At 34.3% G+C, this 144,179-nt stretch overlaps 2 pseudogenes; both read left to right on the plus strand.

Moving 5' to 3' along the window:
* Positions 1-21,296: 21,296 nt before the first annotated feature.
* LOC109276696 (translin-associated protein X-like) lies at positions 21,297-22,166 on the plus strand (annotated as a pseudogene).
* A 1,931-nt stretch (positions 22,167-24,097) lies between these two features.
* Positions 24,098-120,265, plus strand: LOC109276680 (splicing factor 3A subunit 1-like; annotated as a pseudogene).
* Positions 120,266-144,179: the final 23,914 nt, after the last annotated feature.

Here is a 144,179-nt window from a genome sequence, read left to right on the forward strand (position 1 = left end):
GGTCACCCAGATTTTATCAGTTTGGCCTGATTGGGGAAAGAAGTGGAAATAAACAGAAGTGTTGGGGCTTGAAACCTATGATCAAATATCGAAAATGGAGTTAGATTCTATTGCAGTAAACTTCTTGGTTTTACATCATAAGATTCAAATAATAATTCAGAATATAGTTTGTAGATATGGTGGGCAGTTAATACATTCAGGATTTTATTTTCATGAGTTAGTACAGATAGGTCCTTTGTTTTTGGCTAAAGGCATAAGAATGGATTTTTTTGGTTTGTTTGAGTAATTCTTTTGTGTGCACCAGGTTCTGATAAAAAATGGAGTAACAAAGGATTGTCAAAGTTCTGTGCCACCTCCTTCCCATTCCTAAACTCAATGATAGTTTTTTGTTGGTGGTGATGGTGGTGGTATTGTTCATTTTTTATTTTGTTTGTTTTGAATCACTGGTGTCAGGTAAATGTTTAACAACCACATTCTTCCAAAAAAAGCATAAATTGAACTCGATTTGTATCGTAAGCTTATTTACATGGTGTAATATTGTTACCAAGGTCTGTTTCAAGCGATCCACAAGATCCCACCGTTCTTTGAAATCTTTAGGGATTAATGTCATCAGATATGAAGTAGTTGACAAATATTTTCTGAGATTTAGCGTTTAAGCAGTATTTATCTTCAGTGCCCACATACCTAAGGCTAAGTCAGAGCTGGGAGACAACGATGGTTCTCCTTCTGAGGGCTTCAGGAAACTACCGGCAGGCAACAGCTGTGCTGTGCTGTGCTTAACAGCGTTCTTCTCAGGCAGAAGCCACATGGAAAGCCATCAGGAGGATAGTGAAGCAGAAAAACACGATCTGGTTTCCTCCTGAGTACCATAGAGATATGACCCTGCTGATTCCCAGAAACGTGTGGGATGGGCAGGCAGATATTTTGAGGGCCTGTATAAGCAGATTAAGGCTAAGACAATGTATTTATAGTATCAATTTTAAATCCAAAGGTTGTTGAAGAGATGTGTTAACAGGAAAAGCTATTGGCATTAGCATTGATTAAAAACAATTGGAAAACAACTATGAAATGTAGATAAAAAATAAACTTTAGATTGAAAATACGAATATAATCCTAATTACAATGAATAATTCATGTTCATCAGTCAAGACTAATATTTACAATGCACAATGAGGATTAGTAATTCTTTAAATGTGAAGGTTTAATCTGATATTTGATTTAAACCTCATGACATATTTTTAATTTTCATAATTCATTCTGTTTGTAGTGTGCCCATTTGTTCATGTAACATAATTGCTCATCACTTAAATAATGAAAGACAGCCAAACATTATCAATTGCAGTATATTTATCCTTTTTGTGCCATAGACAATGTCAATTAGGCTCTGGGAAATGGAAAAAATTAACACACAGTACCTGAAAGTTAATAGGTATATTTTGTTTTACATGACGAGATAGCTGTTGGTAGGTCTTCCATACCCAGTGTATCTTCCCTGAATCTTCCTGTACCATTCTTCTTTGTTTAAGACTTTAAAACTTCAAAGTTGCAATCTGGCTGTTACACTTTTTGGTGTTGAAATAATGAGAGAACTACAACAACAAAGAAAGATTTATTCTTTTCCTTTCTCTTCATGTTTTCCTCCTTTCCTTGCCCTCCCCTCCCCTCCCCTCCCCTTCCTTGCCTCCCTCCCTTTTCCTTCCCTCTGTCCCTCCTTCTCTCCCTCCCCTCCTTCTTCCCTTCCTTCTTTCTTCCTTTCTTTCTGTGGAAAGGAAAAACCATCCACCCAAATGCCATCTCACTAACCAAAAACTGTGAACACAAAAACTTTTAGGTTCAAAGAGACTGGATGTTGGGTGTTTGCTTTCCAGCCTCTATAGTACAGTAACATAAGGGAGAAGTAGGTTGAAATAGTATTTGAGGAAGTCAGTTTGCAATACCTATAGATGTGGATCTTAGCTGAGTCTTAGTTGTATGCCTCAGTACCCAACTCCTATGTTAAGGGTACACAGGGAAAAAGGAAGCAAAAATACTGCAGCTTCAGAACTGATCTAGCGAGGACATTGTTGCGGTCTTCACAGAGCATTAAATGCTATCACTCTCCTTTCACTTTGCGGGTTAGCTTAGAGGATGACAATCGTTGCAATGCTGTCACTGGCGCCCAAGAGCCACTGTTTTAATACAAGACAGGAATTCCATGGTGGAATAATTGGTAAGCAGGAAAAATATTCGGGAGCCATATTCTGGCAAATGCCTACTACTAATCCTTTGAAACTCTCGTGAAAGTCACACACCCTCTCTAACAAAAAATGCACACATTTTCATTCTCAATTTGTTACTATTAAGTAGTATGAAAATCCAGACCTAAGTATTGGAATCTCAGAGCAGTAGATGTATTAAGAGCACACTCTGAAATATGTTTTGTTTAAACATTTAGTGGAGTTGGAGTAAATAGTTTAAAGTAAACTCTGGCGAAAATATCCTTTTTTTCTAGTCCTGAGAGCCTTGAAGTTCTAGGGAGTCTTCTTGCTCTCTTTCTCAGTGATTTCTTAGGCCAGTTTAACTCTTTTCTTGCCATTGTGGCAGTATAACCCCTCTATTCTTTACATAAAACTCTTCTGTGTGCTCTCTTGATGCATTCACCCTCATAGCCCCAGTATCTAAGTGATATTCCTAAAACAATTGACCCATGTGTTCTTTTTTTTGTCACTCTTCATAAGAAAAAGAAGTGGAGAAGAGGCAAAGATGAAACACTGCAATGCTGTATAGCAGAGATCAAGGAGATTGGGTTTATGAAACTTTTCAAATCTATTCATCAGTGTATGTAACTGGGACAGTAATTAATCATAGGAAAATAATGGTATTAATATTTAGACATATTCTATTATGCAGTATTTCATGATAGAAAACAATATCCATAATATACATGGAAATTATGAAGCATAATAAGATAATATATATTCATGAGCTACAACTCCACCTAAGATGAGTTAGCATGCATCTGTATTCTCCTCCATTTCCCATTTCCCTGTCTTTTGTCAAATGTAGTTGCTACCAAATATTACTTTTCTATTATAGTTTAATTCTAAAAGCATTTATTCATAAAGAATTTCTTTTTATTTTGCGTATTTTTCAGCCTTTTATAAACAGCATCTTAATTTAAGTACTCATCCATTACTGGCCTTTCTTAGAAAGTATTGCATTTTTGAATATTACTAATGTTTTAGGTAACTGTTGTATGTTTATCTTCCCTGATATTTAATAATCTACAGTATGAATATCTGTTCTATTAATATAGTTGGTTATCCATTCTTTGGTTAATAAACATTTGTTTCCAGGTATTTCCTATTATAAACACTGCATTATACATTCTTGTACATGCCCCTGTACTTATACAAAGATTTCTGCAAAATTTATTCATGAGTATGGAATGTCTGGTGCTTAGGGTTTATGTGTTTTCATCTTTATAAGATAATACAAAGGTATTTTCCGAATCGTTTTTATCAGTTAGACACTCCCACTAGAGCAATGTTTATTTACTTATCTGTGCCAACATTTATTAATGACAAATTTCTCTCAGAGAAACTATCTATCTCAATGTTTTGAAAATTTACATTTTTTCCTAATACTAGTAAGATTTAACATACTGCCATTCATGTTTTTTTCTTTCTCTGTGCATTAGTAGTTTTAGATCTTCAGGCCACATTTTCCTGGGATGTATGTTTTTCTCTTAGTGACATACATTTCTTGCCCATCTTGGATATTGTTTTTTCGGAGCTATTCATTTCAAATATTTTCACTGAAATACTGTTCTATCTTTACACTATCAACAGAAATTACCAATTTCAGGACAAAGTTGTTAATTTTACCTTCTTCATTTATTCATCTTGTGTGCTTTTGCAGAAGTTGTTTTCTTTACTAAGTTGAGATCATAAAGATATTCTGGAGTTTCTTCACTTTAGTTTTATTTGATTTTATTTTTAATTTTTTTAAGGTTTATTTTTTGAGAGAGAGACAGAGGGTGAGCAGGGGAGGGGCAGAGAGAGTAGCAGTCACAGATTCAAAAGCAGGCTCCAGATTCTGAACTGGCAGCACAGAGCCTGATGAGGGCTCAAAGTCACTAATTGCAAGATCATGACCTGAGCTAAAGTCAGACTCTTAACTGACTGAGCCACCTAGATGCCCCTCGTCACTTTAGTTTTAAAGTTTAAGTTTATCTAGAATTGAATTTTGTGTTTAAAGTAAGAACCTTATTTCACTTTCATATAATAGTGTGGTTCCTGTCCTTATGGATGCTTAGGCAGTTGTTCCAGAAAAATTATTTTAAAGATTTACAATATTATCATTGTAATATAGCAATGTTCACTATGTCTGTCCATCTCTTTCTAGAGTTTCTACAGTGCTCCATATTTTATTTTATTTTTTTAGTTTTATTTATTTATTTTATATTTTAGAGAGAGAGATTGAGTGAGTGGGAGAGAGGGGAACAGGGAGAAAGAAAATCTTAAACAGATTCCACCCAGCTTCACCCTGGGATCAATCATGACCTGAACCAAAATCAGGAGTCAAATGCTCAACCAACTGAGCCACCCACATACCCCAGTACTCCATATTTTAACTGGTAAATCTACAAGATAGCACCACAGTATTGCATACAGTAGTTTTGTATTAAATAATGACATCTAGTAAGGTTAGCCATCCCAACGTATTTTCTTTCTTTTTTTCTTTCTTTCTTTCTTTCTTTCTTTCTTTCTTTCTTTCTTTCTTTCTTTCTCTCTCTCTCTCTCTCTCTTTCTTTCTTTCTTTCTTTCAATGTTTAATCATTCTTAGAGACAGAGTGTGAGCAAGGAAGGGGAGGGGCAGAGAGAGAGAGGGAGACATAGAATCCGAAGCAGGCTTCAGGCTCTGAACTGTCAGCACAGAGCCCAACGCGGGGCCTGAACTCACGAGCAGTGAGATCATGAACTGAGTCAAAGTCAGATACTCAACTGGCTGAGCCACCCAGGCGCTCCAACATTTTCTTTTTCAATCTACTTTTAGATATTGGCTTTTTCCTTTAAATTTTATACTTTTTTTCTGGAAAAGTCTTGCAAAAGTATTTGTAATTGATCTATAGAATTATTTGGAGGGAAATAACATATTTACAATATTGACTTATCCCTGACAAAACATTTGGCTAACTTTGGTTGATTGTATCCTGGAAGTCAGAGCACATACCTACCACACAGTAAGGTTAGTGAAGATGTTAGGTTAAATTAAGAAAACTTGTATGTTTTCCCTGATTTTCTCCCTTTAAACAAAACATTGCAAAAGAAAATTAAACAGGCTAGACATATGCTGGTTGCAAGTTGTAATACATGGAGCAAACGCTCTGCTATAGCTCCTCGAGGCTTATAGTCCACTTTGATGGAGAATGTGGAGGCACAAAGTTTAGGAACTGTGACCCTGAAGTGTTGGTCTTAAGAAAAGATAAATATTTGACCCAGACTTCTTCTCAGGCACATCTTCTGTTATGAGTTTCTGCCTGTGATGGGAGCCAGCATAGAGTAAGCCAGCATATAAAAGGGTACAAGGTCCCATCCAAGCTGCTTGTTTTATAAAACACAACTGAGTTGAGGGATGAGCACAAAACACAGACTTCTATATCTAAGATAAAAAAAACCCTTAGGCTTAACAACAAGATCTGTAGTTGTAGACAGCATGTATAGTTGCTTGTACATTGAGTGACCAGAAACAAATAAACAAATATTTTATTTTTATTTTTATTTTTTTTAGGAATTGTCTTATCAAGAATTGTATTGTCAAAACACCAAAAGTAAAGCCTGGCCTGCAAAACTTAAAATTGTTCAGCCGTTAGAGCACAAGTAGGAAGTAGGACAAAAATGTTGTGCATCACCTAACTGACAGCTTATCTGAAGATTCACATCTTTCAGTAACTCCGGAAAATTCTTGGGTGTTATCTTTGAAATATTGCTTCTCTTCCAAATATCTTATTTCCTTTTCTAGGGACGATGATTAGCTAATTTTACCTCTTCTCATTCTGTCTTCCATGTCCTGTAATATCCCTTTCTATATTTAAATCTCTCTGTGCCTCATTTTAGTTAGTCATATCAAATTAACTTACAGCTAATTGTATGTGTTTAATCTGGTAGGAGTTTTTTTTTTTAGAAATAATTTTTTTTCATATGTGAGTGTGTGTGTGTAAAATACTACCTATTTACATTCCATTATGTAATTCCAAATTTCCATTATATAATCTTTTGTTCCTTGCTCATTTTTTGTGATTCTTTCTTTTATTTCATTTGTATTTCCTACCTAATAATTTTATAATTCTTACCTAAAAATTTCAATATCTTAAATACTTTGGGATTGTACCTAAGACTTGCTTTTTTTTACCTTAATTTTTAGAAAACAGTAATGAAATGGTTATTTGCTTTTAAAGCTATTCTTCCATTTGCTTTTGCTTACTGCCTTAGTGTTCCTGTTCTTACTTTGGTGTACTGCTTTTCATTGTATTTTTTTAACCAAATATACTTCTATTTTGGAGGTCAGCTAGAGAAGTTCATGATATATTAAGCTCTGTTACAATTTATGTTGCGTATACTTCATTTTATTGGGATGACTCTTTAGAATACCCAGTTCACCTTACTGCCACACATAGTGTATTGTTTTCTGCCTAGTCATATTATAAACACATAAATCCATTTCATCTAAATTATTACATGTAATTAACTTTAAAATTAAGTTGGCATAAATACAAGCAACATCTACTGCATGCCATGAACTTTGTTCAATACTTTCCCAGTATTCTTAATGATTAAAGATCTCATGGGGTAGCAAATGTGAATTCAGTTAGTAAAGTACAATGTGAAATAACAAGATGAATACCATGCAATGTTAAAATGGTGATGGCTATAATATTTTCTGTTGCTTGCAACCAAAACCTCTGATCAACATGTGAGGTTTAAAGAAGGCATGGTGGAAATACAGGTTAAGAATTTTATATCCACCTGTAGGAATCAAGGAAGGCTTCACAAGAGCAGTGCAGATTGAAGAAAAGTCAAGAAAATAAGTATAATTTAAAGTCATGCCTGGTCAAGTGGGCATATAGGTTTCAGAGAAGAGATGAATCATATATTGAAATATTTCTATTATGTCATCATTGGGGATTTGGTAAAGAATTTGGGTTTCCAGTAAATGACATTAGTGCTATATGATAATAGGAAGCAAAAGGAGAGTTAAAGAGGGCAATAAAGAGTGATTTGAGATAACCTCAAAAGCAAATGATGATTTTGCAAGTAGAGGAATTGGGATGAAGATGAGGGAACAGAATATTAATAATTTATAAACTATTGAAAATGTATGACATCTAGGATGGTTTCTGCTTTGGGCAAATGAGTAAAGGAGACTGTCATTAATCAATATTAGAAATACAAGAGAAAGAGATTCTTGAAGGTGTTTAATTTTGGATTGAGTTGGAAATGAGGTTGAGTGTTTAGTTAGGTATATAGAAATACAATTTAGCATTAAGTGAGATAAAATGAGATATGAATTATTGACTTTAAGTTTTATCATGGACTTTATTTGGAGAGTGTATAAAATACTAAGAAGGAATGAGGCAGAGTCTTGAGCAAGCCAGTACTTACAGGATAGACAGACAGTAGAAGAGTTGCCTACAGAGGAAATTGCAATGATAAGACTTTTTTCCCTATCCTTAGTTCATTCATTATTTTGTATTTGTATAATCTTCAAATGACTTGACTAATTTTAGATAAATGTACACAAAATATGAATCTTTTCTCCAGTTGCCAAATTGTTTACATACTTCTATAGAATTGGTATGTTGAAGATGTTTGATCATACTATTTTAAGAAGTTATTTTATCATACTGAAAAATTAGCCAAGTAGTCTTTCTAACATTAAAGCAACACTTATACTGTGCCTCTGGATTTTGTAGATGTAAGAATTTCTTAGTGTTCTCAGTTTTGTCTGTCATCCTGCTTATCATTACTACCTGCTCATCATAAGGGTGCTCATATTGTAATGTCTTATATTGGTGAATATTATTATGTTTGCAATGCTTGTATTTGAAAAAAAAATCCTGTTGTATTCTCTTTTTCTCTTCTTTTTATAACATGATTTAAACATAGTAATTTTCTTTGTTCCCCAATTCTAGAATCACATAATTTGTTGTCTCTTAGCAACAGAGGAGAGAGGCTACCAGATGCATGTATTTTATGTGGCTTGATTTCTGAGGAGAAATACACATACTATATATCATTTAAGGAGTGCCTAAAAGCACTTTCTCTAGTCAACAGGACTGTTTCAAAGCCTACATAAAAAGGTTTAATGCATTTTGCTTAGCTTATTTTTTAAGAGATTCCAAAATATTTAATCATACTTGTTTTAAAAATGGGTTGAAGGTTGAAACCACTGTCCCCACAAAAATTTTAAAATAAATTCAGGGTAATAAAGAAGAATGATTAAGTGAGACTTAATTTAACTAGAGTGCTGTCTGAATGCCAAATTTAAGACAAACGTGAATAAAGTACCTTTAAAAGGAACAGTCCTTGATCAATAAGTTCACCTCTAGGAATCTATGAGTATACTTGCAAATCCAATGACTTTCCTGATCTATTTTGGGCAAAGGTAAACTTTAATTCACTCTAAGTTGAAAATTTACTAATTAGAATATCCAAAGGTAAAACATAAACTGTGACCATGATTTGGAAATAACAGCTATTTTCCCCCCGAGATCAGGACTGCTTTAGTTCGGAAAATGTAATGAGAAAAGAACAGGGACTATGAGTTTGCTGGTGTTATTAGTTTCCTGTAGTCACTAACATAAATTGCCGCACATTTAATGACTTAAAACTACACAAATTTATTCTTTTATAGTCTTGAGGACTGAGTCCTATGGGGTTAAAATCAAAGTATCTGCATAGCTGGTTCCTTCTGAAGGTTCCCAGGGGAGCCCTACAGATGCCCTGCAGTAGGCTGACTGCCTACAGGCTGACTGTACTCCTTGGCTTGGGTCCTTTCCTCTACCTTCAAACTTCCTCAAATCTCTGCATCTGTCATTACTTTGCTTTCTTCCTGATTCTGACTCTTCCTGGGTCTCTCTTGTACGGGCCCTCACAATTACATTGGACCTATCCAGATAATCCAGAATGATCTCCCCTGTGTATATTCCTTTTTATATGTTTGATACCATGGAGTGGTCCTAGACTTGAGAAACTAGCTTTTCTAATCTTTGAAAAAAATGTATATGGCTATTTAGCACTATTTTGAATTTTCACATATGTTTTATTTTGGGGCTTAATTTAAACTTTAACATTTGTTATATGTGAAAACCTGGAGAAAGAACATTTCAGATACAGAGAAGATCATGTTCAAAAACTCTGTGGCATTTATAAGTTTGACAGTTTTGAGGAAGATAAAAGAATTTGGGATGGCTAGAATTAGTGTTGCTAGATAAAATACAGGGCACTCAGTTGAAACTGATTTTTAAATGAAAAGATAAATACCTCTCTCTCTCTCTGTCTCTCTCTCTGTCTCTGTCTCTGTCTCTGTCTCTGTCTCTGTCTCTGTCTTTTCCCTAGAACTATATCCCAACTAATAATGTATGGCACATGCTTATACTTAGAAAAGAGGTTTTTTTTTAATCTAAAATTTAAATTTAACTTCATGTTTTCTTTCTTTCTTCAGTGTTTTTTGTTTTGTTTTGTTTAGTTAAATCTGGACTAGTTTTGTTTAGTTAAACCCTGGACTAGCTCACGAGGAATTAAGGTGTTTGTACTTGATGAATTTAGAGAAGTCAGAGTTGTATCATGTAGTGACTGTGAGGCCAACTTAAAATGTTTGCATATTTTCTACATGCAGTGCAAAGTCTTTGGAGTGTTTTAAGCATTTGAATGATATATATAATCTTATTTTTATTCCCAGATAATTACTCTGGTGTCATTATGGAAGACAGATCATGACAGGGCATGCGTGAAAGCAAGGAGGTAGTATGAATAGCTGTTAGACCATTCTTGGTGAGAGATAATGGTAACTTGAATTTGGGACATAATGAAAGTAGAGGAAAGTGTCATTCACTTGGGGTACATGTGCTTCAACTCAGTTGGGAGCATAGTCATTGTGGATGGAAAGATAACTTAATGAGGTAGATTCAAACAGGATAGATTGGAAAAAGCTTCCCAAACCTCCAACCCAAGTATGTTATGTGGTAGACAGGAACTTCTATTAAAAGTGACCCTGGGGAAGTGATTAAATTTCTCTCTAATAAGGAATAACAATATGAAAGAAGTAAACTTTCTGTGTCTGTATCATTTCTTGATATATTAAGGAATTACAAGATTGTTAACATGCTTCTTCAGGAAAGTTCTGTTTTTCCACCTATTATAAAGGTGACTGAATATTCATTGTATTTTACTAGTTCATAAACAGATCTCTAGAAATCAACTATTTAAACTTTAGCACCTTTTTAGAATAGAAATTCAATGTTTGCCTCCTTTTTATTAGACTTTCTTTCATTAAATAGATTTTATCAGCAAACACTATCAGTCATTGTATTCTTTCTCCAGTTATTTTTCCCTCTACATTAGTTGAACATAAAGCTGTATATGTGAACTTAACAAAACTTAATGTTCAGTAAATAATTACATTTAATAAATAGAATAATGTATTATTGACTATGATAAATTTTGAAAAAAAATCATTAGTAGGACACAAACTGAACATACAAGGTAGTTACATTGCCACTCTATGAAAGAGTATGAATTATTTTTAAAAATCATATATATTATTCACTATATAATTAATGTCATTTTGAAAAAGAGGCACAAAAATCAGGTAATGGGATAATTTGGCATATGCCACAAAACAAATGAAGAATTAAAAAAACCATAATGTTTAGGATATTTGTCTTTTCCCTCAAAATTTTAATTCAAAATTTTGCCTTTATTTCCTCAAGGAATTGAGGTTACCTAGAACTAGTAAATACATTAATATGTTGTTTGTTATTAAATAATTATTTAACAAAAACATATATTTCAAATATATGGAATTATTTCATTTGGAAGTGATTTTCAATGGGACTTACCTGGTTAACATGAGTATGTTTAAAGCCCACGATTGTTTTCCAGAATTGTGACATTTTAAACTACTCCCAGCAATGTGTCAAGGTATTTATTCCATTGGCATTATCTTTTTTCAATTAAACCATGTTACCAGAAAATATTTGTGGATTCAACAATAAAGTAATAGATCAGTAGTTTTTTGTAATGCATCCCTTTGAGAATATCTGAAATATTTTTGAGAATGATAATTCCTGATGTTTAATTAGATATTTACTTAAAAATGCATTCTTGTCCTTAGTTGTCCTTAGTATATAATATTGTGAGGAGAAATCTTATTATCATCACTTATGAATTCTATGAGTTCTTAATTTAGAAAATTACATATAGTCTACATAAGAAATTATCATATAGCATTTGTTGAGAATATTTTATTGTGTTTCCTATTTGTCCTTCAATAAACTGTTAAACTGTTTGTTTGTTTGTTTGTTTGTTTGTTTAAGTTTTGGGAGCAAGGGAGAGAGCAAGCATGCACACATGTACGCAAGTAGGGGAGGGGCCAAGTGAGAGGGGGAGAGAAAGAGAATCCCAAACTGGTTCCATGCTGTCATTGCAGAGCCTGGTGGGGGTCTAACTCAGGAACCAAAAGATCATGACTTGAGCGGAAGTTGAAGGCTTAACTGACTGAGCCACCCATGTGCTTCTGTCCTTCAATTTTGTTTTGAACAAAAATACTTTTGGTTGGCTTGTCTTGACCTATACATTTCTATTGTTTGTGGTCAAATTGTTTGGTCTTCTTTTCATCAAAGCACCCATAATGTATGGTTTAAAAATATTTTTCTAATTGAAAATTACATTAAAAAAAACCTTTCCTAATGACTTGATTTTTAATATTAACTCACAATTCATAAGACTTTTGAGATTCACATGTCTTTTTACATAAAACATTTATATGTAATTTTATCTTTAAATAACTTACATAACCACATATGCTGTGTTCAGACTAATATTAAAACTATATTTTATTGCTAATAATAGGGTTTTGTTACAGTTATTTTAATATAAGGAACAGATTAAAAATACATCAGGTTCCCTTATATAATGCTTGCTTGCTTACATATCATTAATCTCACCTCTTCAATTAACAGATTATTATTTTTTTAATGTTTATTTCTGAGACAGAGAGAGACAAAGCATGAGCAGGGGAGGGGCAGAGAGAGAGGGAGACACAGAATCTGAAACAGGCTCCAGGCTCTGAGCTGTCAGCACAGAGCCCGATGTGGGGCTCGAACTCACAAACCGTGAGATCATGACCTGAGCCAAAGTTGGTTGCTCAACCGACTGAGCCACCCAGGCGCCCCAATTAACAGATTATTAAAATCTGTTGTCTGAAATTTAGAGAAGGTGTAGCACCCTAATTTTTTGTTTTGTTTTGTATGTAATGTAACACAGAATTTTCCTGGGATTTAATCTAATCATTCAGCTAAGAAAGGTTTGTGCTGCCACATACATCAAATTTCCTTTGGATCTTCATGAAGTTTTAACTGTCTCTGTGACAAAAAGTCTGCTTTCTTTCTTATCTGATCCTGTTTTTACATCTGTCAGTTACATCAAATGTCCAAATTAGTTTTGCTTGAAACTATGGTCTGTACAATGTTTGATGCATTTGCTGAGAATCTACTTTATGTCCTCTTCAGACTGTATCTAAGTCTCTACAACAGGGTAAGTCTAATTATTCTTACTTTACAGATAACAAAACTGAGACTTAGAAAGATTGAGAAATTTAGCTAATAAATACTAGTACTTGAATCTCTATTCATACCTCTATGGCATATAAATTTGACTCCCTGCTCACTAGATCCTGTGGATTTCATTATATCAAGTGCAGTTAGTATAAAAAGAGCCATCAAACTGCTATCAAAACTATCAGCTATAGAATAAATTGCTTTCCATGCTTACCAAACGTTAAGATTTTCAAATGTCCTAACATTATGATTTTAAAATGTTTCTTCAGCCTCCTTAGATTTATTTATAATAAATCATATTATTATAAAAGAATTTCTCTGTGTTAAAGATTCAACTGACATTATAGAGTGTTGATTTAGCCTTCTGAGATTTGTTAATGACATATCAACCAACAATTCCCACATGCCCAGCAATACTATCAATAAACAGAATGATTTATTAAGAACTAAGAATTCAGCAGAAAATAAAGATCAATGCTGTCTCTTTATGGAATCAACATTTATTTTATGTTATTGGTTAAAATAAAGTACTAAGACATGCCAGTCGATTTGGATACATATTACTTAAGTCTACTCTATGTAATTAATATCATTGATTTCTTGAGCATAAAATATATTGCTCAAATAAAAGTGTGCCTTTTTAAGGAAATATCAAAAGTGCAGATAAAAAATAAGGAGACTTTAAAAGTCTACTGATAACAGATAGGCATGTAGAGTTAATGGACTGTGGTCCCTATAATCCATCAGTTGTCAAATTGTTGCTATCTAGTGATAAAATCGATGCAAGTGCTTTCAAATACACAGCGCTGCTTCATTGAGAACTCTAACCTCAATATGTCATCACACAGGTATTTAAACATCAGGAATGATGTAGAAAAGCTTCAAATGGTTTTGAACTTGTAAAGCCTGACAAAAGGTTTATATATTTTACAGATTTGTTTTCTTCTAGCTCAGTACACAATTTCAGAATATATCAATCCATCAACTATTCTTCTTCAAACGGTTGTGAATAAATTGTAGCCAGGAATTTTACTACATCTTACATTGACTAGTTGAATGAATGCCCTGACTTATAAGAAGATAGGGAAAATGTAAAACTCCTAGAGTATAGAGATAAGCTTCCTATCCAGTATCTATTGTTAAGATATATGATTTTGCGTTTTAAAATTAAAGTCATCTTAAAACATTTCCCTTTAAATAATGTGATTTTCTGCATCAACACTCCCCAGAAGCAGTGATCTAAAAGTTATAGATGGGCTTAGAATGAATTTAAATTGAAATTCGATTTATATAGTGTGGAGAAATTTTAGTTCTAAAATAATCTATTTTGGTCCAGTGTGCTAGAAATAAGGATTTGTTGTATAAACCTCACACATGATTTTTAGTATAGCAAATGTAACTGCTTTTGGAGAAATTGTTGGTCCTCTCATCATTAAAATGGAAGGAGATTGATTTATTTCCATTCCCCTGGGGTTAAGATATTATTCCATCAGGATTCATGGCTAGAACTAGAGAATTCTTTTGTAAAGTTAATTAAAAGTTGATTCAAAATCAAAGGAATGTAGATGCACAGAATATACTGAGTAACATAACCCATGATTAAGAAAATGGCATCAGTTATTTTTCAGAATTTTGTAATTTTTTATGTGCTTTCACATGTTCTCTTAATCATCTCAGCAATATTAATGTATGCATAATTGGTGAGTTTGGGAGCACTATAAAAAGCTATACTTGGCAAATTCAGTCAGTTTCCCTATTTACACAACTTAATCTCTTGAACACATTTTATTTAATTCTTACAGTTAAATAAACTGAATGAACATATAGTATAATTGTTATTTCATAGGGAAAACAGGACTGAGTAGAACATTGCTTGGGCCAAATGAACACAACTAGATACTAAGCAAAAGGATTACACAGAGACCAGTCTTGATTCTAAGTACTGTTTTAATTATTTTTTTTTATTTCATTGTCTACTAAAAAAATGCTAACTAGAAATTTCTGACTCAGAAGATACTTTGTGTCTATAAGCGTAATAAACAATACAGGTAGAATCATCTGCCCTTGAAGGCATATCACTGTATGCATGTACATAAGTTCCTGTAAGATGATGTAATTGGGTTGATGACTAGACAAGATACTCACTTTAGACTATTGAAATTTATAGAAGTATTCAGAAAGTAGAGTCAGGATTTAAAAAAAGAAAAATATTTAAAAAATGGTAATACGCATTTTAGAAGTATCTTCAAAAGCTTTATGTTTAGAACATATTTATTATAAAAATAAGAGATGTCAGACTGCTTTTTAATTAATTAATTTATTTTTAAGTTTTTAGTTAAATTCCAGTTAGTTAACATACAGGATAATGTTAATTTCAGGTGTATAATGTAGTGATTCAACACTTTCATCAGCCAATGGACATTTGGGCTCTTTCCATCATTTGGCTATTGTAAATAATGCTGCTATAAACATCGGGTTGCATGTATCCCTTTGAATTACTATTTTTGTATCCTTTGGGTAAATATCTAGTGGTGCAATTGCTGGTTCAAAGAGTAGTTCTAGTTTAACTTTTTGAGGAATCTCTGTACTGTTTTCCAGAGTGGCTGTGCCAGTTTGAATTCCCAACAATAGTGCAAGAGTGTTTCCCTTTCTCTGCATCCTTGCCAACACCTGTTGTTTCTTGTTTTGTTGATTTTAACCATTCTGACAGGTGTGAAGTGATATTTTACTGTAGTTTTGATTTGTATTTCCCTGATGATGAGTGATGTTGAGCATCTTTACATGTATCTGTTAGCCATCTGTGTGTCTTCTTTGGACAAATATCTATGTCCTCTGCCAATTTTTTAATTGGATTATTTATTTTTTTGGTATTGAGTTTGATATGTTCTTTATGTATTTTGGATATTACCCCTTTATCTTATATGTCATTTGCAAATATTTTCTCCCATTCTGTAGATTGACTTTTAGGTTTGTGGATTATTTCCTTCACTGTGCAGAAACTTTTTATTTTGATAAAGCCCCAATAGTTTATTTTTTCCTTTGTTTCCCTTACCTCAGGAGATGTCTAGTAAGTTGGTATGGCCTATGTCAAAGAGGTTACTGCCTGTGTTCTCCTCCATGATTTTTATGGTTTCAGTTATCAGATTTAGGTCTTAATCCATATTGAATTTATTTTTGGGTTTGGTGTAAAAACATGGTTCAGTTTTATGCTTTAACATGTTGCTGTCCAGTTTTCCCAACACCATTTGTTGAGGAAACTCTTTTTTTCATTGGATAATCTTTACTGCTTTATCAAAGATTAATTGACCACATAATTGTAGGTTCATTTCTGGGTTTTCTATTCTGTTCTAGTGATCTATGTCTCTGTTTTTGTGCCAGTACCATGCTGTCTTTTTTTTTTTTTTTTTTTAATTTTAAACAGAGAGCAAGAGAGAGCAAATTAGTGGGGGAGAGAGGCAAGGGAGAGAGAAAGCGAATCTCAAGCAGGTTTCATGCTCAGTACAGAGCCCCATGTAGGGCTCAATCCCACAACCCTTGCATCATGACCTGAGCCATAATCAAGAGTCAGACAATCCGACTGAGCCACCCAGGTGCCCCAGTACCATACTGTCTTGTTCACAACAGCTTTGTAATACAACTTGAAGTCCAGAATTGTGATGCCTCCAGCTTTGATTTTCCATTTCAAGATCGCTTTGGCTATTTGGAGTCTTTTGTAGCTCCATATATATTTTGGGATTGTTTCTTCTAGCTCTGTGAAAAATGCTGTTGATGTTTTGATAGTGATTACATTGAATGTGTAGATTGCTTTGGGTAGTATAGACATTTTAACAATATCTTTTATTGTCACCCATGAGCATGGAATATTTTTTCCATTTCTTTACATCATCTTCAATTTTTTTCATCTGTCTTTTTTAATTTTCAGAGAGAGGTCTTTCACCTCTTTGGTTAGGTTTGTTCTTAGGTATCTCTCTCTGTCTCTCTCTCTCATTTTAAAGTAAGTTTTGCTCCCAGCATGGAGCCCAGTGTTGCAGGGCTTGAACTCACAACCCTGAGATCAAGAGCTTGGCTGAGATCAAGAGTCAGACACTTAACCAACCGAGCCCCTAAAGCCCCTGTTGTTTTTGATGCAATTGTAAATGGGATTGATTAATTTCTTGTTATGCTGCTTCATTATTAGTATATAGAATGCAATAGATTTCTGTATGTTGATTTTGTATCCTGTGGATTTACTGAATTTGTGTATCACTTATAGCAAACTTTTGTTGGAGTCCTTTGGGTTTTCTACATAGACTGTCATGTCATTTTCTTTTCTCTTTTTCTTTCTTTTTTTTTGCATTTTATTTTATTTTATTTTATTTTAATATGAAATTTATTGGCAAATTAGTTTCCATACAACACCCAGTGCTCCTCCCAACAGGTGCCCTCCTCAATGCCCATCACCCACTTTCCCCTCCCTCCCACCCCCCATCAACCCTCAGTTTATTCTCAGTTTTTAAGAGTCTCTTATGGTTTGCCTCCTTCCCTCTCTGTAACTTTTTTCCCCCCTTCCACTCCCCCATGGTCTTCTGTTGAGTTTCTCAGTGAAACTTAGTGAAGAGTGAAACATAGAGTGAAAACATATGGTATCTTTCTCTGTATGACTTATTTCACTTAGCATAACACTCTCCAGTTCCATCCACATTGCTGTAGAAGGCCATATTTCATTCTTTCTCATTGCCAAGTAGTATTTCATTGTATATATCAACCACAACTTCTTTATCCTTTCATCAGTTGATGGACATTTAGGCTCTTTCCATAATTTGGCTATTGTTGAAAGTGCTGCTATAAACATTGGGGTACAAGTGCCCCTATGCATCAGCATTCCTGTATCCTTTGGGTAAATCCCTAGCAGTGCTGTTGCTGGGTCATAGGGTCAGGAAGAGGACAAGGATGTCCACTCTAACCACTGTTATTTAACACAGTACTGGAAATTTCTAGCCACAGCAATCAGACAACAAAAAGAAATAAAAGCATCCAAATTGGCAAGGAAGAAATTAAGCTTTAACTATTTGAAAATGACAGGCCAACTAACCTTTGTCTTTTGTTGACAGCCATCAGACTTTGTTGTCTGATTGTTGTGGCTAGAAATTTCCAGTACTGTGTTAAATAACAGTGGTTAAGGTGGACATCCTTGTCCTCTTCCTAAAAAACTCTTCAGTTTTTCCCCATTGAGGACGATATTAGCTGTGGGTTTTTCGTATATGGACTTTATTATGTTGATATATGTTCCCTCTAAAAAAATGAAGCCGAAAGCCAGTAAAAGTAAGGAAATAATAAAGATTTGAGCATAAATAAATGATACAGAAACTAAAACAACAAAAACAAAAACAGTAGAACAAATAAGTGAAACCAGGAGCTTGTTCTTTGAAATAAAATTGGTAGACCTCTAGCCAGACTTACCAAAAAGAAAAGATAAAGGACCCAAATCAGTAGAATCAGAAATGAGAGAAGAGAAATAACAATACCACAGATACAAACAATAATAATAATATTTTGAAAAACTATATGCCAACAAAAAGGACAACCTAGTGTAAATGGATAAATTCCTAGAAACATATAAAGAACCAAAACTGAAACAGGAATAAATAGAAAACTTGAAAAGACTAATAATCAACAAAGAAATTGAATCAGTAATCAAAAAAACTCCAAACAAGCAGAAGTCCAGGGCCAGATGGCTTCATAGGTGAATTCTACTAAACATTTAAAGAAGAGTTAATACCTATTCTTCTCAAACTATTCCAAAAAAATAAAAAAGAAAGGAAAACCTCCAGTTTATTCTATGAGATCAGCATTATGCCGATACCAAAACCAGGTAACGACTCCACTATGAGAGAGAACTACAGGTCAATATCACTGATAAACATGGATGCAAAAATACTCAATAAAATAATAGCAAACTGAATCCAACAATACATTAAAAGAATTATTCATCATAATCAAGAGGGATTTATTCTTTGGTTGCAAAGATGGGTCATTATTCACAAATCAATCAACCTGGCACACCAAATTAATAAAAGAAAAGATGAGAACCATATGATCATTTTAATAGAGGCAGAAAAAGCATTTAACAAACTATAACATCCATTTTATAACATTCATGATAAAAACCCTCAACAAATACTCTTGGATGTTAGAAGGAAAATAATTTTGAATCTGTGAATCTCACTTTATTTTCATAGAACACTAATTATATTAAGATCACCTTCTCAGTAGTACTAGCATAATAACACTGTAAAGATATTGGAGAAAATATAACAAACTGAGAATTTTTTAGATGACATCTAATATACAAAGTCATTTCATACATATATAGAATAAAAACATAGGAAATAAAAATATATGTTTTCAGTATTTAGAAAGTTTATAATACTTTTTATCTTTATATGATGTATTTGTCTTTAAAAAGTTTATTGTTTCTCAAAAATTCAAATTTATATCAGAAAACGTTTGACACATTTTATAACTACTTCAAAATGTTATCAAAACATTGTTCTGATTGTTACTGTACTACCTTTTCCAATGTAACTAAAAATACCACAGTAATTAGCATTCTTCCTATTTCAAAAGTTTAAATAAAATGCCATCATGTAAGTTTGTTTTGGAATAAAATCTGCAGGTAAAATTTTAATAAACATTTTTTGATAAGTTATCTTGATTTATTTAATTTCAGATTTAAATTCTTCTTTAGTTTTCTGGCAATAATTATAAATGTGAGTGATATTATACTTAAAACTCATAAATTTTACAGTGATTCTTAAGACATCACCCCAGGGGCACCTGGGTGTCTCAGTTGGTTGATTGTCTGGCTCTTGATTTCTGCTCAGGTCATGAATTCACGGTCATGAGATGAGCCTATATTAGACTCCATGCTTGGTGAGGAGCCTGGTTAAGTTTTTCTCTCTCAGGGCCCCTGAGTGGCTCAGTTGGTTATGTGTCCAACTTTGGTTCAGGTCATGATCTCACGGCTCCTGAGTTCGAACCCCACATCAGGCTCTGTGCTGACAACTCAGAGCCTGGAGCCTGCTTCAGATTCTGTGTCTCCCTCTCTCTCTGTCCCTCCCCGATTCATGCTCTGTCTCTCAAAAATAAATAAAATGATAAAAAAATTTTAAAAAATTCTCTCTCTCTCTCTGCCGCTCTCCTGTGCTCCTGCTCGCTCTCTCTCTCTCCCTCTCTCTCCCTCTCTCTCCCTCTCTCTCTCCCTCTCTCTCTCTTACACACACAAAAAGCTGAAGAAAAAAAAAAAACAAAAACAAACCAACTCTCTTAGATCCATCAGATGATCAAGGCCACAGGGCAAACCATTGCCCTGAGAAATTGGAAAGAAAGCCATCAGATGCAAAGCTTATAGTTTATCAGAAGCAGAAACAGCCACTTGAGTCAGCATTAGTAGTCATAAAGGACAGTTGACTAATTGCTAGAGGCTAGTGTTGACTATCTTGAGATATAAAAACTTCAGGAAAATCCGCCCCAAGGATCTCCTGCACTTTTGTAGTTTTTCCTCCAGGGGCCTTGCCAGGTTCTCACCGTGAAGATCTGAGAAATATCCCTCCACAACAGGGATAAGGGAAAGTATCATTTTTGAGTATGCTCAGAGAAGTCTCTCTCTTTAATAAAGGCATGTCCATAATGGAAATTATTTTACCAGTGTGAAGTAAGGGAAATACCCATCCCCCGCCCTCCAGGCCCCAGCCTTCCTGTGTCACCTAAGGTGGGGGAAAAAAAATGAAAGAAAGAAAGAAAGAAAGAAAGAAAGAAAGAAAGAAAGAAAGAAAGAAAGAAAGAGAGAGAAAGAAAGAAGAAAAGAAAGAGAGAAAGAAAAAGGCTAAGTAGCACCTGTGAAGATCACAGTTCAGGGACATAGACATACCAGAAAATGACCCAATTTGATCTTACCACTAGAGAACATTTCTCTTGCCCCACATCTTACTGCCACATCAACAGGCTTCTATATGCTACCTGGGAATTGAGGCTGAAAAGAATTGTAAGACTCAGACCCTATTCAAAAAGGAGTCTCAAGGAAAATCCAAGACAACAGAGGAGACAAAAGCTGCAAAAGGAATTTTAGTTTCTGACATCTGCAGCTAGAGCAGATTTAAACACAACATAAGTCCTAGCCAAGTAAACATAAAACTAAATACCAAGAGCCTTTAGTCTTTAAACATAAAACCGAACACCAAGATTTACCACTGTTCCTAAAGTTAATATGGTTGGTTTTCAAAATTCATCATAAGAATACAGCATATCATTAGGAGTTATGCCAAGTGTGTGTGTGTGTGTGTGTGTGTGTGTGTTATTTACACCAGTAAATTAATAAATTGCGTTGTCTTGGCTTGCTGCAGAGGGCTACTCAACAGGCTCTCCAGCCAGCACCTTACACACTCCACTGGCTCCAAGGCCCTCAGTCTCTGCTCATCTCACTGTAGGCCATGCCAACATGAGCAGCAAAGAAGGATCAGGAGGTTCAGGAAAGGGAAGCATAACAGTTCCCCACATAACCAGAGAAGAGAAGGGAAGGATGTTCATTCACCTCCACCTATGATATTGGCCTTCAAATCATTTCAGCAGAAACTTGATGCAAAACATGACAAATAGGAGAGACTTGTGAAACTTTATGGAGATATAACTGTTAAACATAGAAGGACAATTTTTCATCTCCATTGGCTTACGAGTTCTCCTGATATGGAAGAAATACTGACTGACTCGGAAATTAAATTGGATGGTATTAGACAAAAGGTGTTACAAGTAGCTCAAGAGCTCTCAGGACAAGACATGCATCAAGTCCATAGAGCCGTTACTATAGGACTGAAGGAATATGTGGACATTATCTCTTTTCAACACCTCATCAGAACATGATCACTTACCAATATGGATGAAGTTAAATAATTGATATTTACCACAGAATAATATGGAAAAGAAAATGAGACCCCCTCCTTTGATGCACAGGATAAGCAGTTTGGGACTTGGAAACTAAAAATCACCCCTGTTGATTACCTTCTGGGAGTGGCTCATTTAACTGGAGAGTTGATGCAGATGTGTATTAACAGATGGGGAAAGGGGGACATTGACACCCCCTTTTGAGGTGAGCCAGTTTTTACATCAGGTTTATGATGGGTTTTTATTCACTGGCAATATGGACCTTATGCAGTTTCTAAGAAGCTGTATACCTTGAGACAAAGTTTGGCCAAAGTGGATAATACTTGGTTATGCCTTTAAAGTCAGAGGTTCAGAAATTCCAGAACATATGCTGGCAGATGTCTTTTCAGTTAAAACAGAAATGATTGATCAAGATAAGGGCATTTCTTAGAATACCGTACTTCAGTTTTTATTCTCTTGAGAGATCAGTTTGTAAGACTATTATTTAGTATTTCATTTGAGTTTATTGTGGTTTTTATATAGAAATGTTAAAAATTAAAAAAAAAAAAAAAAAAGGGGGTGCCTGGGTGGCTCAGTCGGTTAAGCGGCCGACTTCGGCTCAGGTCATGATCTCATGGTCCGTGGCTTCGAGCCCCGCGTCGCGCTCTGTGCTGACAGCTCAGAGCCTGGAGCCTATTTCAGATTCTGTGTCTCCCTCTCTCTGACCCTCCCCTGTTCATGCTCTGTCTCTCCCTGTCTCAAAAATAAATAAAACGTTAAAAAAAAATTTAAAAAAATGTTTTCAGTTGTACTTGTTTTAAAATGTATATAAGCAGTGCATAAAATTATCAAAACAAATAATTTCTTATGTCTTATAAAAGTTTGCATGCAAATGTTTGCACCTATGCCTATCTGAATTTTTGGTGGCTACACTTCGTTGTTTATCTTAGGAATGTGAACATGCTTCAGAGAGCACTTTCTGCTATACCTATTTTAATTCATATTGTGTGAATTTTGGAGTGTTAATATTTAGTGGAAGTCATTTATGATTTAACTTAGTGATTTTGTTATATGTAGAAAAAAGATTTCTTACTTGTACATCTGGACTTGACTTTCCTGTTTAAATTTCTTGGTAATATTTTGCCAAGTCTCCAAAATAGGTTTATTCCACAGAACAATAATTAAAAATATATATATCAGGTTATCAGTGTACTTAATTTTCTGAGGTATTATAGTGAGAGTTCCTATTATATTCTTGCCAGTGTTCAGGCAATTTTGAATCCATTTGAAACAACCTTCCAGAAAAATCGACAGATACCCTGATTTTAGTTTTTACATTTAATTTTTATCCTTTATCACAGAAAGTCTGATAGCGAATTGGAGCTAATATTTTCACTGGTATTTAAGTTTAATTATGTACTTGTACATACATCTGAGAAAGCTTTTAGTAATGGTTATTAGCAGTTCTTTTGTTGTCATTATATTACATTTGGCATGTTTCTTGTAAATGCATTTATAACAAATTACATTTAAATAATTATAATGAAGTTTGAAATTTTCCAAATACTAAGTTAATTCAAACCTTTATAGTTGTCAGATTGTGTTATTTGATAGTAAAAAAGTTGCCACAGAAAATTTATCATGTACATCTCAGCAAAAAGACAGTTGTCAACAGAGTTGGGAATAGCAATGATAGTCTCTAGTAATGTTTAGAATTGGAGTTTGCCTATGAAATTCGTTATAGATTCTTCCCTGTGATATGAAACTGACTTGAGCATAATGCTATTGGCTGACAACCAGACATTTCCTTTTGGTTTTGTGAATTTTGGGAATCTATGTACTGGATTTTATTTTTGGAAAGATTAGCTGCTCTGTTTGCAAGAACCTGATCCTTTGAAAGTGAAATAAAAAAAAAAGTCATATAAAGGAAAATAAAATATACATATGCATAATAAATTAGGTTGGTTGGTTAAATTTGGAGGTGAGCCTTTTGGGAAATCATGAGGGTGGATATTTCATGAATGAGATTAGTGTCCTCTAAAAGTGATTCCAGAGAGCTCCCTTGTCTCTTCTGCTAGGTGAAGATACAGCAAGAATGCAGCCTTTTATGAATCAGGATATGGCCCTCACCATACACTGAGTATATGGGCAACTTGGATTTTGACTTCCATTTTCTAGAAATTTAAGATATAAATATTTTTTTAACCATACAGTCTATAGAATTTTGTTACAGCAACCCAAATGGACTAAAACAGAAATTGGTTCTAAGAAGTGAGGTGCTTCTGTAACCGATACTTAAAAATATGAAAGCAGCTTTGATCCTGGAGAATGAGTAGAGCCTGGAAGAGTGTTGAAGTGATGATAAAAAATGCCTATAGTGCCATGGGCATACCTTTGAAGGTGATTCTCTTACAGCTCAGAAAGAAAAGAGCTATAGATAAAGCATTAAACATGAACAATATTCATGTAATCCTGAACAGAATGTTGGTAAATATAAGAGCAGTAAGGGCCATTCTGGTGAGGTCTGATAGAACTGAGGAACATGTTATTGAAACAGAAGGTAAGGAAAACCTTGTTATAAAGCATCTGAAGCTTTAATTGTGTTAGTGTTCTATTGTTTTGTGGAAGGTAGAACTTGTGAGTAATGAAGTGGATAGTTATTTGAAGCTATTTTTAAGCAAAACGTTGAAGGTTCTGACTGCTTATAGTAAACTATGTGAAGGGAGAAATGACTTAAAGATGGAATTAAGAAAAAAAGGAAGTAGAACTTAAAACTTAGGAAAATTCTTAGCCTATCCATATTACAAAATATGAGAACACTAAGGGCTGTGGCCAATTGGCCATTTGAGAAGATTTGTGTGGGTCAGCCATCACACCAGAAACCAAGAGCTATTGTTCAGGACCATGGAAGGATGACTCCAAAGGCAATTCAGAGATCATCAGGTCTGTTTTACTAATCACAGGCCCAAAATGTAAGGACCTGGGAGGAAGTGTGGTTTCAAAGGAGGACCTGTGCCTTTGTGACCCACTGTTCACACAGTGCCAGGTGCCACCTAACCTTGCAGGCTCCCTTCACACTCTGGCACCAGGCTCCTTCACTGTCCCAGGTATGGTTTTGGTAGGCTCTAGTGCAATGATAGCCTCCACTCAGGAGTGCACAGGAAGCAAATTCAGTAGCTTCCTCTAGCCACAGTCCTCACCAGCAAGCAGTGTGTAAAAGCCCAAGTGGACATGTCTACCTTTACCTGGATTTTAAAGGATGGAGCCACCAGTCAGACTGGTAGGACCCAGGTAGAGAGCCACTACAGGGTTCTCCCCCTGAGCCCAGGGAGTGACATTGCCACCCCAGGAGACTATGAAGACTGAGCAGTAAGCCAAAGGTTATCATTCTTGAGTTTTAAGGTTTATTGTTATTTTTCAGCATTAGGTTTGAGACTTACTTAGAACCTGTTACCTCTTTCTTCATTTTTGTTACTCCCTCTTGGAATGGAAATGTTTATCTTACGTATGTCCCACCATTATATTTTGGAAGCTTGTAATTTGTTTGGCTTTACAAGGTTCACATCTGGATAGCAATTTGCCTCAGGATGAATTATATACACAGTCTCACCTGTATCTGATTTTTATGAGATTTTATACTTTAGACTTTTGAGTTGATGCTGGGATGAGTTAAAACTTTTGGTGTTATTGAGATGGAATGGACTTATTTTGCATGTGACAAGGACATGAGTTTTGGGGAGCCAGGGCAGAATTATAAAGACTGTGGTCCCCTAAAATTCATATGTTGAAACCTAATCCCCAGTGTGATGATATTTGGAGGTAGGGACCTTGGGAGGTGATCAGATCATGAGGGCAGAATCCTCATAAATGGATTAGTACTCTTATAAAAGACCCCAGAGAACTCCCTTGTACCTTCTACCATGTGAAGACACCATGAGAAGAAGGCCACTTATGAACCAGAAAGCAGACCCTTCCCAGACATGAATCTGTCTGCAACTTGATCTTGGACTTGTAACCTTCAGAATTGTAAGATATAAGAGTTTTTTGTTTAAGCTACCCAGTGTTTGATATTTTTGTTCTAACAGCCCAAATGGACTGAGATAGTATTCTATCACTCATTCATCCCATCAGTTCACCTAAAAGCAGCACAAAACATCAGTACTTCCTTCTTCCCACCAGGATCCCAAAGCATACACCTATGCTACCTTTATTTTCTATAAAGAAAATAGAACAAGTGTGCCTAGTTGGCTCAGTCGGTAGAGCATGAGACTCTTGATCTCAGGGTTTTGAGATTGAGTCCCACATTGAGCATAGAGCTCACTTTTAAAAAAATGAACAAAAACAAATCATTGCATATAAAAATTAAAAAAAACAAAAGCACAAAATATGCCACTTAAAAACATAACCAAATTGACATTTAACATTTAATCAACTTAGGTCAACTTAAACCAACTTTAAATCTTCACTTTTTTCATCAGAATATTTTCTCTGTCTCTTTCTGTTTCTTTCCTTCTTTCTGTTTCACTCTCTCATTCTGAATTTGCTCCTCTCTCCTGTTCTCTTAATTCTGTATATACTAGAAAAATTTTAATAGGACAGTAAGAAACTATGTACTTAAAAAATCTACAATTGTGGTTTTATTGTCCAGGAAGTTTATACCATCTGTTATTGGTTTTAAGGGTGTATTGCTTTACTTATTTAGATATTTGGACAGAAATATAGGTAAAAAAGAGATATTTTGCTGTGAAGGGATTAATGAGGAATATGTTCTATCTGGAAACAATCTGTGTCAACTACCCTGGTGAAGGAATTTCACAAAATTTATTAATAAATGAATAATCTCTGGGTTATACTGAGAAATTGAGAGTTAGCAGAATTACCTTTTGAACACAAAATGTTAGAAAAAAGTTATAAATCATATAAGTCAGCATTATTGGATCTCTGAGAAACTGTATTAAATCAAGGTTACATATATTAAACATAAAGCATATCCATAACTTATTTATTACAAACCATACATTTCTATTTGTTCACATCAGTGAAATATAGATGAGATGGTGAAATGAATTAGTTATGAATCACTTCCCATTGAATGAATGCTAATGTTAAAGTTATTGATTTTTCCATGATTTTTTCCCTTCAAATTCTGGAGAACATGTCCTTTAATTTCAGTTCAGCCTTGTTATTATATTATAGTCTTTGAATGTATATTTGCATTATTAGGTATTCCAGTCTATTAGACACTTTTTAAATACACTCTGAATACCCATTCTCATCTTTAGCTCTGACGACCTACTTTTTTTCTTTTACTTTTTAAAGTAAAGCTTAACAGTTTAAAAATCAAAGATCACAGTATATGAAAACTAATACCCTCTGGCCATTAAGAAACCTTAACAAACTAAGAAGGCAAGACGAAAGGGAAGGTCATTCTAAAAATCACATGAAGTTATGATTAACTTTTCCTTTTAAAAATCTGACAAAATATGAAAATATTCTGTATGACGGCAATGGGAAGCTACAAAGACAGTGAAAATTTGGGGGGTTGTAATCTTAGATTGGAGGAAAGTACAAAGTGATGACATGGGTGTTTGGGGCCACTTTTTCTTTTGAAATGATTGCTGATTCAGAAAGGGAAACCGGTGGCAGTAGGCTGAAGAGCTGAGCAAAGATTTTGCAGTTTCATGGGAGTTTGAGAGCCCACTTGAAATGAAGACTGTAAATTTCCCAAGCTATTGATTGAGAATCTGAAAGATCCACATTGGAATGAAAGGTGAAGCATAAATAGATCACTCAGTCACAAAAGGCTAAAGCCTGGTTTCACGTGATCATAGTCTCCATGTGGGAAAAGTGATACGGGATTGCTTGTAGGCAGAGAATAGCAGCCTGCCCCAAGGAACCATAAATATTCCCTGAAGGACAATGACAGCAAAAATCTCATATATACATATGTCTACAAGTCAGTGTAAAAAAAAAAAAAACAATTTTATCAGAACATAGAACTTTTTTAAAAAGAAAAATTCAAAATATAAAGTGACCAGAGATATTTTAAAGGGATTTTTAAACACGGACTTCAAATTAACTATGATAAATAAATCTAAGGATGTAAGAACAAGGAAAATATTGGCAGACATTATAAAGATGAAGCAAATAAGAATTTTAAAAACATCAAATAAACTATGAGTGTGATAGATTTAATGGCAAATAAGAGATAATGAACTGAAAAATAGATTGAGAAATACTCAGACTGAATAATAGAGAGACAATGTGTAAAATACAGAAGAGATCATATGAGATACATAGAACAGAGTGAAAAGACTAACAAAAATATAAATATTGTTGCACAAGAGAAGAGTTATAATAGGATACAATCGGTCATTGTAGAGATACTGATGAAGAAATTTCCAAAGTGGGTGGTAGAAATCAACTCACATATTAAGCCAGATACACATAAAGAATGCCACACTTAAGCTCCTAAAAGAAAAACTCCCAAAAATTAATATATGAATAGGCCTAAGTCTTTGATACTGTTTTTTTTTCTTTTGTATTTGCCCTGTATTTTCTTTCTTTCTTTATTGCTGCCTTTTTTGTGTGTTAATTATTTTTTAATTATATTTTTAAAAATATTCTTTAGGATGTTTTTATAACACTTTGCATATACATTCTTGCTTTGCTATAGAATTCCATGAGCTGGGGCACCTGGGTGGCTCAGTTGGTTAAGCTTCTGACTCTCAGTTTCAGCTCAGGTCATGATCTTGTGCTTTGTGGGTTCAAATCCCACATCGGGCTCTGTGCTGATGGCGTGGATTCTCTCTCTCTCCCTCTCTGCCCCTCCCCAACTTGGGCGCATTTACTCTCTCTCTCTCTCTTTCTCTCAAAATAAATAAATAAAAATAAATAAAAAGAATTCTATGAGCTAACTTTATGCCATTTTTACATATAAGATAGAAGTCTTATGAGAATTATATGTTTATGAATGCTAGTCTGTTATCTTTACTGCTGTTGACCTTTATTTTACTTACCATATTATTCATCCCATAATATAGGTGTTTTGTGGCAAATACACAATGAATTATTAGTTAATTCCTCGCTATTCTGTATGTAGGAGTTAAATAAATCCCCAATGGGGAATAATAGATATATATCCAAAGAAGAAAGGAGTCTATTTTTAAAAGAGTTTAATCTGGCCAACTTGATAATAGGAAAACAAACTTCACAGAATAATTTTACTATTTTTGTTTAAACATTCAACTATGTTTTTAAGAAATTCAAAAATGAGAAAAACAGGTTTTACATTTATAACATATTTGCTACTTCTTATGCATTTCATTCCTTTGTGTTTATTTCTATACTGAAAATTTTTCTTTTCACTCACTATATTCATCTGTTTTCCAAGAGCCAAATAACATTTTGTTAAAGATCCTAAAACTAAGTACTTTTGCTTGTAGCCATATAGCGTACATCACAATTCTTCAGCTTTGCTGTTGTTTGACAGTTGCATCACTAAACAGTATGTAAGTGATGAGGTTTAGCTGTTACCTTTTGCAACTTTATTTGTAAAATTAGGTGGCCAGTTTGTGGGCTACAATTTCCTGCCCCTAATCTTTTACATTACGTCTTTGAACATATTTGTAATAATGCTTTTAATGTTTGCATCTGCCAGTGCTGAAATCCATGCCATATCTGGATCTATTTCTGTTGACTATTATTATTTTCCTGCTGCTGGGTCATATAATTAAGCTTCACACATATATACACGTACATATATATGTATATATGTGCGTGTATATACACAATATACACGTACATATATATGTATATATGTGCGTGTATATACACACACACACACACACACACATACACACACATATATATAAACGTTTTATGTTGGTTATTGTAGATAGAATTGCTGTTGAAGGTTGAAGTTTTATTGTCTTTCATTATAGAGTGTTGAATTTTATTTTGGAAGGCAAGTAATTTGCTGGCAAGTGAACTTGATTCTCTTAAGGCTTATATTTGTCAGTGAGACATTAGAGAAACCTGACTGACTCTAGGTCAAGGTAGTTCTACTGCTAATGAAGCCCTTTTAGGAAACTCAGTTGAATGTTTGGTCGGTTTAATTTAGTTTTTTTGTTTCTGTTTTGTTTTGTTTTTTTTTTTCAACGTTTTTTTTTTTTTTTTTTTTTTTTTATTTTTGGACAGAGAGAGACAGAGCATGAACGGGGGAGGGGCAGAGAGAGAGGGAGACACAGAATCGGAAACAGGCTCCAGGCTCCGAGCCATCAGCCCAGAGCCTGACGCGGGGCTCGAACTCACGGACCGCGAGATCGTGACCTGGCTGAAGTCGGACGCTTAACCGACTGCGCCACCCAGGCGCCCCTGTTTTGTTTTGTTTTTTAATACTTCCTTTTTTTGATGAGATAAACATGTATTTATTAAAATATTTTTCACCAAGAGACTGTTAAATTTTATACTTTAAAACCCAGACCACTACTGAAAGAGAGAATGGGGGAGGCTACAAAAACTGTGTGGCATTGACCAAAGGACCAGGACAGACAAGGCCTAGGCAGGGCAGCCCCAGGGGATTAGGGTATCTCCTCTTCTGAGGGCATGAGAAGCGTCAGGTTGGAAACCCAGAGCACCCCAATCCCCTGGCATGACCCAGTGCACAAGCCTCTCTAAGAGGGAACATAGCCAGAAGAGGAACCCTCAGTATGTGTGTTCATCACACAGCTGGTTGTGTATTCTGCTCAGTCAACTCCTCATTGCTGAGGCTGCACACTGTGGCCACTCTGTGAGAATGAAGTTTCCTTTACACCAATTTTTAAACGCATAAAACTTCAGAAAAACAGGAGGTAGCCAGCCAGCAGACCATCATTCATCAATTATTTCTCTTGAACATAAAATTATATGACTCGACATTTCCAACCTTCCTAAACTGTGTTTAAATCCCAGCACACTAATGCACTATGAAAATGTTACTTGTGGTAAGCTGCTTAAGTTTTCCAAGCTATTTAAGTTTTCTGATATATTAAATAGCTTATAGAGGAGCACCATAGGCTGTTGTGAGAATTAAATTAGATAATTCATGTACAGTTCCTTACACTGAAAAATAACAAAAAAAAATTAAAAATGTTAACCACTATTACTTAAACTTATGTCATTATTTTTATTATGCCTTTACTGTTACTTGTCTTTTATCTCTGACATCGAAAAATATAGTACTATATTAACTTAAGAATGCCTCAATCTATTTGGCATGGAGATAGGGTGAGAAGAGAACTGTGGCTGGGAAAGACTTTCAGACCTGTCTTCCCTTGAAAAGCTTGATAGTTAAATACATATTTAAAAATGGGAGATTTTATTTCATGTCACAAAAAAAATGCCATCTTTGTTCTTCTATATCAACTTCCTCTTTGTCTACTGTAAGTTTAACTTTAGAAATGTGGGTTTATCTATAAATTAGAATGCTAGGTTCCCCTCTTTAACTTGGAATGACTATATTAACATGATTAATATTGTAATGCCTTAGGCAAACATCACCATTCTCTTCTTTTTCATTTGCTCTAAAATTTATTGATCTACAGTGACCAAAAACTGACTGCATATTATCATTCTCTTTGTAATATTTTCCACAAGGATGGAAACCATATCAAGTAACCTTCCATACTTACAAGCTTTTCAAACCCTTACTAAGTATAAATGGTTAATTAATTCCATAAAACATAACAATGTGTTTTACAACAGAAGACAGCTCTAACACTGAATAAAAATCATGAGAACAATATAGAATAATTCGCACAATCAAGAAATGCCTCAGTCAGAACACATGTAAATTAGCTTGTAAACAGACTCACACAAATAAACACTTCTTTTACTTAGTAGACAACTTAATTTAAGTCTGTACTTCTATGACAAAATCATATTTTATCACAAATATGAGTTTGTGAATAATCCAAGAAGCTTGTCCTGAGAGTTGTGAGATAGTCTACTGTACTCTAATTTGAATGAAAAAACTTCATGTAAAATCAAGCAAAAGCTCATGATGGATTAATTGACCTTTAAACCATACATGCATAAGCTTGGAGTTAAAATAATTCTCAACCTGGAATATCATGCTGGGATATATGAATATTCAGCTTCACAGATAATAAGAATTCAAATCTTTAATATAAATTCAGATCAGATAATTCAGATCTGTTTCATGTGAACTGAATTTATTAGATAATTACATTTTCATTCAGTTATATACTTGAGTGAAAATATCTAATTCTGTGTTTTTTATAGCATCAATATTCAGTCATTTATACACCCTCTCCCTACATATAATATGACATACATATTTATATCCATATTATACATTATATTATATTCACATCTAGTAGATATATTTATAGGTATATAATAAATATATAATATATAACATCATTACATACCTATATTCACCTTATACATTATATAATATACATGTCTTTATTAGCTACATAAAGTAATACATCTAGTAGATGTATTGATGTCTAACATATATAAATATAGAGATGGAGGGAAATAATTTAATATTGTTCAAAGTAAAGACAGTTCAGGTAAACTATATTTCCACATAGCATTATACAGATGGTTATAATCTAATACAGCCTTTTTTATTTTTTATTTTTTTTAATGTTTATTTTTGAGACAGAGAGAGACAGAGCATGAACAGGGGAGGGTCAGAGAGAGAGGGAGACAGAATCTGAAGCAGGCTCCAGACTCTGAGCTGTCAGCACAGAGCCCGACGTGGGGCTCGAACTCACAGACCATGAGATCATGACCTGAGCAGAAGTCAGACACTCAACTGACTGAGCCAGCCAGGTGCCCCTAATACAGGCTTTTTTAAACTTTTGCTTTTTATAGATTTATCATTTAACCTAAAATTCATTTCTTTAGAATAATATTAATTACTACTATTGCTTTTAATAAATAGTTGGAGAATCACTGTAAGAACTTAAAGAAACATCAATAATTTCTTCCTAAAAAAGTAAATAAAACATTTTATGGGCAAGAATCAATACTGTTTCCCAGATCTAGATTATTTCCATGCTCTATAAACTCTGAGCATACCATAATAGAGAAGATTGATAAAAAGTTTTTAGTCTACTTTTCATAAAACATCATAAGCAAAATTAAACAATATACAGTAAACTCTGAATCAGCATTTATAAAATAACGGACAGAACAAAGTGTTAATGTCAATATATAAATAGAAATCTTATTAACCTCTTTGAACAGTTAAGGGATAAGTGTATGAGGTTTAGATTGAATTTAGAAAAGAATATACCTGGGGGGCGCCTGGGTGGCTCAGTCAGTTGAACATCTGACTTCGGCTCAGGTCATGATCTCGTGGTTCCTGAGTTCAAGCCCCGTGTCGGGATCTGTGCTGACAGCATACAGCCTGGAGCCTGCTTTGGATTCTGTGTCCCCCTCTCTCTCTGCTCCTACCCCACTCATGCTCTGTCTCTCTCTCTCTCCTTCAAAAATAAATTAAAAAAAAACATTTAAAGAAATTTAGAAAAGAATATACCTGGGGTGCCTGGGTGGCTCAGTCAGTTAAGCAACTTCAGCTCATGTCACAATCTCATGGTTGGTGAGTTCGAGCCCTGTGTCGGGCTCTATGCTGACAGCCCAGAGCCTGGAGCCTGCTTCAGATTCTGTGTGTTCTCTCTCTGCCCCTCCCCTGCTCATGTTCTCTCTGTCTGTCTGTCTCACTCTCTCTCTCAAAAATAAATAATAAACATTAAAAAAAAATTTAAAGAAAAAAAGAAAAGACTATACCCAGAGAGAAATCATATAAAAGTTACAGAGATAAATTATCTGAAAAATAAAATTACAAACTGACATCTTACTTTTACTATATAAATATTTAAAATTATAGCAAATAATAGTGTGGAGAAATGGCTACCTTTATAATATCCTAGTTCTAAATTGTTACATGTTCTTTGGACAATTGTCAATGTTTATCAAAAGTCTATAGGGGTGCCTAGGTGGCTCAGTCAGTTAAGCCTCCAACTATTTCTGCTCAGGTCATGATGTCACAGTTGTGAGATCGAGCCCTGCATTTGGCTTGTGCTGGGTGTGGAGCCTCCTTAAGATTCTCGCTCTCCCTCTTCTCCTCCCCTGTGTGCTCTCTGTCTCTCAAAAACAAGTCTTCAACTAATCAGATCCTGTTGTATATCTTAAAATATATTTCAAAGGCATAATTTAAGAGAAATTTACATATGAGAATGATATTGTAATGTTATTACAGTTTTATACAGTTAATTTTAAATAATCTGAGAATCAGAAAACTAAACTAATTTGCTATATACTCAATAAAGTCAAGAACATAATTTAAACCCAAATTTCTTTATCTCTCACTAGCCATTTTTCATTTCATCACAATATAATATTAATACATTGATTAGATACTTTCTAATAATTATATGTGATACATACAGTGCAACCTCTATGGCAAAGATGACTAGATAATAATTTGAGAAAATTCTGATAGTATATTATTCTTATAAACTTACAAAAACATCTTAAATTGAATATATTGCATAACTTTATATAATATTTTTAATTAATGGCAACGTTGTAACACATACATGTCTGTTGTGCATGCACGCGTGTGTGTGTGTGTGTGTGTGTGTGTGTGTGTGTGTGTGTGTGTGGAGAGATAGAGAGAGAGAGAGAGAGAGAGAGTTATCAGTGAATTAAAATCACATCTCTGCCCTTTGTGGAACTTAATATTCTTGTGGGAAATATAGACATTTATAGAAACTAATATTTGGGATATTCACTTTTACATTCAGTTAAGTAACTTAATTGTATAAGTGATGGGCAGAAATAAAACAAAATAATGGGAAAAGAATAATGGCCTAAGAAGTTGGCATTTTCTGTAGAGTGGTCCAAAAAGATCTTTGGGATAAGAATTGCTTAGGATGATTATGGTGGTCTGGGTGAAAATGGTAGTCTGAAAATGCCTTTGTGAATTTGAAGAAGTGAAACAATGTCAAGAAATTATCTGGGGAATATCATTCCAGGAAGAAGAAAGAACAGGTTCAGAGGTCCTGTGACTAAAGTCTGATTGATATGTTCAAACACTGGTAAGAGGCAATAGTGCCTGGAGGGGAAGGCATGAAAGAACAAAACAGAAGCCCTATATGAGGCAGGGTTATGTAGGGCTTTGTGGGTCATTTGTGTGAATGTAGAATTTACTTTGAAATAAGGTATCTTTAATGGGTCTTGAACAAAAAGTGTCATGTTCTGATACTTATAGATATAGATATAGATATAGATATAGATATAGATATAGATATAGATATAGATATAGATATGGATAGACATAGTCTTGGCTCTCAACATTTAAATCAATCATGATATTAATAATTAATTTATACCAAAACCCTTCTGATATTCATGCCAAAGTATTTTATACAATAAAATTACATACACTTTGAAAGTAGAATTTATTTTACTAATTTCACAGATGAACTCAGATTTGTGAGTAAACAGAATAAATTTTTTTCTCTTTAATTAGTTTCTCCTGCTTTTCAAGTTATGTGTATTTGTAAATTCCACTTAGCATTATAAACATACTACTAATACTCATGGATATAGCTTCAGACTACAAATATGAAATGCCTCATATCTAGAATTATTATATTTTGAATATGAAGAAACATGGATTGTGACATGAGAAACAAAACAATTTTAATAATCTGTCATTTTTTAAGTTTTATTTTTTACCTTACATTTTGAATTGCTCACTTAGTATTCTCTTTTTCAATGTGGATATTTTAATTGTTGTTGTGGGTCATTAATTAATATGTTCTTTACATTTTTTATCTTTCCTTAATAAGGTTTAAGTTTTAAAATTAAGGTTTTCTTTCATAGAGAAGTTTCAGTTTTAGAAAGAAAAGTGAGTGGTAAGTACAGAGTTCTCATGCACCTCCTCTGCCCACACATAGTTTTCCCTATTAATTGTCGCTTGCATTAGTGTTATATGCTCATTACAGTTGATAAGCCAATATTGACATTATTTTAACCCAAGTCTATAGGTTACATTAGGGTACACTGTTTCTGTTGTATGTTCTAAGGGTTTTGACAAATATATAATAGCATGTATCCAGTATTTCAATACGATACAGAATAGTGTCATTACCCTGAAAGTCTCTTTTGTTCCATCTATTCATTCCTCTCCTTTTCTTTTCTCTGTCCTTTCTCTGTTCCCACAACTGGTGATCTTTTTACTGTTTCCATAATTTTGCCTTTTCCAGAATATCGTAGAGTTGGAATCATTCCATAGAGTTGGAATCACATAAGTGTGAGTCTTATCCAGTTGGCTTCTTTCACTTAGCAATATGCACTTGAGTTTCCTCCATTACTTTTCATGGCTTAAAAGCTCATTTCTTTTTTATCACTGAATAATACCCCTTTGTATGGATGGATGTACCACAGTTTATCTGTTCACCTATTGAAGGGCATAGTGATTGCTTGCAAGTTTTGAATAAAGCTTCTATAAACATCCATGTGCAGGGTTTTGTGTAGACATAAGTTTTCACCTCCTTTGATTAAGTACTAGGGATCACAATTGCTTGATCATATGGTAAGAATATATTTAGTTTTGTAAGAAACAACCAAACTGTCATCCATATTGGTTGTGCCATTTGCATTCCCACCAGCAGTTAAGGAGAGTTCCTGTTGCTCCACATCAACACTGACTTGTTAGTGTTTTAAATTAGCCATTCTAACAGTTGTATGGTGGTCTCTCATTGTTGTTTTAACAAGCAATAATCCAATGCATATTATTCATCATACTTTTGAAAGATTAATGCACACACTGTTCTATAATTTAGCGATATAGAACTTCACCAGAATGTCGCTACTCATTTTGGTGGGGACAGGAATATCAAGAAACAAGTAAATAACTAGTATAAGGTGATTTATATTTTCTAATATAGCTAATATATCTAAGATAACATCTGAAATAACCTAAATAATGATAAATTCTATAAAGAAAATAAGTCTAGGATAAGGGAAAAAATGCAAATAGATCTGTGGGTGACTCTCTGTGGGTCAAAAGAAAGGGACCATGATAGTGGTATGGGCTAGGGTGTTAGCTGGAGTTGATAAATAATGTTTATAATTTGAAAAGTTGGCTTAGTATATGGTATGAGAAAGGGATAAATCAAAAACTAATCCAAAGTTTTTGACCTGAGCAAATGGATATATGGTGTTACTGTTGACTGAGATGGGAAGGTTGAAAGCAAGATGACGTTGATGATGATGATGATGATGATGATGATGATTTTTGGCAGTATTTTAAAGTTTTGTAAAGACTAAAAATTCAGTATAAAGTCTCAAAACACTCATAAATTTAATCATTCTCACTTTTCTCATTCAGTCTAAGACCTACTACTAGAGTAATAATACTAGACACAGTTTTACTGTAGAAATTCAAATTATTTAACTGCTTGGGAAAAACAGAGGGACCAAGGAGTTTCAAGCTGTTTCCTTGTCTACTATTCACATCCCTTGCCAAGAGTGGTTTAATATCCAGAGGCTTGCAAAGAGAAAAAGAAACAGAAAAAATCCTCCAGTGTATCTGAGACGTGAAGATGCAGCAACACATTTTCCTCTTTGCATTTCCAACTATTTCTTTTATGAAGCTTCATTCACACTGTTTAAAACTTGCTGTACTGTATTTAGCATAGTTATATATTTTCTGCCCACATTTAATTCTACTCTGTCTCTAATTTACATTTTAACAAGATCATTCTGGCAGTTGCTACTGAAGAATACATCGGAGTTCCAAAAGTGAATGCATAGGCTCATATTAGAGGCTGTTGGAGTGGTTGAGAGGTAAATATCAGAAAATAGTCTAATTTAATGTTGACACTGATGAGGTAGAGAATTTCAATACAGTTAGTGATCGTTTGGGTGTGGGTGGTAACATAGGAAAGAATAAAGGATGACTCTAGATTTTTGACCTTGAAAAACTGGATAGATAGATGGGAGAAAACTTTATAGACACATTAAATTTAAAGAATCTCTACAAAATGGAATTTATCACTCATTTGGCATTTTACATTTCAAAGGACACAGTGAGAGGGCATTTGGAAAGAAAACAACAACTATCTTGAATCTTGGTTGGCTTTAAAAATATTTTTCATGGATTATTTCTTTTTATTTTCATTTATTTCTTTAAATGACTTTTGCTAATAGAAATAAACGTATTTCATAGGTATCTATATTATTTGTATGTTCATAGCTTTTGAGAAAAATTGCAAGAATGAATTAATGATACATATGTTATTTCTCTTTTTGTTTATTGTTTGGTTCATAGAAAAAAAATGACCTAAAATATTATTTTCTTCTTTATCATTCCACATATAATTCCTAACCGCATGCCATTTTCTGAATGAATATTACTTTTAATCAGTTTTGCTATGAAAAATGCTATATTTAAAAACATACTTTTAAATTGAGAATATATGTAAGCACACATATATATTCATATATATATATATATATAAATTTAGAGCATTCCAACTAACCATGTGGAATAAATATATCCTACAATCTGTATACCATTTCAATTTTATATATCATCCTGTTATATTATTTTTTTAAAATTTTTATGCTTTTTTTAAATTTTATTTTTGAGAGGGAGACAGAATGTGAGTGGGGGAGGGGCAGAGAGAGAGGGAGAAAGAATCTGAAGCAGGCTCCAGGCTCTGAACTGTCAGCACAGAGCCCCACGTGGGGCTTGAACTCAAGGACTGCGAGATCATGACCTGAGCCGAAATCAGATGTCTAACCGAATGAGCCACCCAGGTGCCCCTCATCCTGTTATATTATTAATAAGATTGTAACTTTCTTCAAATGTATAGTTTCTGTTGGACAGTTTGAAATAACTTTTGTTCCTTTGTCCTCCCTGAAAAAAGAGACCAGGAAAAGAGATAAACCTAATGCCGAATTTATTTAGAATCCTTCTGAGTATTCCCAGTAGACGTCACTATTGCAGATAGGCCTACATTCTCTTTCAAAGATCTGGCCCTACCTAAAGATCTGCTCAGAACTGGAACTCTCCATATGTTTATTTTATTTATTTACTTATGCATTTGTGTATTTATCTATGAGTCTATCTTGGTATTCTCGAAGTCATTTCACTTAAGTGGTTGTCCAGTATAACTATACACATGGTTATCTTTGGCTCCCTTATTCGGAGAATGTTGATCGAATGGTTTTGCTGTATATGGACAAAACTCCCCCTCAGAGATTTAAATATGAAATGTCTATAAGTCACTATTAAAAACTGTCTAATGCCTTTTTATATTCTGTGCAATAAATGCACAAACTTGGTACGTAAAACTTTTTATAGCAGCATTTCCAGTGGTGAAAGACTGGAAACGACTTCTTTGGAATCTTGTGACTTAATTTTCACATAACTGTGACTTTATTGTTACCATTTAAATTACTGAGACATAATGTGTAGTTCAACACATTTCGACTTTGTTTTTTCCCCATAAGAAATAAACTTAGTAGCTTTATTTTCCATCAATTGCATTAAATATAATTAGCCTTAAATAATATAATTACCAAGACTTCTTTTCAATCAGACCTTTATAAACTTGTACCAAAAAGTGATTGTGATTCTGTGTACAATATCTAAAGTGTCATTATGACCTAAAAGCTTTGTGCCTTTTATGTACTTTAGCCTGAAATGTTTGCTGCTACTCTTACATTTTGCAATTACAGTGAAGTGAGGCAGAAAATAGCAGCTCAAAAAATGTATTCAAGTAATGAAGTTTGAACCATTAGTTTCAAGGCTGTTGTTATTTTAGTAAATATTTAATCTTCCTAGCAGCATGGGTTCCTAATTGATCTTTAAGTATTATTGTTCCTGGACATTTCTAATCGACTTGTAATTGCTATATTAAAGCAGTTAGCAAATAAAGTGTAATGGATGGTGGAGACTTTTACAGTACACTAAATCAACAGAATATCATAAAATTTACAATTCATTTTTGTCATTGAACTTTGAAATGGACTACACTAATAATCACATGTATGCTCATCTCTCTTATTTTTAAGTGTTCTACCAATCTAAAGAAAAGTATAGATCATATATTCCATTTATGTCAAATTAAAAGTCACATGTCTAATGAATTTTAAGATGATTTAAAATCTCTTCAGAATAGTTCTTTATCTATTTCTTTGTGAGAACAGGTGAACCACTTCCATTAATTTATGAGGAATTTATTGAGCATCTACATATTTTGCAAGGTACTGTAAACTAGAGAAATACAACACGAAGACTTCCACTCATTGCTAGTAATAGTTACATAGACACATGGAGGCAAGTCTTACATCTCACATGAGATTCATTTCTACCTTTTCTTACATACTTTAGTGTTTAAGATTTTTCACCATCTGTTACTCTCCACTGTATGCAGTTGTTATGGTTACTAACACTCTGAAAATGTGATACTATTTTCCAGAGAGTTTCTAACTATTACAGTATTATAGGATTTTTTATTTGGCTTATCCTGGATACAGTCTTTCATGGACATTTTTTTTTCTTTCATAGATAAGTACATTATGGACTTAGTCAATTATAGCAATACCTCGGTCTTTTTTTATGCAATTGACAGAAAGGAAGTGTTTTGTTTTCTTTTTCCTAGGGTTATAATTTGTAGGGATAGAGTGACTGGAACCTCGTTTGACACCACATATAAAAGATCACTCGAGAACAAACATAACATAGAAGGAAAAAGACCTGAGGGCAAAACTAGAGAGACAAATACCTGGTGATTTGGTTTGTGCTCTTGTGTTCAGCTCTACCTGAAGATTATAAAGTACTCTACTTCCCAGTTTTATGAGTGAGTCTGTGTTTGCTGATTTTTTAAAGACAATTTTTTTTTAGATTTTTGGTCACCTAAAATAGATTATTTAATCGTGTAAATAAATTAATAATGGTGCTAGGTTGTTGGCAGTGACTCTTGCATTGCGTTGGGGGTAGGAGGGCAGGGGATTTTGTTTTCTTAGTTAGAAAGTCAGAAATCCTAATCAAACAATAGCAAAGTACGTGGCTTTTGAAAATTTTGTTCTTTCCTGTTGCTTAGATCATTAATTATTAATGCTAATGGCTGTGATGATATCAGATAAAATATCAGGGGGATTCAGCAAGAACCTGTAAAAAAGCAACAAATGATTGCCCTGGCAGATTTGAAATTAGAGACGGATTCTGCCCTTATAGAAAAGACAATATGCCTGAAGTTCATGAGCCAAGATGTTTGAGAGAGGTTCATGTACCTTGGAGGGTTTGAAAAGTGTAATTCTTTTTCTAAAATTCAAGTTGATAAAGGAAAGGTAAGGGAGCTAAAAACAATAGGCAATGTGACTCAGACCAATTTTAGGTGTTTGCTCGGCTACTGCAAAGCTCCATTATAAAGAGTAAGCCACCAGTCTTTTTTCTGTGTCTATGAATTTGCTTTTTTTAGATTTTACATGTAAGTGATTTGATTTGATGTATTTGATGACATGGGTGAAGGGGGTCAAAAGGAACGAACTTTCAGTTATAAGATAAACAAGTTTTGGGGATGTTTGTGCAGCATGGTGACTACAGTTAGCAGTACTGTACTGTGTATTTCAAAGTAGCCAGTAGGTCTTAACAGCTCTGTTCATAAAAAAATAACTATGTGAGCTTATTGATGTTAACTAAACTTATTGTGATAATCATTCACAATATATACATATGTCAAAACATTATGTTATACATTTTAAAATATTAGAATGTTATATGTCAATTATCTAATGGAACTGGAAAAAAAAAAGAGTAAATCATTAGGATGTAGCTTAGAAGAAGAGGAAGATTATCCATTTTTTTTTTTTAATGAAATGGCCAAAATTGACAGTGGCCAAGGTAGCAGTCACTTAGCTTCAGGCAAGGAAAGTGAGTAGCACATTGATATCTATTATTTAAGGACAAAAATCCTAAAGACAGATCTTATTTAAAGATCTAACAACACATGGATTGGGGAAAAAATGAGAATCGACAAAATGTCTACTGAAGTATTTCAGGGGGTCAAAGGTGTCAAAGGTAGGCTGGTATGATGAGTGGCTGTGTTTGAAAATAAGGCAATGCAGAGAAGAGGAGAGAGAGAGAGAGAGAGAGAGAGAGAGAGAGAGAGAGAGAGAGAGAGAGAATGAGAGAAAGAGTGCTGATGTTTTCATCAAGCCCTGGTAGACAGCTTTGCTCTGCTTTCCTAACTGGAAACACATGAACCCAGCCCCTCCCCCCACACTGCACACCATGCTGCCTCAGTTGATAACATTTGACACACACACAAAAACATTTCATAGATGCTTTTCCTGTCAGCTCTCTAAATATTTATCTTATTTATTTATTTTTGTCATCAGGATTTCCATCCTTGAATAGTTGAAAATTAGAGGAACATTTAATGTCTAATCATGGAGGAATGATAGAAATTCAAAGATTGACATTGAGCCTCGAAGGAAGGTGCATATTTTAGAGATTTGTTTCATTGTTTCTTGAAGTAAAAGAGGTCCAAGTGTAAATACATATCTCTAATATCAATAGTACTGCTACTTAAATTAACCTTTTTTTTGTTTTTTGTTTTTTGTTTTGGTATATGAGTTCTATTTTCCCAAGATAATTCTGTTATGTTTAAGTGTTTAAAATGACTTCTCCAATTACTTTATTTGGCTTTTCACATATTTCATAAATTCTAAAAACATGTTAGTATGTTTTGAACTGTCGCCATTGCATTAAGTTTTTTAATGTCATTACTGAAGAATTAATTATCTTTTACTTTGACATAACTCACAATTGTAGTAATACTTATAATGCATATTACTCATACTATGTCAGAAAAATATTTTACTGTTTGATTTTCTTTGTAATTAAACTTTGTAACTTTAATATAAATAGGTAAAGTGCTTGTAAAAAGATTGAATTATTCTCTTTATTATCACTTTTGTTTTTAACCCTGAATGATAATTTTTACTGATTTTACTTGCATTAATAATTGTGAGCAAATCATGTGATTAAAACTATCGGTATTCATTTTAAAAGTATAGACAATTAGAAAATAGTTAATGGTTGTTTTTTAATTTCATTTGAGGTCACTGAATATTTGAATTTGATTGTATCCCACTATTTTTTTTCTTTGAAACTGTGAATAGTAGTTAATTGCTAATGACCTCTTCATTTTTGTCATACAAAAATAGATAATCAGAAGTTTCTGGAAACGTGACAGAATATTGTTTGAATAAAAAATTCTTCCTTGTGATACATTAACTAATTCAGCAGATTTTACTAAACTTAAACTGAGACTCATATTACCAGGTTAGATTCAATATTATATTACAACTAAAGTAGTTTATTTATGTTCAATTTAGGGAAGCTCTGCATACCATAAATCTGAAATGATGAGATGGTTATACCCATTGACTACTGGAGTCAAGATAAATCTAGTTTTCATTGAAATTGCTTATTAAATCTGGTCAATTTCTAAGAGGTAATTTATTTCCTCATTATAGTGGTGATGAGAGTAGTAGCTACAGAACTGTTTAATTATGAAAAAAATACATGCTGAATAACTGACTAATTAAAGTCACTAAACTTCTTGATGTTTTTCCTAATTAAGCCTGAGGGAAATAGAGGGGGTATTTCCAATTACCATAAACCATGTAAATACACTGATTGCTGCAATTTGAAGTTTGTCTTTACATTTAAGGATTTAGAAGTCATGGTGCATCCAGAAATAATCTGATCTGATCCTTTATTTTTATAGAAATAAATAAATTATTAAGTTTATCTCTAAAATATGTGATTTTGAATAGACAAAAAGTTAAAAGACAAAGGAAAGGATGGTTTTTGACTATAAGACCCATGACATCAGAGACAATATAATACGACTCTTAAATTGACAATAACATAAGGTATGGTAAGAATTTTTTTTTCATTGTTACATAGAGAAGGAAATACAAATTTGATCCTTGAAATAATGAGGATAGTGGAAAGTTTCCAAAGTACGAGGAAAACAAAAATCATGTTCTTGGTAAGAATATACATTAATTATTTTCTTTTTTTTTATCTTTAAAAATATTTTTATGAACTTCATTTTGTTTGTTTTTTTTATTACGAAATTTATTGTCAAATTGGTTTCCATACAACACCCATTGCTCATCCCAACAGGTGCCCTCAATACCCATCACACCCACCCCTCCCTCCCACCCCTCATAAACCCTCAGTTTCTTCTCAGTTTATAGGACTCTCTTATGTTTTGTCTCCCTCCCTCTCTAACCATTTTTTTCCTTCCCCTCCCCCATGGTCTTCTGTTAAGTTTCTCAGGATCCACATAGGAGTGAAAACATATGGAGTCTGTCCTTCTCTGTATGACTTATTTCACTTAGCATCACACTCTCCAGTTCCATCCATGTTGCTACAAAAGGCCATATTTCATTCTTTCTCATTGCCACGTAGTATTCCATTGTGTATATGAACCACAATTTCTTTATCCATTCATCAGTTGATGGACATTTAGGCTCTTTCCATAATTTGGCTATTGTTGAGAGTGCTGCTATAAACATTGGGGTACACGTGCCCCTATGCGTCAGTACTCCTGTATCCCTTGGGTAAATTCCTAGCAGTGCTACTGCTGGGTCATAGGATAGGTCTATTTTTAATTTTTTGAGGAACCTCCACACTGTTTTCCAGAGTGGCTGCACCAGTTTGCATTCCTACCAACAGTGAAAGAGGGTTCTCATCTCTCCACATCCTCTCCAGCATCTATAGTCTCCTGTTTTGTTCACTTTAGACACTCTGACTGGCGTGAGGTGATATCTGAGTATGGTTTTGATTTGTATTTCCCTGATGAGGAGCAATGTTGAACATCTTTTCATGTGCCTGTTGGCCATCTGGATGTCTTCTTCAGAGAAGTGTCTATTCATGTTTTCTGCCCATTTCTTCACTGGATTATTTGTTTTTCAGGTGTGGAGTTTGGTGAGCTCTTTATAGATTTTGGATACTAGCCCTTGTCTGATAGGTTATTTGCAAATATCTTTTCCCATTCCATTAGTTGCCTTTTAGTTTTGTTGGTTGTTTCCTTTGCTGTGCAGAAGCTTTTTATCTTCATGAGGTCCCAATAGTTCATTTTTGCTTTTAATTCCCTTGCCTTTGGGGATGTGTCAAGTAAGAATATGCTGCGGCTGAGGTCAGAGAGGTTTTTCCCTGCTGTCTCCTCTAGGGTTTTGATGGTTTCCTGTCTCACATTTAGGTCCTTTATTCGTTTTGAGTTTATTTTTGTGAATGGTGTGAGAAAGTGGTCTAGTTTCATCCTTCTGCATGTTGCTGTCCAGTTCTCCCAGCACCATTTGTTAAAGAGGCTGTCTTTTTTCCATTGGATGTTCTTTCCTGCTTTGTCACAGATGAGTTGGCCATACGTTTGTGGGTCTAGTTCTGGGGTTTCTATTCTATTCCATTGGTCTATGTGTCTGTTTTTGTGCCAATACCATGCTGTCTTGATGATGACAGCTTTGTAGTAGAGGCTAAAGTCTGGGATTGTGATGCCTCCTGCTTTGGTCTTCTTCAAAATTATTTTGGCTCTTCGGGGCCTTTTGTGGTTCCATACAAATTTTAGGATTGCTTGTTCTAGTTTCGAGAAGAATGCTGGTGCAATTTTGATTGGGATTGCACTGAATGTGTAGATAGCTTTGGGTAGTATTGACATTTTAACAATATTTATTCTTCCAATCCATGAGCACGGAATGTTTTTCCATTTTTTTATATCTTCTTCAATTTCCTTCATAAGCTTTCTATAGTTTTCAGCATACAGATCTTTTACATCTTTGGTCAGGTTTATTCCTAGATATTTATGATTCTTGGTGCAATTGTGAATGGGATCAGTTTCTTTATTTGTCTTTCTGTTGCTTCATTATTAGTGTATAAGAATGCAACTGATTTCTGTACATGGATTTTGTATCCTGCGACTTTGGTGGATTCACGTATCTGTTCCAGCAGACTCTTGGTGGAGTCTATTGGGTTTTCCATGTATAATATCATGTCATCTGCAAAAAGCGAAAGCTTAACTTCATCTTTGCCAATTTTGATGCCTTTGATTTCCTTTTGTTGTCTGATTGCTGATGCTAGAACCTCCAACACTATGTTAAACAACAGCGGTGAGAGTGGACATCCCTGTCGTGTTCCTGATCTCAGGGAAAAAGCTCTGAGTTTTTTCCCATTGAGAATGATATTATCTGTGGGGTTTTCATAGATGGCTTTTATGATGTTTAAGTATGTTCCTTCTATCCCGACTTTCTCAAGGGTTTTTATTAAGAAAGGATGCTGAATTTTGTCAAATGCTTTTTCTGTGATTGACAGGATCATATGGTTCTTAATTTTATTTTATTAATGTGATGTATCACATTGATTGATTTCCGAATGTTGAGCCAGCCCTGCAGCCCAGGAATGAATCCCACTTGATCATGGTGAATAATTCTTTTTATATGCTTTTGAATTTGATTTGCTAGTATCTTATTGAGAATTTTTGCGTCCATATTCATCAGGGATATTGGCCTGTAGTTCTCTTTTTTTACTGGGTCTCTGTCTGGTTTAGGAATCAAAGTAATACTGGCTTCATAGAATGAGTCTGGAAGTTTTCCTTCCCTTTCTTTCTTGGAATAGCTTGAGAAGGATAGGTATTATCTCTGCTTTAAACGTCTGGTAGAACTCCCCTGGGAAGCCATCTGGTCCTGGACTCTTATTTGTTGGGAGATTTTTGATAACCGATTCAATTTCTTCGCTGGTTATGGGTCTGCTCAAGCTTTCTATTTCCTCTTGATTGAGTTTTGGAAGAGTGTGGGTGTTTAGGAATTTGTCCATTTCTTCCAGGTTGTCCAATTTGTTGGCATATAATTTTTCATAGTATTCCCTGATAATTGTTTGTATCTCTGAGGGATTGGTGGTAATAATTCCATTTTCATTCATGATTTTATCTATTTGGGTCATCTCCCTTTTCTTTTTGAGAAGCCTGGCTAGAGGTTTGTCAATTTTGTTTATTTTTTCAAAAAACCAACTCTTGGTTTCATTGATCTGCTCTACAGTTTAGATTCTATATTGTTTATTTCTGCTCTGATCGTTATTATTTCTCTTCTTCTGCTGGATTTGGGGTATCTTTGCTGTTCTGCTTCTATTTCCTTTAGGTGTGCTGTTAGATTTTGTATTTGGGATTTTTCTTGTTTCTTGAGATAGGCCTCGACTGCAATGTATTTTCCTCTCAGGACTGCCTTCGCTGCATCCCAAAGCATTTGGATTGCGGTATTTTCATTTTCGTTTGTTTTCATATATTTCTAAATTTCTTCTCTAATTGCCTGGTTGACCCATTCATTCTTTAGTAGGGTGTTCTTTAACCTCCATGCTTTTGGAGGTTTTCCAGACTTTTTCTTGTGGTTGATTTCAAGCTTCATTGCATTGTGGTCTGAAAGTATGCATGGTATGACCTCAATTCTTGTATACTTATGAAGGGCTGTTTTGTGACCCAGTATGTGATCTATCTTGGAGAAGGTTCTTTGTGCACTAGAGAAGAAAGTATATTCTGTCGCTTTGGGATGCAGAGTTCTAAATATATCTGTCAAGTCCATCTGATCTAGTGTTTCATTCAGCGCCCTTGTTTCTTTATTGATATTATGTCGAGATTTTCTATCCAATATTGTGAGTGGAGTATTAAAGTCCTCTGAAATTACCACATTCTTTTCAATAAGGTTGCTTATGTTTGTTATTAATTGTTTTATATATTTGGGGGCTCCTGTATTTGCCACATAGACATTTATAATTGTTAGCTCTACCTGATGGATAGACCCTGTGATTATTATATAATGCCCTTCTTCATCTCTTGCTACAGCCTTTAATTTGAAGTCTAGTTTGTCTGATATAAGTATGGCTACTCCAGCTTTCTTTTGACTTCCAGTAGCATGATAGATAGTTCTCCATCCCCTCACTCCCAATCTGAAGGTGTCCTCAGGTCTAAAATGAGTCTCTTGTAGACAGCAAATAGATGGGTCTTTTTTTTTTATCCATTCTGATACCCTGTGTCTTTTGGTTGGTGCATTTAGTCCATTTACATTCAGTGTTATTATTGAAAGATATGGGTTTAGAGTCATTGTGATGTCCGTAGGTTTCATGCTTTCAGTGATGTCTCTGGTACTTTGTCTCACAGGATCCCCCTTAGGATCTCTTGTAGGGCTGGTTTAGTGGTGACAAATTCCTTCAGTTTTTGTTTGTTTGGGAAGACCTTTATCTCTCCTTCTATTCTAAATGACAGACTTGCTGGGTAAAGGATTCTTGGCTGCATATTTTTTTTCTGTTCATCACATTGAAGATTTCCTGCCATTGCTTTCTGGCCTGCCAAATTTCAGTAGAGAGATCGCTCACGAGTCTCATAGGTTTCCCTTTATATGTTAGAGCGTGTTTATCCCTAGCTGCTTTCAGAATTCTCTCTTTATCCTTGTATTTTGCCAGTTTCACTATGATATGTTGTGCAAAAGATCAATTCAAGTTACGTCTGAAGGGAGTTCTCTGTGCCTCTTGGATTTCATTGCCTTTTTCCTTCCCCAGATCAGGGGAGTTCTCAGCTGTTATTTCTTCAAGTACACCTTCAGCACCTTTTCCTCTCTCTTTCTCCTCTGGAATCCCAATTATGCGTACATTATTTTGCTTAATTATGTCACTTGGTTCTCCAAGTCTCCCCTCATACTCCTGGATTTTTTTTCTCTCTCTTTTTCTCAGCTTCTTCTTTTTCCATAATTTTATCTTCTAATTCACCTAGTTTCTCCTCTGCCTCTTCAATCCAAGCTGTGGTCGCCTCCATTTTATTTTGCAGCTCATTTATAGCATTTTTTAGCTCCTCCTGACTATTCGTTAGTCCCTTGATCTCTGTAGGAATAGATTCTCTGCTGTCCTCTATACTTTTTTCAAGCCCAGTGATTAATTATATGACTATTATTTTAAATTCATTTTCTCTCATATTGCTTAAATCGTTTTTGATCAGTTCGTTAGCTGTCGTTATTTCCTGGAGTTTCTTTTGAGGAGAATTCTTCCATTTCGTCATTTTGGATAGTCTGTGGAGTGGTGCGGAACTGTGGGGCACTTCTGTGCTGTCTGGAGTAACTTGTGTTGGTGGGTGGGGCCGCAGTCAGACCTGATGTCTGCCCCCAGTCCACTGCTGGGGCCACAGTCAGACTGGTGTGTACCTTATTTTCCCCTCTCCCAGGGGTAGGACTCACTCTGGAGTGGTGTGGTCTCTGTCTGGGCTACTTGCACACTGCCAGTCTTGTGGTACTGCTTCAGTGGGATCTGGCATATTAGCCAGGGTGGATCTGCAAGGTGCATAGGGGCAGGAGGGGCAGCCTCAGCTCGCTTTGCCTTTGGTGGTCCGCTTCGGGAGGGGCCCTGCAGCACCGGGAGGGAGGCAGACCCGTTAGAGGGATGGATCGCAGAAGCACAATGTTGGGTGTTTCCGTGGTACAAGCAAGTTCCCTGACGGGAACTGGTTCCCTTTGGGATTTTGGCTGGGGGTGGGCGAGGGAGAAGGCACTTCCCAGTGCCTTTGTTCCCCGCCAAGTTGAGCTCTGTCCTCCTGGGTTCAGTAACTCTCCCTACCGCTCTCCGAGCACAGCTGTTGACTCATAACATTCCAGATGTTAAGTCCCACTGGCTGTCAGAACACACTCCTTCCGGCCCCTCCGCTTTTGCAAGCCAGACTTAGGAGCTCTGACTTGCCTGGTGGGCTGGCTGCCCCTCCACCGCCCTGGCTCCCCTGCCAGTCATGTAGCGTTCACCGCCTCTCCGCCCTTCCTACCCTCTTCCATGGGCCTCTCGTGTATGCTTGGCTCTGGAGAGTCCATTCTGCTAGTCTTCTGGTGGTTATTGGGGTAAATTAGGCAGATGTGGGTGGAATGTAAGTGATCAGCAGGACGCGGTGAGCCCAGCATCCTCCTATGCTGCCATCTTCTGAACTTCCTACATTAATTATTTTCAATTACAGTTAATTAAAAAGTGATGGGTGGTGGGCCATTCAGTTGGGAAATTTTAATTTTTAATAATTTTAAAGTATGAATGAACATTTTTTTAGTGAAAAAATTCTTGGTGGAAATATGTAAGATTAAATTTTTAATATTTTAATTGATGATTGGTAAATACATATTTATACAGGCATACCTATTTTATTACTTTGCTTTATTGCACTTCACAGATGCTGCATTTTTTTACAAATTGAAAGTTTATGGTAATCCTGCATCTAGCAATTCTGTCACCACCATTTTTCCAACAGCATTTACTCACTTTGTGTCTCTGTGTTACATTTTAGTATTCTTTCAACATTTCGCATGTTTTCATTATTGTTTGTTACGGTGATCTGTGATCAGTGATCTTTGATGTTACCATTGCAGTTGTTTTAGGCCACCATAAGCTATGCCCATATAAGATGGTGAACTAACTGGAAGGCAAAAAAAAAAAAAAAAAAAAAAAAAAAAGCAAAATAGGCCAAAAATTAGCCCTCTTGAGCCAAACAGCCACATCTTGAATGCAAAGGAAAAGTTCTTGAAAGAAATTAAAAGAGCTACTTCAGTGAGCACATAAGTGATAAGAAAACAAGACAGCCTTATTGTTGAGATGGGGAAAGTTTTAGTGGTCTGGTATGAATTTCATACCAGCCATATAATCCCCTTAAACCAAAGCAGATTCACAGCAAGGCCTTAACTGACATCAATCCTATGAAGGCTGAAAGAGATGAGAAAACTACAGAGGATAAGTCTGAAGCTAGCAGAGATTGGCTCATGAGGGAAAGAAAAAAAAAATCTCTATTACATAAAAGTGTAAGGTGAAGCAGAAAGTACTGGTGTAGAATCTGCAGAAAGTTATCCAGAAAATCTAGCTAAGATAATTAATGAAGGTGCCTGCACTAAACAACTGATTTCAAAGTAGATGAAAGAGCCTTATATTGGAAAATGCCATCTAGGACTTTCATAGCTAGAGAGGAAAAGTCAATACCTGGCTTCAAAGCTTCAAAGCTTCAAAGGGAAGACTTGCTTTTATTAAAGGCTAATGCACCAGGCCACTTTAAGTTGAAGCCAATGTTCATTTACCATTCTGAAAATCCTGGGGCCCTTTAGAATTATGCTAAATCTATTCTGTGCTCTATAAATGGAACAACAAAGCGTGGATGACAGCATATCTGGTTAAGACATGGTTTACTGAATAGTTTAGGCCTGCTGTCAAAACCAACTGCTCAGAAAAAAAGATTGGTTTCAAGTGTGACTGCCCATTGACAATGCACCTGGTCACCTAAGGTGTAATGGAGATGTATAGTGAGATCAGTGGTGTTTTCCTGCCTGCTACCACAGCATCCATTCTGTGACCCATGGACCAAGGAGTCATTTCAACTTTTTTTTAAATTTTATTTTTTTAAATTTACATCCAAATTAGTTAGCATTTAGTGCAACAATGATTTCAGGAGTAGATTCCTCAGTGCCCCTTACCCATTTAGTCCATCCCCCCTCCCACAATCCCTCCAGCAACCCTCAGTTTGTTCTCTATATTTATGAGTCTCTTCTGTTTTGTCCCCCTCCCTATTTTTATATTATTTTTGTTTCCCTTCCCTTATGTTCATCTGTTTTGTCTCTTAAAGTCCTTATAATCAGTGAAGTCATATGATTTTTGTCTTTCTCTGACTGACTAATTTCACTTAGCATAATACCCTCCAGTTCCATCCACGTAGTTGCAAATGGCAAGATTTCATTCTTTTTGATTGCCGAGTAATACTCCATTGTATACATATACCATTTCTTCTTTATCCATTCATCCATCGATGGACATTTGGGCTCTTTCCATACTTTGGCTGTTGTTGATAGTGCTTCTATAAACATGGGGGTGCATGTGTCCCTTCAAAACAGCACACCTGTATCCCGTGGATAAATGCCTAGTAGTGCAATTGCTGGGTTGTAGGGCAATTCTATTTTTAGTCTTTTGAGGAACCTCCATACTGTTTTCCAGAGTGGCTGCACCAGCTTGCATTCCCACCAACAATGCAAAAGAGATCTTCTTTCTCCACATCCTTGCCAACATCTGTTGTTGCCTGAGTTGTTAATGTTAGCCATTCTGACAGGTGTAAGGTGGTATCTCATTGTGGTTTTGATTTGTATTTCCCTGATGATGAGTGATGTTGAGCATTTTTTCATGTGTCAGTTGGCCATCTGGATGTCTTCTTTGGAGAAGTGTCTATTCATGTCTTTTGCCCATTTCTTCACTGGATTATTTGTTTTTGGGGTGTTGAGTTTGAGAAGTTCCTTATAGATTTTGGATACTAACCCTTTATCTGATATGTCATTTGCAAATATCTTCTCCCATTCTGTTGGTTGCCTTTTAGTTTTGCTGATTGTTTCCTTCACTGTGCAGGAGCTTTTTATTTTGATGAGAGTCATTTCAACTTTTAAGTTTTATTTTTAAGAAATACATTTGATGAGACTATAGCTATCATAAAAAGTGGTATCTCTGATAGATCGTGGCAAAGTGAATTGAAAACTTTCTTCTAAAGAGTCACCATATTAGATGCTACTAAAAACATTCATGATTCATGGAAAGAAGTCAAAATGTCAACATTATCAGCAATTGGAAAGAAGATTCCAACCATCATGGATGACTTTGAGGGATTCAAGACTCCAATAGAAAAAGAAATTGCAGATGTGGTGGAAATAGCAAGAGAGCTAGAATTAGAAGTGGATCCTGAATATGTGACTGAATTGCTGCCAACTCATGATTAGTATTTTAACACATGAAGAATTCTTCTTAGAGATCAGCAAAGAAGTTATTTTTTGAGATGCAATCTTCTCCTAGTAAAGATGCTGTAAAGCTTGTTGAAATGTCAAGAAAGGATTTAGAATATTACATTAACTTCGTTGATAGATAAGTGGCATGTTTCAAGAAGATGGACTCCAATTTTGAAAGAAGTTCTACTGTCAACAAACAAACAACATTGCATGCTATAGAGAAATAGTCCATGAAAGGGAGAGTCAATCAGTGAGACAAACTTTATTGTTGATTTTAAGAAACAGCCACAGCCACCCCAACCTTCAGCAACCACCACTCTGATCAGGCTGTAGCTGTTGATATGGAGGCAAGACAAGACCTTCCACCAGCAAAAAGATTATGACTCACTGAAAGCTTAGATGATGGTTAGCACTGTTTAGCAATAAAATATGTAATTAAGGTAGTACATTTTTTGAGACATAATGGTATTGCACACTTATAGTATAGACTACTTATTGTATAAACATAACTTTTATTTGCCTTGGAAAACTAAAAACTTCTTTTGACTTATTTTATTTCAGTATTCTCTTTATTGCTCAGAGATATTAGCTAAATCTGTTACTGTGGAGAATTCATTGTAAAATAGTAAATCTTATTGAGAACAATTAGAAGACAATTGGATTATTCTTATCAGGAGAAGTTAGACTGAACAAGGTTTGAAATCAAACTGACCAGAGTTTCAGTTTAAGAATTTGCTACTCATATCAATTGGACCTACTTAAATAGAAAAAATAAATAAATAAATAAAAGATTAGGTTCGTAACATATTATTTCTACTAGTGGAAAGGCAATAATAGCTAAAACATAAATAAATTTGATATCATAATATGTGGCTTGTTTAAAAATGACCAATAATGTTTTTCACTTAGGCAATACTATAAATGTAATGAAATGCAGAATAGATTTGTACCTGAACATTGTTAGTTTTTTTCTACTACATTTGTATAAAAGAATAAATATTTCCCCTACTAAATTTCATTCTGTCTTTTGTGTGCTTATTTCTCCTTTATTATAGAATATTTCTTGATATGTAAACTAGTATTTAATGAAAATAACTCATGGGATAAGTGAAAATGAAATTAAAATAATTTTGTTGATGTGATAATCCTATTAATATATTCTGGAATATTTTTCTCATCATTTTCATCCATCTGAAAATATCTATTGATTGTTCCCAGTCACTAGGGATTATAATAGGACCAAAATTATGATTAAAATCATCAAACAAACAAGAAAAAAAAGTATTACTCTGTTGGCAGAGTTCACCAATAAGATAAAAGAAGTAAACCAGCTGTGTTGAAGCAGATTGTACCCATTGATTATTCAATTAGATCTAATCATAAACACAACTCTTGTCTCAAATGTAAGTAATTTGTTCGTTAACATTTTTTATTGAAGAAGATCGTATTAAGGATTAATTACATCACTGACATTCACAATTTTTTTTTTTGCTGTCAAAATATTTTAACAGGAAGAGACCTTGGTAAATTTTACCTCAATGAAGTACTAGGGATTTGCAAAGCATGTTTAATAAACACTGTTTAACAAGTGGAGTCCACAGACTACTAATCTGATCTTGTGATTGAAAAGGGATCCCTAAGGCAATTTGCAATGTCCAGAGTAAAGAGAAAATGGGAACTAAAACATTGTTTTCACATTTTACAAGTCTAAAATGCATGAACAGTCAATATTTCCACTCATTCAATTTCATTTATAGAAATCACTAGAGGTCTAGAGATTGTGTGTGTGCTACACGACTATGTTGACCATTTTTGTATTGCTTGTATAAGTCAACACAATGAATTTTGTCTCCACTTATCATTTTATCACCTCATTAACATGCTGTTATTATTGTTTGTTAAAATTTTCCCTTTGTTAATATTATCATCATACATCAGAGCTCCAATTCATAAAAATAAATCAAAGGCTCAGAAATGGCTTATTGAAGTATCATAGCAGTGATAAATATAAAAACATTAATAATATAATGTAGAACTTAATTGTAAATGTATAATAATGAAGAGAACCTAAGGGTAAATTTATTTTACCCTCACCTTTGCTTTCTGAGAGCTCTGAGAGATCACCTCTATTTTATTGCCCCTCACACAGTACTCCAAGCCCTTGGCAGTCCCTACATTCAGAACATGTTCATTCACATTCTTGACTCACTTTGGCTATGGAAACTAGAGACATATGGCATATTGAGGAAGCAGAGAACTTAAAAGTGACTGTAGATCTTAACATGACCTAACTAACATATCCAGTACCCTTTCAAACCTGGGGCAGTATTAATAACTGCTATCAAATATTATATATTATATTAATATATTGAATCATAATGTATTTAAAGCTAAATATTAAATATTACTGTTTAAGAATAGTAATTATGACTGTTAACCTATTATTCAGACACTGCTTGACAAAGGGCCCCTTATTCCTACTTCTAGCACCTGGAACACACCCATTTTATCCAGAGGTGAGGGAACCAACACAAAGTATTATCAATTCATCCAAGATTTGTAGGTCATAAATAAAACTGTGAAACCAGATTCCTTTGTTCCCAAACCCCAATACTTGATCTTCATGTTCATACCTCCAATGCCACTCATTTTGCCATTGTTGAGTTATACTCTGATTTCTTCAGCATACACCTTCACCCTAACTCCCAATACTCCTCCTTTGCATGGAAAATCAACAATATACCTGGATAGTCATGCCACAAGGATTTACAGGAAGAACCACCTTATTTTTCTGAGACATTTGTCTTGCAGTTCAACTCTTATGTAACATGTATATGACTTCTTTCTTTGTTCTACAACATTTAATAATTCTTTGCAAGGTACCCAATATTAAAAACTTTGTATGGACATAAGGTATCAAGAGATAAAATCATCTCATCATTTAGAATAATAGAGCTAATGGGCTATTAAAATTAAAGATTGCTAAACTGATGAAAAGACTTAATCTTTACTGGCCTGAGATTTTACTCTTAGCCCAGATTTTGCTCTTCACTCTTTTTCTGCTGGGTCACACTAATGTCTACATATAAAATAGTAACTGGCTGATCTGTGAAAATTCTCTATTCTTCCTGAGCTCTTGAAGATTCTAACATGATCAATCAAGACCTTGTAAAATACTTCAAGGATCTTATTAATTATATTCACACTGCTCATCAATGAGTTGAGGCTGCTTTCCTCTAGTTTTCCAATGAATATCACTGTACAACCTATAAACTCAAAACTTACTTTTCTGGAGAGGATATCATCAGAAGACCAATATTCAACCCTGTTTGAAAGACCCTTATTTCATCTTTCTTACCACTAGCATTGCTACCAAACTTAAGGAGGGCCAAACTGGATGCATGTCGCTTCACCAGAAGGGTACAGAAGCTACTCTGAGTGGTAGTCACTCCAGTTGGAGACCTTAATCATGACTCTGTCCAGATCCATCAGAAGATGGCACTCGCGGGTAGATTGCTTTCTCAAATACTTTGGACCATGATGATGACAATACAAGTTGGTTTGCTTTCCTGCCAAGATTTTGGAAAAGGCCATGTAGGATTCCTTTATTTCCTATCTTCACCATTTTTATTGTCCTTCTTTGCTATATACTCCTTCTCTGTCTCCCCCAGCATAATCCTTACTATCCACGATTGCCTACCCCCACTGCAACTACAGAGTCAATAATGAGTCTTTGTATTATCTCTTTTCTCACCTTATCCAATCTGTTCTCCCATTCTTTCACTCAACTTATAGCACACCTCACAACCCTATTTCTGACTTCTGGTTATGTACTCATTTTCCTTATGAAGCCTCCAGCTTCCTCCAAGTTCCTATACCCATTTCAGATTTAAAGACATTTATCACTCAGGGGTCCTTTAGCTTCTCTCTTTAGATTTAAAAATGAACTTTCTTTAATATGTTTCCAAAAGAGCCATCTTTGTTTTTACCCTAACATTATCAAGGGTCCTTTCACGTGCCTAACTAGTTGCAATTACACATACTGTGCTAACAATCAAAATACTTTCATTTTTATCAGGAAAAGTAAGAGTACATATTTCTTGCCTTATTATATGCTCTAATAAACCCAGATGATCCTAAGCATTACTTCACTTGGTGTGGTTGGGTTTGATCTTCCTTTAAACAAAAATCCAAGAACTTTTCTCTTCCTAATTTAATAGGAAAATGCTACATCAAAAAGGCCAATATAAGCTCTGAAATATTAATCTATGGGACAGTTATTTCCATGACCCCTGGATAGAACTTAATAAGAAATATTTTATTTGTGGCAATATTGCCTATTGGTGTCTGCCTATTTATTGTACTGGATCCTGTTATCAAGCTAACTTAATGAGCTTTTATCAAATCTTTAATGAGATTGCCTTCTTTTCTTACTTTAACTATTCGGTTACCTTGGATTTGAGTTTTCTAGGCACTACATGATCCAAAAGCCTACAAAACTGTGTCACAGTGGGAGACTTAGGTACAAAATCCCAGTCCCAGAAGAATATGAGAACTGTCTTTTTTTTACCAGATTTTTAACAAGGCTTAGAACAAGAGGCTAAAAGGTTGGAATTAAACTTAAAAGGTGTTAGTATTGCGGCAGATAGTGTATTTGTGCCTGGAGCAGCTGCTTTATGATCCATTCAAGGAGTAACTGGAAGTCCTGCATTTTCCATTCTCTACTCCAGGAAATAACTAGGATTGTGGGCAGTCTTATCAAAATCGCCATCATTTCCAGAAAGCCAAGGTGACTTTAATGAGTGGTCCTCTACAATCACCTGCCTTTAGGCATTATTCTAGCTCCGAGGGACTGCTAGCACAGTGGCCAAAAGTGACTATTGTGCATAAATTCCCTGGGACTTCTTGGATGTCTATATCATAGCCAAAAATATTCAAACAGAAAATTGAGAAATTAGATTGTCACTGTTGTCCTTACTGTACAATCTAAAGATGCTTTGGCCCCAGTGTCCTGAATCGTCTTACTGGCTCCATTCAAACCTCAGATTTCTATTTAGTTTTCTTACTTAGTGCCTGTGTTATTTTTAATACATTCCTAAGCATACTCTCATCAAGTGCCGGATCTCTAACTCCCTCCAACAGTCAGTCTGACAGCATGCTCAACAGATGCTACAGGTAGTCCTTTAAGGCCAACAAGAACATGAAGTCCATTCCACCATGAAAACTACTTTGACCATCTTTACCCTCACAGTGACTCCTAATTTATCCCTAATTGTGTTTAAAGACCTACTTTGACTAAAACAGAGGAGATTGACCACTTACTTACAGTTGCCCATTACTCACAAACTGACTTGGCTTGACCAACTTCAGTCAAGCTTTACTCCTCCTCACATGAGCCTCAACTTGGTTCACCCTCAAACTTATGCAAGGGAACATCTTCCTGTAATGGATCATTCTGATTGCAAAAATACATATTTCCTGGCAACCCATCTGGATCATGCTATCTGCTCACTCGCATCTCTTGCCGTGATACTTTGAGAAGTTTGTGCTCACCTTGCTTACCCTGTCTCATAAAATCAAGCCTTTTTTTTGTTTGTTTGTTTGATTTTGAGTTTCTTGTAGATTCTGAGCTTGGAGCACTCCTGATATTGCAATAGTCTTTTCTAATAAAATGTCTACTTATGGAAGTCTGATTTTTTTTTATTTGACCATGTCCACACTTTAGTTTTATGATAATTTATTAACAGAGTTTACTACCTGAGTGCCAGCAGCTTCTTTTCTTCCAGGGAGTTAATTTGTGGAGATGCTCTGGAAATCTTGAGCAAAATGACTTCTAGCCTTGGGGCTGGTTCTGCTCCCATGCAGAGCCTCCTCTTGTCTCTAGGCCATAACTCTGTTGTCACTGCTGTTAGTTTTGCTGTTGTTTCCCTTATCACTATCAAAATTCTCTAGCCCAGGGGTGCCTGGTTAGCTCAGTTGGTTAAGCCTCTGACTTTGGGTCAGGTCATGATCTTCCAGTTTGTGAGTTTCAGCCCCTTGTTGGGCTCTGTGCTGACAGCTCAGAGCCTGGCTCTCAATAATAGATAAATGTTAAAAATTTTTTTTTAATAAATAAAAAAAAAATTATCAGCCCCAATTTTGCCTAGACCATACCCTCTGTGCTCCCTAAGCCTCAAATGCTGTGGCATGCATGTATATGCTGGGTGATCACATATTCTCAATGCACATATTGCCCACTGTTTCCCAACACCCCTTAACCCCTTCCCCACCACCTAGCAAACCCATAGACTGAGCCTGCATGTGCTTGTTGCCACCCAAGATCTCTTCTCTGCTCATGTGCAAGCTCCATCCTGTAGTTAAATTGCACTGACAAAATAACAAGTTCAAATATAAAATTATTAAAAATTTCAAGATGGTGGTGGCACAACATTTAATCAAGGGTGGGGACATTCCTGAATGTAAGGTTCTTTATCACTAAACTTGCCTCATACTAATGAAGCCAGTTCTTTCAGGAAAGTTTTCCAAGAGATTGGAATCAGGGCCTTATAAAGGTAGAACTCAGCCTACTGTAGGAGCCCACCAGAGTGTCAACCCAGTGAAATATAACAAAAGCTACAGACATGTGGCTGCTATGACTCAGTTTTTCCCTGTTTATTACAGAGATGTTTATTATACCAACTCTATCCAATTATTTAATATGAAATGACAAAAGAAAGTATCTTTTAAATTTGAAGTTGTCTGAACCAAGAAATATCACATTTGAGCTTTGAATTTTTAGGCTGCTATTAGATGGAACTTGTTAGTTTCTGTCTTGAAAAAGAGGATCGTTATATTTTGTGCACAAAAAGGAGTATAGGTTTCATATGAATATTTTTGGCCTGAAGTATAGCCATCATTAAGGCTATTCATAAATGTCCTATTCTTTCTTGCTGGAGACAGTCTGATCACTCTTTGCTAACTGGAACCCGGGCATTCCTTTCTGAATAAGTTATATGTGAAGTATTGAGGAAGAAGATTTTAAAGCCAGTCACCACATTCTCCTTTTTCTGTCTCTGGTATCATGAATATATGTGTCATGTTGGAGCCTCTGTTAGCCAAGGTCTCTGGGAGACGGTGATGATCAAGTTCCTGTGCCAAACCATGTGCATATGCACCAAACAAAAATAAATTTTGATGTATTAAGCGATTGAAAATGTAGTTTTGTATTCTACAAGTAATCCAGGATAATACCAGTAATAAATTATATAGTACAGTGTAAAGATTGCAACTATTGAAAAAAATAATATAAGAGCCATGTTGAATTTTAAATTGGGTATAGATATCCTATGGTAAGACTCACTACGAAGATTTTTGGGTTATTTTTATATAAAAACCAGTGATTCCCTGTAAAAACTAATCATAGCTTTCAAGAATAAACAGAAAATAATGCTTTGTAGGGCTAAATTAGTAAATACTGTCACTGAAAGTGGCAAACAGACCAAATCTAGGTTTCAATGTATTAGGAAAAAAAAAACCCAAAAGACTAGTACATCTTATAATTAAGAAAATGGAAAACAAGATTTAAGATTGGTGGAAAATATATTTGGGAAAAAGCAGAATGAGTTGTTGGCAGTTTTTCTCATATTACATGCGTAGTTTGGTTATAAGATCACAGAGATACAATCAATTAAAGTAATTAGAAGCCAACATATTATTTTTGTAACAAATTATTTGTTTAGAATGACACAAAACTGTCACTAAACATATGTATTAGAGAAAAGGGATTAGTGATTTTTTTATATGTTTATTGCTGAAATGCATAATATAAGAAGGAGGTTTTTTCCTTAGTTAATGACAATTTTAAGACACAAGACACAATATAAAATGGAATATAATATTTTAGTGTAAGTGCCAGTAGACTATCAACTATGTAGCAACAAGAAAGTATTTCCTACAAAATTAAAACTATTACACGTGAATTTTAAGCTATTTTATGATATATTCCTATAAGATATCTGGAAGCCAGAAATTTCTATACATTTATTCACTGCTGGAAAACATTCTAAAAACGTATCACTATTTAATGTATCCATCAGTATAGATTTCTTCAAGTGCATGGTATTTATAAGTAGAGAGTAAGTACAGAAGCATGATGACTTTAGAAGAGAAGATGCATTTAGATTTTAATAACATGATTTAAAAATTGTTTATGAAATAATTGTCTTCAGTGAAAGTGATTTCTATCATGTAAAATAACTACCCTCAGTTTATATCTCAGTGATATTAGTCAATACCTTGAGTATCCTAAACTGATCTATTCAGGACCTTTTAGCTTTCTGAGATTTTCATTTAAGAAAAATTATTTATTTGCAGTCATTTGAACTTCAATATGCAAATTTAGGATTTACATATCATACAATTTAATTATGCATGCCTGACCTTTATATTCACTTGATTTCTAATAAATTTTTGTGAAAGACATAGTACTTATCCAAGCCTTATTTATTCAGGCTATTTAGTTGTATGGAACAGAGCATAAGCAAAGATGAATTTGAATATCTTAAAAATAGCATGATAGTAATAAGGATAACATTTATTGAGCTTTGTGCCAAGGATTATGGTGAGAGCATCACACAAATCACTTTATGTAACCAAAAGGGGCTACTATCCTCTTGTAAACTTTGGTTTGGTTAAGTGAAGCAACTATGTTTGAGGGGCCATGACACTAATTAGTCCAATTTTGGCAATCTCTCTCCAAAGTTTATATCCTTAATGTCATGTTCTTCTTGTGTTTTACTGATTTACCTTTATCTTGCATCTGGACTTCTCATTCAACATTCATTGAAGACAGTTCCTAAAATTAATACAATCAGGTGGACTCTTGTAATCAATTTCCTTGCCTTTACTCTTTGTCCTTTATTACATAAAATTGCATAGAATTGTATCATCCTTTACTCCCAGTCTTAAATTGTTTCTCATTTCTTATTCAACATCAGTCTAAATATTTTAATGTGTAAAATCTTTCACAATATAATAATAATTTAGGTTTTCAAAACTTAATTCCAATTTTTCCTGCATAAAATCTTTACACATTTCACATGCACTTAAAATAGGGGTACTACAGGAGGGAAGGGCCAATTCTTTCAAATACTGTTACAACTCCTATAATACTATTCTCTGTGCTCTTCAGACACTAGCTCAAAATAGTAATCTTTTATTTTCTAGCTAGAAGTAATTTATCTTTTGTTTGATATTTGTGAATTAACTGTTCTATTGCAAGTATATTGCTCTAAACTTTTAATTTTGATGAAATTCAACAAGGATTTGGTAAATATCTGCTCAATTCAGAGGACCGTGTTAGGATATAAAAATACAAAGTTTTAGGGGCGCCTGGGTGGCTTGGTTGGTTAAGCGTCCGACTTTGGGACTTTGGCTCAGGTCATGATCTCACGGCCCGTGAGTTCGAGCCCCGCGTTGGGCTGGCCCGTGAGTTCGAGCCCCACGTCGGGCTCTGTGCTGACCGCTCAGAGCCTGCAGCCTGTTTCAGATTCTGTGTCTCCCCTGTCTCTGCCCCTCCCCTGTTCATGCCCTGTCTCTCTCTGTCTCAAAAATAAATAAACGTTGAAAAAAAATAAAAAAAAAATACAAAGTTTTATCATCCTCAAGTGTCAGAAATACCTAAATGTTATTTCAGTTCTACAGAAACAAAATGCCAGTTGTGAATTTGGGAAAGGACACTAGGCATCATGTTTGTGACTATTACTTGAATATTATAAAGCGTCACATTGAAAATTAGAAGTTTGTTGAATGGATATGTCACATTTTATTACACATTATTATTGGCAAGTCTCCAATGGCTCCTAGTATTTGGAACAAGATCCTGTAGTTCTATAATATGAGGAATGAGCTATACCAAAACTTAGCTGAAGAAAGAAGCCTGACAAAGTAAGATTAAATGCAGCAGATGATAATGTAACTCCCTGAAAGTCTTTTTCTCCACCCTCCAAATGTAGTTCTCTGTGCCTAGTGGTGTGTCAACATATGGTTGTTTTGTTGGTTTCTAGAAGCTGAATTTTGTGCTTCATCATAGTCATTTTATACCTACAGCTTCTATCACCTGTCTGTAAGATTCTTTGCAAATAACCAGTTTGAGATATGAACATAGCTTATGAATTACAAGCTAATGTTTCTTCGTATGTGTATCTTTTTATAAATGAGGAAGCCTTTCTTGTTTAAAAAAATATTTATCTTTGGGAGAGAGAGAGACACAGAGAGAGAGAGAGAGAGAGAGAGAGAGAGAGAGAGCATGAGTGGGGGACGGACAGAGAGGGAGGGAGAGAAACCCAAGCAGGCTCCAGTGCTTTCAGCACATAATCCAACGTTGTGTTTGAACCCAAGAACTATGAGATCGTGACCTGAGCTGAAATCAAGAAGTCGGATGCTTAACCGTCTGAGCCACCCAGGTGCTCCAAATGAGGAAGCCTTTCTAAGAATTCTCAACAACTTTGCCTAAGTCTCATTGGCAGAAATGTTATACCAGCCACCTCAAAGTTAGTAACCAGTTAATATGGGGAACCATATTGTCCAGATTTGCCTAATCAGGACTTAGCTGTGAGCTTTTTAGAGGGTCATATTCCTTTTCCAACTATTTTAGAATAACCTTTCATAAATGATGAAACACTAGTCCCAAGTATTTTTAATATGTGCTTTTTTTTCAAGCATAAATTTCCCTACAAGAGGAATTTTATTGATGACACTCATTTATTTCCCTCTCGAAAGACCAACTGGAACCAAATGAAGTGAACATAACCTGTAGATTTTATTTTCTTCATAATATAGCAAAATATGAAGCTTGGAACTGGATCACTTGACCGTTTCTCTTCTTACCTCTTCATATCAAAATGCTTGTATCTCTTAATAGCCAGCATTCTCTTAGATCAGCAGTTGGGCTCAGCACATCCAAGCCTCAGTACAGTCTTCTTTATATTTTTTTTTTTCCTTTTTCTGGATAATTGGCTGAGCTTGCCGAACAAAGCCACTCTGCTCCCTGTCATAATGTCACTTTTCCTGGGCATAAAGAGAATCTTTGCCTTTCTTGTACTATGTCACTCTGTGGGTTGGTGCTTACCACACTTCTCGCAGAAAGTCTGGTGGGTTTTAGGAACATTCACCATGGTTGTGAGAGCGCTATCAGCAAAGAAAGACAATATGTGCTTTTAAAAACAAAGATATAATGATGACATTTTTAGATAAACAAGTCTGAGAATTCCCGTGCTAAGCAAAGTCAAATACTTTTCCTTCCTTCAGGCATTCTCAGAGCCTTTAATATACTAAATCACTTTGTGGAGAACATAACTGGAAGCCTTTTTTCTTTCTTTCTTTTTTTTTTTTTTTGTAAAATTTTAACTAATTAATTAATGTTTTAATTCCAGCGTTGCTAACATACAGTGTTATATTAGTTTCAGGTGTACAATATAATGCTTCAACACTTCTATACATTACTCAGTACTCATCATAATAAGTATACCTTTTATTCCCCTTCACCCATTTCACCCATCACCCCACCCACCTACCCTCTGGTAACCTTCAGGTTGTTCTTCATAGTTAAACATCTGTTTTTTTCATTTTTTCTTTTTTCTTTGTCCATTTGTTTTATTTCTTAATTCCACATATGAGTGAAATCGTATAGTATTGGTCTTTCTCTGACCTTCTTATTATTTCACTTAGCATTATACCCTTTGGATCCATTATGTTGTTGCAAATGAAAAGTTTCCATTATTTTTTATGACTAATATCCCATTGTATACATATACCACCTCTTTTGTGACCATTCATGTATCAATGGACACTTGGGTTGCTTCCATATCTTGGCTACTGTAAATAATGCTGCTTTAAATATAGAGGCGCATGTATTTTTTTGAACTAGTGTTTTCCTACTCTTCCAGTAAATACCCTGTAGTGGAATTACTGGATCATATGGTAATTCTACTTTTAGTTTTTTGAGGAACCTCCATCCTGTTTTCCAGAGTGGCTGCACCAGTTTGCATTCCTACAGATGGTGCATGAGCGTTGCTTTTTCTTCACATCCTCGTGATTGCCAGCATTTTCAAAACTGACTTTCCCTTCTCATGAAACGCTTGTTAAATCTATGTTCTGTAGAACACATTTCCATAAATATTACTCTAGTAAATGACCACAATGTAAAAATGTTTTTCTCTTCCCTATAGAATTCAACTTAGGAACTGCCAGTTGGTGTTGGATCAGGGCTTAATAACTGTTTAAAATAATTTCATATAATGAAACTAGTTAGAAGAGCAGTATATTACTTTAGATAATGTTACATAAATAAGAGCTACCAAGAAGGGATGACTTAGTGAATTCACTTGAAAAGTGGGTAGTTAAATAGTGATATCACAGGACATTTATCTAGTTTATATTGCCAGCATAGGAAAATAATTAGTTGAATGGAATGAAGATTCTTTTACAGAAATCATGCATTTTGAAGTTGGTTTCTCAATGACATTCAAACAGCTGATCTCCTAGTAAGACTACATGGAGAACTAAGGTTTTGTGCAGTCACACACTGTGTTTAATTCTGTTTAATTTGGGATATGTAAAAAATAAAGATGTGAGCACTTTGAGGAGAATTATAAAAATGGAGGAGAAATAATTTGAAGAAATGAGATTAACTATAAAAGTAAAAATGTCAGGTCTTAATAGTATGTTTCTGATTCAAGGCTAATGAAAGTATTCATTATATGGTGAGAGAGATTGAGCAGAATAGAAAGTGTAAGAGAGGTCAGCAGTTGCGAGACTAGTTGCTCCATTAAACTAGTGAGTAGATCACCTTGGTGACCTTCCTGATTGGAGAATGAGAACAAGAGCCTTTTAAAAATTATGAAGGGAGACTGACCTCTGATCTCTTCTTGAAACTTTTTACTATTATAAAAAGTAAAGATAAGGAATGTATAAATGCAAGCAAAAAAAACAAAAACAAAAAAACCCTGATGTTCTTAAATAATCCTAAAGAGGTAAGCAGGAATTATGGGGAGGCAAAAGAACTCCCCATTAAAGAATAAAATGGAATTAAATAAAATCATTCAAAAATAATTAATCTATGGAAATAAAAAGACAAAGGAACTCTAATCTCAGTAGTTTTTTAAATGTTTATTTATTTTTGAGAGAGAGAGACAGAGACAGAGAGAGAGACAGAGAGAGAGAGAGAACAAGCAGGGAAGGGGCAGAGAGAGAGGGAGACAGAGAATCCGAAGCAGGCAGGCCCCAAGCTCCCAGCTCTCAGCGCAGAGCCTGATGTGGGGCTTAAACTCACAAACCGGGTGACCTGAGCCAAAATCAGACACTTAACTGACTGAGTTACCCAGTTGCCCCAAATCCCAATACGTTTTTAAAAGGGTATGTGACTGCATATCAACTTCATCAAAGCCATTTGATTTTATACCAGCACAATATAACAGCCAACTATGGAAGGCTCTTCACCATTGGAAGAGAACTTACTAAACTGTTACTTAATGTAACAACGAAATTCCATCTCAAAATACATGAGTATGCAAAGAAAATACATGAGTATGCAAACAAACAGATGCAGTCAAATCCAGAGCCAATCATTATTTATCTGAAGATCTCGATATGATATTGTGATTTTTAACATCAATGTGTTTTAAAATAAACATGTTTTGAAAAGCATTATCAGCTTTGCAGAGTTTGGCAAAATGTAAATAGGAAAGAAATATGCTATTGCAAATAATAACAAGTTCTTACTACTCCCAGAAGTAGTATTCCCATGCATGGTTTCTACAGAGGTTATATTGGGACTTACCAGTATCTAAGCTACATGTTTTTTCATGGACATACCATATCAGGTGGCCTGCCCTTGGAAATGTACAAAAGTTGAATATAAATGCCGTGGGGTGTTTCTTGTTGAGCTAATCCAACAATTCTTCCCATAAATATATTTATTAGCCTCGTCTTCAGTATAGTATAGTCTCAGCAATATGTCACTTTTTTTTTAAGAAAATCAAAATGTAACTAAAACTTTTGCAGGCCTTGACTAGTAGGAAATATGTTAAAACTTTTATAACCAAACCCTCCACTTTCTGTTTGCTTCACCTGAATTCTTGTGGTAATCAAGTCACAAAAATAGTCTCCATAAAATATTTAAATATGTGGCACAACCGAATATATATATTCATGGTATCTTACTACCTGAATCAAATGCATCCTCTTGTCTTGACATTTTTCCATGAGAATTCAGCTAACATTACCCCAGAAGATGTTGTCTAAAAACGTTACATGAATTTTTCCCATGATGTCTTTTTGACAATTGAGAAAGAGCAAACAATTATAAAAAGGCTTTTTCCAAAAATAAAACATCTCAGTATGAAATAAATCTTATGGGAAGCTCAAATCACTGTACCTAGTGAGGGAAAGAATTTTGATCGAATATTATTTAGCCTTTCACAAAGTTCTAAAATCCTTAAAATTATTTTAATTCATTATGATTTTTAAATTAAATATTTGGAGTTTGTATTCATATTCACTCTGAATCTTTTTTAGGAAAAAGTAATCAGGTAACTAATTTATTTCAACCAGACTTCTATAATTAATTGTATGTTGAGTGTGCTGGTGTTACAGCAATAAAAAGGGAAATCCTTCCCTTCACAGAACTTAACCTCTGAGCTGTGAGAGGTGGACAAACACCTATAATAAATACGTAAAAAAATGTACCTACCATCATATTTAATTTTTAGCATTATTCACTCTTGTTTTTCTTCCATAATTCACCACTGGTGTAGGTTATGGACACTTTTGTATTACTAAAAGAATATCCAAATGGTTGATATTTGTTTCAGTATCATGATAACTGTGAGCAATTCTTTTGAAATTTTTACTTTTCTTCACATTAGCTACCCTTGCTGTTTCTAAATAAATAACTACTCACTCCTCTCTCTCAGTTATTCCTTCTCCTGTTTTCCACAAGTCACATGTGCTCTTTTGGAACTCTTCTCTATGTACAGAACCTTTTTTCTTCTCACTCTACACACATCACATGAGTGACCTCATCTCCTCTTGCCTCACTTATGGTCCACATGTTCCTGAGTTATACATTTATATCCCTCTCCTGAGGACCAGAGATTGATATTCACTACCAACTGGTCTTCTGTATTTGGGTTTTATGAAGGCCTTTCAAATTTAGTATATTCAGAACACCATCTCATCCTTTTCTCTAAAAGCTCTTTTCAGTTCTTCCCAATGTCATCCCCATACATAAGTCAGGCTCCTTCGTTTTTTGAATCTCATCCCTTCAGATACTCAAGGAACACTATCTTTTCTATTTTGTTTCAGTGTTTCTGTAATCTATTTATTTTCTGCCATTCCTGTGTAACTGTCTCAAGCCACCAGTATTTCTCAGCTGGATCATATCATTTTGATATACAGCTTCTTTATACTAGCCTTTCTGCTTCTAGGCTTTTGCCATTCTAGTCTTTTTTGCTTCCCAGTAGTGTGAGCTTTCAATGTAAATCTCTCTCTAATCATTTCTCAGTTTAAATTCCTTGGATATAGTCCAGATTCATTAAAACAGTTCATTAGCTGACCCCTGATTATTTCTCTAACTTCATCTCTTGTCGTTTCTCTGATTTATACTCTAATGTCCCGATGTACATTTCTTCGTGTTATGTATTACGTGTCAGTCTTTTTGCAAGCTTTTTCCTCTTCTTGGAATGCATTTTCCATCCCTTTCCACAAGTCTAATTTCTACTTAATGAAGTATGTGGCTAAAGAGCACAGAATTTCACATCAGACAAATCTGAGTTCAGATATTAACTCTGTCATTTACATTGAAATATGAGTTGAAAAAAATTTAAGACTCTATAAGTCTTTAAAATGAGAGTAATTGTGGTACTTACTTGATCAGGTTGCTGCAAGAATTAAGTGTCATAGTGTATGTCAAGGTCTAGGTACAGTGTCTTCTGAAGGGGTACAGAATATGCCACCCCAAAATATGCAATTTTGGCATAAGGATTATTTTGAGCTAAAACCAGTTTAGAATCAGCAGATTCAGGAAGTTTTCTGCGATCCCCTTATTTGCTTAAAAAAGCAGGGCATACATTTCCCTTCGTGAAGGTGTCCCTCTTGTATCAGGAAGAGAAGATCACTCATCTTTAGAGACTGAGAGTCGACACGGAAATGGGTTTGCATCAACAGACCTTCCTAAAGTATAGATAAAATAACATTTGTCTTCCATTAGTTTATTAGTACCATATTTTCCTAGTGATTTATCCCGTGATTTATCATCTTTTGAAGCCCCAAAACCCCTTTGCTTTGTTAAAATGGCATATAAGTCCCCGAGACTACTTTTTTGAGTTTCACTTCTTTTCTGTGAACTTCTGTGCACATCAAATATTAATAAAATTGTATGTTTCTTTCTTCCTTTAGTCTGTCCTTTGTTAGTTTAATTTGCAGGTCCCAGTGTCGAGATTTAAGATGGTAAAAGGAGAAGTTTTTTCCTTCCTGACACTTGCTTACCAGGGCAAGAATCATGTCTAATCACAATCCTTAAATGCTTGCTGGGGAAAATTTAATAAATAAACTTAAATATATATGTTTTTGTAAACAGTTTTTAATTTTACTAATTTTTAAACAGTATATAGATATTAATAATTCCACATAACAATTTTATTCCAAGCATTTTTAGCTTTTATTTTTATTTTTATTTTTGCATGTACGAGAAAAGGCTAAAGATACTTTCAATAACAAAAAATAAATCTACCGAAAAGTCTAAAATCTTCCTGTGCAACATGGTCTGTCTTATTAAAGTATAGAAATTACTAAATACCTTTAAAATTTTGACAATTAGTTAACCTGTTCCCCTGATCACAGTGCCTTTGAGAGGGATAAGAGGCCTCTGAAAATTAAGTAGTCCTTGAAATTAATATACCTGGAATGTTTTCTATGGATACTTAAAAATAGATAATGGCTTCTTTACGTCCTTTAGTTCTGTCCATTGTCACTGTCTAAAGAGTTTTGTCAGTGACTGACCACAATATAAATAGATCAGATCAGCAGTTTGATAGCAGTCATGTAAAGGGGTAAATAGTCATTAATATAATTACTGGCACCTTATTATCATACAAAACATAAGATGATGATGCTCCTTGAGAGGATGTAACTCTGAATTATATTCTCTTCCACTGTATAGTCAGATAGTGGGCAGTACAGAGATAGGGACAAAATAATGGAAAACAATACACATATCATTCTAATTTCTCCATAACAATAAAAAATATGTAACACGTTTAATGCAAATATTATCTTGCAGAAATTTTACATTTAGCAGCATTTCCAGTTGGCAGTGCATTTAATAGCTATACATATAGCTGCTGCATACAAGATAGAAACTATGATCTGATACATCAAGTGAAATTAAATTAAATATAAATATTTCACATGTAAATTCCATCTATTATTAATTCATGATTATCTGGCTCATTTATTTGATTTCAGTACCAGAATGTTCTGCACAGTTTATCCCACAAGATCCCTCATCCTTGAGGTGATTATAATGTACAGAGGGTTATCTTATTTCTAGTAAAATAAATGATGCTATTCAAATGCTTCAAGACATACAGCAGGTAGTTTCAGAATTTATTAAAGGTTTCTTTATCAGTAAGCATATTTCTGATATGGTTATGCATCTCTTGTTTTTGTATGGTAAAAGAGTACATTTGTTTTCTTTTGCTGTTGTAACAAATTACCACAAACTTAGTAGCTTAAAACAACAAACATTTATTATCTTGCAATTCTGTATATGTTTGAAGCCCAACACAGTTCTCACTGGGCTAACAGCAAGGTGTCAGCAGAGTTTTGTTCTTTTATTCTAGAGGCACTATGGGGAAATGTTTCCTTGTCTTTTCCAGTTTCTGTTGACTTTTGGGCTTCTTCCCCCATCTTCAAAGCCATCAAAGGTGGGCCGAGTCCTTCTCACATTGCATCACTATGGTGTCTTCTATACCTCCATCACTCGGACTCTCACTTCCTTTTTCACTTTTAAGGATCCTTGTGATTGCATTGAGCACACCAATACAATTCAGGATAGTTTTCTTATTTTAACATCATATGATCAATGTATTAGAGTTCACCAGAGAAACATAATAAATAGGATGTGTGCACATATTTGTAGAGAAAGATTTATTTTAAAGAATTGGCTAGGGGTTAAATGGATGATGGGTTTATTAAGGACGGCACTTGTGACGAGCACTGGGTGTTGAATGTAAATGATGAATCACTAAATTCTCTGGAAACCATATATTACACTTATATGTTAACTGACTAGAATTTCAATAAAAACTTAAAAAGGAAAAGAAAGAAAGAAGGTGGCCTCAAAGGGGAAGGAAGGAGGGAGGTAGGAAGGAAGGAAGGAAGGAAGGAAGGAAGGAGAAAAAAAGAAAAGAGAGAATTGGGTGATGTGATAGTAAAGGCAGGCAAGTCCAACATCTGTGGTGAAGACTGGAAGGATAGTGCCCCAGGGGAGAGTCTATGTTGCAGTTCAAGTCTGAAGGCAGTGTAGGGCAGAATCCCCTCTTTCTCAGGGCACTTAGGTCTTTTCCTCTTAAACCCTTAAACAGATTGGATGAGGCCCACCTACGTTTTGGAGGGTAATCTTCATGTAAAATCTACTGAATTAAATGTTAATCTCATCTAAAAAATACCTTCGTAGCACATCTAGACTGGTGTTTGACCAAACATTTGGGTACTGTGGCCTAGCCAAGTTGACACACAAAGTGGTAGCCTCGGCTCCATCTGTAATCTTAACTCCCCTTTGCCATATAATTTAATTTACCTGCAGGTTTCAGAGGTCTAGGATGTTGACATCACTTGGGGGGTCCCTGTTCTGCATACACAGTGTGTGTGTGTGTGTGTGTGTGTTTATTCATATCTGTCCCTTGGCCACATTTTTTTTGATCTCTTCTTTTGCCCACAACTCCTTGTGCAGTGCCTAGTTAGACCAAAAGGTTACTGCATAAATAGGCAATCATATCATTTCCTTTTCTCCAATTTCTTGCTTCCTAACCTGCTGTCACAATCTAAATTCAATCTTGGCAATGTCTTTTGGTTCTTTGGCTTCTCCTAAACTTTCTGATTGCTATTGTTGAATTTCTTTTCTTTCCTTAAAATTTTTATGAACTTTGTGGTCTTAGGCAAATTACTTTCCTTTTTCTAAACCTGAGTATCCTCATCAATAAAATGATACTAACAGTCACTGAGACTTATTTTAAAATAAGTAAGAAAATACATGAATAACTTTTTTGAAAACGTGATACCTGGCACGTTAAAAATAGCTAATATTAATCTTAATATTTTGAAATTTTTTAATCTTAATACTTTGATAATAATTGTTAATGTTTTTGCCACATTTAGTGGGGGTATCTTCCCAAGTAATGTTTTTTGTATAAATATTTTCTAGATCATGTTTTTCTATATATTTTAAACTTTCATTTAGTACAAAATATATATTGGTGATTTTTGTGTACTTTATTAAGAATTGAAACATTATTCCTTCTCTTAAAATCCACAAAATATCTACCTATGTTTTCTTTGTATGTTTTCATTTTTATATATTACCTTTGAAGCATAGGCTCCATGCCTGTTCTAAAGTTCTCTTAGCAGGACTCACAGAGATTTCTGAGGAATTGGCAGGGCTATACAACCACGAAGTCACTTTCCTTTCTTTATGGAAATTTAGACTTCACTGTCCAGCCCTTAAAGTTAGATGCCACTATATAACTGAGTTCAAGTTGAGACATGAAGTGAGGGAGTGATGAATGCCACTTTCATAATGTGTCTAATAAAACTCTCTCCATAGTCCTCTGTGCCCTTCCCCACCAGGTCCTTGTCTGTTGGCCAGATCATAAGGCCCTGGGGAATGGAAGAGCCTCTAGACAGAAACAATCTGAGTTCCTGAGTAAATGCGTGAACACAAGCCCTGGCCACTAACGTACAGTGATGTCAGTGAGAGAGAAGGGAAATAAACACAAATGAAAACCAGCTCTTTTTCCGTTGAGCCACTGAGGGGGTTGTTAGAGTAGTTAGCCTGTGTAGACTAATAAATACTCCTGTTCTAGTTCCACTGCTCTGAGAGCACTTGAATTAGGCTGCCTTGGTCTGGGAAGGCTAAAGATTGAAAAGTGAGGACTGAGATTTATGCAACTGTAATATGTACTTCATTAAATTAGATATCACATGCATGGTTTTATGAGAGTGTTGTCACATAAAAGGAGGTTAATAGCAGTTTTACTCTTTTGAAAGTGTTTATAGATCATGGATATTAACAACTTCTTCCCACCAAATCCTGTATTCACATTGAACATTATATAAACTAAACATGTAAGATAGCCTCATCACAGAACAATTCTAGCCTTGGTTCCATGAGGCTGCAGAATCCAGAGGATTGAAGACCTGATGTGCCTCTGGTTCACTCACATGTTATTATCTGCAGCTCATCTCTCCAGGTGAGGATTTTTGAAACCTGATAGCGTGTGGTGTCATCTTTCCTAGCAAATCCTGTTGATCATTCCGCTATTTATCTTGGATTGACTAACTTCCTTCTCTCTATACTTTAGGTAAGTAAATCTTGTTTGATTTATCCAAGAGTGTGCAGGGCACCCCTCACAATGTTGGCATGCCATCTTTCCGTCAGTCTGAATACACTATTCACATATATCAAGACAAGTTGCACACTGCCTTTTCAGCCTGATTTTATTTTGGTGCATGGTGCAAACCAATGGCCTAATTGATATAGGCATATTTCATTTTTCCAAACAAGTTGTTGAAAATTAAATTCCTTTTTGTTATTCACTAAACTTTTTTGCTAGCAAAATTTATATGTTGAAGCCCTAACACCTAATGTGATGATATTTGGAGGAGGAGCCTTTGGGAGATAATTAGGTAAAGGTTAGGCCATGAGAGTGGAAACTTCATAATGGGATTAGTGCCCTTATAGCAGGAGGAAGAGAGAGAGAAATCTCTTTCTCCAGGAGTAATTACTGAAGAAAGGGCAGGTGAGCACATGGTGAGAAGGTGTTGTCTACAAGATAGAAAGAGGGCCTCACCAAGAACTGAATCTTCTGACACTTTGATCTTGGTTTTCCTAGCCTCCAGGACAGTGAGAAATACATGTCTGTTGAAGGTGCCTGGTCTGTGGTGTTTTGCCATAACATCTGAGGCAGACAAAGACACTTCCCATAAAAATTTGACAGTTGTATTAAATAAGATCATTATCAGTTAGTTATGCCTTATGATTACTTCCCAGTTTCTACACTATTTTACTAGACATATAGTCATACATATTTTCTGAGTACACACACTGTACCTCACACTCTCCCTTATTTCCAACCACCAAGTAAACCGATGTTAAAATCAATGTGAGTTAACCAATGTGAATTATCTTTCTAATGGGTTATGGAAAAATTAGACTAGCAGGAAAGAAAAAGAGATAGAGGATGTTAGATAGAAATCCCTATTTCACTTTTCACAAAAACAAGCTTATAGTATAGACATTATTCTCAATCTTGTTTTATTAACAATTTACTATTTGTTTTTGTTTAATATGTATCGCTTTACCATCATCATACAAAATAAATTTTTACTTTTGTAAATGGCTTCAAAGCATTGACATAGTAGTATGCCCAATAAATACAGTGGTTTTGCTATCAGTAGACATTCTGGACGGTTAACTTTTGCTTGTTTGTTTTTTTCTTTTTTCTTTTATGAAGCAAGCTGATACATATCATTGCGTACAAATCCTTGTATTTGTGATTTTTTTCCCTGACTGCATTGTTGAACTATTTCTGACGTCTTGAATGAAATAATTAGTTTATTTTTTATTACCTCCATCATATGGCAAATCCATTTCAAGTTATACATTGCCATACAAATAAAGGCGGTTTTCATTATACCCAGTTCCTCTACGCACAAATTTTTACCATAGCTTAGTTAAATGTCTTATTCCCCCTCTGACATGACACAGGTTTTAGTTACCATAATAGATCAGCCATGTGTAATTTCATGTTGTAAACTTGGCTGCTACCTCTTCAGTCCATAAATACTATGTAAATAACAGACACACGTTATGGTCAGTGACCAGTCACATCCGTTCTATCAAAGTTGGTCAGTATTTGCTCACTATGCTACTTAGCTCTTGCACAAACAGCAGAGTGTGTATTTATAATTGTCCAACAAAGATGAAACTGCAACAAACAAATAAACGTGATAAATCTGAAAGGAAAATTTAAATTGAATATATAGTAAATCATAGCTGACCACAGGCATGTTAATATGGTTGCCTATCTAGAGATTCTGGGTATGTAGACAGAGAAACTTACTCTACACAAACTTATCAACATAAATGAGAGAAGTAATTGTGACAAAAAGGATGGAGATGTCCCAGAGGAAATAACATCCACAAAAACTTTCCGTTAAAGACCCTGAGAGATATTTTATGACATTAAAACTTCGAAGGATAAATGGAAGCTTATCCAAAATGAGAAAGTAATTATAATTCATCAAGGCATAGAAAGATGTTCACTGTGTATCATAAATCATATGGTAAGAAAAGAAGGAGAGCATTATTCAAATTTGTTTTTTTGTTGTTGCTGTTTTTTAAACAGAAGAAAGTAACACTATAATTCTCAGTGTGTCTGATGTTTACCATTACAGTGCCCTAAATATTAGTTGTACTAGTTTTTTAAATTTCTTTATTCATATTTGACCAACAGAATTTTTAATGCTTTAACAAGAAAATAAGTGTCACAGAAGTATTATCATTTTCACATTGATTTTTTTAAATATAATCTATTGTCCAATTGGTTTCCATATAACACCCACTCATCCCAGCAAGTGCCCATTTTTAATATCGCTTTGCACTGTAATTTTTGTGGTCTAGATACTGTTTTTCTGTTCACAGATTTTCATATATAAATTTAATTTTTTTTAATGCTTGGTATTTCTGACACACAGTTAACACTCCCAATATAGTTTTAGATAGTACAATTTAATAACAAAATAAAAACAGATTTACATAAATAGGTGGCAAATTCTAGAATTTTGGTTAAGGAAATGCTGTATTTTATTTTATTTTTTAAAATTTTTAATGTTTATTTATATTTGAGAGAGAGAGAGAGAGAGAGAGAGAGAGAGAGATCATGCGTGGGGGAGGGCACAGAGAGAGACACACACACAGAATCCAAAGGAAATTCCAGGCTCTGAGCTGTCTGCATAGAGCCTGACATGGGGCTTGAACTCATGACCATGAGATCATGACCTGAGCCAAGTTGGACGCTTATCCAACTGAGCCACCCAGGCGCCTGTGAGAGAATGCTGTATTTTATAAAATAGTACAGCTTATAAAGAGTGAGTCCATACCAGCATTTAGACCTACATCTTTTTAAATCTTAGCCAGATAAATCCTGATAAATGAATAAATGCTTTTCTAGTATGCCATTTACTTTTTGATGATAACCTGGATTTTTTTAAAAAAAAATTAATGTTTATTTGAGAGAAAGAGGGGGGGGAGGGAGGGAGGACGTGTGAGTGGGGGAAGGGCAGAGAGAAAGGGAGACACAGAATCTAAAGCAGGCTCTGGGCTCTGAGCTGTCAACACAGAGTCCAATGCAGGGCTCAAACTCATGAACTGAGAGATCATCACCTGAGTGGAAACCAAGAGTTGGACGCTTAACCCACTAAGCACTGACTGGTGCCCCCATGATAACCTGGAATTTTAAGAATATAATGCCTACAACAAATTAAGAATTCCTTGGCCCTAGCAGTTAGTTATATTTTAGATAACCTGTCTCAAAAATCTTCAATTAGACAAAAATGAATTCTAATGACTTTATCAATTAGAATTTTTATTTACATAACCAGAATACAAACAAGAGAACTACTTTTATTCAAAAAATACAAAATATACGTCAGACAACACAGATGTGTGGGCATTTATTGTAAACAGCAATAATTTGTGTTTAACAAAAATTTACAATTAAACAATGATTTAACTAAACTTTTTATTATTTGTTTGAATTCAGTAACTTATTAATATAGATTGACAATCTTATTTTCAGTAAATCATTTAATTTTCCTATGCTCATTTTCACCTGTTTAGTCATATAGTAATTCCTAAATGCATTCAAGTTATTTTTGTATAAGTATAATTACATGTTACCAATAAATGTGAGTACTGCATATGAAGCTAGCTATGTCTACTAATGTCTTATATGCCCATATTGGGAGTAAATGCAAACTGGCAATCTCTACTGCACTACCAACAATCTTGGTATACTATATATACATATTTTTCAATATTTTAATATTCTTTTCTGTTTTTAGTTTTCTCAGCTTTGAGTAGTTTTTTAAAATAAGATTTGCAATTCTTGTGACTGAAGAAAAGTATATTAGTACAAAGTATGTTTTCTTTAAACTCCTTTGATATATGGAAGTTGATATTTTCTACTTCATATCATTTTGAAAGATCAAGTTTTGATTTTGAAAGACTTAAAATACTAGTGAAACATATAGATATTCTCTCATGTATTTTGGTCCAATGTAAAATATGAGTATATATGGGTGTTTATGTGTATATAATAGATATTTTATATCTATACACATATATATACATACACATACATGTGCTATATATGTACACTATATGCTTTTATCACATGTAATACAAAGAAAAAAATACATTTGTTGAAATCTGATTTGTAATTGGCTGTCAGATTTTGCAACAACTAAAATTATCTAATGTCTAAATTTCTCCTGGCTATATACGGTTGTCCTATGGACAAGATAGTCCTTTGGAGTACCCTGTAGAAGTTTTGGGATTTGCAATAGCTCTCAGGATTCAAAACTTAATCTTATATTGCTAAAATTTTTTTACAGTATTATATTAGCTTTGGAGCCTGGTTTCACTAGGATACTTTCTACTGATGTTTTGAAAAACCCAAATGTGTTTGCTTGAAACAGTGAAAGCTTTCTTGGATATGAGCATTTAGGTAATGCAGTGGGTTTTATTTAAATTATACTTTCAGATTGCCATCTAAATCTTTGAAGCTGGAATATTTAAATACACAGTGCTTTGATCAAATGATAAACCATTGATTGAATAAGTTATATGTTATCCAGGAGATACTTCTAGGATTTGGATTTTTGCTATTAAGGTACAATATATAGCAGTAAAGCAAAACAAATATTTGACTAAACTGTAGAAGACTATGTAGGGCTATCAAATTTCCTGAAACGTGACTTATGGCATTAATATTTTGAACCTTGCAGAAGATCTAAAAACTAGACATAATTTTAGTTGAACAAATGACACCAATTATCTGCTTGTCGACAGTTGACAAATCATTTATTTTCATGGTTCAGTGTGGTAGTAAAAAGATAAAAATGTCTGTTACTATAATCAAAGTGTATTGCTGTATATCATTCAATGACAATCTGGAGCAGTTTTCAATTACTCTAAGGACAGAATTTTTTTGGCAATTGACTGAACAGAAAGTGTAAGAAAGATTTAAGAAATACCTTGTAAGTGCTGAGCTCAGAACTTAGCACTGAATATCATCAATCTGTATCCTCCTGAGACCAGAAGACTTACCAAAGAGTTATATCAAACTTTCATAAGTTATTCTGCTTCACAGGCTGATACTGGGTAGTACAAATTCCTGAAACAGTATTGCAGAGAGATACGGAATAACTAAATAACAGGTATTTACTTTGTTATAAATGAAAGCTATTAATGATCAAAACACTAATGCAAATATCTAATCGTCATCCAGAACACTTTAGAAAGATATTGTTAATTTTCTTTTTAGCTTTATTGTACAAATGAAGTTTCTGGAACATAGTGTCATGTAGTAGTTACAGACACGCCTTTGGGCAAGGCACAGCAGACCTGAATCTTGGTTTTGCAAATTTATTAACTTAGAGCAATTACTTAAATGCCGTGGGTAAGTTCTTTTTTGTCTGTAATATAAGGAAAATAATATGGAATTTTGAGAAATAAATAATATATAAAATGTGCTCATCACAAATTAGTGTTCAGACAATTGAGTTAGTCTTCCTGCTTTTTATTACATACATTATTCTAGATACAAGTTTCATGTAAATACTGAGTTATCGCAAAAATCCTGTGATAAATTACTTTGCTATGATTAATATATTCTTTATGACAGCTATATTTCTGTAAATATTGAAAGACACAAGGAAAGGAATTAGATCGAATGACAGGTTTAAAATTGTTTATTTTTTATATATTTTTTAAATTGAGTATTAGTTGACACATTATATTGTAGACATTTTTCCAAAGAAGACAGATGGCCAACGGACACAGTTTAAGATAATTTAATGAAATAAACTTGCTACATCCTGTATCTATATTTATGTATTTATGGGAAGAAATTAAAGATCTTTGCAGTGTTGCTCTAGTCATATAATAACATTAGTCAAGAGAAAATAAGATTGTTTTTTTTTTTAAAAGAGTAGACATAAACTGATAATCTGTCCAAGTGAGTAATAGAACTGGTTAATTCATTTTTCTTTAGTTAAGCAATAGAGAAATTTATCATAAAATCTTAACTAGAATTAACATGAAAGGACATAGTTCCATCTTGCAGAGTGTTGATTATGGCAAATAAGTATTACGTTATATGCTAACTAACTGGAATTTAAATAAAAACTTAAAAAGAACCTTTACAGTTCACCCTTGAACAATGCAAGTGTCATGGGTGCTGACATCCCACAAAGTCAAAAATTCACATGTAATATCTGAGTCTCCCAAGAGTTAACTATAGTCTACTGTTGACCAGTACATAATTGATTAACACCTATTTTGTCTGTTATATGTATTATGTACTGTATTCTTACAATAAGGTATGCTAGAGAAAAGGAAATGTTAAAAATAATCATAAGGAGGAGAAAATATGTTTATAGTACTATACTAAAGAAAGAGTACTATACTCTAAAAGTATAGTACTGTGCTTTTGAAAGAGAAAAAATAAAACTGTATAAATTGGCCCACACAGTTTAAACCTATGTTGTTCAAGGGTCAACTGTAATTAATTAATTCTTTCAGAAAAAAAAATAGTGAAGACCACACTGTCCAGTAGCCTTTAATATAAACAAATCTGCCTTATTAAAATTTCCTCTCATCTTGAATTTTGTCCATGACAGATTTTTTTTATATTCAGTCTTAAAGTGACTTTTTGAGAGATAGCGGATAAACTTTCTACCCACTAGCTCCAGATGCCTTATTCCTGATTTGCTGACTCATCCAATAAGCAATCTCAAAACTGTCAATTTGCTCAAGAGGGAAAAAAGAAAAAAAAAAAAACTAAAAAAAAATGGAACCTGTAGTCTCTACCAAAAAGGAAGTTACTTTATGAACAGCTGTTCTCTGAATGTTCAATTTAATGAATCACCAAACAAGAACTATCAAATATTATCAAAAATGTTGCTATTGAAAAACAGAAGTTGGCATTGAGCTTAGCTTCCCTCTGAACAATCTGAGCCCATCCAGATGATGAATTTGTCATTAAAACATGGTTCCTTCTGTCAGTGACACCAGTACTGTACTTAAGGTGTTTGTGAGTGAGAGGAAGAAGTACCTAACCTGAGTTAAACCTAAATTACCAAGACCAAATATCTCAGAAATCAATGCAGATAACTTATCAGGTATGTCTCAAAATGCTCCATCCATAATGATACAAACCTAAACTCAGCATTTTTATGAATAATTTGTGAAATTGCCTCTTTTCTGTGGAACCACACTCATTTCTCAAGCATACCTAGTGTATCATAATGAGGACATGGTATAGAGTTCACAGCCACCAAGAAGTTTATATAATGTTCCCTCGAGGCTAGTTCGTTCAAAGAAAACTGACTTGAAAACTAAATTAAGCTGCAAATGTATTAAAAACCTTTGTTGTTGCCATGGATACTTCTATTTAGATGATGGTTAAATGGAGGATTGGCATTATAGTATTTATAGTCATTATAGGAGAGGGTTATATTTTAGCCAACTTTCTCCATGATTTTTAGGAAAAGAGAAAATCCAGGAAATACAATGTCATGTGCTACAATATTGCAAAATGGAAGGAGTGAGTACAGATTTTTTTTAAATCACTAAATTCACATTAGAAAAAGAATGATTATTTGCTCTTTGAAAGGCTTATAATTTTGGCAGTAGTAGTAGATTTTTACCATCAAAATGGTTTTATTTTTTAAGTTTATTATTTATTTTGAGAGAGTGAGAGAGCAAGTGGGGAAGGGGTGGAGAGAGAGGAGGAGAGAGAATCCCAAGCAGGCTCAGTGCAGAGCCTGACATGAGATCATGACCTGAGCTGAAGTCGGACACAACCGACCAACCATCACAATAGTTTTATCATAAAGTTTACTTGAAGGTCTGTGGATATTTGTTGCTTATATATTAACATTGTGTCATCTGATAACAGCAAGTCTGCATGTCAGATATCTCTGTGGCAAAGGTAGTAACCACATATTTTGTTTTCACATGTGAACTGCCTGTGATCAACTATGGTTTCTCTTACATAATTAACACTTCATATATTTAAGAACCATAGAAATTGTGAGTGCTTACCATGATTAAATTAGTGTGCAGTATTTTGTACCAACTCATCGACTAAATGAAAGATTGTCACCTACTTTGAAAAAGCATACAGTTCTACTTGAGATGAGCAATGCTTAATAGGTGTCAGGTTTATTTAAATCAGAAGAATACAAGTGTACACACACACACACACACACACACACACACACACACACACACACAAGGAAAGTTCCAAGGAGGCATTAGAGTAAATTTCTTACTATTGGTAGAGCTTTAATGGCATAAGACATGAAGAAAAATATCTTAAAAGATATATAAAGAACATTTAAAAACAAAACAATTGTAATGATTTTCTTCAATATTTTATAATAGTTTGTTTTCAGTAAGCAACTTAGGTATTTTCTCATAGAAATAATACTTATAAGAAAAATCATACATATATAGAAATTAAACAATAAACAATTACTTTATTTAAATGTTTTAAAATCCATTTTAAACAATGGACTTTATTTTTAGAGAGGTTTAGGTCTACAGAAAAATTTGCCAGAAAATTCCCATTTACCTCTACTTCCCTCACACACGATTTCTTCTATTATTAAAATATTGCATTCTTGTAATGTATTTGGCACAACTGATGTGCCAATATTGATCCATCAATATTAGCCAAATTCTGTGGTTTACATTAGAGTTTACTCTTTGTGTTTATAGTTCTGTGGATTTTGACCAATGTGTAATGTTATGTATCCGCCATTGCAGTCTCATTTAGAATAGTTCCACTGGTCTAACATCCCCTCTGTTCTATATGCTCATCCCTCCTGTCCTCATCTTGAACCCCTAGAAAACACTGATCTTTTACATCTCTACAGTTTTGCCTTTTACAGAATGTCATAAAGTGGAATCATATAGTATGTAGCTGCTTAGCAATATACACTTAAGGTTCCTCATGGCTTTTCATGGTTTTATAGCTCACTTCCTTATTTCTCTTAATAATATTCAATCATATGGATTTACCCCAGTTTCTTTATCCATTTCTTTATCCATCTATCTGTTAAAGAACATCTTGGTTGTGTCCATGTTTTGATGATTATTAATACACCTCTACAAACCATAGCTGCAGGTTTTTGTATGTTCTTGTTTCCAACTCATTTGTATAAATATCTAGGAGGATGAGTCTTAAATTTTTATGCTACGATTATGTTCCACCTTTTAAGAAACTGCCAGACCATCTTTCAAAGTGGCTGTACCATTTTGCATTCCCACCAGCAATGAATGAGACTTCCTGTTACTTCACGTTTTCCTCAGCATTGAGGGTTGTCAGTGTTTTGGATTTTAAGCACTGTGATTAGGTTGTAGTGACTTCTCATTGTAGTTTTAATTTACATTTTTCTGATGACGTATGACACTGAACATCTTTTAATATGCTATTAAAAGGTCAAATATACATTAATTATATGATGAATAGTTATAATGCTATTTCTCAGACATTTTCCAAAGGAGTAAATGATAGAAGGACGGGCTGGCGTATCCAAAACCTGGACAACTGTTCATTTTTAAAAATGTATACTGTGGAATAATAATTTGTGGAACAGAAAATTTTTAGTTTATAGTTGTGAAAAAAAAAGGCTATGCGTCATTTGAGGTATATGATCCCAATTTTGAATAAAGAATAGCATATAAATGTTTTTAGTATATAAGAAATTTTAGTATATATTAGTATACATATATACACACTATATTTAGGGTTTCGGTCACTGTTTGGGGTTCCGGTCGCTACAGACAACTCTTACAAGATGTTCCCATCTCATGAGTCAAAACAATTTATATAACCTGTATATAATTAACAAAGCAAAGATGTAAATTTTGTGATTTTCGGAAATGACGCATGTGTGCTGTTTTTTTCTGATAGTGTATGCATGAAGGCTTACAAGTAGTCTTCTTCAACTTTCTGCAGCCTATAATCTGGATTCTTAGAATCTGTTTTAGCTCTTTGAGCTCTTTATCTAGGTTTTTGCATCCATTATGTATTTTCAATTTTAGATGTAGTGTGTTACTATTATGATAGGTGAGTATTAGGCTCTTCTCCATGGCCCTTGCACGCGCGTGCGCGCGCACACACACACACACACGCAATAATATGTAATAACATTGTTCAATTTTGATACGCACTAACGTGTCCTTTTTTTTCATAAGAATCTGAAATTTCAGAATGGGTTGATATTCATTTTTTGGGTTCACTTGGTCACAACCTTTTAATTGGATACATGTGATTCATAGAGTTCTTATTTCTTTTATTATTTTCATGCTTCAGTTTCCTCCATTCTCTTTCTGGTGCAGAGAATGATTGCTAACTTCCCTGAATTTATCTCCCAATTTTCTCAAGTCTCTTATTTTCCATATTTTGGGTTTTATTCTTCATGTGACATTTCTTTTCTCAACTAAAAAAAATAGTTAAATATAATTAACATACAGCATCATATTGGCTTCAGCTGTGCAACATAGTGTTCAGCAGTCCTACACATTACTCGGCACTCATCGTGATAAGTGTATTCTTCATCCCCATCACCTATTTCATCCATCTTCCCAGCTGTGTGTTTTCTATATTTAAGAGGGATTTTTATCTTTCTGTATTTTTTGTTTCTTAAATTCCATATAAGAGTGAAATGAATGGTATTTATTTTTCTCTGACTTATTTCACCTAGCATTTTACTCTCTAGATCCATTCATGTTGTTGAAAATAGCAAGATTTCATTCCTTTTTATGGCTGAGGAGTATTCCTTTATATATACACCACATCTTCTTTATCCATTCATATATGGATAGACACCTGAGTCGCTTCCATATCTTGGCTATTTTCAGTAATTTTGCAACACCTATAGGGATGTGTATATCTTTTTGAGTTAATGTTTTTATTTTCTTTAGGTAAATACTGAGTAGTGAAATTCTGGATCATATGGTAATTCTGTTTTTATCAAGTGGAATTTCCTTAACTCTATGTTTTAATTCTTCCAAGATTTTTTTTTTTATTTCATGAATTGTATTTGTAATGTATAATACGTTTTCTGAGAGTTGTTTCTTTTAATGTTATGCTATTTTGTTTATAAATACCCAAATCTTCTAAATTCTTTATTATATTTTCTCTCTTATTATTATTAATTTTGTTTCTTTGTTTGAGAGAGTGTTGATCTCCCACCTTTGATGATTACTTCTGTATGGACGGAAATCTTTAACATAACATACCTATCTTTCTCAATCCCCTTACAACAATGTAACCCAGAGGAGGTGAATTTTGAAAACCCCAGTGGTGAGTTATGAAGGAGAAAATAAGTATGTATAACTCTGTGCTCTCCTTTTTTTGTTTCTTGGAATCAAGTTGCTTGTCTAGGCTACACAGTGCTGTGTGCCACATGCAAGCTTTGTCCCTTCGAGGCAGAGGTGCAGAGGACTGGATGTGGCACAAGTTGTTTCTGCCATGTCTGGATAATTTTGGGATCTTATATTAAGCACGTTTACTTATAGATCTTATTGATCTAAGATTTAGGAATAGCTTTATATGTTAGTAATAAATATGACATTTAGTCTGTTATTTGCCAACCCTCAGAGTTTTTTCTCAATTAGTTTGATATTGATAGGGGAATATTGTAGGAATATATTGATAATCCTACCCACCCACATTAAGACAATAACATCCAGAGTTATTATTTTCTTTCCAGATTACTATTTTATTTTTAATTCACTTGTTTTTTTTTTTAATCTCTTTCATATAGTTTCCCTCAAGCACCACAGGTTATTAAGAATGAAGCACTGAAAGCTAATTAAAAGTTCATATGAAGTGGTGGGATTTATAATGCACAGGATTTATCAAGAGTAATATCGTGGACATTTAGGACTGGATATTCTTTGTTGTGCTGGCTGTCCTGTACACTGTAAGATGTGTATCCATTGGATGCCAGTAGCACCCCCTCAGTGTGTCAAAGTGTGTTTATATTTAGTTACATATCACCTGCGGGTAACCTTACCTCTAGTTGAGAACCACTTATTAAGGGTGGCATGGAGAAAACATGGCAACATTTTTGTAAGATTTATAAGTAGCACTTCCAGTAGGGTTTTCACTTACATTAATTTCTCTAGAAAGAAGAATCTGCCCTGGCACAATCCATCCTCTGTTTGATGTCTAGATACTTGGTTGATATAATTTCTGTTGATTTGTGTTATCCTAAAATCTTTGTCTCTTTAAAAATTACCTTACTGTTGTTTTAAAGGGATTCTGACTCAAAAAGGAGGCAAGTAGGTAATTATGTGAGGGTTAATTTGCATGTTTGAATAGAATTCAGGCAGAATTTGTAGCCCTAAATGGCATAGATTTTCGAGGTCGGTTATTCATTTATTCACTTACAAAATACTTATTTAAGGTTTATAGTTTCCATAATTCAGTGTAATCTATAGAAGTAATGACATTAATTTGGGTATAGATCATTCACATTTAGATATTAAGATTAAAAGTTGCTACAAATATCTCTTATAAGGAACATAGCTATTTTTAGACTAGATGGAAAATCCAACTTAATTAAAAAACAACTCTGGATTACTCGATTCAATCAGGCTGAAATAGCCTGTGTTTATTTTCTTATTTACATACACTTGATAGCATAAAACGAGTAAAATGCCTAGTATAGTTTCCTGATAGAAATAACTGATTTTGAATACTTCCTGTTTCAGGCTTAACTGTATCCACTCAAAAGTCGTATGTAGAAGTCTTGACACCTAGTCCCTCAAAATGTGACTGTATGTGTTGATAGGGCCTTCCACAAGGTAAGCATGTGGAAATGAGGTCACACTGGTGTGTCCTAATCTAACATGACCCGTGTCCTTGTAACAACAGATTAGGATAGGCACACAGAGGAAAGACCACATGAAGATGCAGGGAGAAGACAGGCATCCACAAGCCCAAGAGAGAGTCTCGGAGGAAACCAGCCCTTCATCTCAGACTTCTAGCCTCCAGAATCATGAGAAAATGTAGTTATGTCACTTAAGCCACCTCACCTGTAGTTCTCTGCTAGGGCAGCCCTAGCTAACTAACGTATACCTCCCAAATTCTCACGTAAGTGCCAGTAAAGAGAAGAAATAAGCCATAAAGAAAGCAAAGGAACAAAGCCAGCAAAACGACCACTGATTTCACAACACAACCCAAGATGGCCAAGGGGTATCCCTGAAAATATCAGTTCACATAACAGAACTTCTAAAGGTTTGAAAAACTGGTGTGAAAGTGACTACGTGGGTATGACTGAAAATAGGAGGACAGATTATAAAGCCTATGTACGAAGCGGTAGTACCTTAGACTCTACCCTCACCTCCATTTCCACACCAGGATCTCATTTCAGCTTACAAGAAGACTTGTGGGGAGTCTTGTACACAAGTCCAGCACTTTGTATGGAGAAACAAAGGCATTAAAAGGAAGCTGAAGCCATGAGAAGTAAGAAATTCACCTTCTGTTTAGCAAGACCACCTCCACTCCACCTCCACTCCTCTCCCTACCCAGCCCTTTCTAAATCACTTGTCTTACAAAATGATGACAGCCCGGCATTCAACTTTGGCACATTATTGGGAGATTTGTTATTGAGCAAATGATAAAGCTACTTAAAAAATAGCAATATATACCTGCCTTAATATGTGCCATGCATATATATCTTCTTTAAGTTAAATATATAGTAACTGATAATCTTAACAATTCTATGAATTAGAAGAATTACTAATATTTTATTTTCCGTTTACCGTGCAATACAGTGAAAGTTCCAAGAGGGCCAAAGCTGGGGATTTAGTCACTTTCTCACTAATTTGTTTCCAGTAGAAAAATATATGTGTCACAATAGTAAGTGCTCAGTAAATATTAGATGAATGAAGGGATGCTTGAATTACCATTTCATGGATGAAGAAACTAAAGCACATAGGAATTAAGTAATTTTTTAACCTGCAAAACAACGAAACGGCACACCTAATCCTTTTCACTCTCAAAGACTTGTAGATATTAATAGCTGGAGGTCTTTTCCCAAGGAGCCCGTATTTGTCATCTACCACACTGCATGGCATACACATGATTTTTTTTTTAACTGAGTTATAATTTAGGTACAGCAAATTTTGTTCCTTTTATGTGTACAAATCTAAGATGTTGACAAATGTATAGAGTCATGTAAACATCCTCCAGATTCAAGGGAGAGAATATTCTCATCATCCCCCAAAATAGCTTCATGTCTGTATAACCAACCCCGTTTCCCCTTTCCAAGCCCTTAGCAACCACTGATCTGTTTTCTGTCCCTATACTTCCGTGTTTTTTGCAGAATGTCATACAAATGTAATCATAGAATATGATTGTATATCTGACTTCTTTAATTTAGCATAGTGCTTTTGAGATCTCTCCCCATATAGATTTTTAATTTTTAATGTGTCACTAGTTCTTTCCTTCTTATTGCTGAGTAGTATTGTATCATATAAATGCACTACAGTTGGTTCATTCACAAGTTAATGGGTATTTAGTTTTCAGGTTTTGGCAATTATGAAGAAACCTGCTATTACCATTGGTGTTAGGCTTTTGCATGGACTTGTGTCTTTGCTTTGACAAATACTTAGGAGTATTGGTTTGCTGGGTCATATGATAGATACATGCTTAACTTTATAAGAAACTGGCAAAGCAACTTCCAACGAGAATGCTCTATTTTGCATTGACAACAATATTGTGTAAGAGTTCCAAATGCTTCAAATGTCCCTAGCAATTAGCATATACACTGTATTTTTCTTTCTTTGTCTTTCCTTTCTGCCATTCTCCTGGGTGGTATTTCATAGGGATTTTAGTTTTATTGCCCTAATTGATCATATTTTCATACGTTTATTTACTATTCCTACTCATGAGTGTTTTATTCAGAAATGCCTAGATTAGAACCTCTACTCTGTCTCTTTAAGAAAAGTTTTTCTTGGGGCACTTGGGTGGCTCAGTCAGTTGAGCATCCGACTTTGACTCAGGTCATGATCTCACGCTGGGCTCTTGAGTTAGAGCCCCACTTCGGGCTCTGTGCTGACAGCTTGGAGCCTGCTTCAGATTCCGTGTCTCCCTCTCTCTCTGCCCCTCCGCCGCTCATGCTCTATGTCTCTCTCTCTGTCTCTCTCTCTCTCAAAAATAAACATTCAAAAAAATTTTTATAAAAAAGTTTTTCTTGTTCAGGTTGTTTATTCATGCTTAAAATGCAATAAAATGTTTTATGAGGATTAAATACATTTGCACATGAAGCACACATATCCTAGGCTATTAATAAATGCTATTTTGCTCCCTCTTGTTTATCTTTTTAAAAATATTTATTTATCTATTTTGAGAGAGAGCAAGAGAGACAGCGCACAGGGAGTGGTACAGAGAAAACACCAAGCAGGCTCTGTGCAGTGTCAGCCTGAGCTGGACATGGGGCTTGATTTCACAAACCACAAGGTTGTGACCTGAGCTACAAGATCAAAAGCCGGGTGCTTAACCAACTGAGCCACCCAGGCGCCCCCTTCCCTCTGACTTAAAATTTCATTCTTCCTTTCTGTATTCAGAGATACCACCATTTGTAGGAGTTAATTACCAGGTACCCTCAAACTGTTCTAACTGTGCCCTTTCTTATGTTTCTTTCCTTGTATTCATTCTATAGGCTGTTCATTTTTCCTCAGAACTTATTTGATACGTCAATTCTCTGTTCAGTAGGGACAGATTCTCTGTTCCCTGTTGTCAGTGGGAATATATGATTTAAGCTTGTTCTTAATTTCCTTTAGAGTCTTCCTTGATTGAATATCTCCAATTTTATTTCTGATTAATCACATTATGTCCAGGTTAGGAAATACGCTGTAGCTGCTGCTGCTGCTGCTGCTGCTACTATTACTTCTTCTTCTTCTTCTTCTTCTTCTTCTTCTTCTTCTTCTTCTTCTGCTTCTGCTTCTGCTTCTGCTTCTGCTTCTGCTTCTGCTTCTTCTTATTATATTCCAAGTACTATATTTGCCTCCTCATTTCTTTACTTTTACTGATTCTCTCTCCTCTAATTTAGATACATTTTTTTTTATATCTGTAAATTTCAACAACTTCCAAGTTTGATATAGACAGACTTCTTCTGTCTTGTTGACCCTTAGATATTTCCCTTGAGTAGAGTGTGGCACATGTTATGTGCTTAATCTATATTAACAATAGTCTTTTAAAGACTAATGTTACTAAAAAAATTAAAGCTACTTTACATGAGAACTAAAAGCAAAAATTAATATTATATGTCAGAGAAAAATAAACCCTTTTAAAGTAGAAAAGGAAGTAGATAATCGATGCTAGTAGAGTTTATTCCTTCTTTCTTTAACTCAACAAACATGTAATTAACAGTAGTATGCTACAGGTATTGTATGTTCATGCTGTATTTACCAACTAGACTAGAAGTTGATTGAGAATAGAAACAATTTATTACTCCAATGATGGGGAAATATTTTATGTGCCACTGAAGAAAATAAAATGCAACAAATGATATAGGTTGGGTTTCTTTGTAAAATAATATTAATCAAGTGGCTTACAGACTACAGGACTACAGGCTGAATTATTGCTTAAAATGCATTATTGATGTCTATGCAAAAAAAAAAAAAAAAAAAAAGCAAAACTCAGGGTATACTCATTGAAGAAAAGAGAAAACTGTATGAATTATGGAAAGATATTTTCTTGGGATTTGTTGTTTCTTGTGATTGTGGACTCTTTTCCCTTAAAAAAAAAAAACCTACACTGATATTCAGATCAAACTCTGAAATGCAGTTAAAAATAGATTTCAAGAGTTATTTAATAGATGACTTTGATTAATTTCTCTCCCATACACAGTCAATGTACACGGGTTTTTTTGCCCCTTATAATGTTAATTTATGAGAGATGCTTTTTAAAAAAAAATTTTTTTAACATTTTTATTTTTATTTTTGAGACAGAGAGAGACAGAGCATGAACAGGGGAGGGGCAGAGAGAGAGGGAGACACAGAATCTGAAGCAGGCTCCAGGCTCTGAGCTGTCAGCACAGAGCCCGACGCGGGGCTTGAACTCACGGACCGTGAGATCATGACCTGAGCCGAAGTCGGACGCTTAACCAACCAAGCCACCCAGGCGCCCCGAGAGATGCTTTTTTAAATGAGCTAACCAAAGGAATTAACTTTTAAAAAGTTCCTTTTTCCCACAGGCTATTAAAATAGTAGTAGCTGATGTGGAATATATGCAACCCAGGGATTACTCACTTTATTTCTACTTGATTGTGGTTGAAAATGACTGCCCTGCTATGCACCCTGGCCAAACCTAATGATGGTCTGTCTGTTCCAGGAATTCCTCGGATTGGTGTCCTTGGTGTCTCCAGGGGCCTCTCAGTGTTTTGTTAAAAGCACATCACCAGTGAGCTTACTTTGATCGAGATTGTCACAGTATATATAGGTCCTTCAATGATTTTTTTAAATTATGAAGGGTATTTTTATATAATTGTGAACATTATGCTTGACCCCAGAATTATAGAAATTCTGAAATGTGTGGTTCAACCATTATTAGGTTTCAGATAAGTTCAACCATTTTCAGTTCTCAAACCCACACAGCATGCTTTTAAGAACATATCTTGAACAAACTCACATTGAATAGCTCTCATTTTATGCATTATAGCATGTTTATGTAGCTGAAATATTTAATAAAAAGTCATGGTCAGATCATTTAACCTATTTTGAAACATATGAAGTTTATAAAGTAGGGCAGCCTTGTAAAATGAGAAGGAAGCACAATTTGAATCAGGACCCACGCTGTCTAGTCTGCCACACTCACTGTCCTTGTTCTGACCCGGATGATCTAAAAATGGGAGAAACATGCAAAGCAGTTTGTGGAGTAAGAGTACATGGGGGGAGGGGGTATAGCAACTCATCAACTTACTGACTGTGCATTCGTAATCAAATTGGGTTGATGTAGTGATTAAATTAAATTGGATTATCCATATAAGGTGCCTGCACATAACAAACACTTAATAGTTATTAGTTATATTAATATTATGTTATATTATAATATATATAATAATATAACATATAATATTATATATTAATATATATTAATATATATCTTATATATTAATATATATTAAATAATATATAAATAATTATATATTAATATATAATTAATATTATATTAATATTATATGTTATATTATAATATATTATAATATAACATATAATATTAATATAATTAATATTATAACCCTCCACCAGCTATAGACAGTGTTGTCTACGGGGAAGACAAAGGGAATGAAAATGAAATGCAGTAAACCATGAAACTAGTCCTTCCATTAGCATTAATTTTTTGAGAGATTCTTTGAAAGGTGAGAGTGAGGGAAATGCAGAGCTCATTGTGATCCTGGAAACATTTTTCTGTCTGGAAAACACCCTTAGCAAGAGTGAGTACCAGACTCCCAAACTCTGTGTGTCCCTTACTACATTGCTCTTCCTGAGGCAAGAATGAAATGGAGAACACAGAGTATGATGTGCGTGTTTCTAATGACAAACAGAAAAACACTCTCAACCGCAACCACACCAATCTGCCTAAGAAACAATCAGGACACGACCCCTCATCACAATCATGTCTGTTCCATCACTCACTCAAGAAACCCACAAGTCCTGGGATGTCACTTATCACCTATCCCTTCCATAGCTGCATAGTTCTGTACATTCCCTTATCCATCCCCCACATGCACCCTGTCCCAACTGCAAAATATTTATTGCCAATATAATTAAAATACACTCTATCTTTAATCTTTACCACTACTACCTCTCTCTACTTCCTTCAACTTCCGTCTCTTAACTGAACTATGCATCTCCCTTGAGAACATTGCTAGTGGCTGTTTTGTTTTATTTTGTTTTGTTTTTTTCTTTTCTTTCATACCACTCTTAAATTGAATTTATGAGATAGCTACATTCCTAACTCCTCCTTGCTGATTCCTGATCATTGTATTAGTCTTAGCCACATTGACCCCTGAAAACATTAAGCACAGAAATACGTATCATTAGACTATAACAGGTATCTTCAATAAGTATGATTATTTCAAAGGCTGTGATATCTTTGGCATGTAAATATGGCAAACTGTCTAACTTCGTTCTTTTAAGTGGCATTTTCTTCCTCTGGTGGAAAACACAATTCTCAGTTCAGTTTTCACCAGAGCAGTGAGGTCCATAGACAAGTAGTTTCCATGGACAAGTGCCAGCCCATAAATTGTTATTATATGTCTGTAATGCAATAAATACAAAACTTGAAAAAACATTTGGAAAATTATAATAACTTGATAACTACATTCATGTCTATTGAATCTGGTATCTTTAAAGGCTTCTATTTTGTATGTATTTTTATTCTATTTTTAAATCATTTATTATGGTTTAGAAAGGTATCAGTCTGCATTGCTTTGGGGAAAGTAAAATAATCAAAAAATCAAGATGAACATAACCGGCACCTCCAACCATGGTGGACCAGGTGAAGAAATTAGATTCCGATTCCAGTTGACAACTTCATCCACATGCACTCTCTACAGTACAGATACTGAGGGGCAGCCTCAAGGTTTCTAGCAAGAAAAAATTATATATATGATATAATATAAAATCATAACCGACATAACATAGCAGAACTTAGTACCAAGGAAATTAACCCAGCAGTGTGGCTCAGCCTGACAGAAGTTGACTATGTTCAAGCTGAAATAAACATACCATGCTGCTTGCAGGTAACAAGCTATCAAACAAGCTGCAGTGATGAAGGGAAGGCTGATCTCCGCCCAGAACAACCAAGAGAAAATATTGGTCTGTTGATTTTGAATTATTGAGAAGTTTCACTCACATTGGAAATAAAACTTATAGTATGTTATAATCCTTTATATGGTTCATAATTAAGATAAAATAATGTTGTGTAGTAAAAACAAACTAGTAATTCTACAATTAGGAGAAAAATCCATTTCCATAGATTTGTCTATCTGTTTCTATCTGTCTATCTATCTATCAATCTAATATATACAGACATATATGTATGACCAAATCATTTGAACCACTTAAATGATCAGGCTCAATTTGTTATAAGCTATTAACTCATAGGAAACTCTTTTAAAAATAAAATTATTTTTTAAATTCAGGTTTGTAAGAAAAGAAAATATTATACTTTAAAGATCTGTAACAAATCAAGTTCATTTATTTTGTAATCTTAATCTGCAGTATTCCAGGAAAGTATTATAAGATTTGAGAAGTCCTTCCCAGATTCAACTACATATGGTAAATGAAACCATTACCTTTTCAGTTTAGGAATTCATAGATATGAAGTCACTGTATGAGCAGTAACTGTGGTTTGAAAACCCCACCAAACTCCGCCTTTTTTTTTTTTTTTTCTGGAGCTGAGATGTAGAAGTACTGATTTTATTGAGAATGTCTAGATCTTGTTACTTGCATAGACACAGCTTTATTCATTTATTGAGTATTTTAGTGAAGTTATATTGAGTGCTTATTACTATGTGTCAGGTAATGATCTAGGAACCAGGGTTATAGCAATGAATAAAACCAACAAAATTCTTATGTGCAGAAGAAGAAATTAAATCAAAGATGAAGATAAGACATGTTGAGACATTTCCAAAAGTTAAACATGAAAAATGTCATTGAGATCTGACTTCTGATCTGAGTTCTGAGAAGTGCAGTAAGCAAGCTTGTGGATATCTGGGGAAAGGGCATTTCAAGAGAAGAGAAGAGCAGGTGTAAGTGCCCAGAGGCAGAATTGTCCCAGGCATGCTGTAAAAACAGCATGGAAGCCAGCATGATTGTAACAAAGAGGGCAAGGGAGTAATGGTACCATATGCAGTCAAAGAAGGGGTAGCAGGTCACATAGGGCTTTGTATGTTTTTTCTGTGTGAAGATGGAGAGCTGTTGAGAGTCTTGGAGCAGAGGAGTGACATGATCGGAATGCTGAGGGTGAAACAACACTGTTACTATTCTATTGTTGTAATAATCAATTAGGCTAAGAAAAATAAACTACTCAAATTTGTTAGAAGGCCTTGAAAACTTAAGTGACCCAGTGGTAATTCGATCCTCAGCTATGAGATGGTCAAAGATAGTCAAAATTTGGATTTCCTGATGGATTGGATAGGGGGTGTAGGAGAATGTGGTTGACTCTAACATTTCTGGAATTAGCAGCTAGATAATTGTATCATAAACTGCACAAAGACCAGGTTTGTGATGAGTGAGGGTCAGGAACTCTTGTACACTGAGTTGGGCAACTTTTAATTATGCACATTATACATTGTCAAAGTGGTCCTTTGACACCAAGTTCTAGTTGATACTACTGAATAACATTGAACTTAGGCATGTGGTACAATAGCAAGCTCAACTTCAGTAGCATTTGTAATCTGTGCCAATAGGGCAATGCTAGCTTGTATAAGAATTTAAATAAATGTAATTATATTTAATTTTAATTTTTAAAAAATGAAAGAAAACTAGCAGAGTCAGAATGGTACCTATGATGAGAATGGAAACTTCATAAACTCCATACCATTTACACAAACATGGAAATCCCTAGGCATGGCAGAAGCCATAGCAAACCTTCATCTTTTATCAAATGATACTGGATTTAAATGAATGAAAATAGTACCATTTATGAACTTGTACAAAAGTCTAACAGTGTATTTTAATGATGGTGCCTAAAGTTGATGGAGAATTTTAGACATTTTATGTTTCAAATTCCCTGAGAAAAGAGCTTCCTCTTACCCTATGAATATAAATTTCATGTTTAACTTTTGCACCCACATTTCAATACATATTTTCTGTTATTCTTTTATGTCAAAATGAGGTATTTACTTGACTAGACTTGATCTAGAGAGAAACTGCCATCATTAAGTCATGCGAAATCAATTGATCTCATAGAATAAAATTGGATGCATCATGTTCAGAGTCCTATTACTTTCTGCCTTAACTTTACTTTCAAAAAGAACCCTATTGAAGAAACAAAGAGAATATTTCAAAACTCTCTTTTGATGGAAAGGGAATATATTGCACAATATGGTTATCAGAAAGTAACAGGGAAAGAATTCTCATACCCTGGTTCTGAATTATCTTTATAATTAATTGATATATTTTACTTTATTTTATTTTATTTTATTATTTTTTATTCTTGTAATTATTTTATAATTCCCCATTTCAGCGATTCTTTTTGGGAGGCTTAACCATAGGCTTTTTCATTCAGTTAAAATGTTAGAATCCATAGTAAAAGTTTCAGGAGTATTTTCCTCCCAACAAACTTCTATTTCTCTTTACAGTTAATCTGCAGGTGTATTTGATTAAGAGATAGACCACAATGAAGCCAGATTCTAACTTCTAGAGGTACTGTTGGAGTACCCAGCAGAATTACCACTATCTTGGAAGAAGATTATATTAGTGTTTAAGTGTATTAGATTTTTTTTTCTAGTAGATTTAGACTCAAGACACAGGGAATTGAAGTTTACTTTATAGAATATGAGAATTGTTGGGAAGCTAACAATTTCATGGAAATCATGAAAGACAAAAAATATTCTCTTAATGGGTTTGTTTCCTCTTAGCTTATACAAAATGAGAAAAATAAACTTAAATAATAGAAGTAAGTATACAAAATCAGCTGACAAAACAAGGAAATGAAAATTTAATATATAGTAAGAGTAAACAAAAAACAACATATTAAAATTAAGAAAACATGATAAAAGATTAAGCTAAATTAAAGGAAGAATTTTTACAATATACTAGACACAAAAGTGTTAAATGTAATAAAACATAAATTAAGCTAAAAGACACATGAAATGAGCAATTATTCCTCTTCCTTGCTATGCTTTTATGTGCAGGTACAATCTTTCATTGATTTAGGATAATCAACATATAAATTCCTGTATTTTGCCTTCCCTGGGCTGCAATTTCATAGTTATGTTTTGAATTTGGGTTCCAAGTTATTTTTTTTATTTGAACTGCACATTTTCAAAATATGCAGTCATTTCAGTGTTTGAATTCTAGCAATAATAGAAGATATACCACCATACAATTTTTGTTTCACTTATATTAAATTGAAACAAGATAGCTGTTAACAGATGTTTAGGAAAATATTTGTAGTAATTGCTACTATGTTGTCACTGCTAGGATATCAACCATATATAAGCCGATGAAAAGAAACAGACCAAAGCAGTTGTATTCCTAGGTCAGAAATGTCTCTCAAGTACTCATAAATGTACTTGAAAATGAAAGCTTTTAATTGTATCATAACTGGCAATTCTAAAATTGCAAACGTCACAGCAAGCTTAACCAAATGCAAAACTCTTTAGAATTCTTACTACAGGGAAGAAGTATATTTCAAACCTGGTCCAAGGACAGGATTTTAGCTTGCACAAGCTCTTTTTCTGCTATCTCCTTTGGCCATGATGATCACTTTTAAAATGCACTTCACTTATTCCTCTGACTAACCAAACTTACAAAAACTTCTTTGAGGTTTTAAATATTTAACCCAAAAGAAAATTTCACAGGATAAAAAGGATTTTACATAACTGCTTGTCCATTAATGAAGGAGGACTAAAATTCATGCATCTAGTAGCTAAGTAGAATTTCAACTTATAGAGCTCTAAGTTTACTTATTCAGTTAGTTTTACTCCAGAGAAATTGGAAATCTGAATGAAAGTAATCAGAGATAATCCTTCTAAGGGAGCAAAAAGGTTCTGAGGTTATTTTTTTTTTAATCTAGGTTTTGTGGATTGGCTCTAAATTTAATTCTTCCAGTTTCTCAGTCCCAGATCTTGAAGTCATTCTTTATGGGTCTCTTTGTACACATCCCATCCAATGTATCTTTGATTACAGCTGTCTCTATCTTTGATTTATATGCAGAATCTAAATACTTAGCACCAACCACCTCAGCCCAAACCAGCCTCATTTCTGACTTGGACAATCTCTATATCCTCTAAATGGAAATGCTTCCTCTGTTTTTATGCTTGCCCCAAATAGATAATTCCCCAAATGATCTCATTTAAATATAGCAGATCTTGTCACTCCTGAGTCAAATCCTTCCAAAGGCTTCCTATTGCTCTCAAAAAAATAAGTAAAAAGTCTGCTTTCCTTATCAACATTCTTTGCCTTCATTATGCCCCCTTTTCCTCTGCTTCTATTCATTCCTCTCTGTTTGGACCCAACTTTACCTCCATCCTATCATTTCAGCCTCACAACACAGATATCCCATCCCAGCCTTCACAGTGCTGGAGCCTGTGCTTAGGCTGCTGGTCTCCAGTATCCATAAGACTTGCCTTCTTAGAGCATTTGAGGTTTCTGCTCAAATACTCAAATATCAAGTAAAGATATTTTTTAAAACAAGACCTCCTGCTCTCCATTCACTCATTCAACTTTGCTTATGCTAAATACAACTACCTGGATTCAACATTTTGTTTTATATTTATTTTGCCTTTTTCTACTATACATCTCTTCAAGAGATGTATAAGATCATACCTTATATGATCTCACACTAAGGTATATTTAAATAATTCAAAATAATAATAATAAATTTTAATTTTTTCCTGTTATCATGATTACCAAATGTAAGAAATGTAAATTAGAAGAAAGTTGCCAACATTACATATCACATATATCAATTGAATGATGCGTTCTCTTACTCTCTCTGCTTTGATTTTTGGTTTATTTCCCATTTATCAGATATTTACAAACATCTTTTTATTACATAGATTAGCAGAGTGGAAAGGTTCAAGTTTGTGGAGATTAACTGACCTTATTTTGAGTTCTAAAGTTTGTCAGTTAAACACCATTGTGATTTTGCCCAAGTCACAATTTTAAGCTCTGACTTCTTTACCTGTGAAATGGATAGAGTAATATACCCTGAAATTTCTGCAGTATAGCATTCTGAGCATTGACAATGAATTGGGACAATCTATATCAAGTATTTATGATTTTACCTTGCAAAAAGAGTCTTAAAAATTTTAAATAATTATCATTTGATATTTTTCCATTGGGTACACAAATATGGGTAATACATTTAAAAATGTCAAAATCTCTATTAAAAAAGGAAACATGATAGCAGTCTTCCCACAGGAGATTTGAAAAATAAATCATACTGTGATATATAAGATACTTTCAAAACTAATCAGCCGATTTACCTTGTGTTTGGGCTTTCATCTTAATATTATGTCCTTTATTATTCCTAATGTTAATTATTACATAGCTATCATGAATTCTTTCACAGAATTTTGAACAATTAATTCCTGGCTCAGAAAATTAAAATTAACTCATATTTAAATAATCACTTCTTATATGTTCTCTTTGGAACTAAAATCCTTATGTAAATATGATTATTTTTAAATAATCTGTTCAAAGCACAAATATCACAATTTTAAACATGAAATGTTTTCTGGTCTAGTATTGACAGTACTAAAAAATTTGAATGAAAAATTCTTTCCATTTTTAACTTGTTTTCTTACTCATTGAACATCTAATAGTTAAGCAAGCACAATCTGAAGTATATGTATAGTATTATAAATAATAGATGGTAGACATTTTTAAATGACATTTCACAGGTTATGTCAAAGAGGTAAAGACACTGATACTATAAACAGATTGACATTATTAAAGTATCCCTCACCTATGATTATGTTAAATACATTTAGAGAATCACTCAAGATAAAGGAAAAGAACAGCTCTGAAATTGATTTGGATTTTTAAAAATTATAATCTTAAGAAAATTACTGAAACCTAGGAATTGGAATAAACATTACCTTCATGAGGCCATAACAGATGAAATTTTTTTTTGAAAAAAATGACTTTGAATGTTTACATATTTAATTCTGTGATTTTTTTATATCTAGTCCATTATTCTATTGCAGCATAGAAAACACCACTAAACATATTTCATGTGTTCACAATCTATAAAGATAATTATTTTCCCAAAATTATGTTACCAAGAAAGAAAATAGGTCAACATATCTAGATATTTTTAAGTCAAGAAAGGAGCTCATGGCCCACAAATTCATTTTGCCTTTAGGAAGAAAGATTTTCTTAATGCCAATTTTTACTGACCTTATTAGAATAAGAAGTATTTTTGATATGGCTAAATCATAGCTATAACTTTTTCATATATGATTGAATAGAATTACATAAAACTTATGCTGTTCCTCATTTATATATAAAAGTAATGTAAGTTGTTTTATCAATAGTTTTTGTTTAGTTTGTGTTCATATATGAAGAAAGGTTTTATCAAAAAGATAATTAACATTTCATATTCTTGATAGTAGGACATATTATAATATTGAGTGTAAGAACCTTGTTTGTTATAAATTAAAACCCTTAAGTCATATTTTAATAGCATAAATAACTGGTAAATTAACAATTTGGCCCCTGAAATAGAGTGAGAATTAATTTGTTTGATAGAAAATGTAAATGCTAAGTATTTTAAACTGAATACATATCTATCTATGTCTTATTCATATTTCTACTTTTGAATTAAAATTGACATTCTATTTTAATTCCACATGCAAAAATTAATTGCTTTATCATTATGGCTAGAGAAATAAAATATTTCTCTCTCAAAAAGAGAGTGGTCAAGGAATTTTAGAAAGAGAGGACACTTTTTAAGGATTGGCTTTGTATTTTTCCATCTTGCTTGAGATCAAGAATAAAGTAACCATATATATTCAGTAACCAAATAATGGCTTCAGTGTATAATGTTACTTTTTCCTCTTTATTCTGGATGGAATTCTAGAGCCTTGCAACAAAACGGTAAATAGATAAGTTCTGCCCTTATTCAATGAAGAAACAAGTACAATAGATAATTATGATGCAGCTTTGTGGTTCTATAATTGAAGAAGGGAGAAAAGAGTGAATTGAATAATATATTTATAAAATGAAAAACGTTATCTAAATTTTAAAATTATCTGATGAAAAGATTAACCATTTTGTTGAAATTATTTCAGTTGAACAAGAGAAATTCACTCTATGTCTGTCCACTTGTGATGACTTCAAAGAATCTTTTAATTTTGAAAACAAAAATATTATTAATCCATAGTCTCTGGATTTGACCACTCATGATATATGGGGAAATAAACAGAAAGAAATAAAAATACAATATAAATAATAATTTGTGTTATAAATTTGCAAATAAAATATCACAAAACTTATGAAATAGAGTGGATAAATTTCCCTGAAAGACAGTAACAACATTTTATGGGGAAGGCAATAACTTAGTTGACTCAGGATTTATTTTTTAATCACATTAGCTTAAAAACTAAATTATAGTTTTCCCCATTGCTTAACTATCTTTCTCAAAAATGGTACCATTTCTGAATCTTCATATGGTAGGGCTAATAAAATAAGAAACATTATTTGTCTCACTATTTCTTTAATAAAGTACTAGAAGATAAGCCATGACTGCATAAAACAGATATAAATAACACTGCAAATGGATTATTGAATATTAATATTAATGAATATTAAAATTTATAAAGTTAACAGATTTAAATAAACATATGATTAAATTTTATAATAGGATAATGCAAATATAAACATTTTGCATATCTTAATTTCAATATATTATTATGAACCAATAGTGCATTTAGATGATTATTATGTTACAAATTATTTATTGGCAATTAAAATTCCCTTTTGTTTTATAGCATATCTCAACTTCTTACGTTTTCTTTTTTGTACTTTTAGGTTTTCATTTTAAAAAAGATTAAATCTGTGGATAATCTTAAAACTCACCCAACTCTTTCTATTTCAAGTATATGACTAGAGATTCATTATTTAACTTGTTGAATAATTCCTTTTGTCACCATTACCTCAGAATATTCCTATGAGAAGTAACTTTGTCTTTAAAATAATCAGATGAGTTACTTTTCTGGAGTAAATGGAAGTAATAATCTTGGTACCTCCTATCTGTATAGTAGTTGGTCTTGATGGTCATTTTATAAATTTATTTAGATTATTAATGACTTAAGAGAATAAATAATGAGTCAACTTCTGTTTGAATGCTTTTATTTCAGGGCATTTTTCTTAAATAATAAAATTTACAACTTTTGTGTTGACTGTTTATATGGAAAATGCAATAGTGACACCAACATACATATATATGTTCATATATTAATCGTTAGAGGATTGCTGACGTAACCAAGATTAGAGGGGCCAGCATTAAAAAAAGGGGGGGGGGGTATCACTGAATGAAGAGCTGACATCTTCAGTGTTTTTTTCCCCAGGACTTGCCTATACCAAGCATGAGGCAAAACTGAAATCTCATGTTTTGTTCAGGAAACAGGCTGCTTATGTATTTGGATTTAAAGCCTTGCTCTTACTATTTGTTTCACATTTGTTTCTCTCTTCTTTCCTTCCTTTCAACAGATCCCTTCTTCCATGTGTTTGTTCTGCATATTTTTTATTGTTGTTTGATGGTTTCTGTATTAGTTTCTTTTGTGTACTGTGACAAATGATCACAAACTTGATGGGTTACACAACAGAAGTTTATTCTCTCACAGCTCTGGAAGCCAGAAGTCTGAAATTAGTTTCACTGAGTGGAAATCAGGGTGTCAGTAGGGCTTTGCTCCCTTTGGAGGCTGCAGAGAATTTGTTCCTTGGGTTTTCCAGCTTGTTGTGACTGTTGGCATACCTTGACTTGTGGCCACATCACCCCAAATTCTGTACCATGGCCATGTTTCCTTCTCTTCTGCATATGAAATCTCCCCTTGCCTATTTTTTAGGACACCTGTAACTGATTAAAGGCCTACTTAGATAGTCCAGGTTAATCTGGCATGTCAAGATGCCTAACTTAATCTAAACATCTGCAAGGAACATCTTTTCCTTATAAATTAAGATGTATAGGTTCCAGGACCTAATAGGACCTAATATCTTTGGATGTCCATTACTGAGCATTCTCTGCACTTATTCTAGAATTAATATACATCTATGATTTCATAGAGTCCACTAAAAATTAAAACTTTTCAAAATGTATATGAATCCCTGAACTCACTGGTATTATATTGAAATAAACAAGTCCTGTGCATTGAGGGATTTCCACTTCTGACTTCATGGAGTAAATGGCTATCAGATTTTCCTCCCTACATGAAAACAACAGGAACAGCAAACAAAGCAAAATACATGACACAAAACTTTTTGAGACACTGGTTAGCTAGCAACAAAGGACAATGTTCCTGAGACATTTTGAGGAAAAAACAAAACTAACAAAAAAAATAAAACAAGATGAATATTACAGTTGTCCCAGCTTATTAGATTGTGGGATAGGGAGAGGAAGCTGAGGCAAAGCCCAGCATAATCCCTAAGTTAAGGAGATGAAGCTGAGAGTAGGAAAAGTTCAAGGCACCTAGAGAGCATATGAAAAATCTCTGATAAGACAGAGCTACACGAAGAAAAAACCCTGGACATTTGCAGAAGTGGTCACCTAACCGTTTAGTAGAATGGTAGTCATTGTGTACATGGGAGAAAACTATGTATGGCTAGGGAGTAGGGAGAATTAAAGCAGTTGTTCTTAACCAAAGATCGTTTATTCTGCAGGAAACATTTGTCAATGTCTGAAGACAGTTTGGATGTTCACTGCTGGGATGTGCTACTGACATCTAGCTCATAGCAGGCAGTGTTGCTACTTAATATCCTACAATGCACAGGACTGTCACAGGTCTCACAATATAGAATTATCCAGATCAAAATATAAATAGTGCCAGGATTTATGGAGTATATAGAGTATAATACCTGCACTGCACAGGGATGGGAACATGGGCTCTTCTCATCAGTCAGTCTAGAAAATCTCATACTTCACAAAGTACCAAAAAAAGTCTTACTAGAGTAGAAAGGAATACTTAGAATTGCTCTGCAGTACCCAAAAGGATCACACTATGTCTAAATAACCAGAGCTCAGAAGAAATATAATTATTTATAGAGATACAAAAAAATATCCAACATCCAACAAAGTACAATTAATATTATCTGGTATCCAATCAAAGATTATGAGGCATCCATATCTCAGTTTAAAAGCTTTCAGTTTTCACCGTTGAGTATGGTGTTAGATATGAGCTTTTCATAAATGCCTTTTATGTGCTGAGGTTACTTTCTTCTATACTTAATTTGTTTTGTTTGTATTGTTTTATTTTTTTTATTTTTTTAGACTTTATTTTCTTAAGGCAGCTTTAGGTTCACAAAAAATTGATGGGAAGGTACAGAGATTTCCCATATACCCCATGCCTTCACACATGCATAATATCCCCTATTGTCAACAATCCCCACCAAGTAGTACATTTGTTATGACTGATGAATCTACATTAATAAATCACAATAATCAAAGACAGTAGTTTACATTAGTGTTCACTCTTTGTGTTGTGCATTTTTTTAGGTTTGAACAAATGTATAATGACATGTTCTCATCATTTTAGTATCATACAAAAAATATTCACCACCCTAAAATACTCTTTATCATACCAAGTATTTTCACTAACCTAAAACACTCTGTTCTCTGCCTCTTCATCCCTTCTCCCCACCCTAATCCCTGGCAATCACTGACATTTTCTTATTGTCTCATAATTTTGCCTTTTCTAGAATGTTGTATAGTTGGGTTAATAGAGTATGTATCCTTTTCAGTTGGCTTCTTTAATTTAATGATATGCATTTAGGTATTCTCAATGTCTTTTTGTAGCTTAATGGATTTGGTATCAAGCTGATGTGGCCTCCTAAAATGTGTTTGGAAGTGTTCTTTGCTCTCTTTTTTGAATAGTTTCAGAAGTGTTGCTAGGACTTATTTATTTATTTTTAATATGGTAAAATTCACCTGTTGCGGGCTTTCTTTGTGAAAGGTTTGTGATTAGTGATTCAGTCTCTTTATTATTGGTCTGTTCAAGCTTTCTATTTCTTCTTGATTCAGTTTTATTGTTTTAATTTTTTAAATATTTATTTTGAGAAAGAGAAAGAGCATGAGAACTGAAAGGGCAGAGAGGGCGGGGAGGGGGGAGAGAGTGACAATCCAAAGCAGGCTCTGGGCTGTCAGTGCAGAGCCCAATGCAAGGCTCAATCTCATAAACCATGATATCATGACCAGCTTAGCCACCCAGGTGCCCCTCTTCTTGATTCAGTTTTGGCAGGTTCTATGTTCCTAAGAAATTGCTCATTTCTTCTAGGATATCCAATTTGTTAGCATATAATTTTTTTTGTAATAGTTTGTTACGACTTTTTTTCCCCTGTGGCATTCCTCTGTCTTTATTTTGTCTATTTGAGTCTTCTCTTTTTTTGTTCTTGGTATAGTTAGGGGGTTGTAGATTTTGCTTATCTTTTCAAAAAATTAGTTTTTTCAAATTTTCCCATAATTTTTCTATTCTGTATATCATAAATTTCTGTTCGAATCTTTATCATTTCCGTTCTGCTAATTTTGGGCTTAGGTTGTTCTTATGCCCAACTTTGCTTTTTCTTTTCAACATATTACTGGAAGTTCTAGCCATAGCAACTAGGCAAGGGGAAAAAAAGGCATCCAAAATGGAAAAGAAGTAAAATTTCTGTTTGCAGATGACAGATTCTTATATGTAGAAAACCCTAATAACTTCACACACACAAACTTTTAGAACTAATAAAAAAATTCAGTAAAGTTTCAGGGTATAAAATCAACATAAAAATTAGTGCATTTCTATTCACCCATAATGAACTATCTGAAAATAACATTAAGAAAAGCAATCCCATTTACAATAGCATGAAAAAAAAAGTACTTAAGAATAAACTTAGCCAAGGAGGCAAAAGAGCTGCACCTTGATAAATATAAAACACTGGAGAAATAAATTAAAGCAGACGGAAATAAGTGGAAAACATCTTATGTTCATGGATTGGAAGAAATAATATTGTTAAAATGTTGATACTATTTGATGTGACCCACAGGCTTTATGTAATCCCTATCAAAATTCCAGTGACTTTTTTTTTTTTTTACAAAAATAGAAAACAATTCTAAAATACCTATGGGGGGAAAAAGAAGATACTGAATAGCCAAAGTAATTTTGAGCAAGAAAAATAAAATGGGAGGTTATCACACTTCCCTATTTCCAAATACATTACAAAGCAGCAACAGTCAAAACAGTATGGTACTGGTATTAAAACAAACAGATAAACCAATGGAACAGAATGGAGAGCCCAGAAATAAACCCACACTTATATCATCAACTGATCTTCATCAGGGGTGTGGAGAATACACAGTGGCTATGGTGACTCATCAGGTTGTGCAAACTAAATATGTGCAGCTATCTTTTTTGTCAACCATTCCTAAATAAAATGGTTAAAAAAAAAAAAAGAGAGGAGGCATCCAAGGAAGCAGGAAAAATGAAACATGTTAATAAAAGTAATGATGTCATCAAAATTGAATGAGAAATGAGACATATGTTATAATTAGCAGGGGAGGTTATTAAAACAGGAATTATAATTGTATTTTAAAGGTTCAAAATTTAAATAGATGCATGAAATTTGCCTTTTTCATGTCTTAATATAATCAGCATGTAAAACTTCAAAAGCCAAATAAATACAGTCTTACATTGTATTTATTTAGATTCATACAATATTTAACATTTTGTATATTCTTTATTCCTTTCTTCATTTGCTATTTTCCGTTCAGAGCCATTTTTTATCTTGAAGTCTCTCTTCAGTTATTTTTATAACGGCTGGTTAATGTGAAATTCAAATTTAATAGTATGAAAATTATTTCATTTTTTGAAATATTTTTTTAAAATAGAATTCTAGCATTCAGTACTTAAAGATATTATCCATTGTTTTCTGGCTTTCCATATTTCTATTGATAATTTGACTGTGGTTTTATCTTTGCTCCTTTAATGATAATATATTTTTTCTACTCTTGCTCATAATTTTTCCTCTGGGTTTTAAGGTTTTTTTTCCTCTGATACACCTAATTTTTCTTTTATTTATTCAATATGCTCTTCTTAATATGAACCAAGTCTGTATGTACACCATCCTTTCACAGTGTATTTAATCCACGTTTTTCTCAAAATAATTACCTCTGTCATAGTCTCCTCTCATTTGGGGACTCATTACATGGAGGGTTGCTGAACTTCTTTTTGTGTGTGTGTAACAGTCTGTCATATGACTCATCTCTTCATACTATCTATGTAAGTTTTGTCTCTTTATGATCAGTCTGGATATTTTTTCTGACCCTTTCTCTTTTTTTCTTTTAAAATTTTTTAGATGTTTTTATTTATTTTTGAGAGAGAGAGAGAGGGAGTACTAGTGAGGGACGGGCAGAGAGAAAGGGAGACACAGAACCCGAAGCAGGCTCCAGGCTCCAAGCTGCCAGCACAGAGCCCGACATGGGGCTCAAACTCACAAACTACAAGATCATGACCCAAAGTCGGACACTCAGCTGGCTGAGCCAGAAACCTCTTTCAGACCCCTTTTCTTAGTCATTATTACTATCTGCTGCTGTCTTGCATACAATTAATCTGTTTATTTCTTAAATCTTATGATTTTCTTTTTCCTTTCTAAAATTTGTATTGAATAATGTAGACTCCAGATTTCAGGGAGTAATTTTCCCCCTTATTGAACATTCTGCTCAGAAATTAATAACAAAATATTTGAGAGATCATAGATGATAACTACCATATATTGATCACTTCTGGATCTATTCTGTTGTCTGCCCCATCTACCTCACAGGACTATTGTATGGATGAAATCAGAAAACTGAAAGAAATTTCTTTGAAAAGAATAAAGCCTAAAGTATATTGCAATTGTAAGAAATGGTTTTCTGTGTTTACCTGACATCAGTTATTTGACAACATCTTGAATTTTGTCATCTGGTTCTATTTATCACACTGCTTATTTTCTTTTTACAGAATGATTGGAATTGCATATAAAAAATTTAAAAGTTCTTGATGGTATCTTTCTGCAAAGGGGAATTAACATTATTCCACAGGTAATTATAATAGGATCAGATTTCTTATATCTAAACAGTAATTGAATTGATTCATGTGAGAATTTAGTTTTGAAGAGGATTGAACTATTTAATTTTAATCTTAATGTATAGCCTTTCTGGGGTTTTAATGGAAATCAAGGATATTTGCCAAGAACACACCTCCGTGGATAATTTTTAAAGTCTCATGTTTGTTTCCTCGGTCAATGAGACTATAAAAAGCTCTTCAGAGTGACTAGCTCCCTAGCCACTATGTTCTGCTTGGGTTCAAGATTTCTTGTTTGTAAAGCTTAGGGATTAGTAAGTTCATTGGGAGAAACGTCTCACATTGTGAGGCTTAGTTCCCTACAGTTCCCTTTTCTCCTTAAATTTGATCCCTCATGTCTGTACTGTCTTGGTAGAGCTTCATTGTCAATTTGTCTCCTCAAGCATGGGACACTTCTGTAGCATCTATGCTTTTACTTTCTCTTTGACCCTTGTGTCCTTGTTTCTAATTGTAAATATCTCTGATCAAAAACAGAAGCTGGACTTACCGAAGCGTATGCATAAACTCATTTGTATGATTGTCAAAAAAAGAAGAAACAGCATCATTTTCTACCAGACTGAATCTATTAATGTGAATGTGCACACCAATTAGTTTTAGCCCAATGTGCTAGCTTCAGCCACTGGGACCCGATGATGGACATTATTTTAAAAGTGAGTAATTAGAAATTCCTTGTAATATCATAGATCAAAAATCCAAATATCAAGGAAATAGTAATGGTGGTGTAGAGTCATTATAAGTGGCCTGCCCATCCACCACCTAATCATGTCATCCCTGGAGGTCCCATAATAGCCTTCATTAAATTGTTGAGAAATTTACTGATGTAGTAATGGCCACAATAATTGAAAAATGGTTCAAGTGTCATTATCTGAAAAATAGGAATGCTGGGAAAAGATATTAAAGATGAAGCTTTCCCCCTGCTTGTTAAGATGATGAGATGACAGAGACCAGAAAATGATATTTAGCTCACATAGATCAAGTGACTAAGGAGCCCATACCAAGTAGCTGGGAGTGTGATAATGAGAATGTTCTGACCACAGGAATATTTTATATTTGTTGAATTGAGTTTGCATTCTCTAAATCAAAGCAGATTTCTCTTCCATTAATGCCCTCCATGGTTAACAATAATATGAATATCTTCTTCAAGGTGATTTTTCTAACACAGATGTTTTACTTGTTCATTACACACCAGACCCTGGTCCAAGGTGAGATGAAAAAAAGAACAAAAACTTTCTAATCACTTGATCACAAATGTGTGTGATTCTTATCACAATGCACTCATACAGAGACAGAAACATCTGCAAATATAAATAGTACAAACCTCAGAAAAATATATAAGCAATCCTTATTAAGGATGATATGTTTTTCTAAATGCAACAAATATAAACATGACCTTTCATGCAGAATAGATACAACTCAGCATAATGACACTATTGCAGTTCTTTCTCTAGCACAATACATGTGTGTGCGTACAATAACCAGATTCAGTAGAGTATCTTTTCAGTGAAGAAAACTGTAAATTCTTAATAGTTAACATTATGACACCAAGACTTGGTAGAAGTTTGAAGTTCAAATTTGTCTTGATCACGGGTCAGGTAAAATTCTGTGCGTGATTTCTTTCCTCATTCATTCCTGCAAGTTTAAAAGCTAGAACCTAGGTATTCTATTGCTTTGGTGGGACTCCCATCTTCAACATCCACTCCAAGAGCTATGGAAAGAGTCTACATTGTTTGTTATTTTAGTAGTAAATTTATGAGGAGGTGTCTCAAAAATGTACAGGTTTTCAATTTGTCCTAGGTGATTCTGATGTTGAATATGCTTGGGAACAAGTGGACAAGGGAGACAGTGAAGAGTAAGAGTAGAAAGTGCCCTAACACCACACCCTAAGGAACTTTGACATTCATTTCTAGTAGAAGATTTTTGGCTCAGCAAAGGATATAGTTTAGCTTCAACTAGTAAAGTATCAGAAATAAATGTGTGCTGGGGCACCTGGATGGCTCAGTCGGTTAAGCATCTGGCTCTTGATTTTGGCTGAGGTCATGATCTCACAGTTCATCAGATTGAGCCCTACATCTGGCTCTGCACTGACAACATAGAGCCTGCTTGGGATTCTCTCTCTCTCTCTCTCTCTCTCTTAAAACAAATAAACGTTAAAAAAATACTGTGTTCTATACTGTGAGGAATTGACTTCAAAGAGCATTTCAAGGATGGTTGGTCAAATATTTGGAATGTTCTAAAGAAGATAAAAAATGGAAAATGAAAAATTCCATTTCAATTTAACCACTTATTAAGCAAGGTCATTTTCAGTGAAGTGTAGGAAAAAAGGGAAAAAAATAGAGTAATTTCAAAAAAGAATGAGATATAAAGAAGAAAAAATGTTAGATTCATTCAATAATTGTTGGAGAGAAATTAAAATTACATGCAAAGATGTATCTTTCAAAACCTAATCTTCTAGACTAAAATTATCCTATTTTTAAAAAACGTTCTCCCTAGTCAAAATTGTTTGTATCATTTGCCTAAAATTATTCACACAAGTCAATAATATAATCTGTTAAGATAAGAAAATTGTAATTCTATTATAAGCATAATAGTTGTGGATTTAGCCGAGAGATAATAGCAAATGTCTATTATAAAGGGTCTATTATAGTTGACTTTAAACAGTTGAAATTCTGGGCCACCTGGGTGGCTCAGTTGGGTAAGGGTCAGATTCTTTATTTTGGTTCAGGGCATGATCTCAGGGTTGGTGAGACGGAGCTCACCAGGCTCTGTATTGATGTGATGGAGCTGCCCCTCTCCCACTCATGAGCACGTGCGCTTGCGTTCTCTCTCTCTCTCTCTCTCTCTCTCACCCTTTCTCTCTCTCAACAAACAAATGAATTTAAAAAATTAGAATTATGTTTTATATAGCTAAAATGTTTCATGGAATATCTGTCAATGTTCTTTTCCTAACAACCATAATATTAAAGCAAAGAGAAAAATACATTATAGTGTTCTAAAAGCAAGACAAGGAACTGCGAAGCAGAGTGGTGAAGAGTATGAATATGATAAAAGTAAATAACAAAGACTTGAAAAAAAGCAGCCAAAATATGTTCAATGTGTAACAAATATTGTGTCAACTGTTTCTTAAAAATGTAACTTTGAAGCAACTTTGATGTCAAGAAAGTTGATAATGAGGATATTCTAAGTAAAAATTTAGTCGGCTAAATACAGGTTTTAATGGAAACAAAGCATATATATATATTTTTTTAAATACTACCATTTGATATACATATTCATCAGAGCTAATTCATCCAGCTCCAATCACATCTTATTTTAAGTTCAGAAGCACTGGCAGTTTTTGCCTTTATTATGAGAAAATGACAATCACATTAGAAAGCCTTGTCATTCTCCCAGTAATGAGTTTAATATGACATTTGGGAAAGTACTTTGCTGTGACTAGAATAGCAATGTTGATTTTACATTTTAAAAGATGCTTCAAAACACATACAGTGAAAACAGTTTCATACAGGGTTTTATTTTTCCACCCATTTCAATTTGAATGTGAGTTAAATTCAAAATTACAGTAATTGTGAACTGTTTTCATGTTACGATAAAGTTTCAAATTGTGGGCTAAGTCTTATTCTAGAAGCGGAATCTCATCAATAGAAAATGATTTTCAAAACTGCTATTATTGATTTTTAGTCTGAGAAATTTCCTTTACATGCAGGGCAAATTCTGATGATTGCACATTAAATCAGAAGTATTAAAATGAACACAATTGCTATCCTTCAGTCACAGTGAAGTAATGAATTTTTGTTAGTCCAACCTTTTTAAGCTATTATATCTAGTTTTAGAATTAAAACTTGTATGGATCCATATTTAAGGGTATTTTGAAGAAAATGAGAGATGACTATTCCAATACAGTTTATTTCTAATCAATAATATTCATTTGTATTTTGCACCCTGCAGTTCTTGAAACTGTCATTTCATAAAATAAAAATGACACTAAGTATTGTTAAAGCAAAAATTGCACCAGATACAGTAAATGGTAACGGAGATTTTATTGGAGGCTCCTGCAACAGCGAAGAGAGAACATAACAGTCTAACTGTTTTTAAAAAGAGGGGCCAAGGGAGTTTTAAGAGCAGAGTTGGGGGAATCCTAGGCCATCTGTGTTTGCTCTTTGGACTTATCCATAGGAAATGTAAACTTTCTCCTCTCTTCATGACAGGAGGTAGCTTTAGGACTCTGAATAAGATGCTCACTAAGGCTAGGCTCCAATTCCCCACATAAACTAAGAGATGGGGTAGCTAGCTACTATCCTTGATGATGACATTTCAAAGGGAGAAAGTCAGTCCTGGGTTATAAAGCTACTCAGAGACATTTGAAAAAGATTTACATCTCAAAGAGGCAGGGGAAGAATTTGCAATTAGAAGTGATTTAAAAGCAAATGCTCCAAGAAAGGAGAGTGGAGGGACCTCTTTGGTTAAGGTATTTGGATTCTGTGAAGGCCAGAATAGGAGGGAGGTCATGTGCCTAGAAGCAGGAAGAGATCTGCCTCAAGTTTACTTAAACTTAAGAAAATATTCAGGCTGTGTTGGCCAGTATTTTTTTTTTAATTTGTTTCTGAGGTTATATTTAAAAAACAGTTTCAGGTTCACAGCAAATTGAGAGGAAGACTGAGTTCTCCCATAAACTGCTGCCCACTGTCACATTCATAGCCACCCTCATCTATCAACACTGGTAGATGTTACATTTGTCAAAATTGATAAACCTACATTGACACATCACAATCACCTAAGTCCATAGTTTACATTAGTGTTCACTTTTGATGTACATTCCGTGGATTTGGATAAATGTATAGTGACATATATCCATCATTATGATACCCTACAGAATGACTTCACAGCCACAAAAATTCTCTGTTGTTCATCTGTGTTTATATTTTAAAGAAAAAATAAGTTCGAATTTCTTGGGTTACTGTTTTCTTCAGGGTATTGTAATATGTGATTTCTCTTTTCCCTTAATTACCCATTATGTTTAGTGTTAGGGTCAGTCGTAAGGCAGGGTAAAGATAGGAGTCAGAGGCTAAAAAATTTTAGCAGTCAAAGGCTTTATTTGGGAACTAAGGTCTCGGGCAAGGTTCCATGACTCAGGGAGAGAGAGAGAGGAGGGAAGTCGAATCCAGGTGTGGTGGGGTGGGGTTTTTAAGCTGCATCGGTTCCGGGTTTAGGTCCGGGTGGGCCTTTTTCCCGTCTGGCTGGTCATGCTGTCGCTGGGTGATTGGTTGACCTCCAATTCATTCTGGCAGCTACTGGGGGCTTTTCCTTGGGTTGTGCTGGCAAGATGGCCGTCCCCTCTACTGTGGTTCTAAGGACATCCTAACAATTGGATCTTGAAGTTTGGTATTTTTATTAGGATATGGCTTTTTTGTTTATCAATTTACATCATTTTTCCATATGGTATTACGTTACCTTTCTTTTTTTCTTAAACGTCATTTATTTTTGAGACAGAGACAGAGCATGAACGGGCAAGGGGCAGAGAGAGAGGGAGACACAGAATCTGAAGCAGGCTCCAAGCTTGGAGCTGCCAGCACAGAGCCCCATGTGGGGCTGGAACCCATTGATCACGAGATGATGACTTGGGCCAAAGTCAGACATTTAACCAACTGAGCCACTCAGGTGCCTTTTAAGTTACCTTTCAATATAGATGTTCAGATTTCCTTTTTATACATAAATATTTATTTTCATATGAAGAACTTTACTTGTTCTGTTTTCTTCTCCTTTACATACCTATATGGCATCCTATTTGTTCTTTATCCATTTTCACCAGTGCTTTTCTATTGCTATTTGTGTCTGCTATTTCCATTTATTTTCACATGTTATTTAGATGCCTTTCGCTTATACTATTTCTCTATTCAGATGTTTGTGCATTTTAGTGCATGTAATATAGTTTATGAGTATCTTTTTCTTATATTATTTTGTTAATAGTTAACTCACATTTTATTTCCTCCTGTTAATTTATTATTTATTTTATTAGATGTATATTTTTTAATATCAAAGTATAATTGCTTTTAGGTCTTAAAGAAATATATCTTAAATTCTATGTGTATTCCTAGATTCGTTATTTTCTGTGGTTTATTTTACATATGCTTTTTTATAAAATCCTCTTTTATCCATATTTTGGTAAATCTACTCATAAATCCTTAGTTGGTTCCTTTGGTCACTTTTCATTTCTGAATAGGTAGATCCAACAGCTATATATTGAGAAACAGTGTGGAAAGAAATAAAAGGAAAATCTAAGTGTGTTGATGGAAAATTTTGAATATATTACAAAACATACTTTCACAAAAAAAGAACTGTGCCCCCTCTGATTTGAAAACATGCTTCCCCTGAGTTATTTTTAAAATATCTTTCATTTGAAAAATAGTTGGCCCAGGAAGCACCATAAAATATAAAATGAAAAAATATATAGCATTTATTAAGAAAGTAGATCTTAAAATTTATCATCACAAGAAAAAAATGTACAAGTATGACAGATGTTAACTAGGCTATTGTGGTTAACTAGGCTATTGTGGCTATATTTCACAATATATATAAATATTGAATCATTATGTTGTACACCTAAAACTAATATAAAGTTATATGCCAATTATGCCTGCATTAAAAAAAAGAAGAAGAAAAAAGAAAACATATATTGGGTTGCAAAATAGTAAAAATATAATTCCCAGTGGTTTACTGTGACAGTGGATATTTCACACTCAGGTAAAGTGCACTGTGAAACATGAAGATACTATGACTAATTCTCCTTGTAATGATTCAGTGATGCAGGCTGTTTATTACCAGTTAAAACAACATTATTTTTTTGTTGCTGTTTTATTACATTTCATCTTTTACCCAAAACACTACATTGTAAAATAAAAATACAATAATTCTCTTCCAAATTTCTCAAGTAAAAGCATATTGTAAATATCTATTACCATTAATATTTACTACATTGAAAGAAAAACAGCATAATAAAAATGCAAAGGTCATATGCTCAGTACCTATAAGAAAGAGTTCCTCCTTTTAATTGAAGTCATTAAGCTTTGTGAGAACCCCACTTTATTGTTTTATATTATTAACTCCATTACAAACTGGCACATTTCCAAACACCTGTTTTTGGAGACTCTGACTAGATGTCTGGCACTAGGAAACCTTTACCATTACTCTCATGATATACTATGGTAGTGGAGATTAAAGCATAAGTGAATGTTGGGTAGATGAAAAAGGATCAGGAAATTATTAAGGAAACTTCTATATATAAAGCTATTCCTGTTTGAAACCTGTTCAGAATACATAGATATGTTTACATATTTAATCATGTTATTTGATCATCTGTTCGCATTTGTGTGAATACTCAATATATCAGAGAAATCTAAAACATATGAATTGCATTATTTTTGTATTGGTCCACTGATCAAAACTATGTAACTGTAATTGCCCCAAGGCAATACAACCCAAGCACAAACTGTATTTTTTTGTCCATAATAGAGTGAAACTACATTCATAGAGAAATGATTGGAATTGCAGGGTTTTTTTCTTCAAATAGATGATTTTAATGTTAATTTGGTTGCATTTACTGTAATAATCACACATGTTCATTCAAAAAATTAAAAATAACTAGGACTTAACACTAATAAGCCCTATGATTAATACTGTAGTTCATAGAAGCACAGATAGAGAATATGAGGAAAAATATAAAATACTGATTTATGTGTGTTATCTCTTTCATTGCTCTTGGCTACTACTTATATAAGAATTTATTTTCTATGTCAGTGGCATTATGTGTTCTATAGTATTCAATTAGATGGAATGTGGGACTTTTTTTAACTTTTGAAAATGGGTGCATGAGTGACGCCAACAAAGGAAGGTTTTATATACTTAACACACTTTATGACAAGTCTAGCAACCTTGCAAAAAGGGTAAAACTTTCATTTCTAATTTTTTGGATATTGCTGTGGTTTATATAATGAATAGAATAAGATAATACAAATATATCAATTAGTAATGGAAATGAAGAGTTTAATAAATTATATGCTACATTAAACAAAATAAGGATGATTTTAGTAAAGATATATGAAAGTTAAAAATATAAACATAATAGGCACCTGGAGTGCCTAGGTGGCTCAGTTGCTTTAATGTCCACCTCGATTTTGATTCAGGTCACGATCTCATGGTTTATGGGTCTGAACTCTCATAAGGCTTTGTGTTGACAGAACAGAGCCTGCTCAGAATTCTCTCTCTCCTCTTCCTCTGCCCCCCCTTTCTCTCAAATAAATAAAAACATTAAAAAAATGTAAACATAAAAACATGATAGTTGAGGAAAAAATACTTGTTTTCTCAATTTTGTACATATCCAGTAAACCCTGCATCATCATGTGCATCACACAGGCAGTGGTTTTCTCAATTAACATATATTTCAAAAATGTGTGAAGCAATATTAAATGTGGTTTAAGAGGACATTCAAATGTAGTTAAAGTATTAAATAAATAAGGATCATAAACCCCAAATTTAGAATTCTTTCCTCTTGGAAAAGTTTTAGGAAATATGTTGAGGGGCTCCTGGCTGGCTCAGTTGGTTGAACGTTGGACTCTTGGTTTCAGCTCAGGTCACAATCCCATGATGGTGGGATTGAGCCTCTCATTCATCTCTGTGCTAAGCATGAAGCCTACTTAGAATTCGCTCCCTCCCTCTCCCTCTATGCCCCTCTCTACTACTCAAACACACACTCTCTAAAACAAAAATTAAAAATTTAAAATAAGTAATAAAATTAAAATTAAAAAAAATAAAAGGAAATGTTATTTATTTTTTTATGTTTTAAGCTTAGTTATTTATTTTGAGTGAGAGAGAGAGAGACAGCGTGAGTTGGGAAGGGGCTGAGAGAGAGAAGAAGGCAGAATCCCAAGCAGGTTCTGCACTGCCAGCACAGAACCCAATGTGGGACTTGAACTCAGGAAACCAGCTTATGACCTAAGCTGAAACCAAGAGTTGGACACCTAACTGACTGAGCCACCCAGGCACTCCAGGAAATATGTTGGCAAATGGAATATTGGGGCTTCAATTTTTCCATAATATTTGCTTCTTAATGAAAAAGATCTAAAATAATTAGTATTTCATATAATTGATGGATTGATACCCAATTTTTCTTTATATTTTTATTTCATGTTTTGCTTGATAGGCAGTAGTAAATTTTTTTAAATGACATGCATTAACAATCAAGTCTGTTTACTGTTGTTTATTTTTTTTTTAATGCTTATTTATTTTTGAGAGAGAGAGCACAAGTCGGGGAGGGGCAGAGAGCGAGGGACACATCGAATCCAAAGCAGGCTCCAGGCTCTGAGATGTCAGCACAGAGCCTAATGTGGGGCTTGAACTCACAAACTGTGTGATCATGACCTGAGCCGAAGTCGGATGCTTAACTGACTGAGCCACCCAGGTGCTCCTGTTTACTGTTGTTTAAAATTCAAATTTGTATGACAAACCATAGAGCAGATATTTGTTTCCTTCATCATACTGATATGACTTTTCTTACCTTGGAAAAGTAGAAACAAAGATGAGAATACCACATCATGCTAAGTAAGTTTTAAATACAAATATATCAAGAATTAAACAGTATTCTTTACTGTTTTAACTAAATTAAATCTATTTTCCTAAATAAAGGTAGAGCATTTCATGTAATTAAATCCCTAAAACTGACTTTTTTAAAGTTTATGTATTTGTTTTTGAAAGAGAGTGAGTGGGGGGAAACCGTGTAAGAACACAAAAGCGTGTTTAACTTTGAGTTATTCACAACATTAATGAGGTTAATCATGTGATTTTCTCTCTCAGCCTTATCACTATGGTAGTCATATTCATTAACTTCCTAATATTGAATCATCTTTAAGTTTCTAGAATTAATGACACTTGGTGAAGATGCATAATTTTATATGCTTTTACTCTGTTAACGAATATATATCTAGGATATATGGCTATTTAAGTTAGTTTAGTTTATAATTTTATGTTCAAAGATTATAACCATTAAATTTCAATATTATACATGCCGCATAAAAAAGATTTTGGAATATTTTAAGTGTCATTATGCCTCTGGTGTTTGAAATTGTGTTGCACCTGTGGCCTTTTTCTGGAATAGGAGTTTAGGAGTAATTATTATCTATATACAAGAACTGTAAAGATATGACCCATATGGGGAGAAAAGCAAATCAGTCAAATCTGGCCTAGAAATGACCTAGATGATAGGATTAGTAAGCAAGAATATTACAATGATTATTAAAAGTATATTTCAATTATTATTAAAGTATGCATTTCATATCAAGAAGATATAGGAAATATTGAGAATGTTAGAAGGAACGTGAGTAGTAAAGAAGTCCCATATGAAAACTCTGTACATAAAAACTACAATATCTAGCATATCAGAAGGGAGGTTAGTGGGGGGATGGGTGAAATAGGTGAAGGGAATTACGAGTACACTTATGATGAGCACTGAGTAATTATCTATAGAATTATTAAATCACTATATTATATACCTGAAAGTAATAGAACATTGTATGTTTATACTGGAATTAAAATGAAAATTTAATTATAAGTAAATAAATATCCCCTAAAAAAGCTACAATATCTAAAATTAAAACACACACACACACACACACACACACACACACACACACACAAACCAACTGTAATATGTAAACCCTACTTACATTCTTGTCAAAAGAAAGATGACTTTAGGAGACGTTCTGAAAAGAACTGGTGAAATTTTAGTGTGGACTGGATACTAGAAAATTTCATCAAGCTATTGTCAATTTTTTTTCAAATTATGTTATTTTAATTTATGTAAGAAATCTCATTTTTAAGAGATATATACTGAAGTCTTAAAAATGTACTACATGGGATTAACAACAGATTATACATTATAGGAGAAAAATAATTTTATTATTTTATTTTTTTTATTTATTTTTTTCAATATATGAAATTTATTATCAAATTGGTTTCCATACAACACCCAGTGCTCATAGGAGAAAAATAATTTTAAAACATGGAAATAGAAACTAAAATGAAATAGGAAGAAAAATAAATAAACATAGCATCAGTGAGTTGAGCCACAAAATAAAGCAATCTCATGTAGGCCAAATCAAATTGGAGTTTCTTAAGAAGAAGAAAGAAATGGGGGTAAACATGATATTTAAATAAATATGTCTTAAAAAATAAAAATTTTATGAAATGATAAACTTACAAATAAGCTAAAAACAACAAAAAATAAGAAACATTGGGGCGCCTGGGTGGCTCAGTCGGTTAAGCGTCCGACTTCAGCTCAGGTCACGATCTCGCGGTCCGTGAGTTCGAGCCCCGCGTCAGGCTCTGGGCTGATGGCTCAGAGCCTGGAGCCTGCTTCCGATTCTGTGTCTCCCTCTCTCTCTGCCCCTCCCCCGTTCATGCTCTGTCTCTCTCTGTCTCAAAAATAAATAAAACGTTAAAAAAATTAAAAAAAAAAAAGAAACATAAAGAAAACTACATTAAGTCACAATGTAATCAAATAGCCTAAAACCAATGGCACAGAGAAACTCTTAAAGGGAGTCACACACAGACATACACACACTTAACATATACTAGCCATCCTCCAATGGTGCAGGGAGCCTGTCTTGAAGAAGGCAACAGCACTCATGAACCCCTAGGCAGTGCTGACTGTTGTAGTCATGAAGGCCAGACCCAGGCAGAGGAGTGTCCTCATCACTACCAACAGCCACCATGCCCAGAGTACACACAGAAGAATCATCTTCAAAAGAGAATTCTTACCCTTCCAAACCGGTGGTGGGGATTAGTTACCCTCTTCTATAAAGATCAGGGATATCATTGATAGCACTGACAAATTTGTGGCCAGAAACAGACCTGAATTTGAAGCTTAGAATATAACAGAATTAGATAGCCCTCAGTACAACTTCCTAAACCCCAGTGACCCTTACAATGCCTACCACCATCACTAGGTCAGTGAATGCAAGGAGGGGAAGGCTCAGGAGCCCTCAGCTTCCATCCTCAAGGTTATTAGGCAGCATTAGAAGCAAGCCACCCAACAGCAGCTGCCCTAGAATGCTCAACACTAGGTAATTCAGGAGACCATCATGCCCAAAGAGCCTTCCCTCTAGTTTGACTTCATCATAGCATGCCCCTCCATCTCATAATCAGCCTGCATCTCAGCCTTCAACCTGGATGTGATGAAGCTGATAGCTCAGCCTGTGGCAAGGAATGGGCACTTGTTTCTGACGCAGCTGATACAGAAAGAATAGCACAGCTACCAGTTTGACACTACTTCACCATGCTGGTGGAACATTATACCAAGGTCGTAATTCCACCCAAAGGCTTATTTGCAAAGCTCAAAAAAGAAGGGCACCTTGGTGACTCGATTGAGTGTCCAACTCTTGATTTCAGCTCAGGTCATGATCCTAAGGCCTTGGGATCTTCTCTTTCTGTGTGTCTCCCTCTGCCTTTCTTCCCCTGCCCCTCTTCCCTGCTCGCTCACTCTCTCTCTCTCTCTCTCTCTCTCTCTCTCCCTAAGATAAAATAAAATAAAATAAAATAAAATAATCTCAAAAAAGAGAAGATTTGGACCAGGTATGTTACTGAATGGAGCAAGCCAAGTTCCAAGATGAGAAAAAGAAGAGGAGAAGGAGCGAATGTACATTTGCAAATCATCAGATCAGTCAGTGGTGGAAGTGGCAGAAACAATGGACTTGAACTTTTCTCCCTTCGCCACCTTGGAGAATCTGGGGGCCCAAAAAACTCATTCAGGAGCACTGGGAAAAGTTTGGGGAGGGTGGGGTGGTCAAGATAGAGGCGGGGTCTGATGAGAAGGTTAAGAAACACTACAAGGTAGAGTAGTGTCCATCCCAGCTAGATCAGGACGCCCAAGTGCAAGATAAGGATGAGGGTTCAGATGATGAAGAAGGGCAGAAAGTGTCCAACCTTCAGAGATCTATGCTTCCACCTCTGCCCTTGACTGCAGACCAAGTCATTATATAGAGGGACTGTGATCCCAAGGCTCTCAAGCCCTGCTCAAGATAAATATTTTGTGTTCCCTACCTTGGGAGAAAAGTTTTTGGCCAAAAAAAATATAGGAAAATGTGGTCATCAGGCTCAGAGGACAGCAGCATGGGACCAAAGAACACACAGACACATTATATACAGAGTTACAAAGATAAATCTTATTCTTATTGAAACTTCTCTTTGAAACAGTGTAAGTCAGAACACAGAGGAGAAACTTCTTAAAGTACTGAAAGGATAAACAAACAAACCTGACAACTTAAGAGATCTACTCCTGTAAAAATATCTTTCAAAAATGAAGGAAAAATAAGGACTTTTTTTAAGACATAACAAACTGAGAGAAATAAAAACCTGCTGACTATACGGAAAAAATATTAACTGAAAACCGTCAAACAGAAGGAAAATCATACCAACAAGAATGAAAACCACTGAAAAGAATAATGTGGGGAAATATAAAATACATTTTAAATCATAAATTTCTATACAATATAATGAACTGATTAAACCAAACAATAAAACAGCACATTGTGGGATTTATAATACATATAGAAGTAAAATGTCATAATGTGAACATCAAGGCCAGGAAAGGACACGTGGTAGTATGTTGCTGGGAGATTCTTATAATTTTATGGGACATAGTATATATTACTTGAAAATAGAATATGATAAAAATACAGTACTATAATGTAACCCTTATATAACCACTAAAATAACATAAAGTAATAGGCGAGAGGCAAAAAAAGGAGACAAAATCACAAAAAGTTACTCCAAAGAAGTAAAAAAAAACAAAAAAAAACCCAAGATTAGACAAAAAACAGATGTCCAAATCATAGATTTAATCTCAAACATCAAAATTATGCAAAATATAAATTATCTGAACACACCAGTTAAAAGTAAAAGATAGTAATGATAATTTCTTATAAAATTTATTTATTTTGAGAGAAAGAGATGAGTGTTCATGAGAGAGATTAGGGTAGGGGCAGAGGGCGAGGGAGAGAGAGAATTGCAAGCAGGCTCTGTACTGCCAGAGCAGAGCCTGAGACATACTGGTCTCATGAACCATGAGATTATGACCTGAGCCAAAATCAAGAGTCCGACACTTAACCAACTGAGTGACCCTGGTGCCCCATTAGTGATAATTTTACCAGTATGTTCATTACTCTAATTTCAGTGAGGAAAAATTAAAAATTACATTTCCAAAAGAACACTGTTAGTAGGCAAGAATATAGCCTTTGAAATCTCTGCTGTACATTGTTTGTTTGTTTCAAAGATGGTAGCCATATTTTGACAAGATGATTTGAGTGGTCAGAGTGACCAAAGGCAGGGCAAAAATGAAGGGGAACTCTGTGGGGAATGGAATCAAATGAAAAAACAAAACACCAAAGCACTTGGAGCGTGACTACCACATCAAGGAAATAATTGTTGAAGAAAATGTGTTTCTTCTCAAAACATCAGCTGACAAAGATGAGAGAAAAATGCATTTGTACTTGTTGGATACGCTTCTCATAACTATTTTAATGTTGGCAAAATAAGCTCAGTAATGTCTGTTGTGATTTTTTATTTTTATTTTTTACAACTTGCCTCTTTTTTTTTTTTTTTAATATATGAAATTTACTGTCAAATTGGTTTCCATACAACACCCAGTGCTCATCCCAAAAGGTGCCCTCCTCAATACCCATCACCCACCCTGCCCTCCCTCCCACCCCCCATCAACCCTCAGTTTGTTCTCAGTTTTTAACAGTCTCTTATGCTTTGGCTCTCTCCCACTCTAACCTCTTTTTTTTTTTTTTTTCCTTCCCCTCCCCCATGGGTTTCTGTTACGTTTCTCAGGATCCACATAAGAGTGAAACCATATGGTATCTGTCTTTCTCTGTATGGCTTATTTCACTTAGCATCACACTCTCCAGTTCCATCCATGTTGCTGCCTCTTTGAGGTGTAGTTTTATTTAATGAGGTAAGAAGATAATCAGCATACACGAATGCTGTAATGGTTTTAAACTAGAATTTTCAGGGGTGCCTGGGTGGCTCAGTGGTTAAGTGTCTGACTTTGGCTCGGGTCATGATCTCATGGTTCTTGAGTTTGAGCTCCACCTCAGGTTCTTGTGCGGACAGCTCAGAGCCTGGAGCCTGCTTTGGATTCTGTGTCTTCCTCTTGCTCTCTGCCCCTCACTGGCTCCACTCTGTCTTTCTCTCTCTCTCAAAGGTAAATAAACATTAAAAGAAATTTTAAAAATAAATAAACTAGAATTTTCATTCCAACTTTTGTAATAAGTTTTATACTTCAGTAATTTGCAAGCTTCCAAAAAGTTCTAGGAACCCTTATTTAGAAAGTTACATATGGAATTGAGATAAATAATAGGCTTTTGAGACACATGATTTCTTTCACTTGATTTTGAATTGTGAGTCTACCTTCATAATGCATCAGTTTTTGCCAAGAATTCCCAAGAAGTAAATCTTTTTTGGCAGCAGAGATTTAAAAGCCATCAATAAAATCTAGCAAGATACTTTTAAATGGTGAGCTAATTGACAAGGATTTGTATCACAGCTTTAGCTGAGCCAGTGTGGTTTTGGCTCATCAGGAAAAAATAAGACTTGAAAAAATAACACTTTGGACCAAACTAAAATGATTGAGATGTTGCTGCCCAAATTCTTGAAATTGCAACTGTGTTTTTATCTGTGGACCTTTGTTCTCACTATTTTCTTTGCCTACAACTTGCCCCAGATCTTCAGGTGGTTTACTCTCTCAGCTAAATACATGTCTTTGTTCAATGTTACAAATATATTCTACTGTAAAGCTTCACATTACTGTAAAGTCAGATGTGAATAATTAAGAACAATGTGGTATAACCTGGCTTGTCCTGAGTAGCTACTGGTCAAAATATTAGAGATTCCATATGTGTGTACCCCAAAAAAATGGACATAGTAAGAAGGAAAAACTGCTAAATTCTGATCTGTTTCACAGCATGCCTGTTTCTTAGTTATTTTGATATAAAATCTTAAAGTTTTGCAATGTGTTTTAATCCACACCAACTGATTGACATTTGTCATCATTAACTGTGTGAGGGAGACTATTAATATATTGTTGATATTGGAGGCCACCAATGGAATACATACCTCCTAGTACTCATTCTCTGCTGCAGTCCCCTCTCAACAAATCTGGGTTTAGCTTCAGTTAATAAACCTTAACAGAGCGGTGCCTAACTGGCTTAGTCAGTGGAGCTGTGACTCTTGATCTCAGGGTTGTAAGTTAAATCCCAATGTTGGGTGTGGACATTACATTAAAAAATTAAAACTTGAAAAATAAATAAAATTTAGCAGAAATAACACTATGCTCCTTGCAGTTCTCAGCCTTTAGAATTCTGACAGCTTCTACTTTGGAACCCTGCACATGCATGAAAAAACTCCATCTGTCCAGCTGGAGACACCATGATGACAAAGCCACATGAAAGGGAAGGATGCTAAATTCATGAAGAGAGAAAGATGACTAGTTGTAACAGTTTCCTACAGCTGCATTAACAACTTACCACAAATTGTGTGACCTAAAACAACAAATTTACTCCCTCACAGTTCTGGAGCTTAAAAGTCTGAAAACAAATGTCAGTGAGGTGGGTTCCTCCTGGAGGATTGGAGGGAGAGTCTATCCATGCCTCTCTCCTATATTATAGTGGTCACCAGCAGCCGTTGGCATTCCTTGGCTATTGTACACACCATTTCAATCTCTGCCTCTCTCTTCACAAGATGTTCTTTCTGTGTGTAAGTCTTCTCTGCCTTTGTGACTCTCTCTTCTTTCTTTTATAAAGACACCATTTTTTATATTTAGGGTTCATCCTAATCTGGCATGACTTTATCTTAACCAATTACATCTTCAATGACCCTGTTTACAAATAAGGTCACATGCTGAAATCATGGGTAGATGTGACTTTGGAAGGGAGTACTGTTCAACCCAGTACACCAGTCATCTCGGTGAGCCAGGTGATTTTATCTCTACCCTCCATCAAAATGCAGCCACACCTTAAGGGAAGCACAGCTGATCTCAGCTCACTCTAAAAAATCGTGTAAGAGGAGGAAAAGGGGCAAAATGAGTAAAAGGGATCAGGAGGTACAAGCTTCTAGTTATAAAATAAATAAGTCATGGGAATATAATGTACACCATGGGGAAAATTATCAATAATATTATATTAACTTTGTATGGTGAGGATGGTAACTGGATATACTGTGGTGATCACTTGGCAATGTATACAAGATGTCAAATGGCTTGTTGTACACACAAAACTAATGTAATAGTGTAAGTAAACTATATTTTCAATAAAATCAGAAAAAAGAATAATGGAAGAGAATAATAAGAATTGTGTTACACGTCTATGTTTTGGAGTTGTTATACAGCAATATATAATACAATGATTGGTTAATATTCTTCCCCTCAAACCCTTATAGATTCATGTTAAAGGATATAAATGTGAATATATAAATAAATGAACAACTAAGTGAGAGTAAGAACAAACAACGTCTTGTGTCTCATGTATCTTGAATAGGCAGCAAAGATGTTCTAAACCAAAGCACAGCAGAGAAGCCCTATTCAAAGCAAAGTCACTATTACTCATGGTCAATAAATATAGCCAAGTTGTAAAAGCACCTGTTTATGCTAGCTAACTTTACAATCAAGGATTACAATTCATTGAAATGTCCTTTGGAAAAAAAAATCTAGCATTAGCCAACTTGAACTTCTACGTATTGATCAACTATGCCAGCATTAGCTAGTGTTTATTTAATGTAGCTTTATAAAATGTTTATGTCAATGTATCCTATTTAATTTCAGTCACAACAGTTAGATCAACTTCACCCTCACCCTCCAGCAAGCATTTATGTACATGATAACTTTACAAAAGCAGTCCTTTGGTCTGTTTTTGTTTGTTTCTTTGTTTGTTTTGTTTTTTAACTTGGTTTTGTTTGTTTTATATGGAAGATGTAGTTTTTGGAAACAGTTGTTCCATGAGTTTGTTTGTTCCTTTATTTGATTAGTCAACTTTGTATTTTTAAGAACTTGAATCTTCTAAAATCTTATGATAAAAAATGAATAACTTGCTATTGGACAACTTCAGTGATCTTTCTTTCTTTATTCTGACTTGTCTTCTTTTTTGTCTGCCCACCTTTTTTTTCTCCTTTCTTCCTTCTTCTTTCCCTTCCTTCTAGCCTCTCTCCCCCCCTCTCTCTCTCTTTCTCTCTCTCTCTTCCCTTTCAACAGATGCCATTTTTTATGCCAGAGTTGTTGTTTTTCCAGTATAAAAATTCATGAACATTTTATGCTCTGGAATTATGATTAATTTTCCCTGTAAAAAAACATCTGGTGCTAAATCTTTATTAATCTTACTAAAAATTACAACCTAATTTTCCAGAATTTTGTGGAGATACACAAGTGTGATAAAGAATTTCAGTTTTGAACTTACCAGACTCAACACCCAAATACAAATAATCCCCTGAAGAAATGGGCAGAAGACATGAATAGACACCTTTCCAAAGAAGATATCCAATGGCTAACAGACACATGAAAAGATGCTCAACATCACTCATCATCAGGGAAATACAAATAAAAACCACACTGAGATACCGACTCACACCAGTCAGAATGGCTAAAATTAACAACTCAGGGACAACAGATGTTGGCAAGGATGTGGAGGAAAGGAAACCCTCTTGCACTGTTGGTTGGAGTGTAAACTGGTGCAGCCACCCTGGAAAACAGTGTGGAGTTCCCTCAAAGAATTAAAAATAGAATCCCCCTACGACCCAGCAGTTGCACTACTAGGAATTTATCCAAAGGATACAAAACTGCTGATTTGAAGGGGCACAAGCACCCTGATGTTTATAGCAGCAAGATCACAATAGCCAAAATATGGAAAGAGCCCAAATGCCTATCAACTGATAAATGGATTAAGAAGCAGGACATATATATATACACTGGAATATTACTCAGTGATCAAAAAGAATTAAATCTTGCCATTTGCCACAACATGGATGGAATTAGAATGTATTATGCTAAGCAAAATGAGTTACAGAAAGATGTCATATGGTTTCACCCAAATGTGGGATTGGAGAAACTTAACAGATGGACACAGGGGAAGGGAAGGAAAAACAAGATAAAAACAGAGAGGGAGGAGAACCATAAGAGACTCTTAAATGCAGGAAACAAACTGAGGGTTGCTGGAGGGGTGTCAGGTGGGAGGATGAGTTAAAATAGGTGATGGGCATTAATGAGGGCACTTGTTGAGAGAACACTGGGTGTCATATATAAGAGATGAATCACTGGGTTCTACTCCAGAAGCCAAGACTACACTGTATGTTAACTAACTTGAAAATAAATAATAAAACAAATAGTTTAGATTTCTTAGAAAATAAATATGCTTAATTAAGTGTGTACTGGAATTCAAGTAAATTCAATAAAAGGAATCTTACTCCTTATTCTTCACTTGTAACAACACATTATTCCAAGAATACTAACATGGAAACTTCATGTGTACTCTTTCCCAATTATGTTGTTAAATTTTTAAAAATTATAGGCCACAAGTGTTACTCTTTTTTATGGATGTCAGATTTGCATGTGAAAAGTTATAGAAAGTAAGGCGTCCGGTGACTCAGTCGGTTTAACATCCAACTCTTGACTTCGGCTCAGGTCATGATTTCAGGGTCATGGGATCAAGCCCTGCATCAAGCTCTGTGCTGAGCATGGAGCCTGATTGGGATTCAATCTCTCTCCCCCTGCCCCTACCTTGCTGTCTCTCTCAAATAGTAATAATTTAAAAAAGTTACAGAAAGTGACCATTTTTCTCTTTCCAGGAATGTACATGTGAATGTATTTGCCCTCACATGAACAGAACAGTTAATGTGAAAACAAAAAGATAATTTCATTCTCTGCACTGGTTCTTTAAATACAGGGAGAAAAAAGCCCCCCCTCATTGGCTACATGGAATTATTTCTTCTGATCTTCAGTCTGAAAAATCAATGACTTTTATTTTAAATAAATTCTAACAGATATGTGGATATAGATCTGAAATTTCACTAATGTGTTTTAACTTTCTTTACTCAGGCAGAAGTGGCATTTCTTTTATTATTCTTTGGAATCACATAAAATCACCAAACACAACTATTAAATGTAATAGCTGCACACATTAGATATTCAAGGTTGAAGTAACTAGAATGAAACAGCAGATTTTAAAGGAACAAGACTGTCACTTAGTGTCAATGTTACAATTCCATTTATCAGCTCCATTAACTTAATGGTCAAAAAAAAAATTCTCCATACTTTCTTCTCCCTGGTGCATATTCGCTCTCATACACATCTAAACTAATGCTAATAGAGAGTAAAGTGATGCTATCAGCATTCTTTTATGTAGCTTTTATTGTTTTCCATAAAATCCTGTCACTGGGATAAAACTAATGATTTTATACATCTGGCTCAGCCATACAAACTCCAGTTTTTTTACTTTTCTTATTTTCATTCAGTCCTTCTTTTCCACTTCAACTTAGACCACTTTTGTCACGTGTAAGTTGAAATACCAAAAAGAAACCTCATCGAAGAAAAACAGGTGCTTTACTACCTTTTGATTCTCTGTCTTCATATGAACCATTTTAGATGACTATTTACCTCTCCAGTCCTCATTTATATTGCAGACAGCTACACAATAGACTTTCTGGTATTTAATGCTGAAAAGCCCAATTGGTGAAGTGTAGTAAAATTTTACTGCTTGTCTCAGTAAAAAAGGGAGCAATTCCTATACCTACTTTGCAGTTGAAAAGTTCAACCTTTATCTGTTTAGCCAGCTTTAATTCAAGAATAGGTCTCTTTCCACAGAGAAGAGAATTGCTGAGGCATCAGGCCCTTTCCAGCAATCCCCTGTGCAAGCTGATTTGCCTGCTGATGCTCATGCATTTTTTCCCCTGCTGTCGGGAAGTTTATATTGTTTTATTTATAAAGAACTCTTACCTGATAAATTTGTCAATAACTCATCGTTTTCTGGCTTTACCAATTTTTGTATGTATTAGTTTACAAATATTAAGTATGCCATTTTGTTACTCAGTTATGTACTTTTAAAATTGCATGAAATCTCTTGAGGGTCCTGTGTTATATCCAGAACATTTAAGTAAAATGTGTAAATTAATTTTGACATGTAGTTTATTGCCACAAATCAATACGTCACAGATGCAGGTACTTGTTTATGAAGCTAATGATCTCACTTAATATCTCTATTGTTTAGGGGTTTTTTTTAATACACACATTTTTAAATTTTTAACTAAAGCTATACCCTCCCATTTTTTTCCTCCCACATATAGGCATTCATATGAAGTGTGCTAAGGATATAAAAATGATAGTTAAAAGAAAACCATTCATATTTTCATTGGTTTTATTATTTCAGTTTTAATAGAACTTTTTTTTTTCAACTCCAGTGTTTCCAAAGACTCGCAAAAGAATAGCAGCCATAAAACCACTTGTGTGTTTGGTTCCTCTGCTTACAAGTTGTGGAACTTTGGTTCAGTCATTTAAAACTTTTTTTTATTATTATTACAATTATTTTAACTGTTCCAAGGGGATAACAGTAACTGCTTACTTCACAAGGTTGTGTGTAAATCATGTGAGATAAAATATAATTGTCCTTTTCTGAAAACCATAGTGTCATAACTAAAATATGAAATTCCAGTACTAAAATTCATACAAAATTAATTCAGATATGTCTTCTTTTACACATCTATGATTTGCATCAGATAATAGTAAACTCACATTATACATTTGGACAACGGGCACTTTTCTCACTATTGTGAAATGCAGCTGTTGAGCACAAGTAAGAAAATTTCTGCCTTCCTGAGGGCTAAAGTCTTTTTATTTTAATGAAATATTTACCTGTAAATATTGTAGATGTTACTGGTCTAGTAGACAAGTTTTACAAATGTTCTTAAGTGAGATACTGAGATGATGTGTTTTTGGATACAGTGTTTATCTATATAAAGTTCTTTTTTTATAAGACATAAGATGAGCTTTAAGGAATAGTGGGTCAGGTCTATTCATCTTCCACATATGAAGACCCTGTATTTAATTTGAAATGCATAGTACTTCCTGAGGTTCTGCCTTTTATATTTTTACTTATTGTCTGCATAGCAAATGTGTATGTGAGAATTCTACTTCATTACTACATTTCACTCAAATGCACGTTACCAAAGTGAGATAGAAAGTATAAAATGTCCCTGGTTTCCATTTTTATCTTCTTTTTTCAGGTGCTTTTGAAACTTGCCAAATGAAATTTTAATTACCTGGTAAAGTATTTTAAATTTAGTACTCACCTGACAAGTGATTATTTAAGATTTATGCTTGCATATTGACCATGCTTTATTTTATGCATACGCTTTAAATATAAATTTTCCACTTTATTTTTTTTCCAGTTGTTGATAAATTTTTCTGTTGTAATAGTTCTTGAGATCAGTAATAACATGTAGGATTTCATTTATCTTCTCTTTCATTATGATTTGAAAAAAGATAATTTATATACAAGTTTATTGTTCAATATAGAATGTACAGTTGCAAATTGAAATGAATGTAACACTGAATGTCCCACAAACAGGTATATTTAACTAAAATTGCATGAGTAAACATGAGGTAAGGATAAATATCATTATTGTATAGTAATATAATTTTGAAAATATTTGAAATATGAGACAAATATTAAAATAAGAGAAATAAACTTGGTAATAAATGGGATATGTACCAGAGTTAGTTTTATATGTATGTCTATAAATCTAAACATAAGTATAAATATAATTATTAGAAGGAAATATATTCACAAGTTCCTATGTTAGTGGAATACTAACGGGTACTGTGGGTTTTAATGGGTACTGTGATTTAGACAATTTAAAAAATCAGGGCACCTGGGTGGCTCATTCGTTTAAGTGTCTGACTTCGGCTCAGGTCGTGATCTCGTGGTTAGGGAGTTGGAGCCTGCATTGGGCTCCATGCTGACAGCTGAGACCCTGGAGCCTGTTTCAGGTTCTGTGTCTCCCTCCTGCTCTCTTCCCCTCCCCCCCTCACACTGTGTGTCTTCCTCAAAAATAAATAAACATTAAAAAAGTTTTTTTAAAAAAGGTAATTTAAAAATGTTCCTTTGACTTTGTATGTGATTACTAACATTGCTGCCATAAATATGTCTTTAAGCTTTGTTCTGAGATTTGAATTTAAAATATATTTTTAGAAGTATAGTAAAACCTTAGATTGTTACTAACGTGTTCTGTGAGTGTTCTGCAGATGAGTAAACATTTCTAATGAATTTTAACTTGATAAAGGAGCGATGTCTTCCAGTACGAGTAGCACATGACATCAAATGGCACGTGATCGCAACTGAGGAATGGATCTTTTCTCTTACTCTCTCTTGCTTCAGGACTGTGAGTTATTGTCTCAGGCCACGGTGTTTGGCAGTAATAAGTGGCTTTTCAGAATGTTGGAAGGTGCCCATAACTGGCACTAGTGTGTTTTTTGTCACTTCAAAACACCTACGGACAGTCCTTTGCTTTTGCATAAAAGAGGAAACTTAGGAATGCTTTGCTTCATTCTAGGTCAGGCTGCCTGCAGATACAGACCCTTTCTCCTCTGGTGCCTTATTGCCAGTTACGTATACACTTTATGACAAGAGTTTATTAATACTGTACTGCCAACATCCGTGTGAGCGTATACAATGGCCTCCATGCAATAAGGTGGTAAGAAGATGATCATGGTGGAAGTTAAGAAGTAAATCATTGAGAAGTATGAATGAGGTATACGAGTGGCTGAAATTGAAAGATTTTATAAAAAGTCTATCCCTCTCATCTGCAGAGCAGGAGAAGAAAACGGCAGAGGAATCCCTCACTTCAAATGAGATTAGGGAGATGTGTAAAATGTGGGAAACAGTGCAACATTTTGTAGAAAAGCACTACATAGCTAAGGTTTTAGCAGTGTGAGCAAGGAATCTGTTTCACAACAATGCAATGTCACATTTCCGTGAAATCCTCAAAAGGGGGTAAAAACAAGTGTAGTTGGATAGGTTCCTGTTAAAGTTGTACAAAAAGGAAAAGATTCCATTGAGCCAATAGGTAGCAGTGATTCCATTAGTGATAGTGAAAGTTGTCCCACACAATAACCCTCCTTTCTCTTGCCTCCCTCACACCAGCCACGAAGGTTTTATTTTTCTTTGTATTTTGTGTTTTCTTTATTATTTTGTATTATAATACAGTATTGTAATTTTATATGAATATTTTGGGGTTGTGGAACAAATCATCTGAGTTTCCATTATTTCTTACGGGCAGATTCACTTTGATATACAAGTGCTTTGGATTACAAGCATGTTTCTTGAAAGAATTATGCTCGCAAACCAAAGTTTTACTGTATTGGGAAATCAAGTGATAGGTTCTCTAACATAGTCTCACATGAACAAAAGTATTAAAATGTTGTAAAACACTTTCTTAATGTGCTATGAGACAGGCAGAGTCTTTTATAGCTTTGTGACTATTTTTATTCCCATGCCATTTAATTGAAATGCAGATAATATGTTTTGGGTGCCATGTGCTGTTATTTAACATAGTTTCAGATAATAAGGAATGTACTATATTTCAGATAATAAAGAATTAGTGTTCTGTAATCCTTTGATGATGTTTTCTTGTTGTGTCAAGCAAAGTTCATGTTATTGTGGTATATGATTAGCAGTGACCAAATTCTCAATTCTACGTTGGAATTCTGGAAATTGATACTATGGTCTCAATAGGATATTACCATGTAGTTTGATGTGACATAGCCTTGGTTCAGATCAACAGGCTTAATACTCTAAAAGTCGGTTGACCTAAAATGTACTTACTTTCTTAGGGCTTATGACTTCATTTGTTAAAATGGAATAATGATGCATAATCACTTAGTAATTGAGTAAGCTAAAATCTCTCTGATTTTTAACGTTGGCCTCTCAGTGAACCAAAGGAAGGTAGAGAAGTCAGAGATAAATGTTTTACCAACATGCAATCTTTACAAGTATATGTAATTAGCTTGGGCTCTACCTCAAACCATTTTCAGAAAATAAAATCATTTTAAATAGTTTTATGGATATTTCTACCTTTAAGAACCATATCTTAAGTAAACTCCCCTCTGGTTGTGATGTAATTGGTGCTTTGTGGGTCTCATCATATCCTTGACTGGATGTTTGAAACTAGTGATTTTCTGTCTGGTTTTGTTTCTCATTTTCCCAATTTTCAGAGTATATGCACTATTTCTATGTTAGTTTGTTACTTAGTTTTTTCTCCTTCTCCCCCTCTCCTATCCTTTCCCATCCCTCCTCTCCTCCTCTTTCTCTTTCTTCTCCTTCTTCTTTCCCAACCATAATGGGAAGAGGTCCTTTCTTCCTATTTAGTCCTCTACTTTATAATTTAGAAAAGCCATTTTGCAGTATTCTTGAGGATTTTGAAAGAGTGAAAAAAGGTAACTAAGTACAGTTTTCTAAGTACAGTTTTCTAGCTTAAGTCAGTAAAATTCTGAGTTTAGGCCTTCTTTACTTTATTTCAATGCTCTGCAAGCCTTTATGCCATTCAGCATGTACAAAACATTTAGACAATTATAAGTAATTTAATGAGTGATTAATTCTATAATAATATGTCAATGAAGGATCAGAATGTCCAGGTAGTGAAGAAATAGAATGACTACGGCCATCCCATCAAACATTATTCATGGGATTATTCATGTCTTCATATTTAGCAAAATGTTTTTTCTCCTTAATGCCTCAAGGTAATACATGTTTGATTACATTTTTATCTCATAGTTTTATGTAAAGTTCACAATGAAGAAGTCATTAAGTTCAGACGTGATTTCCCTCAATGTGTGAAAAAATGGAATGCAAAATTTATAAAATAAGCAATACAAATGACATTTTTTTCATATTTAAATACTGATGAATCAAAAAACATCTTTGGCCTTTTAAAAACAATTTACAGTGTTACTGACTTCATGTAAACTTGTGTCAGTGTAACTTAAAATCAAAGTGCATGAAAAGCAGAGCCTTAAGAAGCAAGAGGAATAAAGTAAAATAGAGGAAATACTAAAACAAGTAAAATAAGATAAAAATCAGTACTATTTTACAGATGAACAATAGTAATAATATCTCAAAAAGCAGCAAAAAAATGAACTATTTAATAAGTTTTTCTTTGTTTTCAGATGTCAAACACATGGAGATTCCCAAAAGAGTAGCTGCTTTGAAATTATCTAAATATTTGTTATTCAGGTACATTGGCATTGTACATATAAAAACCTAAATTGTTTGACCTTTATTAGCATTTTTACCCCAAAATATTTTCATATCTTTCTGTCATTGACTGCTTCAAATATTTTAGTCATTATGGGAAAAATAATTTAGGCAAAGGTATATGGCTTTTGACATAAACTTATATTTTATTCTTGGATAAGAATAATGAAGATTAACACAGGTTAGGTTAATATAAGCAGAGAAATTACAAAATAGAAATGAAATATTAACATGATTTTGGGATTTATATATGTTTTTCTTTATAGGAAGGAAGAGGTACTTCATTTTATTGATAAACATAATTTGGCACAAATATACATGGTCAGCTTCTTATATAAATGTTAGGGGTAGAGACCACCCTAAATTCAAAGAAGTCTTCTGTGGTGATCTATAATCATCATCCTGGCTCTTAACTTCTAACAATGGATCCCAACATTCATTCACCCCTTCAATAATAGACCACAAGAGGAACTGAAATGGAGAAGTCTGTTACTTACAGGTTTTGGAGAAAGTACCCATCATATCTTAAGGGGTCACACTGGGAAGTCAAGCCAGAGTGCAGATAGAGAAGCAAGACCTGAGCACATATCTTCATTAGGGTTCATGGGTGGATTGCATTGGGTTTGCCGGGCTAATGTCAGATTGGGAAATTCAAACCAAAAGAGTAGGATGTTGGTAAGCTACATGAGAGTTTTATCTAAAGAGTACATAAGACTGTGGGAATCAGGGGAGGCTGTTGGTCACAAGGATGTTGGGAAAGTCATAAACTCCTATCAAGGACTTTTATTTGCAGGGTGCTTTGCTGGTTCAGTCAGTAGAGCATGCAACTCTTGATCTGGGGTTGCAAGTTCAAGTCCTGTGTTGTGTGTAGAAATTGCTTAAAAATAAAATCTTTTAAAAAATGGACTTACATTTGTTTATGACTGTGCAGGCTATTATCTACAGCATGTACTTATATAGGGAGCTGATGTCAGTTGAAGATCACTGCAGGTTACTTGATAAACCAAATGGATACCGAGCAATATCATGGAATAGTTTAGCTAAACCCTCAACTTGTAGTTTGAAATCTGGAAATGTGATGTCTCTAGCTCTGTTCTTCTTTCTTAGGATTCCGTTGGTTATATGAGGTATTTTGTGGTTACATACAGATTTTAGAATTGTTGTATTTCTGTGAAAATGCCAGGGAATTTTGATAGAGATTGCAAATCTGTAGAGTGATTTGAGTAGTGTCGACATCTTAACAACATTAACTCTTCTGATTCATGAATTCAGGATATCCTTCCATTTATTGGTGTATTCTTCAGCTTTTTCATAGTGCCTTGTAGTTTCCAGTGTGCAAATCTTTAACTTCCTTGGTTAAATTTATTCCTAAGAATTCAATTGTTTTTAATAGTTTTATAAATGAGATTGTTTTCTAATATCCTTTTTGATAGTTCATTGTTAGTGTATAGAAATGAAGCGAAAAATTTGTATGTTGATTTTTTCCTGAAACTTTGCTTGCTAGTTCTAATAGATTTTATTCAAATAGCTTTTTTTGTTGTAATAGACATTTTGTTTGTTTTCTAGACTCTTTAGGTTCTTCTATATGTAAAATAAGTTAAATAACATATATATATATATTCTGATTTGGAGCACAGGATGGGGGAAAGATAGTCTCTTCAATAAATGATGTTTGGAAACTGGATTCAATTAATGGTGTTGGGAAAATAATGAAATTGGATTTTTAGCTTAGAACATACACAAAAATTAACTCAAAATGGATTAAGGGCTCAACTGTAAGACCTGTAATCTTAAAACTTCTAGAGGGAAACAGAGAAAAAGTTTCTTGGTCTTAGTAATGATTTTTGGATATGATACTAAAAGCATAGACAGCAAAAATAAACAAGTGAAACTACATCAGTTAAGTAGTGTCTGTACAGCAGAAGAAACAATAAGATGAAAAGGCAACCTACACATTGCAAGAAAATATTTACAAACTGTATATCTAATAAAGGGTTAATATCTAAAACTTATAAGGAACTCATACAACTCAATAGCAGAAACACAAATAACCCAATTTTAAAAATAGGCAAAGGACATTTATACAAAGAAAACATAAAAATGGCCAACAGTCATATTAAAGGGTGGTCACAACCAGAGAAATGCAAATCAAAACATAATTAGATACTACCTCACAACTGTTAGGAGAGATATTATCTAAAATAAAAGTGTTAAATGTTGGTGAAGGTGTAGAGAAAAAGTACCCTTGTACAAAGTTGGTGGGAATATAAATTGGTGTATCCACTGTGAAAACAGTATTGATATTCCTCAAAAAATTAAAAATAGAGTTATGATATGATCCAATAATCCTTCTTCCAGGTATATGTCCCAAAGAAATGAAATCTGGATCTTGAAATCCTCACTCCCACGTTCATTGCTGTTATTCTCAATAGCCAAGATACAGAAAAAAATTAAGTGTCTATCAGCAGAAGGATAGAGAAAATGTGCTAAATATATACAATGAAATAGTATTTAACCCTGAAAAAGAAGAATATCCTGCTATTTGCAACAATGTGAATGAACCTGAAGGATATCATGCTTAATGAAATAAGCCAAACAGAAAGACAGAGTATGTGATCTCACTTGTATGTGGAATTTGAAAAAGCCAAGTTCATTGAAGCAACCTCGTTGCCAGGGACTGATGACTGGTAGGTAGGGAAAATGTGGAGATATTTGTCAAAAAGTACTCATTTATTTTGTAAAATGAGTAGGTATCTATTGCATGGTAACTATAGTTCATAATACAGGATTGTATACTTAAAAATAGCTGAGAGAGTAGATCTTGAGTGTTCTTACCACACACACACACACACACACACACACACACACACACAAACATGTATACTGACACACAAAGAATAGTAACTATATGAGGTGATGGATGTGTTCCATATATATATATATATATATATATATATATATATATATATATATATATGTAAACACATCACATCTTCTTTATCAATTTATCAGTCAGTGGACATTTGGGCTATTTTCACAATTTGGCTATTGTTGATAGCACTGCTATAAACATTGGGGTATATGTGCCCCTTCAATCAGCATTTTTGCATCCTTTGGATAAATATCTACTAGTATAATTGCTGGGTCATAGGGTAGCTCTATATTTAATTTTTTGAGGAACCTCTCTACTATTCTCTAGAATATCAGTTTGCATTCCCACTAACAGTGCAATAGGGCTGCCCTTTTTCTGCATCCTTGCCAGCATCTACTGTTTCAGGGTTGTTCATTTTAGCCATTCCGACAGGTGTGAGGTGGTACCTAATTGTGGTTTAGATTTGTATTTCTCTGATAATGAGTGATGTTGAGTATCTTTCCATGTGTCTGTTAGCCATCTGGACGCCTTTGGGAAAATGTCTCTTCATGTCTTCTACCCATTTCTTCACTGGATTATTCGTTTTTTGAGTGTTGAGTTTGCTTGATAAGTTCTTTACAGATTTTTAAAGTTATTTATAAAAAATAAATAAATAAATAAATAAATAAATAAATAAATAAATAAATAAAGTTATTTATAGATTTTAACCCTTTATCTGATATGTCATTTGCAAATATCTTCTCCCATTCTGTTGGTTGCCTTTTGCTTATACTGATTATTTCCTTTGCTGTGCAGAAGCTTTTATACTTGACAAGTTCCCAGTAGTTCATGACTGCTTTTATTTCTCTTGTCTCTGGAGAACTGTTTAGTAAGAAGTTACTGTGGCCTAGTTCAAAGAGGTTGCTTCCTGTGTTCTCCTCTAGGATTCTGATGGTTTCCTGTCTCACATTTAGGTCTTTCATGATTTTGAATTTATGTTTGTGTATGATGTAAGAGAATGTCCAGTTTCATTCTTCTGCATGACACTGTCCAGTTTTCTGAGCACCAATTGCTGAAGAGACTGTCTTTTTACCATTGGATACTTTTCCTGCTTTGTCAAAGATTAGTTGGCCATACATTTGTGGGTCCATTTCTGCATTCTCTCTTCCGTTCCACTGATCTATGTGTCTGTTTTTGTGCCATTACCATACTGTATCAAACTTTCATGTAAAAGGTCTGTATGCTGAAAACTATAGAAAACTTAAGAAAGTAATTGAAGACAGAAAGAAATGGAAAAACATTCCATGCTCATGGATTGGAAGAACAAATATTATTAAAATGTTGATACTACCCAAAGCAAACTACACATTCAATGCAATTCCTATTAAAACAACACCAGCATTCTTCAAGAGCTAGAACAAACAATCCTAAAATTTGTAAGGAACCAAAAGAGACCCTGAATAGCCAACATAGTGTTGAAAAAGAAAACCGTAGCTGGAGGCATCACAGTTCCAGACTTCAAGCTGTATTACAAAGCTGTCATCATCAAGACAGTGTAATACTGGTGCCTTTTTTTTTTTATTTTTAAAGATTTCATTTTTGAAAATAATCTCTGCTTTCAACCTGGGTCTTGAACTCACAATTCCAAGGTCAAGAGTTACATGCTCCACTGACCTAGCCAACCAGGTGCCCCTCACAATGTATATGTTTTAAATCATCATGTTACATACCTTAGATATATACAATTTTTATTGGTCAATTATACCTCAATATAGCTGGAAAAAAAAACCTTACTAAGAAAAATCCAGGCCATGGAAATATATTTAAATTATGTTCATGTGTGTGCATGTGTGTGCTTTGTGTACAGACACAAATATCCAAGGCAATGTCTCAATATATCTTTAATTCTTAGCTTGCCCTTTCTTCTCTCCATTTTTAAATATTCTTTTTAATCAGCTTAAGTTTGTTTATTTTATCACAACCCTCTTATTTCTGCAGTTCTCCATATTACTAATTATGTATTTATACAATAAACTAATATACATATGTGCATGAATGTATGTATATAAGTATGTGTACTATAGGGGCGCCTGGGTGGCGCAGTCGGTTAAGCGTCCGACTTCAGCCAGGTCACGATCTCGCGGTCCGTGGGTTCGAGCCCCGCGTCAGGCTCTGGGCTGATGGCTCGGAGCCTGGAGCCTGTTTCCGATTCTGTGTCTCCCTCTCTCTCTGCCCCTCCCCCGTTCATGCTCTGTCTCTCTCTGTCCCAAAAATAAATAAAAAACGTTGAAAAAAAAATTAAAAAAAAAAAAAAAGTATGTGTACTATAGATAAGGGAAACAATAAAACAACAATATAAAATGATTTCACTGAAAATAAAACATACTTATTTAACAAAGTAAATTTTATAATAATAACTCTGAGATAAAATACTAGTATCTCAGTAAAATTAAAGAAGTTATTTCTATTAAACTTAACCTGAATCTCTAGATATAAAAATGTACATGTTAGGTTTCAGAAAACATTCACTTTTTAAGGAATGTGATAATTGTGACTTGACTGTATTTGCAAAGAAACAACTCTATATTAACTGCATAAAAACAGCACACTCTTAAATTTGGCTTTACTCATTAATTTCAATTTGCATTAAGAAATGTACATGTACACCATTTTCACCCTTGCTGTTCCTCTGCTGTAATTAGCTTAATTTAACTGGAATCTCTAGATAGGTCACAGCTCTCAAGTTTAATAAAATAGAGTAAAATGGATTTAATAGAAATTCATAAATTATCAATGGTCTTTGGAGTAATACATAATTTATTTCTTGTCAATACCCAGAACATTTTGTAGCATTCAAATAAATAGAAGAACTAATAGTGTTACATATAATATCCTTCTTAGCAAGATCATGGTGTTACTTCGGAAAAAAAAATCTGAGAGTGCTGTGCCGTGGCTAGTATGGCATGCCATGTTTTACACAAACACTATTTAACTAATGTGACCTTCTTAACACAATAATTAACTCCTCCTTGCTACAAGTTCTCCCTTCTTACTTCCCTAGGTTATTTTTTATAGCATGCATTGCCATCTGACATCCATGTTTTAATTGTTGTTTGTGTGTCTCCCCACCTCCTCACATCCAAGCTGATAAGGTACGAGTACCAGGGTTTTCTCTGAATTCACTACTGTACCCTTAAGGCTAAGAACAAGGCATGGTAAAAATAGTATTCAAAGTTCTTTATTGAAATAATAAATATTGAAACCACTATTAACACACACCATTAAAAATTAAGGTAAAGGTACTAAAGTAGGCAAAATGTACACAGTAAAAACCTTTAAATTATCTTCAACAATGGGCACCCTCATCAAAGGGGTTTGTATGTATTCCAGTCATTCTTAAACCTTTGCTTTTGCTTACTAACTAAATCAAAAGGATGTATCTGCTAATTAAAGGAAGATATATATTTATAGATCAAAGGAACAGAAAACGTGTATCATTGAGAATTACTGGCAAATTACTAAAAACTTGCAAATAAAGTTGCAAGAGCTTAATTTAAACAGTTTATAATATGATAATTGAGTGGCTTTCATTAAGTAGGAAGTTAAAAGTTTGAAGTCAGGTAAGAATTGATATGGCTGAAAATGTTATAAAAATCATTTTTCCCCCAATTTTCCTCTCTACCTTTCAAAATCATTTTCTTTAGCAATTGACTGACAGAAGTTTCTGTGCAAAAACTTTCTTGCTCAGGTCCAGTGGGAAGAGAATATTTCATTCTTGAAACTACAGTGAAGAAAGTGAAGATTTTTTTTTTTTCCCAGACTCCTGCTAAATACTTTCAAAATTAGGCATGGGTGAATTGGGTTATATGACAGTCCCTGAGGCTGGGTTTTTAACTGAGACCTTGGCATTGAATCTGAGATTGGAATGAATGTCACTGGAACAGCTTTGTTTCCAAGAAGAGAAGAGAGATTCCCCAAGAGATGTCTTCAAGGAACAGTTAGCATGGCGGATGTGGAATGAATGCTGGGCAACAAAACCTTGTATGTGCTACACAAGTTTAGTCTTCATTTAGGCCCTTGCCTTGGATGTCCTTCCTCACTGCCAGTCAACTGGTGAAATGGTAGCTGCTAATAATTTTGAGGAGATATAAATAGAAAAGGCCATTCAAGAATTCTGACACATTTCTCATTTCACTGGATTTCTCTTTCCTGTCTAGAATATAGTAAAAAGAGATGAGCAATTTCTTGAAAAATTTCCAGAAAGGAGGAGAAAAACTAGTCAATGATTAGGGAATAAGACTGTGAGAAAGAATTAAAAGAAATTTAATCTATATAAAATCTGTATGATGGTTAACTTAGTAGTTTTAAGTTATAGAGGTGTTAGCTCTGCCAGCCCTGCTTATTCTGAAACTTTCATCTTAAATTTCTACTGACATGCTACTTGATAAGTGCGGACTGAATTCTAGTGTGGTACACATACCAGGCGATAATAATTACAATAATAAAAAGTTCAGTGCTTGAGCACTCAAACATCATTATTTTGCTAAGCACTTTATGTCTATTAACTCATTTTATCACTGGAACAACTTCAGTTCATATTACATTAAAAAATGAGTTTGAAGAGTTTTACTACTTGTACAGTCTCTGAGAGCTAGTGAATTACAGCAACAGGATATGATGCCAAATCTTCCAGGCTGTAATAACTTTGATGCCTGTCATAATTCCTGGATGCTGTCTCTGTCTAGGATGTTTATCAGATTTCTCAGAATCCCTGTTGTTTTATTCTCAACCATCTTAGTCCACTGACATTCCATTGACAATTTAATAAATGCTTATGAGAGCATTTACAATGTGCATAGTTGTGCATGATACCTCATATCTAAGGTGGATAAGATAAGAAAAAGTCACTGCCCTAAGGAACCCACAGTTTGTTGGAGAAAAGTTGAAAAATATATAAAAATATAAATATAAAAATATAAAAATTGTGCTTAAAGACATCAGAGTGCTAACTAGGTAACAGAAGAAAAGTAAGGCATCTCTGAGAAAAATAACATTATTTTGATTTCAAGTTATTTCTGCACATTTTCCTATGCAAAATGTGGCACTCATAATTAGGCATACAGTGGAGAACAAAAATTGTCATTAAAAATAACAATAAAAATACAACCTATTAAGTTCCAGATAAATAAGAAAACAGACACAGGTGAATATCTTCAAATATCTAAATAGAAATCTCATTACTATATTTAATGAAAAGAAATATTAACATTATTTCAAAAAGAGAATTGGAAAAAATAAATGAAAGATAAGGTATCTAAAACTACAAATAACTTAATAAACAAATGTATGAATTTAACAGTAGGTTTTAAGTAGCCAAGGAATGATTTAGATACCTGTGACACAGGCCAGGAAATTTAACTAGAATGAAGCATAATAAGCATGAAGGAAGGCAAGGAGGGGAGGAAGGAACTAAGTTTGTAGTTTCAATAAAAGTCCAGCCTGAGTCATATTTGCACACTAGTTATTCATGAACCAAAAGCTGTCCAGTCAAAGGGAGTGGTAGTGAGGTATGAAAACTCCCACTCTAGTGTACATGGAGACAAAGCAGCTCCAGAAGCCTAGGGGCTATCTGTTCAGAGTTGTAGTTTCAGCAATTGAAAATAAAACCCCACCAAACCCCATATATATGGTGGAAAGGCAAATGGGAAATAACATTTGTTAAAAAATAGATGTCATCTTGAGAAGAAAAAGAATAATAAAGCCATACAGATCATTCAAAGAGAGATAAAGACACAATCTCCAGACAATCTGAATGAAAAAGCAATTGACAAGATGAAAGCAAAAGTTTAGAGGAGAAGGTAAACAGTAGATAATGAGAATGCTCTTGGTTTGGAAAATGACAGGCAAGGACTTTTGATAGAGTTCCCATAATTCTTGCATACCCAGATATTTAGATATCAATGAAATTCATCGATGAATCTCAAGAACAGATTTAGCTCCCAATATACCTCTTTATTGTTTATATTTATTTATATATATACATATGTGTGTGTGTGTAGAAAATAGTTCATTTCCTCAAGTTCATATTATTGTAAGGCAAAACAATTTTTTCTTATAAAAGTAGTATTTCCAATATCTAACAGTGTTGTAAAAACATACATCAACAACACAGAAACTGTGGTAAATAATGACTACAAAAGAATGTTTAGTGGTGGCGGGGCTTGTGACTTTGCCCTAACAAAGCTCTTGTGTAGCCCTTTTCCCACCTACTCATTTTCTAAGCTTGAATTTGTGAACTTCCCAATATGTTTACAAAAATTCCTGTCCTTGCCAAAGTTAGCTAAAATATCTTAAAACAATCTTGACCAAAAAGTAAAACAAATTAAAAAAAAAAAAAACAATCATAGATAATACTGAGAGTAAAATATTATATATCTGAAACTGAAACTGCAATATTCACTTTCAGAAACTTTAAGGGGAAATGTTATCTGTGTGCATTTGTGTATGTCAGTCATGACTTAAGTAAGTTATTCTTTCTAAGAATAATAAAAACACAAGGAATGAATTTTCAAAAAGAAAAAAATGGAAATGAGTAAATTAGGAAATAAAATTAGAAAATTAATAATTACAGGGCGGCTGGATGGCTCAGTTGGTTAAGCATCCGACTTTGGCTCAGGTCATCATCTTAGGGTCCGTGAGTTCAAGCCCTGTGTTGGGCTCTGTGCTGACGGCTCAGAGCCTGGAGCCTGCTTCGGAGTCTGTGTCTCCCTCTCTCTGCCCCTACCTTGCTCTCTCTCTCTCTCTCTCTCTCTCTGTCTCAAAAATAAATATTTTTTAAAAAGGTAAGTAATAATTACAAGAGGTAATTCTTTTGGGAAAATATGCAGTCCAGTACAATGCATAATAATAAAAGTGATAATTCCAAGATTAACCAATATAAAAAGAAGTTAACAGAATCACGAGATTATTTTCCCCAACTTTTCAAATCGTATTGCCGGTGTGACTTCGGCAAAATGGCAGAGTAAAGAGCTCCCAAATCTGTCCCCCATTAAAACAACAAGAGAACTGGCCAAAGGGGGAAAAAATACAGAAATAAACAGAATCCACTTTTTTAGAATTCTGAAAATTAATGATGTTAATGACAGCAGTCCCAAGAATGCTTTTTTTTTTTTCAAGAAAAATTATGGAATCTCAGTAAGAACAGTGGGTTTTAGGTTATTTTAATTTGCTCCACTTCCAACTCTCCCTTTCTAACTCTTGGTATGCTTGATAACCCAGACCTAAGTCGTGGTGATGAAACTGCAATCTGATAACCACTGGGGTACAGGCAGATTGGAATCAGAGTTCCTTCAGACCCCCATTACAGAGAATTTTTATTATGGCAGACTGTTGGGTTGTTCCCTGGAAGACTCTACTTGCAAAGCTGCCTTTATTTGAACAGACTTGAAGCCTACCAAGTGCACCTTTTCCCTAGGTCATTTGTCAAAAGCAATCAGAGGGAAATGTTAAACATTTCAACTGCCTGAGGTGATAACAATAGGGTAACTAAAAAGTTTTAAAGGAAAAGTTGGTAAGTGAGGTGGCTACAGGGGACTCTGAAAAGCTTCAACGTATTCCTGAGAATCTAGAAGGCTACATGTATGGGTAGTGCTGTTTGCATGCCCAAGGTGGGCATATTTAGAAAAGGCTGTCAAAGACCCTAAACTCTCACCTTTGGCTAACTGTGAGGCTCTACACAAGCAAGATGTAAAAGCTAACTTAGAGGAGTAAACTGCTTGGGTGAGTGTTGAAGGTGAGT

Source organism: Panthera pardus, unplaced genomic scaffold, assembly GCF_024362965.1.
Source record: "Panthera pardus isolate Hobbes unplaced genomic scaffold, ASM2436296v1 HiC_scaffold_21, whole genome shotgun sequence".
Classification (NCBI taxonomy): Eukaryota; Metazoa; Chordata; class Mammalia; order Carnivora; family Felidae; genus Panthera; species Panthera pardus.